This window comes from Patella vulgata, chromosome 9 (genome assembly GCF_932274485.2).
Source record: "Patella vulgata chromosome 9, xgPatVulg1.2, whole genome shotgun sequence".
NCBI classification, from domain to species: Eukaryota; Metazoa; Mollusca; class Gastropoda; family Patellidae; genus Patella; species Patella vulgata.
This window is the reverse complement of record NC_065887.2, coordinates 18787252-18913473: the sequence shown is the minus strand read 5'-3', so window position 1 is coordinate 18913473 and position 126222 is coordinate 18787252. Positions and strand designations below refer to the sequence as shown.

The 126222-nt window shown below is 34.2% G+C and overlaps 4 protein-coding genes across 7 annotated transcripts; 2 read left to right on the top strand and 2 right to left on the bottom strand.

The window, feature by feature from the left end:
* Nucleotides 1-34222: 34222 nt before the first annotated feature.
* Nucleotides 34223-43967, bottom strand: LOC126832197 (transmembrane protein 19). The gene is made up of 6 exons (XM_056103488.1): nt 43855-43967; nt 42405-42515; nt 40671-40808; nt 40063-40317; nt 37095-37310; nt 34223-36536 (listed from the first exon to the last, which is right to left on the bottom strand). The coding sequence occupies exons 1-6, from the start codon at nt 43940-43942 to the stop codon at nt 36367-36369; spliced, it is 978 nt and encodes a 325-aa protein (XP_055959463.1). The 5' UTR covers nt 43943-43967; the 3' UTR covers nt 34223-36366.
* Nucleotides 43968-47355: 3388 nt separating this feature from the next.
* LOC126832196 (uncharacterized) lies at nt 47356-56828 on the top strand. Its single transcript, XM_056103489.1, has 6 exons — nt 47356-48629; nt 49386-49546; nt 49821-49851; nt 51077-51226; nt 52394-53110; nt 53824-56828. The coding sequence occupies exons 1-6, from the start codon at nt 47459-47461 to the stop codon at nt 54060-54062; spliced, it is 2469 nt and encodes an 822-aa protein (XP_055959464.1). The 5' UTR covers nt 47356-47458; the 3' UTR covers nt 54063-56828.
* An 8585-nt stretch (nt 56829-65413) lies between these two features.
* Nucleotides 65414-110493, top strand: LOC126831978 (plexin domain-containing protein 2). 4 transcript variants are annotated; one of them, XM_050562657.2, is made up of 16 exons: nt 65414-65553; nt 79658-79935; nt 84028-84108; nt 85178-85294; nt 87190-87259; nt 88563-88685; nt 89594-89647; nt 90343-90407; nt 92106-92202; nt 92963-93058; nt 93620-93765; nt 94396-94432; nt 98078-98146; nt 100431-100496; nt 103372-103493; nt 103945-110493. In XM_050562657.2, the coding sequence occupies exons 1-16, from the start codon at nt 65466-65468 to the stop codon at nt 104041-104043; spliced, it is 1608 nt and encodes a 535-aa protein (XP_050418614.2). In that variant the 5' UTR covers nt 65414-65465; the 3' UTR covers nt 104044-110493. The 4 variants fall into 4 exon arrangements, with proteins under 4 accessions (XP_050418614.2, XP_050418612.2, XP_050418616.2 ...); XM_050562655.2 differs by having other exon boundaries at nt 100428-100496; XM_050562659.2 differs by lacking the exon at nt 98078-98146 and having other exon boundaries at nt 100428-100496.
* A 797-nt stretch (nt 110494-111290) lies between these two features.
* Nucleotides 111291-125844, bottom strand: LOC126831981 (uncharacterized). Its single transcript, XM_050562665.2, has 11 exons — nt 125385-125844; nt 124613-124813; nt 123665-123837; nt 123309-123359; nt 122394-122515; nt 119945-120081; nt 118216-118383; nt 115815-115882; nt 114607-114704; nt 114288-114376; nt 111291-113788 (listed from the first exon to the last, which is right to left on the bottom strand). Exons 1-11 carry the CDS (start codon nt 125718-125720, stop codon nt 113702-113704), a joined length of 1530 nt encoding a protein of 509 aa, XP_050418622.2. The 5' UTR covers nt 125721-125844; the 3' UTR covers nt 111291-113701.
* Between the last annotated feature and the right edge of the window lie 378 nt (nt 125845-126222).

Here is a 126222-nt window from a genome sequence, read left to right as displayed (position 1 = left end):
AAAAAACACCCAATCTTCTAAATTACTATCTAACCGAACCAATGTAGACTTTTACGATTAATTTCATGACAAGGTATAGCACATTCGGAAAAACTTACAAAACGGTCATGGAACATAGACTCAGTCTGAAGTATGGTTTAATGGTCAACGTCTCGGCAGCTTCGAGCCAGCAACTGAAGCTGAGATCAAACGTCACCCACATACATGTCCATTGGTTCCCATCCCGACATTGTCACTAAAACAATGCTTAAGTGAACGTCTGCGAATAATAACGCATATTGGGTGCGGCGTTCGGTTCCGTAGACCAAATAGTTCTGCTGAAACGTCTTAACACTCGGTAAGGTAGGCCTATTGGTGAGTTAGCACTTAATGGTTTAAATCATACTTAACGTACTTAACAGAGAGAACACCGGAAACCTTCAGCAACTGCTCAGATCCCAACGCAAACCACTTCATTTCGGCGTTCCACAGCGATCGGTATTCGGCACAAAACGTTTTACGTCTTACACAGTTCCGGTTATGCTAGATTCCCACTGTCGTGCGATTCGTTACGATGTGATTGTCCTAATTGCGTCCACGATCTGATACGTTCGGATACGATTGCTACGACTGACCTCAATATATTATAAGATCTGATAGGATCACCACGATTACTCCTCGATTAAAACCACGATTTCAATCGTGATAGTGGTAACCTAGCATTAGACATATTAGCAATAGTAATCCTCAATTGTGGTCTTGTATGCTGACGACACCCAACTGTATATATAAATTGATTCCGGCGAATATAGCCTTACTATTAATATAGAATCCTGTATCCAAGAAATAGATCTATAGATCAGGCACGATTTCTCAAGTTAAATGAAGAGTAAATGCAATGTATATTCATCAAAAGAAATCATGACAATGAAATAAATTCAGGCTACAAATGCAGTTAGAAAACCAAATTATTAATATACGTTTGCAACATCTACATGTACTCTTGATTCCTGGCTACCGGAATAAACTGTAATTATTGCTTAAAATGTGTAAGCGAAGAAAGAATAAAAACAAGGAATGCACAGATTTTTTATAGTTTTCTCGCCTTCTCTTATATCCCGTGAACAGATATCCTCTCACAGTCTAATATAACAACTTTTCATCCTCGAAGGAATTATATTATCAGTGAGCTGAAAATCGACCATGTATCTATTATCGCTCAATACTTCAGTCAGTTACATATAAGAATACCTCATATTTACCATGTTTTGCGTCACTTTCCGTTTCTTCAAATCTTCGTATCGCATATGTAATATTGTAGGGCACCAATTGTCCTTTAAAGATACATTCCCGCGTACAAATTTTGTGATCTAATGATATATTTGTACTAAAAACATATTCAAACTAATTAATCTATATCAAAATGGTGCCTGAAATCTTCCTCAAAACAGGGGGTTCGATGGCCGAATGGTTAGTGTGTGCGCGTTGTATTATAAGGTCTGTCATTGAGTCAACTGGCGTGGTTTCGATTCCCCGGTTGTGCGTGAAAAGGAGTAATGTTGCCTGTTCAACCTCGTGGGGTTTCTCTGGTTTCCTCCCACTTCTAAAGAACCATACGCACTAGCGAATTATTGAAATAAAATTGAACATGTCGAGTGGACGTTAAATTTGTACGAAGCCGGAGGAGAATTCATTGCATATACAAGACGATGTTGTCTTTAATCGCTGTCCATTTATCATAAATACCGAAGTCTAATTAAATTCTCTAATTATCCACTGCTTACATCTTTTACCATGTTGTTTTTTTTTGGGTTTTTTTTTTTGGGGGGGGGGGGGGTTATCTCATAAACTATTGTACTTTTAAGCTTACCATCAAATTTATCAACATATACATCAAACGCTGAGACAATCTTCGCGTGTAACCTTTGACGTCACTCGAGCAGACACCCTGAAGGCCCGGTCCCAGTGGCCGATGGACACAAAACGTATGCAAAAAGGACACAGCGGACGAGCAAACTTTCGGGGGTGGTTCCATCCTTTTTCATCCGCTCCAGAAATGGACAAAATTGACGAAAATTTGCGAAAACAGAACGGAAAAGAACGAACGTGTGAAGTATGTAGCAGGGATGTTAAATGGATGTTCATCGGAAGCCTAGCGGATGGAAGCGTATGGAAGTGGATGACAGCTCCGACATCCTTCAATATACCAGATACATCCCAGATACAAACGCTTTGTCCGTTTTGAAAACTTTATATACGAGATGCATACGCTTAGATCCTTTCTATTTCCGTGCTACTAACGATGTATAGACGTTCCATGTACCTAATCTTTCCTCCCTCTTTCCGTTTTCAGCTGGAGCGGATGTGAGTTGCGAGGATGCAGAGAGGATACAGTGGACGCTTAACGGATGATAACGGACATGGAACGTTTAATGCTCGTATATGTCGCGCATTTACATCGTACACGGCAGAAAGTTCATCCGTTATAAAAGTTTTGTGCAGTTCAAAACTTTTTGCGCGGATGAAATCAAAGTGAACGGATGCTCGATGGATAGAGGGTATGAAACACGTATGCAATGAGTACACAACGGATGCATGGCGTTTTCAAACGGAGGGCACGTTTTTTCCCCGTTTTACATCCTCTTTGCATCCGTAAGTGCAGTGGGACCGGGTCTTAATCGTCAGATTGTCGGTTAGGTAAACCCTTATACTTTTTGTCCTGTATTCGCCCCATGGGTGTTTTTTAGGGAATCCAGTATTTTTCTAGAACGATTGCATGTTTGGATGTTTCTACTTCCATATATAACAAAATTGCCATACTTTTATTGGAAATAACCACCCCATAAATACGTTTGTGTGAAAATATTTTTAAGTACACCCAACTTTTATATGGTCATTTCATGTGCTCTTTAAGAATTCTTTTGATTCTTTCTTACTGTCATCTGTTTGGCTTACCATTTCAATACTCTGAAATTTGATAAATTTAAAGCGAATTTATAACATAAGTCGAAGCGGTTATATTTTGACCTACACTAATGATACCCCACTGCAATCAATATAGATTCTAACAGAAATGACATGAGCAATACAAGTAAACCTATGTCTAACTATATTCTAAATTATTTTATTATTTCAAGGCGCACCCTTCGTTGTTAAACCTTTCGGACATTTAGTTTATAAATGGTTATAAACTAGTGTAGGGAAACATTTTATCTTCAAAGCAAATATATGAAATAAAAACTTAAAAAGTCAATCTGGTCCATTGCTTACTATTATCTCGTTGGCTTGATCTTTCAACCTTTTCTCAATTTCAGTATGCATTCTAATACAAGTCCTAGGAAAGATATAATTAAACCAATTCCAAGTACCACAAACGACCCCTTAATGTTATCTATGGAAAAGGCTCTAACCGGTTTACACACGTTTGGACTGGAGCAAGGTTTTGATTGTTTTAGTTCACAAAGTTTAGAATTTGACACTAGTTCATAAAGACCCAAATTGAACCCTGCTTCAGATCGTCGTATCATATACTGGTCCAGATCATTCTTCAGGGGAGAATCTAAGGGAACAGCAAAGCTTGAATGTTGTGTCTTGATAGTATTGCCAAGAACTGAAAACAAACAGCCATCTCTAGGCATGATACTCCTTATAATATATCCATCGATGAAGACGAATTTATCATTCATTACTTTGTCCATAACATCATCTATGCTTTCAGATAAAACAGAAGGGTCGGTTTTATTTTGTTTTACAATTCCTTGCCACACTTTTCTAGTCTCTTCATCTGTAGATTTTTCGAACACACCTTGCATTGCTGAATTTTTCATTACACCATATCCCCACGTCTTCTGATCAACTAGTTCTCCCAGTGAAGTAAAGGGTATTTTAGGTTCTTTCACCAGAAGGGAAGATGTTAAATTTGCGGTATAAACAGCTGCAAATATAACACAAAATATCAACCATGACGAATACAAGTTTCGACCTTTACGAGTTCTTGGATGAATATGGCCTGCTTCAAGAAAAAGACACCCTAATATGTCAAAAAGTATCTGCCAAGACTTCGGGTATTCCCTATTTTGTTCCAGGGCTAAATCAAGCACAGGAAAAGTCTCAGTTGCTATATACAAAAATGAAAATAGGATAAACGAAACGAATAATAGGATGTAAACATTAGTATTTAATGGCTTCAATAAAGATGTCCATGTTTCTTCTTCTTCGCCTGGGTTCCTGTAGACCATAACTGCAGATGATGTTATAATGGGCGGTAATATAAAATCCATGAGTTGGCTTCGTTCTGTAGTCATCACATACTCAGCATATACTATATCAATTTCACGACGCTGTACTTGACCAATCAATCCGTCCCACGTATTGTTGTCTGTCTTAACACCCCAATTACCGACTTTTGGTTCTATTATTTGGTAGGTGAAATTTAAATCTGCAGTCATGTCTTCTAGCAAATCAAACATCCATCCGGTATACACTGATGTACCATTTATAACTTTCTTTTGTATAAGTTGGTAAGGCAATGATCCTATTAACAACCGTCTTCCGTTGAAATGATACTTAACATTTGGAAAAATATCCTGAACTCTCGAAAGGTTAGGAACGGAAGTCCAGAAGTTTCCATTTTCTTTCTTTATAAGAGTATTTACTCCAAAACATCCATCAACAGATTGGTGGATTACTGTCACGTGACATAAGTCTGTTAATATTTCATCTAAAGCTTTGATTACAACCGGATACGTTAGTAATAGCCATTTTGATTTTACTCTGAAGTCAGTTGTCCTATTTGAATTAAAATCAAAATCATTTACCGTCTTCATCACGTGAGACTCTGTTTCTGGGTTATCCGTCGTAACATATAAAATCTGAATAGTAGGAAACTGTGTTTTGTGTATTTTATAGAGAGAAGTTATAACATTAGCAGCTTCCATCTTGTAAACTGTTCTTCTGATGTTTACGGTATCCAACATTTCTAGCAGATCTTCTATAAACAAATCCATTGAAGGACCACCATCGTTATAAATAACCGTTATTTCATCCCATTTTAAAACATTCATAATGTCTCGTATGAATCCAATCGTGTGCGTTGACCAAGTTGTTTTGGAAATGAACAAAGGTTGACTACATAAAGTTCTTGAAATCAGAAACAAGAAAAAGATACAGCTCTTCATATTTAAATTTTCTTTAACCACAAACAAAAAATAAGTGGTTTATCTCTAACGAAATTGAGAGTGGTCATTATCTGGTTGTCAAGTAGAATTCTTCATAAATATTAACTATGATATAAATTATTACTATAATATTAATGTCATTTTCCGTGCTTTGTGACCGAATATTCTTGTATTGATTCACAAATTACTGTTACAAAATAATGATCATCTGATCCATGTATTATTGGAAATATTAATTACCAGTAAATAAAACATGAAATTTGAATAAAGTTATGGGCTCTAGAAGACAACTTTTAATAACAAGTCGATATTTAAAAATGACATTTAAAACAATTTGTATTTAATTATTACCAAATCATGCTGTTGCATAGGATGTGGTTCTCAAAACAATAACTGGTGTATACATGGCAAAGAAGTGTATCCCCTAAGAAGAAAGTCATATGTCCACTCACTGTAGCAGTGATGAAAAATGATATATGTATTGTACGATAAACTGGTTATTATTAATATCGATAAATGGGAAATTAACGATTGGAAAATTTCTATCTACCCGTTTATTGTACAGTTTAACACTAATGTGGAAAAGCAAATCCAAATAGGATGTTGGTTTCTGCTGTATCTTTAATCTATTACTCTGGAGTATATATTATATTACATAAGCTATATGATCAATAAACAAGAGATTACCTAGTGAAAATACGTCTTTGTATATCTCTGTGTAAAGAAGAACTGTTCGTTCCTATAGCAATACCACATCGATATAATATTATCAATAAGGAAATCTAACATTCTCGGAATGGCACCGTCTGTATGTATGGCAAGCCTAAAAAAATTGATATCGATGGCTTTTATCTGCGTTATAGAAGCCACAGTTTTAACGGAATTTTAAGAAAAAAAAATGTGAAGCATTGTGTTCAGTGTTATTCAGTGTTCCGCGACTTCCGTTCCGGAGTAATCGAATCGCCTGGGTTTACTCTGGGTACTTCGATAATCAGTCCACATTTTTTCGTTCCGGACATGCCTCCTTAGCCGAAAACTTTATGAATACGATAGAGATCAGGGTTTAAACAGATCTTTTTCAAATTTGGCATGAATCATTGGGTTCACGAGAGCAAATAGGGTTAGGGGTAGGGTTAAGATTAGGGCTTGGGAATCCACAATCTCGTCAACAATTACGTGCCCTCACCCTATTTAGATCTGGTGACCTTTGGTTAAACCTGCAATGGGATTTAGTTTTTATCTTTTACCGTGTTTGAACATGACGTTGTGTTCAGTAGAAGTAGAATTGTCGGGCTGGAAGTCTATCCAACTGATAATTCAAAAACACGCAAGGACAAAGGATCTGTGAATTGCTTAAATCAAGGGCAATTATATATAACAATACCAATAACTGTCAAAATATATATTATTAGAAACTTAATCCACTGGTGCATGGGGGATGGGGGTGACCGAATAGTTAGCGCGTGTGCGTTGTATCATAAGGTCTATCATTGAGTCAACTGGCGTGGTTTCGATTCCCCGGTTGTACGTGACAAGGAGTAGGGTCGCCCGTCCAACCTTATGGGTTTTTTCCGGGTCCTCCCTGCTAAAGACCCATACGTGCAAGCGAATAATTGAAATAAAATTGAACTATATGTTAGTCCCAAAATGATCTGGTCCGATTCAACGGTATGAAATTTTTTTGACTCATTATGGATACACTTCAACACGGATCTGGAATCCGTCCAGTAAATTACTTGATCAATCTTTAGTTCTAATTCTGCAAATATCATCTTCTTTAGGTTTATAGAAATTACAGCGGCTGACAACTCAAGTCTAGGTATTGATATCTCCCTAACCGGAGCTAGTCTTGATTTTCCTATTATGAACGAACAACAAATTCTATCTTCTACATCAGCAAAACGAAGATAATATAAGGAGCAATGAATTCAATGCTTTGGGTTTAAAATGGAAAGTTTCAGAGAGGATTTTGAATATAGCTTACACAAAACCTGTTAATAGAAGAAACATTTTAGCCCATTCTGAAACTGGTATTTCTGATAGAACATTAATTTCTATCATTTGAACACCATTTTGTAATATGAAATCCACAATTCTATAAGGGTTCTAAAAGTTCATTTATAAGCCGCTCTCTTGCCATAATTCAGATAAATGAAGCCTTTAACTTTATGAAAATGTCAACACATTTTTAAACAGGAAGTTGCATCTTGACACTAAATAATACAAAATTATAACTTGGATACATACAGAATATATGTCACCAAATGGACATGGATCTAACATAGTTAACTGGAGCCAAATAATAAAATGTAAAAATATCTAGATGATTAAATATGGTAGCTACATAGGACGCCCGCGAGACTTAAAATTTTAACGATAAAATGGACAAACAAGACTAACTCCCGATTGCCCTGTGCTGTTGCTACGTTAATAAACAATCTGTGCTATAACTTCAAACAGCAATAAAGTTATTTGAATGGAACTTTCAATATATTCATTTTTCATCGTCTTTTTTTTTTTTTTAAATATTATAGCATTTTTAATAGGCGTTCTTTAATATCGTCAGTTCGTTTAACTTAACTCATGTTAACTTGATTATATACCTAGTTTCTTATTATGTTTCGGTCGAAACAAGTATTGTTTTCGTAAGAGTTTTTATTATTTTTTTTATATTTTTGCCAATTTTAGTCAGAGTTTGCAGCCAAAAATGTGCAATGTGCAAACATTCTGCCTACGTAGATACCGTTGACCTCCGTGGAACTATTTATTAAATATATATTTGATCAATTTTGACAAATTGAAATAGTTCTATTTGGCCATATCTCGGTTATTTCTCAACAGATCTTCGTCGGGTTTTCATTTTTGGATTCTTTGGGCGAATCGAATAGCGGCTCTCGCTGACGGTTTTTGAAATTTGGAAGTTTGTTCGATTAGTTTAAAAGATTTGCGAAAGTTTTCATCAACATTTTTTCGATATTCAAGATGGCGCAGGCCTATCCCCGTCACTATTTGAGGTACCGAGTTGAAACTTAACAGGAATAAGGAACACATCTATGCCTTCAAAATGGCATATTCAAACTTTTTGTGACGGCTTTTGGAAACTTCCAGAAATTATCGAGGCCTTCCGATTTTTTCCGAACATGAATAGTTCTTTCCATTTTAAAAAATAACATTTTCAACCGTTGGCCGCCATATTGGATTTTGCAAAAAACCTTCAAATCGATATTCAGCCGCCATTTTGATTCCGATTTTGGCCACCATTTTTTTTTAAGCCAGCCAAGTTGGAACAATTCTTAGGATGCCGATTTTGTTATTTCGATTTTGTCTACTTCCAAGTCCACTTTGAAATTTTTCGATATTACAAGCCTATTATTACGAGACTTTGTACTTCAATGTCCTGTGACCTATTAGATTATCTTGACCTATACTAACAAGTAATTGCAAAAAGTTCGGTCTTGAAGTATAACTTCTGGTTTTATTAAGAGTTCAAAATAACATGTTTTCCCATTTTAATAGGTATTGGATGTTATTATACCCAAATAGTTCATGTTGTAACCTGATTGTTGACTTGACGTGACCAGGCGTGACCTGGAAAGATTGGCTGGAAAGAAAATAACTGAGAAACACATTTCATTCAAACAAATAATAAACAAACAAATAAAATCATGTATGAAGATGCCTGAGCATTGGAGTCGCATAATGTCTCCAAATTTGAATCTCAAAAAGGCAAATTTTAAAGGAGCCAAGTCGTTAACACAATATCATTCACAGTCTTCGACATTGCAAACACGACTTATTGGTCAGTTTAAATCAACATTGATGTTGTTATCTTGCCGTGAAAAGTTTGGCTTCTGATATCAAATATTTAAGACAAAATGAAAATTTTGCACACGAATCGCGTGTCAGAGTGATTTCTAGCGTCATTTGAATGAAGCGACTCAATGAACGAGGCTAACATATTCCAAGTAGGAGAATACCAAACACCAAAGACTGACATTCAATTCGAACTGATTAGAAATTACAGTAAAAACAGAATCGATTGAATGTAAATCAATTTTTATACATTCATATTACATTTATTACATGTATATACGTTGCGGCCCATTTGTGTCCATTTCTAGGTGCCAAAAATAGCGATTTAGCTCCTTTAGGAATGTATATCAACAGAATATCTCCTAAACACGTGTCATTAAATAAGTTTTCTACAACGAACTAAAGGAATCATAAACGAGAATGCCTGAACAGCGGATTCACATAAAAACAGCACCTTTTCCTTGTTTTTCGATATTGGCGAATAAAAAAAAAACCGAGTAGCTCGTTAGGCAATAATGCTGTATATATATACAAAGCAATTAAACTGATTCATTGATCAATGTCACATGTTATTGACAATTAATGTATGTTATATCATAAGATAAAGGTGGCCTAAATGACGTTTTCTAAACGGAATAGATACAGGTCAGCTACGTCAACACGTAGTATACAAATATCTCTATATCTAAAGGACTTGTTTAAGTGTCCGTCTTCATTAGCCCAGTCCGGAGCAGAACAGTAGGACGTTAAACCCCATTTCATTTCATTTCATGTGAGTGTATATGTGTACATAAGACCCATCCCATATTCGTTGTTGCTATCCAATTTCCTTCCGGTTTGAGTGTATAGAAGACCAGTATTTCCTCGTTTAGTAGGATTTAAAAATGGGTTCATCTAGCAAACTGTTCTTCTGATAGTGGTAACAACTTAATTTATTAAATTTTAAAGATTTTAAAGAAAAGACAATAATGTGCGAAAGAAAGATAATATTATTAAATAAAACCCAACGAATCAATCATCTTCTTTTTTTACTATGGTATCAGTGTCTGGTCCATTCATGGAAACTTTCTAAATTTAAGTAAACATTCTAGTAAAAGTCCAAGGAGAGATACAAGTAAACCTATTCCAAGGATCCCAAACGACCCCTTAATATTCTCCATGGAAAAGGCTTTAACCTGCCCATACACGTTCGGATTGGAGCAAGTTGGTGATTGTTTTAGTTTATAAACATCCAAATTGAATCCTGCTTCAAATCGTCGTATCATATACTGGTTCAGATCTTTCTTCAGGGGAGAATCTAATGGAACAGCAAAGCTTGAATGTTGTGTCGTGACGATATTATCAATGACTGACAAGAAACAGTCATTTCGAGACCTGACATGCCTTAGAACATACACATCGACCAAAGCAAAGTTGCCATTCACTACTTTGTCCATAAGATCATCTATGTTTTCAGATAAAACAGAAGGGTCGGTTTTATTTTGTTTTACAATTCCTTCCCACACTTTTCTGTTCTCTTCATCTGTAGAATTTTCAAACATACCCTGGATTGCTGAGTTTTTCAATAGACCATATCCCCACGTCTTCTGATCAACTAGTTCTCCCAGTGAAGTAAAGGGTATTTTAGATTTTTTTACCAGAAGAGAAGATGTTAGATTTGCGGTATAAACAGCCGCAAATACGACACAAAATATCAACCATGACGCATACAAGTTTCGACCTTTACGTGTTCTTGGGTGAATATGGCCTGCCTCGAGAAAAAGACATCCTAATATGTCAAAAATTATTTGCCAAGACTTCGGATATTCCCTATTTTGTTCCAGGGCTAAATCAAAAACAGGAAAAGTCTCAGTTGCTATATACAAAAATGAAAATAGGATAAACGAAACGAATAACAGGATGTAAACAGTGGTGTTTAATGGCTTCAATACAGATAACCATGTTTCTTCTTCTTCGCCGGTGTTCCTGTAGACTATGCCTATAGATGATGTTATAATGGGCGGTAATATAAAATCCATAAGTTGGCTTCGTTCTGCAGTAATCAAATACTCAGCATATAATATATCAATTTCACGACGCTGTACTTGACCAATTAATCCGTCCCACGTGTTGTTGCCTGTCTCAACACCCCAATTACCGATTGTTGGTTGTGTTATTTGGTAGGTGAAATTTAAATCTGCAGCCATGTCTTCTAGCAAATCAAACATCCATCCGGTATACACTGATGTACCATTTATAACTTTCTTTCGTATAAGTCGGTAAGGCAATGATCCTATTAACAACCGTCTTCCGTTGAAATGATACTTAACATTTGGAAAAATATCCTGAACTCTGGAAAGGTTAGGTACGGAAGTCCAGAAGTCTCCATTTTCTTTCTTTATAAGAGTATTTACTCCAAAACATCCATCTACAGATTGGTGGATTACTGTCACGTGACATAAGTCTGTTAATATTTCATCTAAAGCTTTGATTACAACCGGATACGTCAGTAATAGCCATTTTGATTTTACTCTGAAGTCAGTTGTCCTATTTGAATTAAAATCAAAATCATTTACAGTCTTCAACACGTGAGACTCTGTTTCTGGGTTATCCGTCGTAACATATAAAATCTGAATAGTAGGAAACTGTTCTTTGTGTATTTTATAGAGAGAAGTAATAACATTGACAGCTTCCATCTTGTAAACTGTTCTTCTGATGTTTACGGTATCCAACATCTCTAGCAGTTCTTCTATAAACAAATCCATTGATGCACCATCATCGTTATAAATGACCGTTATTTCGTCCCATTTTAAAACATTCAGGATGTTTCGAATAAATCCATTGGTGTGTTTTGTCCAAATTGTTTTGGAACTCAAAAAGGAGTCGCTACTACTTAAAATTCCTAAAATGAGACAAACAAACAGGATATATCTGTTCATTGTTTTTAAACGCTTCCAACGTACAGGTTTATCTCTTCAGATATGACTTAATGCAATTCATGCAGTCCATCTTGTCTACACAATAATTAGTATTATTTTATCATTTTAAGTGCAACACAAATATAATATTAAACGTCATCTCATCCATATGTTTACAAAATCGATTAGCCTACCTAGTAGTAAAATTAACAGACTATTCATTAAATATGCCCTAGAAGAGCTAGAGATATGTGTAAATAAGTATAATTATTCAAATCGATTTATAATATAGATGTTACGTTCCGCTCGTGTTCTACTCTTTTGGCAACTAGTTGTACCCAGTTTCACTAAAGCGGTCGACCTACGCGCAAACGGCAACCGATCGTATCATGTTTGTATTACCAAGGAGCCAATATTGGGCTGTCACTTGACCAACATTCACCGCTATATAGGCCTCCCGATACTTTTGCAAAACTATAAACTTAGATTAAGTATAGATAATCCGTTTGATTGCTCGATATTAGCAAACTTGGCCTAAAATGAAAGATGGGGTCCCAGAATAAAGTAATTTGAATGAAATTTTCAATATATTCATTTTGCATTATCCATTATCGTTTTTGAAGCATCAAGCATGAACAGCCGTTCGGTATGTAAATCTTACATAGTCTTACATAGGTTATTTCAGGACATGGTTCAATTTTATTTCAATAATTCGCATGCGCGTAGTTTAACAATATTGCTAGAATTAATGTCTTTGGCCAATTGTACTAAATATGCACTAAAAATATAAGTGACAGGTTGACACATAAAAATAATCATAGAACCAAAACATAGCTGGTTCTATGTGTCAACAAAAAACATGTGATTGGAAATTTACCTATTGCATTATTTGGTTTAAGGGACCAATCATATTAGTAATTGCACAGGTTCAGGGTCATGAATATACTAGTTTCTGCGTGATGTTCATAGGTCCTATAAAAGAAATCATGGCAAACTTTAAAGCCAGATTTCATTAGATTCCGGAGAGATTACCATCTGAGTTCCTAGACAACAGATTGATTCCAGAAGGGAAAAGATGAAGCCATTTCTATGGCTAGTGTTTTTGAATTATTTTAGAATTGTAATCTATACTATGCTTGTATCCATGTAACCGGCTATGATATATAAAATTTAAAAACGATCTGTTGCATTTTTATAACTTTTGAGAAGACAAACGTCTTAAGAAAACAGTAAGAAGTAAATACACAACGTGAAAGGGAAGCAAAGACAGTTAGAGACAAATTCTAGACGATTACAAGGCTACTAAGATATGTAGTAAGAAAAGATGCATGGGTCGTACGTAGGATGTGGCGACCGGATTTGACGGCCCGCTCTCCACGTCTGACAGAAGATCCATGGTGCTACAGTAGCGGTCTTTAGCAGTGGGACGCCATAGGTGGGTGCAGACTGCTTTATCCGACTCAGAGATATAGAGTTCCTACCCAAAAACTTTCCCCGAGCGATCATGATGGGCCATTTTTTCTGGAATATCTACCCACCCCACCTTTCATTTGAGACCAAGTTTGCTTTGATGGGACTTTTATCCAGGAAAACACATAAATCTGTGTTTCTCCAGCAGTGTTAATTTTACGCCGTTTGTTGTGTTGCAAAATTTTAATCGATATTTATGACAAGATATTGTAGCCGTTAATGAACGTTCTATTGGATTTTCACCAACAGGTGTAATTATTATTATTATGGTAACATTCCTCCTAATAACGTGTCATCATATGTTGTGTTGCAAAAGTGTTTGTGAACTCGAGCTTGAGTTGTTTTGCAAAATATGGCGTAGACTGCATTAGTAACACAGGCATAACTTAATTTAAAGTGTTTACTCTTAAATAATATAAGTCTTTCAAAAATTAACATGTATTATAATCTTAATTCATTTTTCATAACGCCTCAAGTATAGATTATTTTAGCGTGTTCCAAAATATTACCACGCACTTTATCTTAATTAATTAATCTTAATTCAGATGAGGTGCACAAATGAATAAACCACATTATCCAACTAAGTTTTAAAGAAACATGTATTGCCCAACCGCAGTTAAATTTGATTCATACTGTTCGAGTTACTGTTCGTTCTTCGAGTCCCTTGTTACAAATGGCGCTGAAACGCATTCTGTTACACGATTCGTGCACCAATGGTAAAATCATCATCTATGTTGATTTAATTTGACAAATAATTCATGTTTTCAATGTCGAAGAGAGAGAGAGAGGGAGAGAGAGAGTTTGAATTCCACTCGACACAAACTAGATCATTTCGGGACTAACATATCTGATTCTGTAAAATAAAAAACAGTTCCACGTGGCCATTTAGCCTAGTGTGCGATATTTTAGTATGTTTACGGTTATAGGGCTTTATTTTCTAATAAAAAGGTAACAAATATTATCGTGATACATATACATACATAGGTTTAATTGGTGCTAAGTATATGTTTGCTAACTTCATTTCGAATCCGGGTGCGATACTCCATCTTGTCGTGACTATGTATTGTGACATCACATTTTGTGGTAACTATACTTGACATCATAAATTAGTAATGGCGAAATATGCTTTATGCATGCACAGATAGTTCTTTATATAAAAAGACCAAACTTCTTTTTTGATTGTTATTGAAGAATTTCTTATTGTTATAGCATTGTAAATGTGTTATTTTTTTTATATTTTCGAACATTTTCCATGTTTTCACTTAAAACTGTGGTATGTGTTTTCTTGAAAATTAATAAAACATTTACCCCAAAATATGTTCTTCACTTAAGTCTACATAAACATCTTCATTCTGGCCTTTATTTCATAGAAATTGACAAAAAACTATAGCAGGTAGGCTAAAATTGATATAAAGTCAGCGGCCATCTTTGATGACGTCATAGCGGAATAACCTACCACGTGGTGAGTGTCCACCTAAGTTCAAAATACTTACTTAGGCACCAACTAAACATATTTACCAAAACATTCTCCCTACTCAAACTTTCCTACAGAACCATAGTCAAATTCTGGATTCATTAAGTGCTAGTCCTATTCCGCTATCCAAGCATGAAGCAGGGGATTCAGTCAAGTCAGGTGATGCAGATAGGAATGGCACTTATTCTTGTTTCGTGAAATGTTGATGCTTCTCCAATTGAATCTGACAAAACCGCAACCTGAGGCAGGGTCATTTATTAGCCAGGTGGGCATATATAGCGTGAACTTGGGCAACATATGCTCGCATTGCCCAGCTTGTACTCTTTAAAATGGATTGGTTTCGATTGTATGACTGCTTCCCCAAGATAATGGATCTTAATTTGGGGGGGTTCAGAGGGGACCGTGTCTGGGATTACAATGGGGGTATTCGTTGGTTCGGCATATTTATCCTCCCTTTGATTAAGGACAACAAGGCTTCCATGGATTGTATTCTGTCCAGGGGGGGGGGGGATATCTTCATGAAGATAGGGTTATCAATGTTACGTATGTGCTGGTAGTCACTGCCACCACACATAGTAGGAAGCGAGATTTGCCTTAAAACAATTGGCGCGCACTCGGAATTTAAACAAAGAGGGTGATTCCAATTGACAGTGGTGTTTAGACTCCCATCACTCCTGAATCCTTCATCACATTAACAAACCAGTTGTTGACGGACAAACCGGCGGACGGGCGGACATGGGTGACGACATAATACGCCCACATTTCAGTGTGGGCCTAAGAAATGAACATTTAACGTAACATAATACACCAATATGATATGTTATGCAGTTTACAGTTTAATATATATTTTGTGTATTAAGTTTTAATGTAATACTAGTTTATCATGTATTTTAAAATTTATAAAAAAGATTAGATATTGTTACATGAGTAAATATGGTTATATTATTTAAAAATATGAAACCATGTTCATAATAAAACAATACTTGACATTCGAAATAAAATAATTAAACATAGTTGTGTGAATTCCGTAGCACCGCTATCCGGGCACAATTTCCTTCTTCGCACACTGTCCGTCTTCATAAGTCTAGTCGGTGTTGAAAAGTAGGACGTTAAACCTCAATTCATGGTACTTTCCTAACTTTCCATCAATAAACATCATAGAATTAAAATTTTACAGTTAATTTGACGAATTAATGGGCGTATGGCTCTATTCTTTGAAACCTTAAAATGACGAAAATGAGTCTATAACACATATTAATGTAATATGGATGTATATAAAGTGATTCATATTCAATTTTCAAAAATATTATTGTAATTTCTAATCAATTATGTTCGGTGAAATACGTGAACAGTCCAAACTGAACGACAGTCGTTTACTTCTGCTTAGTTCATTCTACAGGTTTTTTTTTTATTTTGTGAATCATTCATTACTAAATACTTCCGCATTGTCTTGTAGGATGTTTGTCTTTGTTCATTACAAATGGCACCCGAAACTTTAGAATACACGACTCGAGCACAAATTATAAAATGTCCATTGCGTCTTTAATATTAGATATTAGAATAAGATAACAGCATCGACATTGATTAAAATGGGCTAATATTGAATTCTAATTTGTGTTTTTTGATTTAGAATATTCTGAAAAATATTGATTTAGAGGTTTAGCTCCTCTAAAAGATCTTATTCTCTATGAATTAAATAAATGTGATGTCTTAAGTCTATAGAAACATTTATACATTCAAGATTGTTATATTTCAATAATTTCTCTACAGGTATAATATTTCAATACACCGCTTCTTTATTCTGAAATTTACTACCATAAACCGTGAAACATGCGTCTTCGTGGATTGTTTTCAAAAATTGGTTAGTAAAATGGCACAGGTGGCTGATAGGATGGCTCATGTACTGGACACGGGGACCCTTGTGCTGGCATCCGTGGCGTTTTCAGTGGTCCTTCTATACGCGACTCAGGGGACCTGCATCAGAATAGTCATATGACGTTTATCATCAGATTTACGTTGTAGTTGTGTACGTATCTCAACAATAATTCATGATAAAAACGTGTTCTGTGAGCAAATAAATAATGCTAAATATATGTCTTTTATTTTGGTTTTAAAAGCAAATTATACTGAAGCACAGCATGCACGAAAGCTCTATCACCAAATCTGTGGGTTACGGTAAATAAATATTGGAATTAATAAAGTTGTATATTCTACAAGGAAATTCATTATCCTACTTCCAAAAACAGGGCGACCGACTGAATGCAAAAACTTGGTAAGATCGGAGCCCGGTGTTAGTGTTGTAATGAACTACACCCAGTTTACTTTGTATATAAATGTAACGAGCATTGCGGTTATTGATCACATCCTTTTATGATTAATCTAGAATAACTTGATATCTCTCTTTACAACTGGTAAAATATCCAAAGCATTAGGGCGTAAACCAAAGTACCAACAATATAATGTATTGTTACATAAAGAGAAGTTTGTTTGTATTAAAAATAGTTTTACTGATGACGCCAAATTTTGTTATTGGTGGTGAGTATACATTTTATTAATGTACCGATTCTAGGAATACATACATTATTATCGATTTCCAAACATATTCAATCTACCGGGGAAAATATTTAGACACTTTCCATTGACAGACACCATGTCATGCACCACTCTTCCAGAATACCATAGTACTACAGCGGTAAATTCAAACAAATTTCAAATGTAGGACTTCATTAAGGTTATGGTTGCAGAGACGGGGCAAGTTAATTGGTAAAAATCATATTCTAAAACCCTCTGAAAGAAATTTTAATTTGAATGTCAGTAAATATAAGTTAGATCATGACCTGGTTATTATCTAATTCTTAAGCCTAAATATTATGTACATAAGGCTAAATATAAAATAAAACCATCTGTACCAACTTGTAACCTGGCCATGTCTGGCTTACGCCTTACGGTATATAACTACACCGTAATGTAGTGTAAATTTTGTTGGTCTAAAGAAGAAACTGTTATAATTTATGTATAACATTAATTTATGATATATATTTTCGTGCTCCATAGGATATGATATTTACATAAAGTTTTCTAAGAGTGATAAATTCTGGCATCTTAACACAGATACTCGAATCCAAACAGCACTTTTTACACGAACTAAAACTGTGAGCCCTTCATGTGACCCTGAACGAAACTTCATCTATGATTTGTCAGATAAAGGAATAGATCGTATACAAATGGATACTGGAGAAAAGGAAGAACTACTACGCCGTGAGTTATATTTACCTGTTCATGTCTATATGATTTTATAGATACGAAATATCTCTGAACCTAGCACTCAGCCGATTTTCTTAGGCTATTTGTAAGCCATATTAATGTGCCCTCATTGTTTCCGTTGCCAAATCTATATAGTTACGTGACTCCAAAACCAGGTGAGAGGGCGCTTACTTCCAGCTTTATTCCGAGCGTAAACACCTCAGCCAAGGTTGTATGTTATTTGCTTATACATCGTGTGGCTTTTTTATTGGTAGAATTTCTTCTTGATAGATTAGGCACTGTCGGACAAGTTATTTGTTGTTTGCTTCGCCTTTATTGGCTCCACCCAAGGGTTTGTGCTCGCCCTTTTCGCTAATATATGGCGTCTAATGCTGTCATCGATGAAGAACGAGCTCATTTAGAGGATGGGGTACCTTGTTGTGGTACACCTACTTCCGGTGACACAAATGGAAAACAGGCCTAGAAACCAGGTGTATTATTATCAGTACAAGATATATGTCGCAGCATCTTGCGAGCCAATTAATATGGTACATCAGTCGCTTTGTATGCAACAATATGCAATTATCTACTTATTAAAGATAATACTATTTCTATATCCCTTGTTCATGGACTCAATATTCTCTATCTTGTAAATATGCAAACACTTCATCACTCATATGTCGTATATGACATGAGTTATATATAAAGTTCTGCTCTGTTTTATTCTTATCCAGATTAGGGATTAGAAAGGCGTCATATTAAACGTAATGATATATTTGATAGATCAACTGCAGGATTGCACCGCCATGTTTTCAAGTTGTTAGAAACCACAAGCTAGAAACCTCATGTTAAAGTTGGGTTGTACGTTGTCACAATATGAATATCCAGGACTAATATGATATAGAAGATGTATTAAATCTAGAAAATAATAGTTTTTTTATGACCTTTAATGAACAAGTTATAACGGGAAGTTAACTTTCTAGAACTATTTCAAGTTCTGAACATTAGTGCTTCTATTGATATGACAGTCAGTTGAAGGAATCATGATAAAACTTGGTTAATTTGCCGGACATTAGGGTGTTGTGTAATTTACAAGTTACACGAAACGGAACATATGATTATCAGGCAATTTGAACCTAAAATTTTCAATGATATCACCTGTGGTTGAAGCAGCGTTAACGCCTATCTAGTAGTAGTAGTATGTAGTAATATGTAATTAGTATGAAAAACGCAGTTAACCACGTTATTATCACGACCCCTTCAATTATACAAAGGTCTACAATATGTCGGCAACCGTGTTTCGACGTCTCGAGTAGAATCTATATATATATTTCGCTTTGTTTGTATGAAATATTAATTCTTCTGTACTGATCGTTTATTCACATTTACATGCCCACAAATTATATGCAGAGAAGGAAAACGAAGATATTGTGGCGTTAAAAGTTGACCTTTCCAATGGGGATGTATATTTTGGATATCAGAATCCGGCCAATCCTGACAAATATTCATTGGCTGTTATTCCATATGGATACAAACGCCGAAAATTAATTGTAGACGACGTTGTTGAACATAGACATATTTTTATACGACATAATGGATTAACTAAAGAGTAAGTAAGCAATGTTAAAATATCATAATTCCTAGAGAGATGCTAACACCCCACCCACTCCAAACACGTTTTTGGAGCATCGCATTACCAGTACCACAAGTGTAACCGGGCTGTACTATATACCGATAAATTCCGAAGAATATCGAATAAAGTTCGAAAAATACTGAATAAAAAGCACGATTCACCTAGAGTGGCCTAGCATGACCCATGACCCATCTACAGTGCCCCACATGTCTTATGCGTGACCTAGCGTGTCCATGACCAAACTAGAGTGGCCACCATTTTCATGCATGACCTAGAATTTCCCCACAACTTTATGCGTGGCCTATTTAGCTTGATTCATGACCAACATAAATTATATTTCTGCCTCGCTTGATGTAGCTAGTCATTAAAGCGGAAATTGCAAATTTTTAAGTTATATTTTTAAAATTTATTAAAATAAAGCCTGAAAATAGATGGAATCCATAAACAGTCCTACCTTGTTAAAGAATTATCCTATTAATCCTTTAATTCACTATTGCCATCTGAGAAATTGGCAAAAATATCATTTTCCTCTTCATTTTCAAACGTTTGAAAAAGCTACTCCATGGCGGAGAATAGAAAACAAGGGAGGTAATTGTGAGGTAATTGTGTTATTATTTCCCGTGTAAATGAGTTTTAAGTGTGAGAATGACACCTATGATCGTATAATTGTAAGTTGACAACCTATTGAGCAAAAGACATAGAAATAATTACGTTTTGACTTTCTTAGAAAATTTGCAATTTCCGCTTTAAGAAGCAATGGACATCACAATGAGCAATAATAACAAATGGACACTAGGGAATGTCTATGCATCCCCGTGGTGGCAATAAATTTTCGGATTTTTTTTTTTTCGGACTGTATCGGTATATAGTACAGTCGCTCTAACCCGCTGATTCAAGTTTTGTTAATAAAGTCAATCTTTCTAGAAATGATAGTAATGAATTTTAAGGGGACTTTCAAACTACAGTGAAATCCCTCTATTAAGACCACTTGTGGGACTGTCGGGATTTGGTCTTAATAGTGGGCTGGTCTCAATACTAAGTTAGCACATTTGAGGCAATTTCAAAGAAAAACAGGCATAGTGTTATGTAAATTATATAGACATGTAGGCATATATAGACATCTTACTCTAGGTTGAGATAATAATAATAATGTAATGTAAAAACAAATAATGTAAGTAATTTCAGTTTATCACCTTTAACTGCAAATTAACATGTATATAAAGTTGGATATAGCCCTGAGTATTCACTGGACCTTTTGTCGACAATATTATTAAAACATTAAGTTGCCCTAATGTATAAAAATATATACATTACCGTATTTTATCTACTAACAAAGTTTAGATATATTTAGCCACGAAAACTATGTTGTTTATTACAATTTGAACTTCACATACATTAATTATAATATTCGATTTAATAAAGATTATTTACATATGACGAGGGTATAAAAAGAAAAAGGCTTAAAAAACCTTTGTGTTATTCTATCGGCCGTGTGTGTGTTTTTATAACTACGGGGCCGATAGGTTATTTATTTACCCTTGCAAACTCGTTTATCTCATTCAAGCATATGCATTCTTCGAAATGAATTTTACATTTCATAGCAAGGAATTTTTAAAAGGCTTGGCTGTTTAACGTCGATTCTTGTGCATCATAAGACTCGATGAAAAAGTTATCACCCAGGAATTGCCAATATTATGTCCTTGGTTTAAAAACTCGTATTGTATGGAAGACAAAATAGCTCTTTATTGGATTGACCAATCTGATATGACAAATGTCTGATTTGGACAACAATTATTGATTTTAAGATACAAAGTTATTTTTAGTGTACAGATGGCGAAATAGGACAAAAAATGAAGAAATGGGAATTAAGGACTAATTATACATTAAGAACTAAGAATTAAAAATGCGGAATAAAGAGCTGTTTCGTCTTCCATAGGGATGTGGTTAATGGGGGTTTTGCCAAGAAAAGTCGAGAATACCATATTTCTCGAAACTTTTAATAATATTTAGAATAATTGACATTTTAATTATAGGTAAAATGTTTATTACTGCTTAAATTGCCAAATTAATTGTTTACTGTTTTCATGTTTCTAGATTACCTGAATAATATTAAGAATAATTTACACTAATACGGTATACACCCATCAGCTTATGTGTACTGATACAAGTCCACCGGGTGCCATTATTATTGTTTTTGTATATTTCATGATTAAATATAGACAACCTTATAATTGTTTTGTAGGCTTTATTGGACTTATTCTAATGGCCATGCAGTGTATAAAGTTGAATTACCTGGTGGAAAAGTACAGTCTTTAAAGAACATCCCTAATTATAACTCGCTCCAGATAACTGGTAAATTTATAATTATATATTATCCCAGACTATACAAATTAAACAAACACAGTGCTGAAGAATTATAGCGAAATTCAAAATCTGCAACGCAAGAACACCGTACCTCATGAAATGAAATGAAATGGGCTTTAACGTCTCACTGTTCTGCTCCGAACTGGGCTAATGAAGACGGGCATACGCCATACAGTATGCTATGAGAGAAATTTTCCCGGACAGCGGCACTAAAGCCTACTCTTAAATCGAATTCCAAATGTCAAGGGATCTTTTACGTGAACGCCAATGTGTACGGGGACCTCGGCTTTTCGTCCCATCCGAACGACTAGACAGCTGTCCTTGTCAAGCCCTCCGTCTTGCATCACTGACAAGGGGGGGACCACGCCGGAATATCTGGATGAACTTTCTCGGCCAATGCAGAGATCGAACACCCGGCCTCCAGGCTAGCGATCAAGCGTCATACCCACTTAGCCATCGTGACCCTCACGACCTCGGCTTTTCGTCCCATCCGAACGACTAGACGGCTGTCCTTGTCAGGCGCTCCGTCCTGCATCACTGACAAGGGGGGAGCCACGCCGGAATATCTGGATGAACTTTCTCGACCAATGCAGAGATCGAACACCCGACCTCCAGGCTAGCGATCCAGCGTCATACACCCACTTAGCCATCGTGACCCTCAAGAACATCGCGTGAAGCTTTCGGTATTAAAAGCATCCCCATTAGCTGCAATTTTGAACAGACGCTTCAATATCTGATTCTATTTGTAGAACCCTTTTTTTCATTTGCTTTAAATAGTATGTATATAAATTATTTAATTTATATGATTTTCACCATTATTTTATAGTATGTACATAGGAGATCTGTATATTATATGTTTTATATTCCTTGTATGAGGAGAGGGGTGATATAGGCTTTGCCTGTTCCCTGATCCCTTTTCATAAATTTCTGAAATAAAATATTGTTTACACAAAAAAAACATTTTGAACAGATTATAATAATTTGAGATCAAATCTGGATATCTTGGCTTGATCAAACTAGATTTGGAATATTTACCCAAACCAAAAGGAAATTAAATTAACTTTTAAGCTGTCCTCTAAATTCAGATATACGCAAAAATTCAATTTTTTAAACCACAAAACTTAATTTCAATACAGACATCATTAAAGGGCATAAGCGATAATCATATTTCTATTATGATTTTTCAGCTTGTCCATAGGTTTCTTCAAACGTTGAAGACTAGGAGTTTCTGGGTAAACCGAGACTATGTCTGTGACACACTGGGCCGCATAAAAGCGAATTATTAGAAATGAAATGGAACTTAACGTCCTACTGTTCTGCTCCGGTTGGGCTAATGAAAACGGGCATACGCCATACAGTGTACTTTAAGGAACATTTTGCCCGGAAAGCGTCGCTACAGCCTACTTTGATATCGAATTCCAACTGCCATGGGATCTTTTATGTGCACGCCAATGTGTACACGGGACCTCGGTTTTTCTTCTCATCCGAATGACTAGACAGCTGCCCTTGTCAGATCCTCCGTCCTGCACTGCTGACAAGGGGGAACCACGCTGACGCCTTCGAATTATTAGAGAATTTCGTCGAACTAATACTTAAACTTTTGCTATGAACGATTTCTGTTTACCAATCAGTGGGCCAGGTTTTTTGGGGGTTTTGTTTTAGTGAAACCCATTCAGATGAGTCGGTGTTATATCAGTGGACCAGGTTTTGGGGGGTTTTGTTTTAGTGAAACCCAGTCAGATGAGTTGGTGTTATATCCTTATTGGAAAGGATTATATGAATTAAGTGTTATTTATATTTATTTACGAGGTGCTTATTTCGCTATAATAATATGTCTTACACTTTTCTTTTTCTTGTTGCAGATGATTGGATGTATTTCGAGATGGAAATCAGCATTGTCAAATATTCGTACAACTCGAGTAAAGAGATTGTCGTACGGGACAACATGCACAAACTCATTCAAAAAGATGGTGGTAGTTACTATTTATGGTTTGACGAAACAAACTTTTATGTTGAGAAAGCAGAACGGTCAATATATTTTTCCTTTTAACGTATATTGTTTAAACGCGCCCATATTTCATGAATAATGATTCCGTGAATCTTACAGCATGGGTCGATGCCATTTGTAGACTACCTCATTGTGGTATTTTTTATAGTTAGGTGTTTAACGCCAACGTGGAGATTTTTGACCGGACAGAGCCCACCCTTCATAGAGCTATAACTGTCAATAGGTATCTTGTGTGCACGCTATTTTGTACACAACAGGAATGTGGTTATTCGTTCCTTCCAGAAGACAGAGCACAGATTTTCCATGTCAGACCCATTAGTGTCATCATTAGATTCTTTAATAGGATCAGATTTAAAAACAACCCTCAAAGACTTGAGTTAAGTAACCTAATCTCCTAACTACCGTGGCACCATAGAAAATACCGTATTATCCTATTATCTAGGGTTGGAAGGTTCCTTCATTGTCCTAGAAACAATAACCCGGTAAAGCTGAAGCGTTTTGCAATTAAATCATACCATTCTTACCTTTATGCTTATGATCTGTCAACGAAAAGGAAAGGTCGTTTAGTAACAAAATTCGTGATTTTTAGCACTTAGCTTGAGTCGCATTGGTTTTCAGCACCAATTTAACTCCCAAATACCCAGAAAGTGTTGGTTTCAGGACCCAAATATTTCGAAATTTGGAATTCAATTATTCAAGATATTTTAATAGCAAATAATACCAATCATAGATATCAGGTATTTAAATACACAAACTCGACATTTCCTTTTCAATAATATTATACACGACCCTGAGCCATTCATTAAATTCACAGTACAAAAAGCAACTTGATTTAATTTGCTATTCACTTTCGATTGGGTGTTTTCAATGGTTATATTACATTTTTAACAGCATGGATGGCTATGACTTAATTACCAATGACCGGAAGAATATTTACACGTGTAAAAACTTCAATTGTTATGGTGGATTTGTTGATGGATTCTGCATTGTTCCGACATCAGAGAAAGAACAAAATGGTGGGTCTTTGCCAGCAAAGTATTCATAAACTTAGTAAACTGAGTTTTGTCTGATCACTGTATAGGAATGTCTCTATTTTATTTTCATTCGGGCCTGAATGATAATGTAGCGATATTTAATTAAGCGCTATCTGTAATGTTAGTAGTTTATACACAATAATAAATAACCGCGCCATTCGACAAACGTTTATCTCTATAATCTGACAAATATTCCTGTCCAATTTTATTAAGTCATTATGAAAGGGAATATTTTTAAGACTGCACAGATTCGCCCCGTAAAGTCCGGTTTCTCACAGCTCAATCCACACGATAATGTAGTCAGATTGGTTATTGAATATTTAATTTAAAAAAACATAATACAAATTTTAATAACAGCGCTAGATAATCACCCGGCTATGGTTCAAAATTTAAAAGAGAGAGAGAGAGAGAAAGAGAGAGAGAGTGCGAGACTATATGGTTAAATTTATTTTAATAAATCGCTTGCGCGTAGGGGTCTTTAGCAGTGGGAGGAAATCGGAGGACCCGGAGAAAACCCACGAGGCTGGACAGGCGACCCTACTCCTTGTCACGTACAACCGGGGATTCGAAACCACGCCATTTGACTCAATGACAGGCCTTATGATATAGCACGCACGTGCTAACCATTCGGAAAAACAAAATGACGGTGTGGCTATTACATAGCAAGCAGCATAGAACGATGAATTTCAATGTCTTGGTATACACTGAACAAAATTGAACCATTTTTGGACTCATAGTTTGGAAGGGATTAATATTGCGCTATAATTAAGTACCAGTAATTCAACTTGAAATAAAGTCGCTCACTTTAGTAAGTTAAGTCAGGTAGGCAGAAGAAGTAGATGGTTTACTGTTTGAATGGCATTTAGTAATTGAACACATTAAAATAAACACAACAGTTCTATGGATAACAATTACTATATTTCTATTAAGCTACGTTTCAACAATGATTCTTTTGTCGTTATCAAGCACAATTCGCAAATATTAATCGATGCCCGAAAAATGTCGCACAAAGTAGAGCGGCCCCATGCAAAATGTTTTAATCCATAGTCAATTTAGTACAAATTCGTGGTATTCAATTAAAAGAAAAGTAAAATTAGTGTTTTATTTATCGATTTCGGGCACTTTATTTTGCCAAGTAGATGAAAAAAAAAAAAATTGTTCACTTGACCCGTCTGCCCGAAAAGTCAGATTGCCCGAAAGTTAGGGGGGGGGGGGGGGACTGGATCGTACACCTATGATTGATTGGTTAGTGTAGTAAAACAATTAACCCGCAAATCCTGCATTTTTCGGACATTTTATCTAAATTTCTATGGTTTAATCCAAGCCGAAATAAAATCAGCGAAGACTAGATGGCTTGTTTTGACCATGTTTATAAATCTAGACTTAATCAATAAAACAGAATTAAAATATCAGCGATGGATACAAAAAATTCATCCTATTATTATATGCGGCGCTGGCTTGTTTTGACCATGTTAATAAATCTAGACATCGGCGCTTAGTTCTAAATACTAAACGGAATTGAACCACTGTTGTACTGATAATCCTTTTAGAGATTCAACTTTCACAGTAATGTAGTTGGCAAAGATTTAAAATATCTGAAATGACGACTCGAGCGACTTCAATATCATACTGCTATAAAAATATTTCTTTAGAAAAATCACCATAATATACTATTCAAAAAAAGTAGGGGATATTTGATTTTGGGGGCATAATACTAAAATATGCAAATGACTACGAAAAAAGTCACTATAGAACCTAACAGAAGAAACATTTCCAGTTACATGTGACGCCCAAACGCACCAATAGCTACCGCATGGAATGCAGGTGATGCTTGGGATCATCATGGGGGTCCAACCCAAGATTTGCACGACTCTGACTTTGAATGTTACAGTCATTGTGGCATTGAATTCCAGGGTGGAAACATCAGTTTAATTGTTTTAGTGACCAAAAAACAAATTTTGATATGCGTCGGCTTACCCAAAATGAAAGGTTACGTGCCCTTGGCATGCTACAGATCGGCACAACACAGGCGGTTGTGGCGCGGACGATGAATGTTTCTCGTCTGTCATAAGCAGGCTATGGTCCAGATACCGTGATACACAATCTGTACAGGACAGACCACGCTCAGGTCGACCAAGGGCGACAACTCAAGCCCAGGATCGATTTATCCGTACCTTGGCCTTGAGACATCGTGTCATCACAGCAAATCAGATCAGCGCTCGTCTTCAAACAGACACTGGTGTGAGAGTGAGTGGCCAGACGATTCGGAATCGACTGCATAGGGGTCACCTTCGCGCGCGACGTCCTCGCGTGATCCCTTGTTTGAGAGATCATCACATTCAGGCAAGACGTCGTTGGTGTAGGGATCGTCAACACTGGGATAATCGACGCTGGAGCAATGTGATGTTTTCAAATGAGTCAAGGTTCACTGTTGATTTTTTGGACAGACGTAGGAGGGTGTGGCGTCGTCGAAACGAGCGCTTCCAAGACGTTAACGTCATCAGACATGATCGATTTGGGGGTGGTTCTGTTATGGTGTGGGGAGGCATCACTGTTGCTGGAAGAACGGCTTTACATGTTGTTGCAGGGCGTGTTACAGGCCAGTACTACCGGGACAACATCTCGGCAGTCCATGTTGTGCCGTTCGCACGACGTCATGGCCGCCCTTTCATCTTCCAGGCTGACAACGCAAGATGTCACAGGGCCAGGATCGTTACAGGTTACCTCCAACAACAGAACATCACCACATTACCTTGGCCAGCACTGAGTCCCGACCTCTCCCCCATCGAGCATGTCTGGGACATGCTTGGACAGAGGTTACGTCAACGTCAACAACGTCCTGCCAATGTCCAAGAACTTGCTGCTGCGTTGCAACAGGAATGGGACAATCTGGACCAAAATGACCTTAGACGTCTCATTAGGAGTATGCCACGTCGGATCAATGCTTGTTTGGCAAACAGAGGAGGATTTACCCGTTACTGACTTGGTTGTGATGCTGTGGTAACTTTGCTGTTTGACCCCGGGTATCATTTTACCCTTATAATGGTCAGTCTGTGCCTTACTTAGTCTAACGATCATTTGGAATAAATCGATGAATGTGAACTTCATTTCATTTTGTCATTTGTTTCTTCGTCAGTTTCATTAGGTGACTTTAATAACACTTAAAAATCAAATATCCCCTACTTTTTTTGAATAGTATATCTTTAAAATACAATAGGCCGTTAAACCCCATTTCATTTCATTTCCTTAATGTCTTCAAATTAGGGTGGGGGCGGGTGAATAGTTAACGCATGCGCTTTGCATTATAACGTCTGTCATCGGGTCAAGCATTTTCCTTAAGCAGCTACCGCGAGTTTTACAACATCTAGGCGTTGCTAGATTGGTCTGCAATTCCCGAACATATAGCTACGTTATCCCCCTTTAACGCAGACACGTGAACGATAGCGACCAATCAGAGGTTGTGACACAAACACATTTAAATCAAACATAGCGACCTCCACTTAAACCTTGATATTAAACGCACCTTGAACTTTGAAACTCGATTAGACGTTTTAGCTGGAAAGCGCAAGACATGGCGTTTGCTATGATCGAGGAGTCTGATAGGCTCCCGAGCTGGGTCAGTAGCCAATCGAAATTAGTGCCGAAATATGCACGGTATTACGTGAAGGCCTTTATAAGTTAAAACTTCTATTGAAGATGCAAGTCAAGTGGCATGGGATCGATTCCCCGCCTGTACGTGACAAGGAGAAGGGTCACCTGTCCAACCTCGTTGGTTTTCTCCGGGTCCCCCAGTTTCCCCTCACTGCTAAAGACCCAAACGCGCAAAATAATTATTGAAGTAAAATTGAACCATATGTTAGTCCTGAAATGATCTGTTTGGTGCCGTGTGGACCTTAAACACCATTTTCTCTCCCTGTTTGTCTTTAAATAATAGAGCATAATAAGACACCCAACCTGAACTAGCCATTTGTGGTATTATGAAGTTGGTGGGGTTTTTTTTTATACTACCTGGCTGTTTACGTAGAGTTTTGGCAGAAACAATAATTATAACTGGCACACGGATCTATTCACTTGATTTGATATTTGTTGCATCTTTCTTACAATGCGTATGTAGATTGTCTTGTCCGCAGGTTTGTCTTGTCCGCCGGTTTGTCTTGTCGGTTTTGTTTTGAGTTCACATCTATGGTGTACTTTCCAAACCCCACATAGTTGTTGTATGTTTGATTCTGGTTTATAATACTAACTGATTGTTGTCAGCAACTGACTCGACACGTGTCCTCGTCATTAATTGTGGAAATGTTTACTTATAACATAAATCAGTTTCTTGTTTCTTTTGAGAACATGATAGAGAGTTTGAAGTGGATTAATAAAAAAAAGAATAAAACTTATTCAGAATTACTTTCAGGTTAATGAAGGATTGTCAGCGTGAGACATGGCATTTTTGAATTTATTAACGTTGTTTATTGGTGTATATAAGTGAGAATCCTTCAGAATTTTAAAAGCTCACATTTCTATTTTTAAGGACGGAATTGGTCTCAGCCATTATCGCATATGTGATAGAACATGTTAAGCGCGTTCCAAATAAAATTTTAACGTAGACATTGCTAAGATAGATGCGTAAAGAAGATTTTTTTTTTTTTTGAATTATCAGATATCCTCTCACAGTCTCATATAACAACTTTGGATCTTCGAAGGAATTATTAGTGAGCAGAAATTCGCCGGTGTATCTGTTATCGCTCGTTACTTCAGTGAAATATATAGGAGAACTCGTGTTTTTCTTTTGCATTTCCGGTTCTTCAAATCCTTATTACGCATCTAAATGAAATTATTAGTATCTGTTATCGCTCATTATTTCAGTGAATTATATGCTTTCTTTTTGCACTTCCGGTTCTTCAAATCCCTATTACGCATCTATCGTACCAATGATCTCTGTGTTAAAATTATATTTGGAACATGTTCAATCAGTTCTATCACATATGTGATAATGGCTGACATCAATGTTGTCCTAACTTTAAAGCACAATTATTTAAACTTTATGTGCTTTGTGGTTGAATAGGAAGCATGACCAGTCACCATCTATGTTCATTTACCTTTGGGGCCACGGTGGATAAGTGAGTAAGACGAGGGTTCGCTCCCGGTGGTGGCCGAGAAAATTTATCGAGATTTTCTGACCTGGTTTCCCTTGTCAGTGGCGCAGGACGAAGGGCCTCACAGGGACAGCTGTCTAGTCTTTCGGATGGGACGAAAAACCCTGGTCCCGTGTAAACATTGGCGTACACGTAAAAGATCCCCTAGTAGTTGGAATTCAATATAACAGTAGGTCTTAGCGCCGCTGCCCGTCTTCATTAGCCCAGTCGGGGCAGAACAGTAGGACGTTTAACCCCATTTTATTTCCTTTCATTTATTAACCTTGGGGGGGGGGGGCTGAATGGTTAGCGTGCGCGCGCTGTATCATAAAGTCTGTCATTGAGTCGACTGGCGTGGTTTCGAATCCCCGGTTGTACGTGACAAGGAGTAGGGTCGCCTGTCCAACCTCGTGGGTTTTCTCCGGGTCCTCCGGTTTCCTCCCACTGCTAAAGACCCCTATGCGCAAGCGAATTATTGAAATACAAGCCAACAGTGAGGCTGATGTCCCCCGCCAAAATAGGAAAATAATTAGAGGACACATATAAATTTATCACAAATTGTCTTTTACAAAGTATTGAACAATCAAACAGTATATCTTTACTTATAGTCTAAGCATACAATGTTTTTGATGGAATAATTATAGCATATTAAGGGGAAAACATGCTCTATGCCTACAGATCTAGAGTTTGGTTGTATCAACGGGTCTATTTTCCATCTTGCTGCAACTTGTGCAAAGTTCACTGTTTTCTTTCTGTCATTAAATGTCAATTCATTATTGCATACTACATATTTAATTAATTTATAATAGTTTCTTTTTCAATTTGTTTTTTCCATTTATTTGTTTATTTACCTTGCCTATATTCGTTGTATTGATTTGTATTGGAATTGCTCAATTGATGCTTTTATCAATACCTGGTTATAATATTATGACATGTAATGTGGCAAGTTGAGTCGGGACATGTAGGCTATAATGTAACCTAAATGTATACATAAGTGGATTTCGTTTCATTTTTTTCGAAAATATTGTACAGATAAAAGAGGAGGAATTACAGGGGTAATACATTGGAAAGCTTCTTCAAGAACTAAAGCATAAACTATATAAACGAGCTTCCAATCAAATTGTTTATCTCTGCTTACCCTAAGCGGAACGGACAGACAAACAGACAGACGGACGAACCCATTTTAATAGTTCCCTGCTTTTTTCGAAAGGCGGGGGACAATAAGCATGAACATTTACTCAATTCGAAGATCAACCAATCAAATTGTTTATCTCTGCTTACCATAAGCGGAACGGACAGACAGACAAACAGACAGACGGACGAACCCATTTTAATAGCTCCCTGCTTTCTTCGAAAGGCGGGGGACAATCAAAGTAGGAGAGTTATTGTTTTCCAAAGTCTCGACCAATCAAATTGCGTATCGCTCTGCTTACCCTGAGCAGAAAATGCTCATTATCAAACTTAGTCAAGGTATTACTGTAATGAAACTATACACCAAGTTTCATCAATCTCACTTAATTAGAACTAAAGTTATCGTGTCCCAAAGCATCAACCAATCAAATTGCTTATCTCTGCTTACCCTAAGCGGAAAATGCTCATCTTCGAACTCCATCAAGGCATTGACCTAATCAACACATACACCAAGTTTGAACATTCTAGCTCAATTAGGAAGAGGGTTATCGTACACCAAAGTATCAACCAATCAAATTGCTTATCTCTGCTTACCCTAAGCGGAAAATGCTCATCTTCGAACTCCATCAAGGCATTGACCTAATAAACACATACACCAAGTTTGAACATTCTAGCTCAATTAAAAGTTATCGTGTCCCAAAGCATCAACCAATCAAATTGCTTATCTCTGCTTACCCTAAGCGGAAAATGCTCATCTTCGAACTCCATCAAGGCATTGACCTAATCAACACATACACCAAGTTTGAACATTCTAGCCCAATTAGGAAGAGAGTTATCGTGTCCCAAAGCATCAACCAATCAAATTGCTTATCTCTGCTTACCCTAAGCGGAAAATGCTCATCTTCGAACATTCTAGCTCAATTAGGAAGAGAGTTATTGTGTCCCAAAAAGTGTGACGGACAGACAGACGGACAGACGGACGGACAGACGGACAGACAGACGGACAGACAGACAGACGGACGAACCCATTTTAATAGTCCCCTGCTTTCTTCGAAAGGCGGGGGACAAAAATTAAACCATATGTTAGTCCCGAAATGACCTAGTTTGTGTCGAGCGGACGTTAAACCCCATTTGTCTCTCTCTTATTAACCTTGATCAAAACCTTTGTTTGGTTTGTTTTTATTTCAGAACCAGAACCAGAATCAAAATCAAATACCTGGGTATTTAATGGTAGTATTATTGGCGCGGCTGTTTTGGTAGCTGTCATATTTTTGGTTATCGTCTCGTTAAAATATAAATGCTGGAAGCATAACCCAACTGTAATTGAGGTCAACACTGATGAATATAGCCCCAAATGTCAAAATGGATACACAAATAGATAAATTGCAGTCGCTAAATGCAGAAGTTTATCATTTCATTGAGTAATCCGTTATAAAACAAAATTTATTGGAAAATAATAATATTATCATGGACCATCTTTTAATTCAACATGCTCAGAGATGATAAAATCATTCATTAAGCATAATGTGATATTATTCTTCAATTTAAATCGGTTTATAATTTAGTAGGCCTACTGGTTGGGCTAGTCGTCAAGCTTCAACTGTGTAAATTCGATTCTATTATTTTTTGCATTTTCATTGTGATTTCCTATTGGCTTGAACTGGGCGATGTGTGTGAAATAAAAACAAGTAACGCTGCTTAGCTGTTTGGTGGTGCAATGTGTAACCTATCGGTGTATGTTTTGTAGATGGCAGGAACACTTTGTATCTATTATTAGTATTAATTCCTTTGCTAGTTCTGTAGCTCCAATTGGGTTGGATCGTTTATTGGTTGTTTCCGCTATACTTTTATCAGGTTCTGCAATTGTTAACCACCCACTGCCTGCTAACAAAGTTGACAAATGGTCTTCACCAGCTGGGGGGGGGGGGGGGGGGAGGGGGGCGATTTCAGAGATCCAGTGAAAGATTATTTCTATTGTAAATGCTGAATTAAGTATTTATTTGAGAAATTATTTTGAAGATTCGTGTGTTGTTCGACTGGACCCAGATTGGTTCTTACACTGTAGTCAAATAGGCCCTTTCGTCCGATTGGTCAACAGTCGTCGGGGGGGTGTCTGCCTCATGTTTTCTCCCCCGATTCGGCTTTGTCTTTCAGTTTTAGTTTTGAAGATCGCTAAATAATTTCGGTTCGCAGGTTGCCGCCTCTGGCTCTTTCGCTATACTTCGCTACTGAATTACGTTCACATTGAAAAAACATATAATATGACATCATCAACAGTGTCCATGTCGCAACCGGTAGTTCTGCAGTTAGCATGGTGCCGCAGAGTGGCGGCCCGGAATTTGTTAAATTTAACTTTTCAGTAACCTCTAAATGCAAGACAAAGAAATACATGTGTTGCAAGAACAATCTCAAGTGCAAGTGCAACAATCAGTGCCATTCCACCTTAAACTGCTCCATTAAGTAACTTTGTACCCTTTACATTACCTGGATATGGAATAAACATATGTTTTGCCTTATGAATTCGGCTCATGTCAGTTCTTTTTAATACTTAGGCATTTGGCCAAACGCTTGGTCAACATTTTTAGTCTTTTGGTAAAATAACTAGAAAACTCAGGCATCTGACCAAATGCCTGACCACATTGGGCATCTGACCAAATGCCTGACCACATTGGGCATCTGACTAAATGTCTGACCACATTGGGCATCTGACTAAATGCCTGACCACATTGGACATCTGACCAAATGACTAGGCGTTTTGCGTTTGGCCAAATGGCTGATTTGACAGATTGACTTTAACATATACATGTACATCAATTTAAATCGAAAAGTGTTTTAGAACGTCTGACATATAAACAGAAATAGAATAATTTTAATCAGATTTGGTGTGGAATTGTTGTAAAGTGCATATTATAGTAACCACTAGCTTAAAGTAAATATAACTTTGTCTGTTAAATTACTCATGGTCAATTAATGTTTAAGCAGTTATCATTTCTACTGATTGATAAAACATTTTGTTTTTTGTTTTAAAGGGCCAATCCCGATAATTTTTTGGAGAATAAAACTGCTTAATTTTGTGTTAAAATGCCTTAAAACCCTCTACCTACGGGCCGAGCAAGTAACTCAATATTTGTGATACGTTTGCAAACAACTTCAATCCGTCAGTCTTCATCTGGAACTGGAGTCCGGTGTCTCAAACTGTATAGACCTCTCAAGAAACGGGAATCGATTATCAGGTCACCCAACGAAAAATTGACCCGAAATTTTAAAAGGGTTACATGCCCGGTTAAGCAGTTTTGACGTTCACGTCCAAACGACTCAATATTTTGAGCTGAAATTTGAGACAAGGTCAATACACTATTCCTATATATTTTGGTGCGTAAATTTCATACGTACTCGGACTTTAATTTTTGAGACTCTGTAATAATCGGGATAATCCCTTTAAATAATACACTTTATTTACATAATTATCTAATATACAACATGATTGCCATACATAATTATTTACGATATATAATGTAGCTATACAACGAAATAATTTTTTAATAGTACTAAAGGTTTGCATCCCAGTAAAGATAGGTTGCCAGGCAACGAAACATACGCCCACAGCAGCTAAATCGTCCGGGCAGTCAACAAGTGTTGTCGCATATTTTTACTTCTTTCGGTAATGAAACATTTATAATACACTAAAATCTGATTAAGAGTAACAACTCATGAAGTAATTATCAGAAAACCATTAGAATTTGTTTGGTTTTTATAAAGTTCTGCCCAATGCTAACGTTTAGTATACAAAACTTTTAATATCATGGATTTAGCTGTTCAAGTCATAAAAATTCATTGAAAATCAATATACTTGTTCGTCTCAAGCTCTTAAAGTCTGTCTATCGATCTGAAGTCAACTCTGGCAGTAATTATCGGAAATCGCTGAAAACCAATAGGCTTCTTCGTCTCATGACCTTAAACACTGTGTATAAATTTAAAGTCAATCGGATATTAACTTTGGCCTTTAGAGCGTCCACAAGATTTTTTGAAGTGATCAAGGGCCATAACTCTGGCAGTAATTATCGAAAATCGCTGAAAATGAATAGACGTCTTTGTCTCATGACCTTAAACACTGTGTATAAATTTAAAGTCAATCGGATATTAACTTTAGCCTCTAGAGCGTCCACAAGATTTTCAAAGTGATCAAGGGCCATAACTCTGGCAGTAATTATCTGAAATCACTGAAAATCAATAGGCTTCATCGTCTCATGACCTTAAACACTGTGTATAAATTTAAGGTCAATCGGATATTAACTTTGACCTGTAGAGCGTCCGCAAGATTTTTTAAAGTGATCAAGGGCCATAACTCTGGCAGTAATTATCGGAAATGGCTGAAAATCAATAGGCTTCTTCGTCTCATGACCTTAAACACTGTGTATAAATTTCAAATCAATCGGATATTAACTTTGGCCTATAGAGCATCCACAAGATTTTTTGAAGTGATCAAGGGCCATAACTCTGGCAGTAATTATCGGAAATCGCTGAAAATCAATAGGCTTTTCCGTCTCATGACCTTAAACACTGTGTATAAATTTAAAGTCAATCGGATATTAACTTTGGCCTTTAGAGCGTCCACAAGATTTTTTGAAGTGATCAAGGGCCATAACTCTGGCAGTAATTATCGGAAAATCGCTGGAAATCAATAGGCTTCTTCGTCTCATGACCTTAAACACTGTGTATAAATTTAAAGTCAATCGGATATTAACTTTAGCCTCTAGAGCGTCCACAAGATTTTTGGAAGTGATCAAGGGCCATAACTCTGGCAGCAATTATCGGAAATCGCTGAAAATCAATAGGCTTCTTCGTTTCATGGCCTTAAACACTGTGTATAAATTTAATGTCAATCGGATATTAACTTTAGCCTCTAGAGCGTCCACAAGCAATAGTGGACGCCGGACCGACGGACGGACGGGGGCGACGACAATATACGACCACATTTCAATGTGGGCGTATAAAAATTAAGTGTAAACTATTTATGCTATGATATATAATTTTGCCAGATATATAAAGCTATATAGGGTGATATTAAGCCAGTTAATAAAGATGATATTAAATTAACACTATGATTATCTAATAATGACCAACCAGTGATATGTTCTACATCTTTACCCTGGTGCTCTACTACTCTCTTTAGATTTTTATTAAAACCTGTAAATATATAAATACAACAATGACTGAATCATATAGAAGCTTGACTATATTATCATTAGAGAGAAGGCGCTTGGGACTCTTAAGAACTTTTTACTTTTGTTGCTACTCCATACATCTAATTAAACCTTTTTTGTGTTTCAATTTAAAGCAGCTAACCCTCTTTCATTTAAGTAAATATAAAGTAATAAATTGGATTAATTTGATTTGCTATTTCATTTTGGTGATCTTTGGTGTTCACATTTAAAGCAGCTAACCCTCTTTCATTTAAGTAAAAATAAAGTAATGAATTGGATTAATTTGATATGATATTCCATTTCATGATGATGCAAGTTCTGTATGATTTAATTTTTGTGCACGTCATTTTTGACTGACATTCTTAATATTGAGATAGAGTAACGCCATTGTCATTCAGTTGCACAAGATCCTTGATCAAATATTTTTGTCAAGAGTAATTCAATTTAGTCACACAAACCTGACCCCTCTCCCCCACCCCGCCCCCAAGTGCTACACTCACCCTACAATCTACCACCGAGATAATGAATAATTAATACTAACCTGAATATTGAAATGTTGATCCTAAAATTGAGTCAATGATTGATCCTAATCCTCCACCTATTACACCTATGATAATGATCGGCCATTGTGCAGGACTGTCCAATAACATTAAATCAGTGCAGCGTAAAACTAACATAATATAATAGGCCACACCCACTAGTAATCCACCAATCAGACTACTTATTGTACCAACTATACTTACACCTCCATTAGTTCCTGAAATCAAAATTTAAGATAGCATAATTAAATGAAACAAGCCAACAGTGAGGCTGATGTCCTCCTCTTCAATCCCAAGATAAATAGATGACACTCATTTAATTACATGCACACCAATCTTTATCAGAAACAATCGCGCAGTGAAACTGCTGATTACTCTGGTTAAAGGGGCATTATGTAAGATTAGATAAAGTCAAAAAGCTCACAGTTCTCACTATAATTCAGCGACGGTCAAATCTATCGATGCAAGTATTGATGTTCACTCTTAATGCACCCAAGCGTAATGAATTTATGTCAGCACAAAAAGCACTGAGATTTTATTAAGTGGTCGCGTAATCGCTAAAATAGTTGGGGTGGGAAATACTCAAATTCACAGCATTTTGAAACGCTTTTAGACGCTATGATTCAGTATGATGAAAGTAAAAGAAATATTGGGGGTCCAGAGGTCCAGTATTACTAATGTATACACGACTACTTTGAATTCACAACTAGATAAAAAGTACATGTATTGTTATTGTTATACTACATGAATAAAAAAATATATGCAATCTTTATCTTTATTTTTTGTGGTAGGGGCAGGGGCAATATTGGATACCTCTAGTCAAAGAGCACCTCCATTAAGCAAGCATTTTTAAATTTCCCTTGGGTGCTTGCTTAATACAAGTTCTACTGTAGTTTAAATGTAGATAATGAAAACAAAATATGCTGAAAGTTTAATTAAAATTGCTTCACTCTGAACCAAGATATTAGCGATTCAATTTTAGGCTAGCCTCGATCCTCATTACTAACTTTGGTGCGATAATAAACCAAGTCTCAATTATCCAGTTTTAAGTTAAATTATCCATCACAAAATGTTTTCAAATCCACTATATATCGCAAGCTAATGATGGCTGGATAAGTTAATTAATGTCTAATTGATAATTTAGATAACATAATTTTAGGTCTAAAGAAGGACCTGCAATAGGCAGATTTAGCTCTTGCATTTATAATGTATTTTAACCAAAGCAGAAAATATTGTATATTGATACAATGAGATTCCCATCATCACTCTAAGTCAATTAGATTCAGAGTTATTGCGTTCCAAAGTATCGAAAAACAAACTGCTTATAGTTAAGCAGAAAATGCTCATCATCAAACTCAGTCCATATATTTATCTAACCAAAATCTATACCAAGTTATTGTGTCTCAAAATCCCAACAGTGTGGCAGACAGACAGTCCCCTGCTTAAAATGTGACAGGTGGGGGAAAATAAAACAAACTTTATGGAATATAAATACTGGATTGAAAGGGACACAAATTAATAATACTGGTACGTTAATTGGCTATAATCTGTTTTATTCAATTTACCGAAAACACAATTATAAAAAAAAATATTTTCATTTACGGGTGTGTATAGAGCTGATCCCAATACTAACCAAAATAACATTGGATCAATTCAATACTATTTAGATCTAAATAAAAGGGGCTTAGCTCCTTTTTTTGAAAAAAAAGATACAATAAATAAAATTCTGCTGCTGGAAATTAATCTAACTAATAAGGAATGAATTTTATATATGGTAATAACAAGCTAAAAAATGGATTTTTCTTAAATCAGGGGCCAAAATTCTGGAAGTTACGGTCCGATATGCACGAATATCGACAGGAACCAAGATCTTTGGGTTATAAACGTACATTTCAAATGTCAACAAAATCAGATAAAAATTGTGACCTCTATAGGGTCCACAAGCTAAAAACGTGATTTTTCGTACAATCAGGGGGCATAATCCATGAAGTTACACTCCTATATACATGCCAATATCGACATGAACTGAAATCGTAGGGAGATAAACCTATATTTCAAGTTTAGTTGAAATCGGATAAAAATTGTGACCTGTAGAGTGTCCACAAACAATTGTGGACGGATGGAGAGGGGCGTTGACAATAGACGTCAATAATAAAAATGTGGGCGAATAAAAAAGAAAGATGCTTTAGTCTATAATACAAAAATAAGTGGAAAAAAAGATACTGTAAATAGAATTCTGTATATATTTGCCCCATATTATTGTATTACTGTATTAGATTGATAACTTTGAGAGAATACTCTTTGAAACATCGCCCAATAAATAAGTACATGTAGCTGTTTTCCATAAGTATGTGTTATAGTTTATTGTTCTATCCAGCTACTAAATGACTCTAAAAGATTAGAATTCTGTGGTCACAACTCTAACTAATGGAAAAGCCTTTTTAATATGGTTATAAAAAAGAATGCTGCTTTAGTTTGTAACGTAAAGATTAGTGGAAGAAATGGTGAGACAAAAATAGGCCTGGAAGATTAAAGGGAGATAATCTTACTTCATACAGCAATTGCACTTCGCTTCAGTGAGGGCCCACGTCATTGTAAATTATTCAGGCATTTTACAAACAAGTTTATCAGTCCTAAGGGACTTAATCACCCATTAGTTTAGACCAGTGGTTCTCAACCCTTTTTTGCTAACGGCACACATCGGAACACATGAAAAAATAGCGGCACACATGGCTAAATATATATGAAAAAGGGGGTCCTTGGTTCGATCCCATTGTTGGCCAATCAAGTTACTCAGTCTTTTGAATTGGACAAAAAAAGAAAAAAAGGTTGAAAGACAACATTTAATCTTTTTTGAGAACTGTTTGTTTTTAAGTTTACATAACCTAAATGTATGCCTCTTTAAGGTACATGTAAAAGAAAAGCATTTGTGAAAACACCCTTTTCCTACATGTTTTGGGTTACACCTACCTCTGGGAACTTTTCTAAACGACATTATCAGCCATGGATCACCAGTGCCTATTACAGAACCAATCTCTGAAGCAAATGTATCACCACAACTACAAGCAAGGGAGGAAAGCACTGCTATAGCTAGCCAGGAAGAACTATAATTTGTGCTGAAATTTATAGTTATCTCCTTACAGCCAGTTTCTAATATATATAAGACGGCTAATTGTGTAGCTACCCCACCATTACAAATTACTTGAATCCAATTTCTCTGGCCACCTGTTTAAAAAGTTAAAAATATTTATCTGGTTGCAAAAACATAACATCATATTAAAGTAATGGCACTATGTTAAAGATGAAACAAAATGAAACATAACCTCAAAAATTATCAAAATACTCTTATGGTCCCCCCATTTTCATGAATGAACAATTCAACCATGTTTTACAACTTTGTTCCATGTTTTACAACTTTGTTCTATATTTAAATGTCAGATTGTGAATGGGAAGATAACTGTACAAAATCCTTTTGATATTTACAATTCAATTTTTTTTTGTATTTCAATAGGGACTGCATCTTTAAAGATGTATCATCCATCAATCTATTAACCTGCACAAAAAATAAACATACACACCCTCTTTAAAGTCTGCCTCCTGGATTCTTTTCTTGTTGGATCGGAATCTTGTAACTTTTGATCCGGCAACAAAGAAGACTATCAGTGATGAAAAGAAACATAGATTAGCCAACGTCAGGACGAAGCCTACCACAAAACCTGTAATATAAATATATTTAATGACAAATTAGTCCCCTTTCGATTCATATGAAATCAATACTGAAGTTGGAATCAAATAATGAGCTGATCACTTTATCCCAATCTTCAGTAGAAGATCCATGCACCATAAACAAAACCAGCGAAATTGGTACAAATATGACAGTCAAACAAGATACAGACATTAAAAACGTAAAAGTCCAACAGAAGAGATATATTTTTTTCATATTAAGACCTAAATTTATTTAGATTCATGGCTACAGACAGCCAACCCTATACATGACCAGAACACTCCAAATGAAGAAACCCCACCCACGTCTACATGTATATATGTATATCAAAACTTTTATCATATATATATATTACTGAACAATGTTTTCTGCTAGGCCTCTCTAGTTTTTATCAAGTAATGATTCAAATTCTAGGTCTATAGATAATTTGGAAATAATATACACATAAGGCATAAAACAAGTGCATTATGGACCAGGAAGTGAGTATGACGACATCCCCGTCATCCTGGAATTGTGACAATTACTGCACATATTTTATCCATAGAACAACCCAGCCAACATTTCAATCATACTTGAATTGGCAGAGCCTTAAATAAGGCAAGTCTTTAACTCAATATCATCCACAGACTTTGACATTGCAAACACAACTTATTGGTCAATTTAAATTAACACTGATGTTGTTATCTTACCGTGAAAAGATATCCAATATTTAAGAAAAAATGAACATTTTACCATTGGTACACAAATCGCGTGTAATGAAGCAAGTCATTAGAAATTAGAGTAAAAACAGAAAAGATTGAATGCAAACCAGTTTATATACATTCATAATTCATTACTATATGTGTTTCAACCCATTTATGTCCATTTCTAGATGCCACAGTATGGCAATTTAGCTCCTTTAAGCTGTTTTTGAAGAGATTCGCTTATACAGTTTATATACATTCATAATTCATTACTATATGTGTTTCAACCCATTTATGTCCATTTCTAGATGCCACAGAATGGCAATTTAGCTCCTTTAAGCTGTTTTTGAAGAGATTCGCTCTCAAGGAGATAAGAAGAAGATGACTATTGCTTGGAGACCAGTTCCTATTCCAAAAGTATTCTGGTTCTTAGATACAACCACATGAACACTTTTTATTTTCAAAAAAGAAAAACATCTTCACTGATTACGGTGCATTCATGTTTCCAGTAAAGTCAGTAGGCTCAGTTAGCAAAGACACAATCCTGATACATGTTATTAAGAATCATAAATGTCACTTGACAATAGTAAATAGACTCATTATTATCAGGATATGGATTTCATAGATTTGTCTCCTTGATTTCATACGAACGTTTTGTGATAATTTGTACTGGACAAGGTCTGAGACAGCTGCCTTATACCGGTAGTACTCAGGCTTGTCAATTTGCAAAGATATTCCCTTTTGCCGTGGTACATATAGTCAAAAGACAGAAATTATACTCCATGGAGAAGGGAGAGGGGTGTCACTTAAAATGTAGGCCTCACCTGTGCTCCTGATCATTCAATAGTTATATGATGTCATGTAACATAATGTAAAAATAGGACCGTCAACTAAATGTAGTATACCTGCCAGAGCCCCTGATTTGTTCAGACTTTTTCGCTTCAGTCCCCATCCACACATTATAACTGGAAACAGTCCTGCAAATATTAATCTCCATGGTGCTGGTATTTCAAATTCTGTAAAATAAATGCATTATTAAATAAACTATTAATTAGTATTAATTTAATATTGATTAATAAAATAGAACTAGGTACAAGATTTAACAATAAACTATTGTATTCCTCTTTAGAACTGCAAAGTTCAATATATCGGTACTTTGTAGGCTCAGATTGAGAGACTAGAAAAATTCCTGCGTTCATAGACATAGACATCGAAAAATGGTAGGAGGGTTAAATGAGCGACTCATTTGTCAGATGTGGACATGCACTGTTTCGTCCCTGCTGCAATATTGTAGCGTCAATACAAACAGTACTTTTATTGATGCTGTGTGCAGGTAAAAATAGCCTCAAATGAATCATCTTCATCATAATTTGTATTGAAATAATTACTACTGTTATCACAAACATTGAGGTACAATTAATCAAAATTGTTACGAACAGTCTCTTTTTGTGGTAATTCATTTTACATTTTCAAAGTGACAATTTGTATGCACACAATTAAGTTACCCATGTAAAATATCGTGTAGCCACTGGATTTTTCAAAATCATAGAATTATGCAGTATGCTTTTACTTTTATTTGGATGTAGATTACAGTATAGTTATTTAAGTTATTAAGTTACGGTATTTGTAGTAGGCTACCTTAAAATTTTGGGGTCAGCTAGATTAATTGGAAATTAAGGGCTTTACAGGCCTAACTGTTGTAGCAATGGAAATGTGCAAAACTGTAGAAAATAAAACATCTGATCAGTTATGTTTCAAGGATTAATTCCGTCAGCATGAAGGAAACTGAAAATTTGAGGTCCATATGTAAATTATATCATAGAATTTAGGTGTCTTCTAGTCTTTGACACAAATTAACTAAATTTGTGGGAGTTTTTTAATGTTGCAGACCCCAAATTTGAAAATTCCAATATATGGTGAATTGTCGAAAGGATATTTCCTGAAAATTGATGCCAATAATTAAAGATAAAGATATCTTCAATAGTTGCTGAGAAATGGACTTCGGCAACTTTTTATTTCTTAATCGATTTTAAATTATTTTTTTTTTAGTTTATCTGAGCAAGACTAATAATTTATTCAGTTTTACTTTTACTTTAGTCAAATTTAAAATTTAAAAAAAGCTTCTGCATGTAATGTTTTTGTGATCAAATTATTCAAATGATTACAAAACCTGCTCAAAGAAATTCCTTACAACCGTCCACTACTGTAGTAGAACCATTTCTATATTCCGTCCATACATGGGAATCTGGGCATCATTTGGGGATGGTGGCCAAATATCCGCAAGCACACAAATATAAATCTACTTAAGATAATGAATTTGAAAAGGATTATCTTGACCTCAGGGTGTGACAATACCTTCGTTCCATATGTGATAGAGTTGTGTTGTTAATGCTATCAAAATTGTAATTGGAATCGCGATGGCCAAACAAACAGCGATGATCATCTTGGTGACCTATGACCCGTAAAACAAGGTCAATGTCACAAACTAATCCAAATACGGGCGCTGGATCTATTCTTGAACTTAAACGATTACAACTCCGGAATATGAAATGATATTGTGATCCTTTTAAATTAATGTTGTTGGTGGTTTATTTTTGCTTAATAATAGTGTTTAGTGTTGGAAAAACAGCCCTCAGTCCATAACGTGATTCTTGGATCAATGATAGAATAGATGATCTTGTTAACAATTCGGGAAATGGGGTTTAGCGTCCTACTGCGTTCTGCTCCGACTGGGCTAATGAGGGAAGGAAGAGAGGGGGATAATGGTGTTTAACGTCCACTCGACACATACTATGTCATTTCGGGACTAACATATATAGTTCAATTTTATTTCCATAATTCGCTTGCGCGTAGGGGTCTTTAGCAGTGGGGGGTTAAACCGGATAGGACCTGTAGAAAAGCCACGAGTTTGGACTGGCGACCCTACTCCTTGTCACGTAAAACCGGGGAATCGAAACCACGCCAGTTGGCTCAATGACAGACTTTATGATACAGCGCGCACGTGCTAACCATTAAGCCATCCAACACCAGAACCACCATCGCAGTTAGAATGGAGTAAATACATATTTATGTAGCCTACATCCTTTATTTCAAAAAAATGTTGTATAAAGTTGCAGTAAACTGTTCTGTTTGCCCAAGTTTCGTAAACAAATTAGGCAATGTGATTGCGCCCGTATATACAGTGATGTTCAATTTCTACTTGAGATAAGCATGAACCTTGTATTAAGGCCCAACGGACAAGCAACTCGGCGAGGATGGGAACTGAAGGTGAGAGAGAGAGAGAGAGAGAGAGAGAGAGGGGAGGAGAGAAATGGGGTTAAGCCATCCAACACCAGAACCACCATTCCCACCCCCACCCCCCACCCCCGCCTTGGGCTAATGAAGACGACAGTAAAACTAAAACTAAAAGTTTATAAATTAGTTATTACTATAAAATAAATGAAAATAATTTTTAATATACATAATATACATATTATGGGAGATTAGATAAAAAAAAAAAGCTGACAGTTCTCACTATAATAGTTAAAAACTAGATAATGTAAAGTGGCTAAGTGGGTAAGGCGCTGGCTCGCTAGCCTGGAGGTCGGGTGTTCGATCCCTGCATTGGCCGAGAAAGTTCATCCAGATTTTCCGGCGCGGTTCCCCCTTGTCAGTGATGCAGGACGGAGGGCCTGACAAGGACAGCTGTCTAGTCCTTCGGATGAGACGAAAAACCGAGGTCCCGTGTATACATTGGAATGCACGTAAAAGATCCGTTGGCAGTTGGAATTCGATATAAGAGTAGGCGATAGTGCCGCTGCCCGGGCAAAATTTCCCTCATAGCACACTGTATGGCGTATGCCCGTCTTCATTAGCCCAGGTTAGGAGCAGAACAGTAGGACGTTAAACCCCATTTCATTTCATTTCATTTCATTTCAGATAATGTAAAGGGAATTTGCTGAAAATTTCAGTCAATTGATCCACTCTGAACCGAGAATTTAGAGATTGAATTTTCGGCCTAGCCTCGATCATCATTACTAAAGTCGGTATGATGAAAACATAGTCTCGATTATCCACTTCATGATTGACTTATGAATGGAAGATGAGCAGCAAATCGGATCCTAATCCAGTAAATATCGCAGGCCAGCGATGACATCAAGAGTTTATTATGGTCTGAATAAGTTAATTAATGTCTAATTACTAACTTAGATAACATTTCAGACCTAAAGAAAGACCTGCAATGGGCAGATTTATCTCTTGCTCAATGTGTGTTTAAATAAGTAAAAAAAACCCATAAACATTGGCGATAACTTCCATTAAAGGATAAAAATATCTTTTTACGGGGAAATTTCAACATCAAGATCTAAAATTTCTTTATTTTTTAAAATTGAAACCTTTTCTAAAAACAAAACTGGGTCATCCAAAATGTCCACTATAAAAATATGTAGCTGAAAAGAAAAAAAAATAACGTAATATATCCACTAAACACATCGATCGCAGTTAGAATGGAGTAAATACATATTTATGTAGCCTACATCCTTTATTTAAAAAAAATGTTGTATAAAGTTGCAGTAAACTGTTCTGTTTGCCCAAGTTTCGTAAACAAATTGGGCAATGTGATTGCGCCCGTATATATAGTGATGTTAAATTTCTACTTAAGATAAGCATGAACCTTGTATTAAGGCCCAACGGACAAGCAACTCGGCGAGGATGGGAACTGAAGGTGAGAGAGAGAGAGAGAGAGAGAGGGGGGAGGAGAGAAATGAGGTTAACGTCCACTCGACGCAAACTAACACATGGTTCAATTTTATTTCAATAGTTCGCTTGTGCTTATATAGGGGTCTTTATCAGTGGGAGGAAACCTGAGGACCCGGAGAAAACCCACGAGGTTGGACAGGCCACCCTACTCCTTGTCACGGACAACCGGGGAATGGAAACCCCACCAGTTGACTCAATGACAGACCTTATGATACAGTGCGCACGTGCTAACCATTCGCCCCCCCCCCCCGGAACTGGAGGTCACAAATTAACTATATAGAAACTGAGCTATAACACAACAATATATGTATTACGTACTAAATACATGTACTGTGTTTTAGTTTTACTGATGTAATAATAATCATCAGTTGTATACGATTTTGACAGGAAATATAAAGAAAGCAAACAAATGGATTCAAACGGAACTTTTCGAGCACACTTAGACGCTCACCGATTACCTGCCGGGGCCGCCCGGATACCCTGACGGTGACGAGTGCCTCAAACGAAACGAGGACGGACCGGGGCCCGTCGATTTATCCACAATTTATTGTGAAAATGCACTCGGCTCAAGACGCAGTAAGCAACCCCCCCCCCCCCCACACACACACACACACCCCCCCAGCAAGACTCTATCGGGAGCGCCAAAAGCGTCAAATTGAAATTCCTTTTTTATTTCCTTATCGGCGCCCGGTCAATAAAATTTTGACACTTTCGGCGCGCCTTTGCTTATAATTAAAGCCAATGCAATTTAAGCGCATTCGAAGATCTTGATGAAATAGAATTGGTAATTGTGGAGGTTACCGGGCTCGCGGGAGAAGAAATTTCGCTAGCCTACTTTAATAGTACTTATGACACGTTTATTTCAATAAACCGCTATATACATGTACATAAGTCTGGAAATAATATGGGAGCAATTAAATGTCTATACATTTTTGCTTGAGCAGGAAGGAAATACAGGGAAAAAAATGTTGATTAATTTGATCGTCAACACGTGAACTGTCTATTGTTTATCTACTTTCAGTTTAGTTCTGAAAGTAGGACAAAAATATATGTCAATAAACCGGAAGCAGTGCTCGTTGCTATTTTTACCATTACTGGGTCAATTGAAGAGTTTACAAAATGGAGGCTTACTATTATTGAATTTTGGAATATTATTGTTTGTTTTTATACGATTTTTGTTGTGTTTTCGTACTTTTGTGTCAATTCCGCTATTGTTTTCACAATGGGGGAGACCGGTGATTTGTTGTCACAATATTTTGTGCGTTTAGCATCATTTCAAGGGCTGATAAACGAAAATCAAGCGAGTGACGGCGGCTGTCAACAACAAACACGCGTTGGAAATAATAACAAACCAAATGTGTCTGTTAGTGCCAGAACATCGTTTATAAAGTTAGCAAGAGCTGGATTTTATTATGCTGGGTCTGTTGAAGGAATTCAGTGTTTTGTTTGTAAATCGAAAGCAAGATATAGAAATTGGCATAACGAATCTCCAGTTGCAGTACACAGAATATTGAATCCATACTGTCCGTTTCTTCAATCGCCATCGGAATCATCTTCAAGAAGTTCTAGTGAAAATAACGTTTGCTGTAAATCTAACACCATACAATCACCAACAATTGATGGCCTTATATCAAATCATTGTTGTACAAATAGCCAACAGCCAGATAATCCTACACAGTTGCAGGACCCCTGTGACAGAAGGGAATTAAATGATGTTTCAAATCCCATCCGTCCAGATGAAACACCTCCAAATGGTGGCACTAATGCAAATACAACAGTTCAGTCAATGAATAGCATTCGCAGAAATTTATTCTCCGCAAGTCCTGACAGCAACCAAGCTGATGAAAATGTTGATAACAATCGACCAACAGATAATAACATCATTGGATCTAGGTCCCAATGGTCTGATCACGTTGAAGAATATACTGGACGAATTATACATCCAAGAATCAATGACAAAGTTTTCAGTGCTTACGAATCACTTCGTGTCCTCACATTTCCTAATCCCCAAATGGCTGGAGAATGGGCTGCAGGTGGATTTGTTTACATTGAAGATGACAAAGTTCAGTGTGTTTATTGTGCGGGGGTCGTAACGTCGTATAGCGAACAATTAAACATTATAGATGTTCATGAAAAAATCTCACCCAAAGGTCGATATTGTTGTCCAATGGTCAGTGGAATTGACGTTGGAAATGTATCAAGGAAATTAGAAGAGTTAGTCAGAAAGAAGTTGATTGATAAAGATAACCGACCAAAGAATATGAAAACCAGTTTCCCTGTTCTGCACCCACAGTACAGAAGAGTAGAAGAAAGATTAACGTCTTTTAAGCATTGGTCAAAACAGTACAAACCAACCAAAACACAGTTAGCAGATGCAGGATTTTTCTATACAGGTAGCCTACTGTTTATGAAAAAAGAACCAGAAGGGCTCAGTCAATCATGAGGTCCTGGGTTCAATCCCTGTGTTGACTAAGAAAGTTCCACAAGATTTTCCAGCATGGTTTGCTTTTGTCAGTGGTGCAAGATTGAGGGCCTAGCACAGAACAGTGTCTAGGCATTTGAATGGGTCAGAAAACAATGTCCTGTGTAATACGTTAATATGCATGTAAAAGACTGTGTAAATTTGATAAAGAGTAAGCAAAAACGCCGTTGCCCAGACAAAATTTTCCTTATAGTCATAGCACACTGCATGTACATGGAGTACATGCACATGCATACTACCCATCTTCATTAGCCCAGTTCATGAAATGTAGGACATTAAACCCCATTTCAATTTATTATTTACTAGTTTTAATAACAAACCCTTGACAAGCCTTGAAATAACTATTCTAGTTGTTCCTGATAACTATTGAGCTAGTAATGGATATGCTGAGCTTTTTGCTATTTATGTACATGTAATAATAGTATCAACAAAAATACAGAAAAGAGACAAATATTTGATAGACTTAATGACAAGCACTGGCAAAAAGGATTGTGTAAGACAAAGTCTGAATATTTGTCTGACATTGCAGGCTTGTGTATGTCTTATCTAACATTATGTGGCTATTATATTTTTATATATAGGCCAAGGTGTATACACTAAAACAAGGAACTGCAATGATCATACAATCCTGATTTTAACTTTTAATATTGTAATACTTTATTTTCAGGTGTTGTAACAAAAGTTATATGTTTTTGTTGTGGTTTATCTGTCAGAGATTGGGAGCCAGCAGCAGATCCATGGCAGCAACATGCTTTAATATCACCAACATGTAGATTTATAAAACTTATAAAAGGAGAAGAATTTATTCAACAAATGGCAGCAATACAGGTAATTATTAACATCAAACTTAAAGGGGAAACCAGGCTGAATAATCCAGAGGAACTTTCTAGACCAACAATTGGGTTGACCCATGAACCTTGTGGTTAGTTAACCAATGCCTTACTCCTTGAGTCAACGTGACTTTCTTGTAATTGTGACTGACTGGATAGTTTTAGTTTGCAAAAATAGAGTTGCTGCCCTTTAATCAAACCTAACATTTGACACAAATTTCAATTTTTAATGAAAATTTTCTATACATAATTAATGTGTTTATATTTTTCAGCAACTGGTTGAAGTTGATCCATCAGTAAAAGGTTTGTAATTATATTTTCTCTTTCTCTTGCCCATAAGCTATAAAATAAAAACTTGTGGACATACATGTACAGAATATCTTCCATTCCAAAAATTCCAAAAAAATCTTTAATGAGAGACAAGTTTATTAAATAAGGGAAGGAATGAGGTTTACTCATTAACGTCTCATTAACACACTAATATGAGACTAACATATCATTATTCTCATGTCATTGATTATGTGTGTAATAAAAGGGTGAATTTTGCTCAGATTCATGTAGTGGTGTTTCTTAAAATTCCAACTGCCAAGGGTTCTTTTATGTTCTCTCTAAGGTATACATACCTTCCAGTCAACTTTGCACACCTTCCTTATCAGCATCCTAGACAATAAGGCACCACCACTGTCAGGTTGGAATCAGGCTTGTAAAATCTTGAATGGTTCTTCTTATTATTGTTGCCTATTAAATTATGTCTCTGAGATTTTCAAATTTCTCTGAGATTTTTGAATTGTAATCGTGTGGTACAGTCAGTGAAATTTACTGATCACACAAGGAGTCAATAAGCTTCCACTCTCACATTAAGGTATTTATCTTAATTCACCTACAGGCTTCAAGTTCAGATCAATAATATTCCTCAATAATTACCTGCCTTCGTTTATACTACTTTATAGGATAGAAATGTAAAACAAAACGTCCATGATAGAATAAACATAATTTATTTTCTTTATAAAAGGGTGGCTTTAATCACTCGTCAAAAAGAAATGAAATGGAGTTTAACGTTCTACTGTTCTGCTCCGAACTGGGCTAATGAAGACGAACATACGCCATACAGTGTGCTATAAGAGAAATTTTGCTTGGACAGCAGCACTACGGCCTACTTTTATATCGAATTCCAACTGTCAAGGGATTCGTTAAATGACATAGCAATCCTACACTTACCATATTATCAGGTCTTGTATGTTATTCATGTATGGGAGATTGTTCAGGTTTCTTACCCAATTTAACCCTATTACATGCTTGCTATAAGCAATGTCTTACATGTGTATATGGTTTTAATGGGCCCTTATATGCAATGCCTTATATTTTACATGTATATTGTATGGATGGGCGCTTATACTGCAATAGAGTTTCCATGACTCAGTACCTGTATTTTAAGACTATGGTATATTGTTTGTTTTAAGTTTTACAGAACCGGTAACATCAATTTAATTTAAGACTATAGTATATTGTTTTGTTTTATGTTTTACAGAACCAGTAACATCAATAGGAGAATTGAATATACCTGATCCATACCCTCCAACACTTCATACAACTCTACTAGCAGCTTATAGTACATGTGGGTACAACATATCTCCTACACAATTACTTCATCTTATACAACAATTCTTTATACATACCTGTGAGTAATATACACTCACTTTATACAGTTGTACAGAATAAACAATCAATTATAACACATACCACTAGTGGAAAACAGCTACTAATATGTATAAATTTGGACTAAGTTATCAGACTCAAATAAATTAGTAGCTGTTTTCCATAAATATGTGTTATAGTTTATTGCTCAATCCAGTTACTAAATGGCTCTAAAAGATTAGAAAAAGTAAATATGTCTTCCTACGTACAAATTCTGTGATTTGATGATATAAGTTTCAAACTAATTTATCAAAAGGAATGCATATTTAAAGAAAAAGGTATATTTTCTAAATTGATTATCTAGAATCTAACGACCATTTTTAGCTACTAAACTACTGTAAAAATTGTTTTTAATTAACCAAACTCATGTGGTCATTCTGTCTAGTAAAATACAGTACAATCATGTAGTTTGAAGGACATGCTTTTGGTTTGCAATTCCCTTGTATGGACAAGTTTATAATTTATGCTATGGAGGAAATTTTGCACTGACAGTGATGTTTCCTCCTACTCTGCATCAAATTCTAACTGTTCAGGATTCTTTTACATACAATGTGGAAGTGTCAGAAGTAATCATTAACAGTGACAGTTTAGATGAGCATATGCGTATGCCCCCGTCAGACCGGGGTTGCGTCCTTACCTCGCTGCTGCGACCGTACCGCGACCAGAAAATGCACAAGGTCGCTGGCATACGTGAACACAACTTGAGAAAGTGTCCCAAAAAATAAAATTACAAACTTGAAAAAAGTCGCGACCTCACACCTTTGCAGATCGCAGAACCTTGCGTTTGTTTTGAACATGCTAAAAGAATACACACTGACTCGGCGATCATGAAGACCACAACACGATATCTGGCGTTTCCACCACGCTTATGGCGATCTTGATGCACTCTGGGACCATTATCCGTCACCGTAGCAGTGCAGTAAGGACGCCACCCTGGTCTGACGGGGGTATTACCGGACATGAAATAGGCCTGTAAACTTTATTAAAACTGAAACCATCTAAAATTGCCCCTATTTTTGTCTGAGCTATTATATATCCAGACACATGTCCCCAACCCTCATAAAATACGTTTATGGAAGGAAAGGGAGATTTTATACATGTATCAAAAATGGCCAATATTTGTGATATATAATGTTATTCTATATTATAGGTGGAAGATATCCAAGTGTTGAAATGTTAAAAGCTGCTGTTTTAGCTGATGGTGAATTAAAGAAACATGTTGACATTATAGATCTAAAAGATGAAGTTATAGAGACTAAAGACAAACAGTTAGACAACTTAGATCAGGTGATGACTATTAAAGACCAGCATTACAAGGCTACTGTAGCCTCTCTTAACCAGCATCATAATATCATCATTGATAGTAAGGAACAGGAACTGAAACAAGCCAGTCAAGAACTGAACCAAGCCAGTCAAGAACTGAACCATAAAGATCAACAACTGAACCAAGCCAGTCAACAACTGAACCAAGCCAGTCAAGAACTGAACCATAAAGATCAACAACTGGACCATAAAGATCAACAACTGAACCAAGCCAGTCAACAACTGAACCAAGCCAGTCAACAACTGAACCATTATCGCTGTACCAAACGTCAGTTAAGACAACAAATAAGAGAAAAAGATGGCCATATTGGGAACTTGTCGACAAGATTGCAGACAGCTGTTGACAGACATAGAGCAAGGGAAGATAACTTACAGCAAACTTTTCAGACAACTTTACAACAACAAATATATATACACCAGACAGAGTTACAGAGAAAACAGACAGAATTAGAAACACAGAAAATTCAATTACAGGCTGAAATACAGAAATATGAAAAAGAGTTATCTAACTTGGTTACAGAATTCACAAGAATCAAATCTACAGGTAATGATTGAACCGTATTGTGGGTTGTTGTTAAAGTTACCGTTACATGTAGTTATAATTTCTGTTGTTGAAATTTAAGATAATTAATGCTGCTTGTGTTTTAGATGTAACCTATAGTAACATACATTATTAGTATCAAGTTAAATCCACACTTTAGTTCCTGGCCTGGGAAGTTTTAGGTTTGTTTTAGTCAAGCACAAATGAACCAGTACGTAATATTTTAAATGTTGTGCCAGATATGTATTAAAGGTATCAATAAAAATACTGACAAAAAGACAAATCAGTGCCTTGTCAAATAACAGACACCAGAGGGATTGTATATGACTAAACCTTAATATATGCATGACAATCCAAAATCACTCTACACATAAGAGGAATTTTTCCCGGACAGTGTTTCCACCTAATTTCTTCCTGGACAGTGTTATTTCCACCTAATTTCTTTGAATTCTAACTGCCAAGGATTCTTTTATGTGTACAGAAATTATGTGTACACCGGATCTCAATTTTTTTATCCCATCCATAACAACGAAACATGTTCATTGCCAGGTCCTCATTCTGTACAATTGACAAATGGAAACCAGGGAGTTTCTGGGCCATGGCTGAGATCAACCTCTGAATCTCCTGGTTAGTGAACGGCCAGCACCTTTCCATTGAGCCATCATGGCACCCATATTATGTTGAAAGAAAATTAAATTGCTGGTTTTGTATTTCAGTTCACAACCGAGAAACTCAAGAAGAAAATCAACCTGATCCTGCAGCTGTCAATCAACTTAACTCGTCTGCTATAAACCCAGATAGATGTCTAATCTGTTTATCTGAAACTCGTGTTGTTTTGTTTCGACCATGTAAACATGTCTGTTGTTGTACAACTTGTGCTCCCCGTTTCATGGATTCACCGTGTCCTGTCTGTCGTACTCATGTGCAGGATTGGGAAATCGTTTTTCTTTCTTAATTAAATTATTTATGACTTCCATTAAACCATAGTTTTATTCAAATACATTTTTTTTGTTAATGCATATGATATTATTACAATACTTGAGTTATTAGCTTTTGTATTTCGAAAATATGGCAGGTTATCGTTTTATTAGAAGCAGATGAATATTATGTCCTACTGTTAGATATTACCATAAACATGTATATATTTTATAAAATAAATTAAATAAATTGGTAATTTGTAGACATGTATTAACATTCAAACAATATTTTGTAAATATTAGTCAATTAGTGTTATTTGGTATGTAGTTTTTAAAGGCAGCAATATACTCATCCTTTTGTTTTCAAAAATGAAAATATTCATTAAAATACTGTATATACATAACAAATTTATTCTTCATGTCATCTTTTATCAGTGTTGTTAAATATAAGGGTATATATTATCACGTCAACTGCCTCATTTATTCATGGCATTTTAAATATAGGGATATATATTGTTTCGTGCAGTTCCTCATTTATTTATATCCCCCCCCCCCCTTTGTAGAAAGGTACATATATTATTAGCATTATATATGTTTGAATTTGCATTTATTTATGTTTTTTTTATATTTTCTAGTTTTTAAACCATGTATATAAAATTCCTAGTGCTAATGATAAATGAATTTCAATATGAATTGTATTTTATGAAGCAGGCCTACAATATTGTATTTATTATGTAAATAAGTATCATATTACTGTTTTCTTCTAATGCTATCGGTGTATTATATCAACATAGTTAAAGAGACATTCTGGAAGATTAGATAAAGAGCTGACAGTTCTCGCTATAATAGTTAAAAAATAGATAACGTAAAGAGAATATGCTTAAAATTTCAGTCAAATTACTTTACTCTGAGCCAAGAAAACCGAATTTCAAAAACACTGTAGCCTCGATTGTCATTGTTACCGTTGTTACGATAATAACCAAAGTCTCGATTATCCATTTTTACGGTTAATCATGAATAGCCATTGAATTGCAGGTTGGGATTCAAATCTCATTAAAATCGTACCCATCAGATGGCATCGAGAGTTAATTATGGTCCTGCATGTTAATAAATGTCTAATTAATAGTTTATATAAAAATGTAAGGCCTAAAGAAAAGACCTTTAGTAGGCAGATTTAGCTCTTGCATAATGTATGTTTAATAATAGGCTGAGAATGAGATACAATGCAAACACACCACTTTAATAAATAGATTATTGTCACAACAACTGACACATGAACTCCAAGAACATTACAATTCATAAATGTTAAATTGCATAAATATTAGATTTCATTTCATAAATATTACATTTCAATTGATAAATAATACATTTCATTTCATAAATATTACATTTCATCTCATAAATATTACATTGCATAAATAGTGCATTTCACTTCATAAATATTACATTTCATTTCATAAATAATACATTTCATTTCATAAATATTGCATTTCATTTCATAAATATTGCATTTCATAAATATTACATTACATTTCATATATATTACATTACATTTCATAAATAATACATTACATTTCATAAATATTACATTACATTTCATAAATATTACATTACATTTCATCATAGGCGTAGGAGCTCAAAGTAATTCAGGGGGGCATAAGAGAAAATTGCCCGAAATCAATATAGTATATATATCGAAATCAATATGATCAATATATAGTATATTATATTGATGTGATGCCCGTTTTTCGGGCAATACCTATTTTCGGGCAATACCGTTTTTTCGGGCATACCTATCATAAGAGAGCTTCGGGCATATTTTCGGGCATGCAGTGGACAAGAAAAAGACGAGAAAATACTTTTCGGGCAGTGTGGATCTCATAGAAATAAGTTAGTTATATTTTTTCTCTAAACGTTAATAGAAAAAAAAGGTCGTCAAATTTTTCATTGCCCGAAAATATATTTTTTGGCAAATGTGCCCCCCCCCCCCCCCCGGCTCCTACACCTATGCATTTCATAAATTACTACATTTCATTACTACTGCCAGACACCAGACACTAATTTACATTTATCAATAAATTACCTTTTGTAAATGAGACTGGAATATATGCACCCGTTTTTGTTCATTTAAATTGTACATAAATTATTTTGTATACATATATTTACTTTATAATATGGATTTTATTATTACTCATAACATCACATTATCTAACCTAGATCTATCTATTTTCTTGTAGCATTTATTATGTCTATTTTCACTCATAAAATTACTTCCTCGCTATCTATTTTCTTTTAGCATTTATTGTGTATTATCACTCATAAAATCACTTACTCTAATATAGATATATTTTCTTTTAGCATGTATTATCTATTTCCCTCATAGAATGACCAAATCGAATCTAGATCTACCTAGTTTATTTTAGCATTTATTGTAGGATACATTCTCTCTCCTCATAGAATTGATAACCCTAATCTACCTATTTACTTTTAGCATTTATTGGTTATTATCAATCCTAAAATTACATACAACAATCTAGGTCCATTTACTTTCTTTAGCATTTATTATGTATTATCAATCATAAAATCACATACGCAAATCTAGACCTATTTTCTTTTAGCATTTAGTGTGTATTTTTACTCATAAAATCACTGCCATCTAGATCTATTTTCTTTCTTTAAGCATTTAGTGTCTGTATTTTTATAAACGTTTTGTATAGATATTTTAATGGGGTCTTCTATTACTATGTGCCATTTAGTATCTTATACTTGTTTAATCTTTATTCTTAAATAAACCCTGTAAACAAAGCTGGTTAATTTATTCTGCTGTTCATTTTTATTATATATACATAGTAGGTGATACATTGTCTTGTCTGATTTTGTCAACATTTTAGACAAGTGTCATATTTTATAGAAAGAGTGTCTGGTCAACTGTGGCCATAGTCGCTATTTTATTACCCAGTCTGTCAGTTTAATAGATCAACATCAGAGAGGAAAAGAGGAATGGGGTGTAATATCCACTCAACACAAAACTAGGTCATTTCGGGAATAACATATGGTTCAGTTTTTATTTCAATAATTTGCTTGTGTGTAGGGGTCTTTAGCAGTGGGACGGAACCAGAGGACCCAGAGAAAACTCACGAGGTTAGACAGGTGACCCTACTCCTTGTCATGTACAAGTGTGGGCTTGAAACCAGGCGACTTGACTCAATGACAGACATATTAGAACAAAACAGATATAAAGGTATGATACTTCTGCATAAGATGTAGTGTAAGAATCTGTAATTGCATAGCTCTAAAATTAGACAAAAAACATTTTGTTACCCATTCACACTTGAGACAATAGTTCGCCAGACTCTGTATTTTACTATTCACCGTCTAATGTGATAATATTCTAATGCAATAGCCATAGTGTAGAGTAAAATACAATATGGTCTCGTACGTCATATACAATTGTCATGGTGTACAGTAAAATACAACGTGGTCTCGTACATCATTTATACAATAGTCATGGTGTAGAGTAAAATACAATATGATCTCGTGGGTCATAGTATACAATGACCATGGTGTAGGCCCAGGGGCGTAAATGTCGGTCGCAAAATAAATGCAGTCGGTCGCAAACTAAGTACAGTCGTTCTCAAAATAAGTGCTCACTGAATTAATGAGGTAAACAAACAATGCCAAAATAGAAGGAAAAATCCCAAATTTTATGTATTTGCGTGAATCTGAGCACCTAAATTACACACTTCACGCTATTCACCCAAAACTTTAGTCTAAAATAACCTTGTCAACTTATTCTGTTGTGAGTTAGTCTAAGAAAAAAATCCCCCTCTGGGAGAAAAATAGTCGGTCTCAAAATAAGTGCAGTCACTGCAGTCGGTCTCAAAATTATGCATCGGCGACTGACGAAATGAATTAATGAAGAAAACAAACAATGCCAGAATAGAAGGGAAAAATTTCAAATACTTAATATACGTGCACCTAAATTTCTTACGTCACATAGTCGGTCTCAAAATAAGTGCTCACTGCAGTCGGTCTCAGACTAAATGAATTAATGAGATAAACAATGCCAAAATAGAAGGGGAAAATTTTATGTGAATCCATGCACCTAAATTGAAACGGTATAGTATAAAATAACCTAGTCAACTTGTCATGTTTGAAAAAAAATATATTTCCCTGTCATGAGTATGTTGGTCTAAGAAATTGTGAGAGCTTCTAACATTTTGATAATATTAATTATATTATTAATTGTCATACGAATAACATATTAGTCGAACAGTTGGTAAGAAGTTATCGGAAGCATAGTTTGTTTCAGAAATACGTAAAAAAACCTTTAAATCATGAAATGTTAAGACGATCTTGTTGCATATTTAATCCCAGTAGAAATTAAAACGTATTTTACTCATGTTGTGAGTATTTTCTGACCATCAGAACCTTTCCCCAGACCCCAAAGTCCAGTAAATGGCATTTCAGAGATCAAGTAACGCCCTCATGAGACAAAGTCCCCTTAGGCCCAGTCCCCAAAAAATAAAAGCTCATATCAGTTACATAATCTAAATTTTGTTCGCGCCTACAGCGATCAATTCTATTATGTCATTATTCTTGAGGAGGGCCTGACAAGGACATCTGTCTAGTCATTCGGGTGGGACAAAAAACCGAGTTCCCATTTACAGATTGGCGTGCACGTAAAAGATCCCTTGACAGTTGGAATTCGATATAAGAGTAGGCCGTAGTGCCGCTGTCTCGGCAAAATTTCCCTCATAGCACACTGTATGGCGTATGCCCGTCTTCATTAGTCCAGTACGGAGCAGAACAGTAGGACGTTAAACTCCATTTCATTTCATTTCCCTGAACCGTATTATAATAACTTGTCTTATCACTTACTATTCATTCATATTGTTTAAATATTTTGTATTCATTATATATATTCTTACTGTGCCAGTTTTTAATAAACCTTTGAACCTTCATCAGCGTATATAATTTATTTAGAACTCTATATTATTTTTAGATCCCGCAGAGTATACTGTGAGAACGTGAAAGATCCCCGAACTAATAGTATACTGAGCTATACCGCATAACTACGAGGGGAAGTCAATAAGTTCATAGAAGTCGATATAAAACAGAAGCCAATGGTTGTGGTATTGATTTTATTTTTCAATATTTTCTCCCTGGACCTCGATGCACTTTGCCCATTTGTCTTTGAGACTGTCTTTGCCCTTGCAGTAGAAGTCTTCTGACTGGCCCCTCAGCCACGCCTCAGTAGCTGCCTTGAGTTCATCATCTTCGCCAAATCTTGTACCACGCAAGTGTGATTTTAAATTGCGAAACAGATAGAAGTCGCTTGGGGCCAGATCTAGACTGTGATGGTTAAGTTGTTCAAAGCTACGTTGTTGAAGTGCAGCCTGTGCAATACGAATCTTGTGCCCTGGAGCGTTGTCAAGAAGAAGCATAACTGACCGTAGGTCATCGTCCAAGGAGCTGCGACCCCATTTAAACTCAGCTGGCCATTTTGCAACAGTAGAATATTGAGAGGCTACCTTCCCATACACATTGGTCATACGTTTATGTATTTCGGTCGCATTCACCCCTTCTTTCGTGAGAAACATGATAACCACACGATGCTAAATTTGAGAACATTCCATGATTACAGGAGGGTGCCTGTGTTCCAACAGGCTGTAAATCTCAAGTAAATGATCGGGAAGGGTTGTTTATGTCTGTACACTGTCCTGGCCTATCTCAATAATGCCATCAACGATGATGTCTTCAGGGGTGTATCAATACTCACTTCTTTGAACTTATTGACTTCCCCTCGTACTACTAATCACTTAGCAAACGGATGCACGTTCTCAGTACCACTATTGAGTGGGGCGACAGACTGTAGAATTGTTATTTCTACTCTCACAAACAGGGGAAATTGACGGACGGGCCTCAAGATTATGTTCCATTTCTTATCCTCTCATTAAGGAGAATTTGGTCCCATTTGTCATGACATTCACTAAAAAATTTTCATGCCCAGTTCCCAAAAATTAAAAGGTCAGTTACATATCTGATTTTTTTCGGGCCTATGCGCCGCTAGATTCCATTATGACATCATTCTTCCACTGCTCTGTGGTCTTATACTGCCTCAGCGCTATCGTATTCACAGTTATAGTGAACTGCCCAGATAGTAGTACCGCTGTTGCCTCGATTGTGGGGCGTCAGACAGTACAAATGTTCTGACAAATCTTGCAAAACAGGTGGAATTGACAGGGGCAGATTTCGAGATTCTGTCCCATTGACCCCTATTTCTGGTTCTCTTGTTCACAAGAATTTGCTCCCAGCAATGACCTCAAATGCCACGATGTTGATTAATTTTTCAAAATTTTCTCAGGTTGCTCTTTGTTATAGCCACTGCCCCTAAGGTTCACATAAATTTAATAACAAAATCAATAACAATCATCATATTATATGACATAAACTTTATGTCAACTTGAATAAAACTGCTTTCCGAACGGCGAACAACTATATTGGCAATACGATCTATGTTCTACCTGGACGCCCAGTGTAAAAGCCAGTATTTTGTTGACATTCATTGTGGGGTGTGATTGTAGATGGCGCCCTAGATTTGGAACCAGATCCGCTACTGGCCCCTAGAAAACTATAATCTGTGGTGCTCGCCACTGACTGCGTCATTCGTATTAGGGACATGTGCATCGGTCGGTCGCATTTTTGCTAAACACCCCCAAACAAAATCATTATGTACGCCCCTGTGTAGAGCAAAATACAAAGTGGTCTCGTAGACCATACATGTATATATACAATAGTCATGGTGTAGAGTAAAATACAATATGGTCTCGTACATCATATACAATAGTCATGGTGCAGAGTAAAATACAACGTGGATAGTCATGGTGTAGAGTAAAATAGAAAATGGTCTTGTACATATACAATAGCCCCTGTGTAGAGTAGAGTAAAATACAATATGGTCACGTACAAAAAAAAATCAAAATATTATCAAGAGTGTCAGTATGTTTTGCCCCGCGCACAACATTCGCCATTACTATAACAGACAAATTAGGTAAATACCTTAGCGAAATAAACCCGTGATGACATTTCATATTATTTATCCAAACATGAGGTACTGATCTTAATGTTTTGTTAAATGAGACTATTAGCTCGGAAGTTAAATATCCCTACCTCGGTAAATTAATTGGTTGTAGGCCTAAGTAATAAACCACCTAGCCAAAAGGTTGCCATAAAATGTACTCACTCTGTATATGAATGAGAAATAAAGTATGTTAACATTGAAATTGACCTTTTTGTCGTACTTTCACACCACGTTTCTGTTTTGGGGGAATATTGAGAAGAAAAATGGGATGTTGTTTATTGTAATAACGGAAATCAAGATTATGTATTCTAAAGCATGGTCTTTATATTCGTGAGTGGAAATGAACTTTCTGCCAAGTTTTATTTTTTTTATTTTACGAGTTCTTGCAAGCAGTAAATGACCAAAGATGGTCCTCTTGGGAATTCCAAGTTTTTGCTGAAATCCTCTCCTCAACTTCACGTAGATATTTTCAATAAGAGATTCTTGCATTTACGCAATGGTATCTGCTGCATATTTATGTTATCGTCGCCACGGTAACGCAGGGGTACGGTGCGGGTCACTCACTATAACCATGGGGTCCGGGGTTATATCCCCATGTTGACCGTGCCAGTTTTATTTCAGCGTGTTTACCCCTTGACAGTGGTGCAGGACAGAGGGATCTCATAGATTCATGTCGTTCGGATAGGTCGATAAACCCCAGGTCCAGTGTATACGATAGCATGTACATGTATGTAAAAAAAATCCTTGGAATTGGAATTCGAGGAAGAGTAGCTGGAAACTGTAGCACGCTGTTGATGCCGAACAATTGGACGTTAAATCCTTATTTCTTTCAACAGTGTGTCTTTCGACAAAATATGTTTTGAGTAAATAATTGTGTGAGTTTTAGGAATGGTGTTAATAACATTATTATGGTTGGCCGTATTACTTCTTGCCCATCTCTCGTCACCTCGCATCTCACCCAATATACGCTCGTAGGTACATCCTGAAGCCCCTTAGCAAAAAAATAAAAAAAACATATAGAATACCAGTGGATTCTTCTAAATTGATTTGCTTATTTTTTTCTCTCTTTGGATTAAACAGATTTTAAACATATTTCTGTTGATGATTCACCAGTCGGAACTATGACAAGTTTTCGTCTTGATATATAACTGAAATATAGGGAAAACAATAGTTAAATGAACTTATATAAATAACAAAATTACATAAATCTTATCTAATTTAAATATTATCACCCGTAATAACATAATACTTTACTTATCTTTTTGTCTTTAATCAAGACCACGTTCTTCAGTTTCCTGTTAAAACTAACTTCTATGAAGTTATATACATTGAATTTTAGAATAAAAAATTCGACCAATGACCAAAAATATTTAAAGAGACTTAATTGCCATGGCTGTTAATTATTATATCGACAGACCTATACTTTGTTTTGGCAGGGTGGGGTGTTGAATTTCTTAAAGTGACAACATGTATCACCATTTCATTCATATCACATAAACATATTATGGTACATTAACCAAATTCTGAAAGATTATTTTAAGTTTTATTTTTTTTTTCGTGGTAGTATAGTTTGTCATAATTTGGCATCACAGTAAATTAAGTAAAACTAATATTGAATGCCAAGACAACAACGTGCAGGAAAATTCTGCTGGTTAAACTATACCATTTCTACGGAGTGAATTACTAAATTCTATAGTAAACTATAATATGAATGACAGATCTATAATATAAATGACAGATCTCCAAATTAGGAAATCTGTAGAATAGAATTTGATAAATCTGTTTAAACATACATTATGCAAGAGCTAAATATGCCAATTTCAGGTCTTTCTTTGGGCCTGAAATATTATCTAAATTATTAATTAGACATTAATTAACTTATCCAGACCATAATCAACCCTCGATGGCATCGCTAGCCTGCGATATTTACTGGATTAGAACCCTGTCTGCTGCTTCTGATTAAATCAAAAAGTGGAAAATCGAGACTATGTTTTTCATCGTACCGACTTCAGTAATGATGATCGAGACTAAGCCCCAAATTCAATCGCTAAATACTCGGTTCAGGGTGGATCAATTTGACTGAAATTTTCAGCAAATTGCCTTTACATTATCTAGTTTTTAACTATTATAGTGAGAACTACCAGCTCTTTATCTAATCTCCCATAATTTAGCTTTAAGTGTATACACGTACATTCTACTCATTTGTCATTTGTTTCTCCACAAAATCTGTAGAAAAAAATATTTATTTGGCAGTGGCAGTGGTCATTCATGATTCCTGTGGTGGTACTGAACGACTACAAAGCTGTTTTAGGTGGTACAGATTTCAGCTAATCTAGCCTAGCTGTGGACTGGAAATTAGATAACTCTTGTCAGGGATACTCTACCACTACAAATGTCTGACAATTACATAGCTCTGCCAGGGGTAACCGACCACTAGAAATGTCTGTTAGGGTGTTTTTGTAACACCGGAAGATGTACGGTGCACTGCTGTATGATTTTCATGTGGTACACTTTTGAGGTAATCTAGCCTAGTTGGGGGGCATGGTATTTTGGGCGTGGAATACCATGCCCACCACCAGAAACCCGGCAGACTTACATTCTGATGATACCAGATATACATGCATTGATACCATATAGGAGAAAATTGGTACACTTTTCAGCTAGGTTAAGCACCTGGGCCCCCGTTCTAAAAACTCAACCCTCTTACAATTCAAATTAGGACATTAAACACCAGTTCATTTCATTTCGCACCCCAGACCCCCAAAGGAGACTTCTACTGATAAATAGGTATAGGACTGTATCTGTAACGACAGCAAAACGGGTTTTAAAATTGGAAAAATGTCTAGGGACTTCGCCAAGACCCCAATTCGGCAATTGGTTTACTCGCTAAAATGTCTAGGGACTTCTCCAATACCCCAATTCGGCAATTGGTTTACTCGCTCTTAATCATTAGGTTTGACTCTTACTGTTGCAGCTATACTAAACCCCACTGGGGCGGCGTTACAAATCCCCCCCCCCTCCACCACCTGCTGAATCCGCCCCATCAGGCACCACGTCACTGTCAAGAAGGGTTGTTTTACGGGATTGTTTGTCAACATTGTTGAAAACTGAACGCAGGCGGACAGAGTTATCGATGGAATAGTGCACGGGATATTGTTCATTGTGATGCAGATTAAAGATTTAGGCTATCAGTGGTAATTTGTGCCGCATTTCTGGAGCCGAAAATAACATTCAATTTCATATTTACACGTAGAATAGAATACTAAGTGAATGTTTTATACTGTTATTTAGGGGATGGCGGAGGCAGGGCCCCTTTTTGGATCCACCACTGTATCAGTGTAGGGCCGTCATCGTTAGCCCAGAAAAGTAGGACGCTAAACCACACTTCATTTCGTCTCTTTGGCTATAGTTCACGTATATTGTTGTTTTATTATAAATTATACAACCACATTTCACTAAATAAATTATTAGGATCGTTTTTATTTTATATTGAGGTCTCGCAGTGCAAAATATTTCAAAGATTTTTAAGACAAGCATGAAAGCCATAAAAACGGCTTTCCTTCATTAAAAACAAATAACAAATTATTCAACTCGGGTAGGAAAGTATCTTTCTTGATTTCATTTTGATTTTTTGAGGAAAAAATATCAATGATTTTGTTTTCCTTTAAGCTTTTTGTTTATCCCGACAACTATCCGACTTTTCACTTTTAGTAACGTTTACTTTTTTTCCAACACATTGTTATTTTTTTCTCTATTCTATCTTGTTTCCTTTCAACCTATGTTTTATGTTGCTCTTATAAAGTACTCCAAAGGATTACGTCAAGTTGCGCGTTTCGACGACCCACCACACATAATCCGAAAAGGCGGGTCTTTATATGTGTTTATCTCCCCTGCATCAGTAATTATTTCGTGAATAATACCAAATGGTTTATTAAAGAGTAGAAATCAATCAAAAGGTGCTTGTTCAATATTATATAATTGATACCATATTGTTAACGTTTAATATAATTACATGAACGGACTTAATATTCCACAATCATGTCATCAGTGTTCGTGATGAACGTACAGATGCAAATCTGTATCTGGAAAATGGAGTCTACGCTCATTACATAAAACTGTTTTCCGTCTAAAGTTGATAAACACTTCACAACCTTTTTCTTGTAGGAAATAATTCAATAAAAATAGTAAAAATAGTTCACATAAAAATATGTAATGTTAAATTCGTGAGCGGAAACATTTTGTCTTTGTACTCGTAATAATTTTGCAAAGAGACCAATGGTTATCATGTTAATCGAGACTACATCACCCATAATTCCCTTTTATAATATGCAAATAAGAATATTCGTTTAGGACAACAATGGCGGAAGTGTCAACACCGTGTCGATGCCTCTTTAGGCTTTTCTTCCTGATAACTACGTTTCTGTTCATTTCAACGACCTGTTTAGGTAAGCTTTTTATATAAACAGTTTGGCCGGACAATTTGGTAAAAATTGTACACGACTAATTTCTCTGTATAATGTGAAAATGGCGATTGTTAATGGAGGTATTTTAATTAGAACTCTACCTGCTGACCTTACCTGACAGACTGAAAACTGACAAGTCATGTAGACTCAATCCTGTTTCGTAACTATCTTCCTTGTTCCACACATCTGAAATATTGATATTAATATTGGTTTTATTCAGTATAGATTCCCAATTAATCACTGTTTATGGTTTTTGTTATGAGAGTTGTTTTTACTTAAATTTTAATCCATCCAAGTTGTAAACAAGGAGGCTACCGTACTGTAATAAAAATGTCTTATAATTATATAATATTGATTATTATATAAATAGATATATCTTGTTCCATTTTTAAAATTAGATACAAAATTGAAAGAATTACTTAAAAATGTACCATAATAAATTGTTATGAATGATATTTTTACTGTACGTACTATAGCAAATCTAGACCAGTATGATTGACCAACCCTTAGAATTTAGAAATCTTATTCTAATAGAATTCTATGGATTTTGGTGCCTTGGCATGTCATGAAATTTCACTTTACTACTGCTGCCAAGACTTTGATTGCCAGTAAAATGCGGTTTAATAGGTCATTTTGGACAGGTAGAGGTGCTTATAAAAAAAGAAAAAACAATCTAGAAGTAATGTATTTTTATCAATTATTTAACGTTTCATTAAAAAAAACAAATTCAGAAAATACCTGGATTCAGTCCCATTAAAAAGAGGTCCATCAAAATGTTTTTTCGAAGATTACTATAGATCCTAATGTTGCCATCCAATTGCCTTTACAGTATATAAAAAAAGGCTGATTGGTTTTCAATGATTTCCAATAATTTTCTAAAATCTTATGCAGTGAATGTCCTAGAGGCAAAAGTAAGGCATCTACTAATTGACTTAAATTTTATTAGCAGTGTTTAAGTTCATGAGACAAGGGAGTCTATTTTATGTTATGGCTCTTGACTTCTGAGATTGCCTTTGATTTTCAAAGATTTCCGATAATGATTGACAGAGTTATGTTCCTTGAACAATCAGACAATTTTTTTTTTTCATGCCGCACCCACCAAACAAAATGATCTGTATTATAGTATTACATGTAAGGTCATTGCATGTCCAGCTTCTATACACCCTTGATGCCTAACAAACTCTTGTTTATTATCTGAGTACATGACATGTATGTGCCCCCCCCCCCCTTTAGATACGTGTAGTTGTCCTATATAGGCCCTATCCATGATGGATTTATAAAACCTAATTTGTGAAAATTTTAATTATTATGCAGGTAGTATGCCCAATATTGTTTTAACGTTTCATTTTGTCAAACCCTAAATCAAATCATTACCCAAATCAATGAGCTCAAGACATTTATTTGAAACCAATACTGCACAAAACAAACCTAAGGAAAAGAATGTAGAATACAGATATGCCTTTTTATATTATTCACTGTATAAAAAAAAGCTTAATCAAAGTTTATTTCACTACTTTTGATGATGGCAAATAACCCAGTAAATGAAAGAAATGTGTTAAGAAGCTTTGATGATGTCTTATAGAAGACAGGCATGGTCTACATATGTGAGAAAAAAAAGAATATTTGATTGAATGATTGATATTCTGATTTAATCAGACAGCACTATAATCTAATTTCTATTCCTATTGTAGCTGTCTTTAATGTGAAATAAGCTGACTGTGCCACTAGTGATTTGATTTTGATTTTATTTATCCAGGGATGTGGTGGGATTTATTATGGTCTTTAACCAAGATTTCTTATATTTCTTGAGGGCTAACACATAAGCTTGGTAAATTATAGTCATACTCATTGAATACAAATCATAAAACATGATGAATTTACATATCAGTATAACAACTATTAAATGTAAAGGCCTAGAAATAATGATTTTTGTTCTATTGACAATTTGAACTTTGTGCTAGACAAAATGACAGGCTTTAGAGAGATTGATCCTTGCGGAGTATGAATTTGTACATGACATTTGTCTGTGACATGTGTCTTATTTCCTGGTTTGGATATATTATGTGTACATACATGTATTTGATTATGAATTTTTATATGATGAAGCATACAGCATGATTGAATCATGGTTCTTAAAATAAAAAATTTGTAAGACATGTAAACTGATAAAAACAATTTAACACTTTAGAAATTTGAAACAAGAAATTCCGAACCATCCTCTACTTATAGCCCAAGACGTATGTGTACCAGTACCTACATGTACATAAAATGCTTGCCTTAAAGGGACAATAACACTCTTGCTGGCTTGACAGCTCCAGAAAATAAAAAATAGCCTTATTCTAAGTACTAGATGTGTTAGTGTCCTACCTGTTGTGTAAATTATCCGTTAAATCCTATTTTACTTGTTACTTGTCCAGAGGGTTCAAAAATATTTTTAAATCCATGTCACATTTGAAAAGCTTCACGTTCGGCTTTTCAAATCATGATTTAGTTGAATTTTTCCAATTTTTTAAATTAGGTGTGTTAAGATGAAATTTGTATCATCAATTAATTGGAATATTGTAAAATAGTACAATTTGTTGACCAGAATAAAGATTAGAACATATTATTCAGTTATTGAGCCTTTAAGCCATTTACATGTGAAGGTTGTTCTCATGTTGTACAAGTCTGGAAATGAAATAAGATACCAGTACCTGTCACTGACAAAAATTAGGTGCTTGTCATTTTGTCCAGCACTGATTTTTTTATCGATATTATTATTACATGTGCAGAACAAAGTTAAAAATTTTAGAGTACATGTACTAGTTGTAGGCCTGCTGACGCTGTCATATATAAAAAGATTTCTCTAATGGTAGGAGAGTTAATCCTTTTCTGTAAGATATTTACATATATAACCCACTGCTTAATCCTTTACCTACATGTGACAGTGAAATATCGTACCTTATTATTTCTACAATAATATTTACATGTACATGTATCTGGGCACAGAGGAATTGATGAAAAGAGTTATTCAAAAAAAAAAATAATAGGGCCAAAAATTGAATAAAAAGCTAAAGCTCATCTAAATACATGTATGATTTCAAGTGAATCAAGAAGAGGTCCTGACAGCAATTCCCCCTCTCCCCCTTTTTGGTTTCAAATTATTTTATATGTCCTACATTTTCTATAATTTGTATGTACATGTAGGTACTCAAATGTCTAGATAATTTTATTTGTGAACTTGTAACAATGATTTCTTTTTTTTCTCAAATTTTTAAAGTGTTGAATGCTTCTGAACAGCAAACATGTCTTACAAATATTCATTTCAAGCACCATCCGTTATTCATGCTTTGTTATGTACCGTAACCTAAAGGGCTTTATATTTTGACCTCAGACTAGTGTAAACACTAAGCACACTTCTTAAATTGAAATACCTTATAAAAACTGGGACATCTTTAAATTACATGGTCAATTGTGACTTACGTATATGGTCACAGTTAACTTAAAAATATTTTTGATATAATTGACAACTGGTTTCTTAATAAGCTTACTGGTATTGTTTAGACCACTAACTTATGTCACATTCTATTTCTAAATTTAAATTTGCTTTATACTGTGCTTGTCTAGTATTAGCTTTCAGCTCAGTAGTAAAGGCTTATGTAAAACATTTCTATTCACATGCCATATGGGTGGAGTTTTACTTTAGTTTTGCTCTCTATGGAAGCCTTACATTACATAAAAGCAAAAAAAAATCTATTATAAATACATATTAATTTTTTTCTAATGGCTTTTTGTATACACTTTTTAGTGTTCCAAACTTAGCAAGAAGAAGGACCTTAATTGAAATATGGAGGCCCCAAGATGGGATTTGGAATATTGGCATAGAATGTTAATTAATATAATAAATGAACAAAACTACATGTATGTCAAGAAGTGGGACTGAATATTTCGTGAATGGTGTCATAGTTTAACACCCAGTTACTTCTACTTCTGGGTTGGCATGTCATTGGAGAGTTAGTGTTAAATATACATGTACAAATGTAATTCACTTGAATCCCTTGATTTGAGTACCGTAGTTACCTGTATAAATTGCAAGGAAGTTCTAGTTTATTTCAAAATTGGCAGTAAAAATTAGTCTTCAAGCAGGAAGGGGGTGGGGGGACTACTAATTTCTTCCTCCATTTGGCCTTCATATACATGTACATGTAGGATGAATAGTGCAAGGTGACGAATAGTGCTAGAGGACAAATAGACTTACATGTAGGGGATGATTTGTTCGGGGACAAATTATCCTCAGGACCAATCATCCGGGGTCAGGACGAATCGTCAGGGAACAAGTTGTCCAGGGACGAATTGTCCCGTACCGGGGTTTCTCTGGGTACTAGGGTTGCCTCCTACTGCTAAAGACCCCTACATGTACATGCAAAATGCAAGCGAATTATTGAAATAAAATTGAACAATGTGTTTGTTAATCCTAAAACGGCCAAAGTGGATAGTAATTTTTCATTATTGCGATATCAATATAAAAATCCCCAATATATTGCCATTATTGCAATATTTTATTGCTTCAGCACAAAAGGCTCGAAAAGAGGTGGCAAACCCTTTAAATAAATTTCTATGAGAAGCATATAAATTTAAATCACATAAGTTCAGATAAAATATAAAATATTCTTTCAAAGAATATTATGAGGGAAAGAGATATAGAGTCAAGTGATATACATGTACAATGTATAGGATTATTGCAGTATCAAACAATTATTGTCAATAAAATTTACATATTCCGATATATTGATTTACAGAAGTTATTGTCCAGCTCTAGTTAAACAAAAAAGTGATGCGTTAATACAGCTCCCTCGAGTATGAATTTATGAAGCATGAATTTTTATGTATGACCAATCTGATTTATACTTTGTTTCAATAAAAAGCAATAATCCTTGAGAGAATATTGTTGAAGGAATGGCGATAATCTATAGTCAAACAATATATTAGATTGTTGCAGTATTTTTTAAGGTAAAAAAAAAATATTGTCAATAAAATTTACATATTGCGATATATTGATTTATTGAAGTTATTATTCAGCTCTAGTTGTAATTAAATGCCACTAAAGCATGGTGCATGTACATCACTATTAATATAACTTACATATATTGTACTATATTCAGGGTTTGTAAAGTGGCCTACATATAATAAATGGTATTTAAGATGAAAATGATATTGTAGTGGTTACCATCAGATTAAAGTTACTTTTAGCCAATAAAGCTTAAACCATGATTATGTTAAGATATTGTGTGGGAATGGAGAATATAGTCAATATTGATTGTTAATATGAGATCAGATTATATTGATTTACCAGTCTTTTATTACTACATGAACAAACAATCTATAAATTAGAGCAGCATATTCCGTGCACATCATATTTCGTGACATACATGTTCCGTGTCTAGTGATATCTCTAAATGTATCATAACATAATCACAGTGACATCTCAACATGTATCATCGATTCATAGTATACATACTGAATCACAACGACATAGTTAAAATGTATCACACATTGTAACGTTTGTAGTTTTGTAGTGTTCACAGTGACATATCTCTATAAAGTATTTTGAATAAGCTCAGACATTGTAATGTTCATAATGTCATCTCTAAAGGTACATGTACAGTACATGTATCAACATTTATGGATTTCACAGTGACCGACATTATTAAATGCACAATAAAAATGTATAATTACAATGACATCTGTAGTCTAACTGTACATTTATCAATATGTTTAAACTGATACATGTATCTCGAAATGTACATTTACCAATATGTTAACAGTGACATATCTAAATGTACAATAACATGTTAACAGTGACATCTCTAAATGAACAATAATATGTTAACAGTGACATCTCTAAATGTATGATAACATGTTAACAGTGACATCTCTAAATGTATGATAACATGTTAACAGTGACATCTCTAAATGTATGAGAATATGTTATTGATAACTGTGACAATGTATGATAACTGTGACAATGTATGATAACATGTTAACAATGACATCTCTAATTGTATGATAACATGCTCGCAGTGACATCTCTAAATGTACACTGTATAAGCTTAGTTGTATAAAACAACATTTGTATTTCATGCCATTTGTGGCAAGTAAAGACATCATACAGTGATCAGTAGGGATCTTGATGAACAAAGTATTGTGCATAAATATGACATAAGATGTTGCATATTGTCCATATTTAATTTGATAAGTTTAAATTTTTTATACGATTCTCAGGTATCTTTTTCCTAATATAAACCAGACAAAAATAGAATCAAATTTAGATTTCTTTTATGCTTTATATAAGTTTGATCAGAAGAAATCAATATTTACTTTCTAATTCTGTCTATATTCCTTTCTAAATATAACAAAGACTTAGTAATTCAGTAATGGGTCCTCAAGTTTCCTTCCACTGCTAAAGATGTTGCCTACTATGCGCAAGCGAGCTATTGAAATATAATTATACCATATTTTAGACCAAAAATGGCTTAAGACCAAGAAGTTTTAATGATGTGGAGGGGGCATGACATCATTTTGGTGAAATCGTCAACGCCATATTGGTTAACCCAAAACAGCGTCTCTCAAATTATTTTGACAATATGCAGGGTTGTTCCGTGTAGACAGTCAATGTAAAAAAAAAAAAGAAATATAATATTTCTTGTGAAAGAAATCCTTTTGCCTTCTGGTCAACAAAATAAGGTGCCTGAATCCCATTACATTTTTGCCAATTTACATTGTATGACAGTTTTTGGGCTTTAAATTGACTAATGGATAAAACATTTAAAATCAATGTAATAAACCTGTCTGATGCCACTCTAAGATTAGCCATTCTGCTTTATGGGTGCCATTTTTTTTTTCGTGTCTCATTGCTTTATTAGTTTTTTGGGACGTAACTTTCTGTGAATGCAATTGTTAAGCTCAGATGCGCATAACATAATTGGACATATATTTTTTGTTTTCGAAATAACTAAAATTCATCTTCGTATCCACTGAAAAAATAAAGGCCTTAATCTGAGGAGAAGAATAACCTACATGTATGTGAGTGAGGTGCAAGTAAATCAAACTAGTTTTGTTTTCTCATTATGTCACTTATTGTTAACCACCATGGGGGCCCAATGAAGCCAGTTGGTCTAAGGGCACAGAACTACACAGTCCACCCTGACAATTTTAATCTGGGGCTAAATGCAGAATTATGATCCTAAATGGTTGCAAACTTTTTAAAATCGAAAATCTGATCAAATTTGATACCAACCATACAATAAGTCGATCACCAGCAGCTCTATATTATATTTTCCTGTCCCACAGAGGATTAAAGCCAATGAACAAGGAAGATTGTTTAATGGTGCATGTACGTACAGAGGGCATATACATGTAGCCACACACTCACACACCTCTATACCCTGGTTGGAAATCTCACCGAATTCGAGTGTTATCAATCATTCCCGGTTTATTTTGTTTTTGCATACACAGCCTACATACCCTGCTCACCCGCCAAGCACGCCTCTATGAAGCCATGCGCTCATATAACCTCTCTTACATAATATTCTAATAACACAGTATTTTCAATATGTCAATCATTCATTTCATTTTATTAGATATGAAATATATTATGTGTATTGAAATTTTCATAAATCTATACAATCTCTTGTATATGTACATATGTAGGCTATTTTTAATTCTATAACTTTATAGAAATTACATGCTTTATTATAACTGTATATTCATAAATCTATACAATCTGCTGTATATAGGCTACTCTGATTGAGACGATATTTTTAATTCTATAACTTCATAGAGACATTACACGATTTATTATTTATTTATATGTGTTGGCTTTTACTGTGTAAAACAATTTTCCTCTAGGATAATTAGGTACTGTGTCTGTATTATGTTACTCTCATGTTTTAAAAAAAAAAAGTTTTATTTACTTCACACAACCAATTAATTTTAATGTTTTGGGTTATAACCAAAATGGCGTCACTGGCTTCTGTCATATTATTGGTAAAATGACATCATGCCATCTCCAGATCATTAAAGCTTCTTGCTTAATACCCATTTCTCTCTATATTTTAGTTAACTCCTTTAACTCATTGATTTTGATCAATGGTTTTAATGTCGGTATATGGACACAGTATAAAACTACTGTGTACAAGTGGATGATCATGACATATCCATACAGGGAACATTCCTTCTACATCAATGTTCATTTCATCAATGGTAACCTCAGGTTAAACTGTGTATGGTAATCAGAAAGGTGTTAATTCTTATTCTCAACTTTAGCAAAGAGTGATTTAATTGATTGTTTATATAAATCTGTGTATGATTTGATAAACCATGTAGCCACCCTTGTTATTTCGTGTAATTAGCTATCTATCAATTAAAGGAGCTAATAAACCTGTTTGATTTAATGACTGTGATCACTACTGATGAAGCAGCCGTTAAATCACCAATTCCTACTCTACTTGATTTAGTGCCAAATATAGTATAGTAATTGGGTTCGTCTGATGCATGCTATTCCGATTAGTGATAGTGCTACGTAGCTCTGTACTATTTAATGTAGCAAAGATTAATAGGAATTCAGCTTGTTTACTAATTTTAGTTTCATTTTTGGCTTACTGTGTAGATACATATGTTAAAATATGTCAATATTGGATTTAATTTTTGATATAATATTTTAAACAGCTTGTCATCCCACAACAAACATGTACATTTTTAAAATCCAAATTGAAGAAGTCTACATTTCAAAATATTGGTTCATTTAACATTTTTAGATGAGCTTTATTTAAGTAATTGCAACTGCCTAAAATCAAAATGAAGCGGATTTTATGCTCTATGCACACTTTCTAAGAACTTGTGGCATACATTTTCATGTTTTGAATTTGAATACACAGAGAACAAAATGATATTTAAAGTGAGCACATCTGTCATACAGGGTTCACTGATGCATCAGTTACCTTTCAACAGATGCAGGTTTTTACAATGTGACGAAACGCCTATATATTTACAATTGAATAAAAGAATACAGAATTTAGGACCTTAGTTGAGCAGATGAAAGAGTTAATACTGAAAAAATTGTGAATATATATTACATTAATTAGTCAATAAAGTCTTGGATTGTCAATTGAGGGATTTTTAATCGGTTGCACACTACAATGTTGTGACAATAGAATCTCTAAAAGAAATATCAACGGATTCAGTTCCGTAAAGTATTAGATGAAAATTTGACAACATTCAGCATCCTCTTCAGACAGTGTAAATCAAATATGCTAATATCTTTTGACAAGCCTCTTTTTGATTTTATTAAATCCAACAGGGGAGATTATCTAATAATCAATTTATGTACATTTTAGCATGGATTAAGCAATTAAAAGTTAGAAATTGTCTGAAATATGTAAATGGAGAACATAGAATAGTCTATGATTGCCATGATTTGTAGGCATAGTCTTATTAACCCTGGATTTGGAGTTGTCCACTGTACTCTATGGCAGACATCCCACTCAAGTTCTCAACCCACTGTCTGAATGATAATAAAGGTTCTAAACTTCAATTAAAGATGCAAGGTTCCAGAATAAATGGCAAATGGCAAAAGGCATACAGTTACATTTATGGTCATCTAAAGTTCACATTACTTTCTGTTGATTTCATGCTGCCATTTAAATATTCTGTGGTAATTGTCTGTCAACGTCTGACTGAACAATAAATCTTAATTACTATCCATGACATTTGGTACATGTACTGTACGTAAAGATGGTACAAAGAACGTCTGATCTATTCTATATTTTTTTGTTAAATCTAAATAAGATTTTTTTTTTTGTGATTTTGTGTGCATTGTATCTTTAATATAAATTTTACCAACATATTATTTTTGAATTATTTATTATAGTTGTATGTGGGTATGAATTCATGAAGGATATTGTGATACTAAAGTGTATGACATACATAGGCCTTTGTCAGATATCCTGGTTTTATCTATCTATTGATGGTGGTAAACAGACCATATACATATATGTATAACATAAATAATTATGTTGACTGGTGTCTTATTTATCTGTATAGCGTATGCTGTTATTGTTTTAAAGGGAAAAGCATAAAGTGGCTTTTTTAGTTGAGATTTAATTGTTTGGTTGTATATGTACATGTTTTTTTTTACATTATCCAAAAACTTTTCATGCTTTGTCAGGTGGCCTCTTGTATTTGAGGATATAGGACTCATTTTTTTACCCTTTTTATGCATATTGTTAATGCTAAATTCAAGGTTCCACACTAGGAGTGATCATTTCGTTAATTTGTAGTACTACACAGAATCTCGTAGTTTGGGCAGATATCATGAAGATCTATTAACATTTCTTGTATTGTCAAGTCCCTTCACTGCCTACAGTATCTGAAGTGTATGTAACTATATTTGTTTGTATGACTAATTGAAATAAGGTATAAGATATAATATGACCACCATGAGTTAGCTGTTTTCTTTGTCATGGTGATTAAATACCTACCCTGGTGTTAAATTACATCTTAACCTACCTAAATATGTATATGTATATGGTCTATTATTTATTTTTTGTTTCATTGTTGTGGTGTGTTAATAATTAACTCTGCCTTTAATAAGTTTATACCAATAATAATGATTAACCCCTTAAGCATATATTGCATGTAGATTCATTGGTCTCTTATTTCTGCCCAGACAGGAAGTGCAAATGAGTACCTATCTATTTACAAGTACATGCCATGAAATTACGTAATTAAATTTTACCTTAAAAGAGACTAATCGATATTAGTTTTCATTGTAGTTTTTATGTGTAGAAAATTAATTTATAAATGGTTATAAACATTGTTATAGTGTGTGATCAATCAAAGATGAATATACCAATAAACACAGAAGATAATTCTCAGAAGGAATATCCAGCCAAATTATTAAAATTATCTACCATGTTCAGTAGATCCAAAACCTTAATAATCACAATAAAACAAGATTTTGTGAAATTCTTCACAGGGCATTTGGTTATACATGTAGTTCTTGGTTGACAAATGGCTGTGGTACATGTACTAATAATGATTGGAAAAAAATTGTTAAACTAATCTTTGTTGGTGTCGATTGTTATTAAATTTAAGAGATCAATACAAAACATAGACCTATTGAAATTTATTGATAATATTGAAATATTAGAATACAGTTAAAGATAAATGTCAAAAGCTGTCTTTTAGAAATGTTACTGGTCTATAGAAACAGTTATATATAATTATATTAAAATACCAGCCTAGAGAGGAACAAACTAATAACATTAACCAGAATAAAGAATTATACAGTTTGTATTACCGGTAGTCCCTAGCCATTGTCAAGGCTATTGTTGTTTACAAGGAGAATCAGAATATTTAAACTCTGTTTTTGCATGATTTTTTGGGGATTTTTTTTTATTTTCATAAATACATATATATACATATGTACATGTATTCCGACACAGTCTGAAAGGTCTTTTAGAAGACTATTTTAGACCTTCGTATGATTTACAGTATCTACCCATACTGTACAATTACAATGATCACTTGCACTGTATTGATAACTGGTTCTTAATTTTTGGCAATATAGGTAATATGCATTAGGGCAAATTCCAGCATACATAGAAGGTTAGAAAGATCAGGGAAACATAGATGAGATGTACATGTATTTGGAAATTTTAATTAAGCTTTTGATCTGTGTATAATTAGATATCAGGTGTTTGAGGAAGGGAATCTGTGTGAAAGTTCTCAGGGACTTTTTGTTGTTCTTACTTTCCCCTTTCCACCTATATTGTAATTAAAACACAGTGCAGTTCTGCTTATGAACATCTATATGTACAAAGATATACAGCTTTGTTTTTTTACTAAATCATATTGATTATACAATTATGATTTTCGGCTTTCAAAGAATTGCCTATAGATTCTTTGTCGATATTCGCTCAATAAATAGGAAGATCATGCTCCTAACATATATATACTATTGGGCATGTCGAATATGATTGTCTTGTAGACTAGCAAAAGATACATTTGTAACTTGGTGCATATACTATAAATTTAAACATACATTATGCAAGAGCTAAATCTGCCTATTGCAAGTCTTTATTTAGGCTTCAGATGTTATAGAAATATTAATTAGACCCTTTTTTAATGACAAGCTTAAAATCAACTCTGTAGACCCTTGGATGGCTTGGATACAGCTTGGATTTAAACAGTCGTCTATTTAAAATTAAATCAAGAAATGGCCGACTAAGCTAACATTTACCATTAGTCACTGACGTCACTACCGGAAACTGGTGATGAAAGGCCTACCAAGAGAGGGTACCATAACAATTGAAAATGTTACTTGGTAATCGAGAATAAGTGGGTGGAGTTATGGTCTGTCAATCACAAGATCAACAATTCTTGTGGAAGGTGCGGACACAGTTGATGCCTACATGTATTTCTAGTCCAAACTTCCAACTCCGTTCAGAATAAAGTAATTGGACTGAAATTTTCAATATTTTCTCTTTTTGTCATCTATTTTTGAATTATTATAGCAAGAATGGCCACTCTTTATTAAACTGTTAACTAATGTATCTTTAATGTACATGTAGATCATTCATACATGTATATCTTTCATTTCCTTCTTTAGGAAATAGAGAAGTTTTTCAATGAAAACTTTTGACTTATTGTACAATGTACGTACGTCGTACATATATTGTTGTTTTATTAGAAAACGTCTGTGTAAAAAGATGTATTACGACTGTTAGATATGTTACTGTACATTATGGTTGGTTTCTTTTCTCTTATTGGTGTCTTGGGATAAGAACTAAACCTTTTTATTTTGATGATAAGCGTGAATCGATAACTTCAGTCTGAGTGGGTAATATATATAAGTAATGCCATTATTTAATCAACTGCACAGGGGGATGCTCCAGATTTTTAACATCCAGATCCAGCCTATTTTATATTTCCTCTTCCCTAATAGGATCAGTAATCAGTCCAATACACAATGATATTTTATCACAACATAATTTTCTGACATATTGATTTTGTATTGTTATGTCATACAGTGTGTGTGTTAGATTTTCACTGTACAGGGTATCTCGAACATTCCTTCCTACCCAAACTTAGCCTCTTTGACCCAGACCTTAAACTGGATTTTACCATGAGTTATGGCTTGGGTAATTTTATTTTCAACATAAAAAGTGTCTATATACCGCTAAAGTCTACTTTTGTCAGTTTTCTTGATTGGCACTATGGTAGTAAATATTTGCTGTTTCTCGTATAAGATTGCTTCCCCTTTTGTCTTATTAATCGAGACTGTATGATGTACAGTCGTCATATGTCAAAATCCTATCTACGAAACTGATCATTTATAGCTTTGTTCTTCCAGCTACATACTGTATGTACATGTAGCTGACCCTGGCAGGTTAGGGAAAATTAAAAGTGATTTATTTAACGTTTTTGGCACCAATCAGACTAATGAAGAAGTGCATGCAATCTGATGTAAATTTAAACATACATTATGCTAGAGCTAAATCTGCCTATTGCAAGTCTTTTTTTTAGGCCTGAAATGTTTTCTAAATTAATAATTAGACATTAATTAACTGATCTAGGCCATAATCAACTCTTGATGGCATCAGATTTCTTCAATTTTATTAAATAGATTAGAACGGTTCAGACATATTTTGATTTAATCTAAAAATGGAGGAGCGAGACTTAGCTTCGAACAACCAGTATGGTGGTTGAAATTATTGCACACGTCTTGTCGAACCTCCAAAAGGGTTAATATCTTCACTCGCAATAGAGTAATTTGAATGACATTTTCAAATTATTCATTTTACATGATCAATTTTCGAACTATTATAGCAAGAATGGCTAGCTCTTTATCTAAATCTTACATAATGTATCTTTAAGGAAATTCCCACTATGTCTCCTATATTATATGTAGGCTAGGCAAATAGGGGTCTATCATAAAAGTAACATACTTAAAAGCAATTTTATAAAAATAGTATAAAATTGTTCTATATTCTATAATTACATTTTTTCTTTTAGTATATTTATTTTTTTTTTTTTATTTTTTAAGATGTTGAATATAAGTTGCATATATCACCTGATCACAAACAAACAGTAGTAGAACATCAAAGTTTAGAGAGCAACCATCGGTATAAACGACAGGCAAATGATACAGCTTCACCAGTATCTTCAGCAGCAACAACAACAACAGCACCATCAATACCTGTAACAAGTCAATCATCGACAGAGAAACCCATACCAGTACCTGTGACAGAGAAATCAACAACGGTATCAGTTGTGAACACATCTCCACCTTCACCTACTCCAAGCACAACTCCCCAGACGAAGGTATAATACAACTTTTTATATTTTTTTAATTTTTAGACTGAGTATATATATGTATCGCAGTAATATTTCTGCTTGCTGAATACCATGTAATATAAGAATATATAATGTTGTATGACAAATGTATAATATAACTTCTCTGATGTGTATTGTTTGACCTAGAAATAGTCGGAAACCAACAAATAGCATGGGAAGTAATAACTGGGTTCCATTATATAAAGATTATTAGGCTGATTGTTTTCAAAAGTTTATTAATTATTAACAAACAATTATCAGTCAGATGTACAGATTAAATATTGATGACAATTGTTCATTATATACATGCAAGATTTACTTTTGGGCAAAATTTGTGCGAGAGTGTAAAACTATTTCTTCCTTTTCTGTCATATACCGCCTTTGAGAATTTAGATGATTACTACTGTCTTTGCGAATTTAGATGATTACATTGATCTTGGTAACAAAATATGTTGGTTGACTTTTGTAGAAAGATGTTTTCGGTCTTTGACACCTAACAATGCTATGTAATGAGTTTTTTTTTTCTATGACCATTACCATCCTGTACATAAACAAAAATATTTGCATGGTTACAAGACAATAGGAGTGATTCTTCCACAAATTGTCATCCTTGTTAATAATAGTAATATCATCAACAACATACTGTCAGACCGTATCAAACTCTACCTCCCCATAAACTCGTCAGAATATGTAAAGGAGAGCTACCTGCTATAGGACATAGTTCATGTCCTTATCATAGACTAGTAGTAAATGAACACCCTGTAGACTGCATAGACTAGTAGTAAATGAACACCCTGTAGACTGCGTTCCTTGCCATTATATAAAATCTTAGGAGTGATCTTTTGTTCACATATTTTCCTACATGTATATATATATTGATTGACTATGTATAATTGATTAAAATTTCATGCTTTAACATTTCCATATTAGGAAACAGTCACCATGGTGAAAATAAGCATGTGTACTCCTGATCTCGTTTTTTTGTCCCATCTGAACTACTAGATGCTAGGGAAATTTTCTCGGCCAACACCGGGATTGAACCCGGAACCCCTTTGAGTAATTTCAGCTCCCCAATTTTGCATACTGTAGTAGTACATGTATGGGCTACTTTCACAAAGACATAGAATATGTGATATAAAATTTTCACAACTATCAAACAAAATTATACATGTATTATTGTACATCAACAAGGAAGTATGGTACCTTCTTTGGGTCAATATTTTGACAAAGTTATTATTCCAAATGATATCATTAAATTGAAAAACTGTTCATCCCCAACTTTGAACTTGAAAGTCTTTTTTTTTTAAATTGAAAGGTCATTAGAAATTACAATTTACATTGCTTTTCAATTAGCCATTCAAAAGAAATAGCAATATATCCAATATTGTTTCTGTCAAAATTTTGAGAACAATTTGTCACTTCCGTGACCACATTATCCAGTTCTTCACTAGGTGTCACTATTAAAGCAACACCAGGGTGAAGGTCAAGCATGCATAGTTTAAAGAAAGGAAAATGCAAACTATTATGTTAAACGAACATTGTTGTCGCACAAATTGTATGTCTCATCTGTTCCAAGTCATAAAACATTGATTGATGGAGACATTTTCACCCAATAAACCAGGAAATAAGGTTGTCAAAGCACTCTGTGAGTATCATGCCTGTCTATGAAGTATGAACGAGTGCAGACAGTCAAAGTATGTCTTTGACCTTATAAATTAATGATAATGGAAAACAAAGTTTGTATTGGGATAAACAAAACAAAGGGAATTTTGTTGAAACTATATTGTGTAACTGCTTTTTTATGGTTTCTAATGATATTCAAACATTTATTTTGAAAAAGTAACTTTACTCTATGATATTTTACATATAACTCAAAAGACATTCAGAAATTTATTTGTTTTGTTACTTTTAAAGAGACTAGCTTGGCTATTGCATATACATGTACTTCTTCTTGAGTTATAATTCAATAGAATACTGTGAAAATATCACTAAACATACATAATTACTTTTCAAAATTTGTCTTTACTGTTACTTGTACATTTTTTTTATGAAAATAGTCCATATTTAGTACAAAAATAATCTTGTTTGAATTAATAAGTGTTTAAGTTTAAAGCACTTTCTAAATTAAAATGGAACCAGGATTCACTCACTGATGCTCCCCATTATGCCTTACTCATTAATTTTGCATCTTAAAGTCATTAGGTCACTGCTTTAACATACACCACAGACAGCAAGTTTTAAATAATTCCCCTTCTTTTTCTGTTGTCAGACACTCAACTTTTAACCTAATCGTTACAATATTGAGGCTTTATAATTATAAGGGATTTTCCATCTTACTCCTGTTTTAATTCTATGTTTCTTTAATGGCAAACAAAATATAAAACAGTACATTATACTTCTACTTTAAATCAGTTATAGATAATATATCACTATCAGATGTAAATTGATCACAAGGGGAATAGGCTTGTAATTTATTAATTTAAACATACATTGTCCCGAAAGTATTTGTCGGGTGGTTATGTATGGTTTAATGGTCGAGAGCGAGACATTAAGTAATACATGTATATTGATACTGCATGAGACGTTTTAGCCGAGTGTTGTTTCAATATATTGCGCAGTGTCTTTAGCTCGAGACCATTAAACAGCATTAAATACAGACACTATCCCGCACATGCTTTTCAATGAAATATGTCACGTGAGTCCAATATTTCATCTAGTATAGATAATGTACGATTGGCAAGTTGCCCGTTCATTATTGTAAATAATGGTATGCCAACATCAAAGGATGACGTCACATCTGTATTTTAATTCCAATTAAAGTATGGCAAATTTAGTATGTACCGGTATGGAAAGTTCAGACGCTCAATCTTGCTAGAAAAATACTGGATCAAGTTAGTTGACAAACATGGCTTCTAACAACAGTTTATTTATAGCTTTGGGTATCTCCCTTCAAATGCAAAGTTTTGAGATGGATTTGAAGCAAATTTTTGATAGATTAATTAGTTTGAATATGTTTTAGTCCAAATATGTCATCAAATCACGCAGTTTGTATGTGAGAAAGTATCTTTAACATATATTATATTGTGTCTGTTTAAATATTAATTAGAAATTGTTAAAGGTTTCTCACATTCTTGTTTGATCAAATAAACATTTATATAAACAATAATGAAAATAGAACAGTGATGTATGTATATGTGTGTGACACTAGACTTGATAATCCAGCCGTCTGGAACAACGCACCTGCTTCTTTCATTGGCTAGTTTACAGATGTTGTAATCTTTGTAGTCATAGTGATAGAACTGTACGCTTGAAGCATGGTGATTTGCAATCAAATTTGTGGTTAGTAAAAGAATTCCACATCCATATGTATACTGGGTAGAATGCTTAAACAAGTATGACGTGTTATGGAAAATAAAATCTGGGATAGAATTAAGAACATTTCTGCAATTAAAAATAAAAAGATTCTATATTCTGCTTTTAATAATTGAAAAAAACAGTTTCTGAATTCTGCTTTTTTTAAAAAAAAAATAAAATTAAAAAAGGTTCTGTATACCGGTACAACAAAGTTTTTGTTTTCGTTACATGCATAACTATAGTGACTGGTTAATTGCCTCAAGAGGTTAATAAATCTCCTTGAAATCATTACTCAAAAATTTATTCAATATACTGTATGTTATACAATGTACATAACTCTAAATAAAGATTGTCTCACCTAACTTACAAATTTTAAGTCGTAACATGCAGTCTGTGTTGATGTTTTGACATAAGATTTAAAATGTTCAGTATTTTATTTTGAAAATGGTATATGTAACAGTATTGTGTGCAGTACATGTAAACTGAGGTATTCAGGCCCATTCCTCCCAACCCATAATTAAAAAAAAACCACAAGGCTTAGATGGATTTTCACATACTGGACTACAGTATATGATAATGAAGGAAGTGTAACCGTGAGATACCAGAAGAAAACTAAAATTAATCAGTAGCTAAGAGGGATTGAAATAGATTTGTTCATTTAAAGCTTTCGTTTATACTTTCAACATAGACATAATATTTAAAAATTTGTATTAATTTTACTTTTAGACAACTGCAAAGACTGATGTGAAAAAAGACAGTACATCGTCTCCTATTCAAACTACCACACCTATTTCTAAAATCATTGAGGTAAGTTTCACAATTAATATTTAAAGTAGACTTGGTTGATCCAGTCCAGCATATCAGTTACAATACTTGATCATGACTACATGTCCAAACTATCATTACCAAGTAATTAATAGGTGTGTTGGAGCCAGGCTATGCAATCTGCATACTCTTTCTGGAACACATACAACAAGTATTGACACTTCTCATTTGATGTGTCCACAAATTTTGTTATATTTTTTATTAGTCAAAAAATATTCAGTTATGTTTACTGTACATCGTACATGTATCTTTCAATTTCAAAGATAATGATTTGCTGTACCTTTCAATTACATGCACTGTCAAAGATGAAGTTTACTGTATATGTACTGTAAAGATAAAGTTTACTGTACCTTATGTACCATCATAAATAAAGTTTACTGTACATTAACATGGTCGATCAAAGATAAAGTTTATACTTTGTATTTAATTAGTTAATAGATTGGTAGTTAAAGAGTTTGCGTTATTTCTATTCACATTGTAATTTAGATCATTTGTATCTGAAAAATAAAATTTTTTTGTTGCCAATCTGATTAAAATACAGATCTATATTTTGTTTCGTTTTTTTATACTTCCGATGGCCTACACTACACGAAGATCTGACCGTTTGTAGCGATAGGTCGCGTCAGAGGTCATACGAGCAGCTTTTGACCCTATGACATCAGATATTTGATTAACCAATCGGCATTGAGGTTACTAGTGGATTACCCACAGTTCTGTGCAAAACACGCCTATTGCTCGCCGTAACAGAACGTTTCATTGGCTAATAGCTCACATCATTCAGAACATCATCATTCACATCATTCCAGATCCTAGTGTAGTAAAGACAAGTAAAACGAAATTTTGAACTATAAAAACGGAATGAAATAGGATCTGTGTTTTAATCAGATTGTATTGTTGCAGTCATGCAGTGTGGATCATATTATCTATTTAAAGTTAGCATTAGTTCCTGACTTCTCCAAAACATATTGATTCAGACTTGAACCCTGAAAATAAAATTTTGTAGCCTTCATCTCTTATGCCATATGTCACTAGTTTTTTTCTTTTGTTTCAGGATGACCATAGTTATTATCAATCTAAGGTGTTGCCTAACAGTATTAATGAACATTGGATTGATTTGCCCACCACTAAACAACATAAAACATTATCAAAGAGTCATCGAACTGCTGTGGTTAGTACAATATACTAGTATTAAGGCGCTGCATTTGGTAATGTAACTGAAAGTTTAGAATTAAAATCCAAAAGCATTAAGTAAATTTTATGATTGGCAGAGCATTTGAAAACTTCCTAGTCATTTAGTTGGACTTTGTGTTTGGTCAAAAATTCCTTTCCATATGTATTTCGTTGGATATGTAGGTGGCATAGATAGAAATCACGAAAATAGATTTTAAGATTGGCAGCACATACTGTAGGTAAAATCCTTAGTTGGAATTTGTATTTGGTCTAAAATTCCATGTCATATATATCTGAAGGGAGATACAAATGGCATAACTGGAATATTTGCACTTTGATAGTGTCCAAATGAAGTAGCATTCGATGAGGTAATGCAGTCTGACTACTTAATCGAACAAAGAATTTAGCTCAAATACATAAGATCCAAAATGTCAAAGTTAATGAAGATCTTAGCGATGTGAAGACAAGATAAACATCCTTATGACAGCATGGATTCCATTGTGACAACTTCATTCATGTGATTAGTTAATGTACTCAGTTCTTATTTATAGATGACTTATCTTATTTTAGCCTGAAGTGAATTGAGTTTAGTGGACTATTTAGAAAAAATTTAATCGTCTATAACAGGGTTCTTAATCCATTTTGAATTGAACCGGCCAGAATTGGGTCAAATGAGGTCCCGGTAGGAACTGGGTTTTAAAATTTTAAGCTTCCATTACCTTTAATATAACCAGACTTCAACAAAAATAAGTCTTGGTAATTTGTTATGAAGAATATCGTATACTACTGTATGTAATTACCACAAAAATAACGACAAACAGGTCCACCGTTCGGAATATTTTCCATATTTAATCCATGTACAGGCTTAAAATTCATGTCAGTAATATTCCTGAATAAATTAATGTACTTGTATTTGTTTTTTTCGATGGATATAAGCTGATACGGTAGCATGGTATTTCTTCATAACACATTTTGTAGGGTGTTTTTTTTTTCTCTATCACATACATGTAACTTGCAAATGATTTTATTCATTTTTCCATGATGGACACACAGCACAGTGATCATGACGTGACAATATTGACATGGCTTTAAAAATTAAAATCCATATGACTATGCCATATGGCTTTCAATAATGATAATGATAATATGTTAATAATTAAGCCTCTGTCAGCATGGGTATAAAATAAAAAATCATAATGGTAAACGCTATTTAAAACTAAAACTAGCATCGCTGGTTTATTGACTTAATTCCAACCGATGTCACTTGTCAGCGGGGATTCGGCACTGGAGATTCATAATATATTATTATTTATTATTAATGACTGTTTCTCGTTGTATTCGATGTTCTATCCGAGGATTATATTCACCTGGTCACTGAAATCATTAAATTATGATCCAATTATTATTTTAATATCTACTGGTACACTTGGAATTCATATGGAGCGTCGAAGGCACGCAATTAGATCGTCTCCCTTCGATTGCCACACGTGGCTTATTTGCTTCCTGAACCTGTTATGAATAATCATCAAGCTTGTTTTGTTTTTTTACCGAATTATCAAAATTACCGTTACTCGTGCTAATTACTCAGATTATAAACCACATGGCCGATTCTCACTAAGGTATGACTGTTATGGTAGCCGGCAAGCAAGTTGATTGACTACTTAATGAACAAGTAATAATTAACCCATTGTAATTTAGCCAAAAGTAGATTGATTTATGTTACCATAGTGGCTGGTTCATTGTTTTACCAATCAGCTTGATTGAAGTTCAAGAGGCTTAAGCCGACAAAAAACAGCCGATTAAGATCCCTGGTCTATAACATTTTATGTTAATTAATTATTATCCAGCTTAAAGCAATATAATCCTTTAATGGATCTGAACTTTATTTTTCAGACAATTGATTTGAATTTTCCATTCCGTTTTTATGGACATAACATTACCAATGTTACTGTGGCAACAGGAGGTTTGTATATGACCATCAGTGTGTTGATTATAGGGTTATCCCTTAAAGATGCATGGGGGGTTGTATGGCTGAATGGCTGAATGGTTAGCACATGCGCGCTGTACCATAAAGTCTGTCATTGAGTCAACTGGCGTGTTTTCGAATCCCCGGTTGTATGTGACAAGGAGTAGGGTCGCCTGTCCAACCTGGTGGGTTTTCTCCGGGTCCTCTGGTTTCCTCCCACTGCTAAAGACCCCTACGCGCAAGCGAATTATTGAAATAAAATTAAACCATATGTTGCATTATGTAAGATTTAGATAAAGAGCTGGCCATTCATTCTTGCATGCTAAAATAGTTCAAAAATAAAATAGATAATGAAAAATGAATATATTGAAAATTCCGTTCAGATTACTTTATTCTTGTTTGAAGATGTAGTGTGGGTCGTTTATTTTCATAGCAATGTTACTTGACAACCAAGTCTAAGTTAAATTTTTGAATCTGCAGGTGTTCAAATCCAATTAAATTTTGGGAATCCTATGGTCTAGAGAGTTTATTATAGACTTGTCATGTGTATAAATAAATAATAATGATTTATATGGGATTTGAAGCCAGAAAAAGGATGTGCATAATACATGCTTAATATTGTTTATTATCCCATTGAAATATCCTCAGTGGGTCCTACCGTCCTGTGTGCTTGCCTATTACAAATTAGGAAACAAACTTGCCTTAATTTATGTGTGATGACTAAGTTTTCTTGTTGTAATTATGGTGATATTATTGTAAGTAGAAAATGCAAACATAGGCCTAAATCTATATTCTAATAAATACTGCTAATTAGTAATATTAGTAATGCTAATATTGCGAATGACATAAGATATATGGGATTAGATCCCGTTATTGGCCGTGAAAGATCCAGAGGATTTTCCAGCATCAGTGGTACAGGACAGAGAGCATGGCAAGTAGCACTAGTCATTTGAATGGTACAAAAAACGAGATCCTGTGTACACATAGGTGTGCACCTAAAAGAACCCTTGACAATTGGAATTCGAAAGAAGAGTAATAAGCCATTGTGCTATTGTCCACTCAAAATGTCTGTGATAGCACAATGTATCGCGGAGCAGAAAAGCAGGATTTTAAACCCCATTTCATTTCATTTAACCATAAAAAAGCACACTCTTGCTATTAATATTGGATTGTAAATGGTTTTAAATTGCTGAAGTTATCATTTAAACCAATTCAATTCAATTTTATTATATTTCAAGTTTCTTGTAAACAACAAGTCCTTTTATTTAAATCAAATTAATTCAATTTTAATATTTTTCAGGATTTCTATATACAAGTCCTTTCCTACATCAATGGCTGACAGCTACTCAGTATATTGCACCTTTAATGGCCAACTTTGATACAAGAATAAGTAATGCTTCTGGAGTATATTATGATAATTCAGGTAGGTATATCTATTACATAAGAAAATGAAGACAAATATATGTGGTGTAATGGTTGAGAGCTTAAGACATTAAGTAATATATAGAGGATATTTGTCGTTTTGTCGTGAATAACATATTTTATTTCATCGAGAAGCAAGAAAATATAAACGTTTTCTTGCTTAGAGATGAAATAAAATATGTTAATCACGACAAAACGACAAATGTTCTATTTATTTTATGATTTTACAATCATTTTAGGTAAAAACAACATGGACTACTGCTAGCCAGTGGAATAACACTTTTATTTCACTGATAAAACGCGGTATTCCACTACTGATCATAAAATAAATATTGATACTGTACAAGTGTTGTTTCAATATATTACACAATGTCTTAAGCTCATGACCATTAAACAACTTAAACAGACACTATCATTGATTTTCAATGAAATACATCACACAAGTCCAATATTTCATCTAGTATAAATAATGTACGATTGGCAAGTTGTCCATACATTATTTGACTTAATGGTATGCTAACATCAAAGGATGACGTTACATCTGTATATTAAATGGGTTTATTATAGTTGTAATCACATATAGAATAATTGTTAGTTACAGACATGGTGAATCTTACTAAGGAGATTACTGATTATTACATAATTGATACCTTGAATCCACTTATATGAATTAAATGTGTTTACATGTATATCCACAATATGGTTAGAATCAAATTACTACAACTTTGTTCATGGTAATCATGAATGTATGGCCTGATTTACCTGTAAAACTTCTAAGAGGTAGAAAAAGCAATGTATATAAGGTAGTTCCAAGTATTTGCTTTCATACAAGAGCTTGGTGTATGTGGGTCATTAAATTAATTGGGCTTTATTTCACCCTCAAATGTTAATTTTGTTGTCTGTTTCCAGGTGATCGTTTTGTTGTTCAGTGGAAGTCTGTACAATTACAGGATCAAAATGACAGTAAGTACACTTATCTTGAATATCATTTAAATGCTTAATGTTATATGAAATTATAGATAATATTCACTGCGACACATCAGGACATCTCATAAATAATGGAGAATAATTTTTTATTCCCAAGACACTATTGTGTAAAGACAGATATAAAGATCTTCTATGAGCCAAGTAGGTTCAGTGAGTATTAAACTGGCTCAGTAACCAGATTCGATTACAGTGATGGCCTAAGAAGTTCCTTGTGATCTCCCAGCATGATTTCCTAATGTCAGTTGTGGAGGACATAGTGCCTGCCAAGGAAAAAATACCTAGTTGTTCGGATGGGATAACTACAAGCACAAAAGAACCCATCACGGTTAGAATGTGATAAAGACTCGTCAGAAATGCTGCTGTCTGGGCAAAATTGTCCTACTAGCACATTATGTCTGTATTCTTCATTATCCCTCTTCTATTACAAGAAATTAAAATGTAAAAGCCAGGGGGGTTGGATGGCTGAATGGTTAGCGTGCGCGCGCTGTATCATAAAGTCTGTCATTGAGTCGACTGGCGTTTCGAATCCCCGGTTGTATGTTAGTCCCGAAATGACCTAGTTTGTGTCGAGTGGACGTTAAACCCCATTTCTCTCTCTCTCTCTCTCTATGTAAAAGCCAAATAGATAATTCTGTCTTTAAAATTTGTTCTATGTTTTTTTTTTATTACAGCCAATCCATTTGAGTTTGAAGTCATCTTATCGAGTGATGGTGTCATCAAATTTTTATATAAAACTGTAAGTTTATTGTATTTTTTAGACACACGGGTCTAAATTAAATGCTGTTGGTAATTGATATGTAAATAAATAAATAATAACTGGTAATGCTAAAAAGCTTTAGTATTATATTCTCTGATTGTGTGCTGGGGTATTGATAATGCTGATAAATATACTATTCAAAAAAAGTAGGGGATATTTGATTTTTAAGTGTTATTAAAGTCACCTAATGAAACTGACGAAGAAACAAATGACAAAATGAAATGAAGTTCACATTCCAAATGATCGTTAGACTAAGTAAGGCACAGACTGACCATTATAAGGGTAAAATGATACCCGGGGTCAAACAGCAAAGTTACCACAGCATCACAACCAAGTCAGTAACGGGTAAATCCTCCTCTGTTTGCCAAACAAGCATTGATCCGACGTGGCATACTCCTAATGAGACGTCTAAGGTCATTTTGGTCCAGATTGTCTCATTCCTGTTGCAACGCAGCAGCAAGTTCTTGGACATTGGCAGGACGTTGTTGACGTTGACGTAACCTCTGTCCAAGCATGTCCCAGACATGCTCGATGGGGGAGAGGTCGGGACTCAGTGCTGGCCAAGGTAATGTGGTGATGTTCTGTTGTTGGAGTTAACCTGTAACGATCCTGGCCCTGTGACATCTTGCGTTGTCATCCTGGAAGATGAAACGGCGGCCATGACGTCGTGCGAACGGCACAACATGGACTGCCAAGATGTTGTCCCGGTAGTACTGGCCTGTAACACGCCCTGCAACAACATGTAAAGCCGTTCTTCCAGCAACAGTGATGCCTCCCCACACCATAACAGAACCACCCCCAAATCGATCATGTCTGATGACGTTAACGTCTTGGAAGCGCTCGTTTCGACGACGCCACACCCTCCTATGCTGTCCAAAAAATCAACAGTGAACCTTGACTCATCTGAAAACATCACATTGCTCCAGCGTCGATTATCCCAGTGTAGACGATCCCTACACCAACGACGTCTTGCCTGAATGTGATGATCTCTCAAACAAGGGGTCACGCGCGGACGTCGGGCGCGAAGGTGACCCCTATGCAGTCGATTCCGAATCGTCTGGCCACTCACTCTCACACCAGTGTCTGTTTGAAGACGAGCGCTGATCTGATTTGCTGTGATGACACGATTTTTCAAGGCCAAGGTATGGATAAATCGATCCTGGGCTTGAGTTGTCGCCCTTGGTCGACCTGAGCGTGGTCTGTCCTGTACAGATTGTGTATCACGGTATCTGGACCATAGCCTGCTTATGACAGACTGAGAAACATTCATCGTCCGCGCCACAACCGCCTGTGTTGTGCCGATCTGTAGCATGCCAAGGGCACGTAACCTTTCATTTTGGGTTAGCCGACGCATATCAAAATTTGTTTTCTGGTCACTAAAACAATTAAACTGATGTTTCCACCCTGGAATTCAATGCCACAATGACTGTAACATTCAAAGTCAGAGTCGTGCAAATCTTGGGTTGGACCCCCATGATGATCCCAAGCATCACCTGCATTCCATGCGGTAGCTATTGGTGCGTTTGGGCGTCACATGTAACTGGAAATGTTTCTTCTGTTAGGTTCTATAGTGACTTTTTTCGTAGTCATTTTCATATTTTAGTATTATGCCCCCAAAATCAAATATCCCCTACTTTTTTTTGAATAGTATATATTAATGTGTTTATGTCCCTGTAGATTCCCCTTGCTGTGTCATCTATATCTGATAGCAGTCATCCAGTGAAGATTGGTTTGTCTGATGCCTTCTATATAGACACTTACTTACAACAGTATGGTAGGTTATTAAATATTGATTATATAAGCACATTGAAAACAAGTTTGTATATTTTTTAAATCAATTCATTAACCTGATGGCTTTAAATATGATATTCTGAAAATACATGTGACAGAAAAAGAGATGTTCTTCACCAGTACTCAAAATTAACCATGGCAAACAGCGAAACCATTGTAAAAACCCAAGCAAATACTGGCTACGACAACAAATTCAATGTATTATTTGATGTCAGAGATCACAGAGATATACCCCAGTGATAGTAGAGTTGCTATTCCATATGTTTGTCTAGACAACATGACTATTCCTTTTATGAAAATACTAGCAGATGACCCGTCGCTGTATTGGTTGAAAGTAGTATAATTACGAAACAGGAAGCGGTAATCCAGCCCATGTTACTCCCCGGTCCGAGCTACCTCTATACACCAAATTTCAGCCTCAGGACAGCCCTAGTGTAGTCGACAACCCTGAACAGACAAACAAATGACAGTCACAAATATTAGTGTAGATTATTATTATTAAATGTTTTTAAATTGTAATAATTCATTTATTAATCTATTTGTATATAATAATAGATATTATTTTTCTTAAAAACATAAAGCAAAAAAGACATTACTGCTTTAAGCAAGACATTTCTTTTTCATATAATTTTAACGGCTTTTGTGTCTAACACAGTGATTATCATAATGATGACTTTATGTCATCTTTTTAGATCATTTTTGTATGTTATTTAAAGTGTTTAATATTTTTTTTATATTTGCAGGAATTCGACGAAGAACGATATATGAATACCACAGAGTAGCATTTACTACAGATAAAGTTAAATCAGGAACTGTCATCATTCTATCACCATTGCCAAGTAAGCTAAATTCTTTATTATACGCCCACATTGAAATGCATCCATATGTATGCTTTGGTCCACAGTTGCTTGTTGATGCTCTGGAGGTTGAAGTTATTATCCATATGCCTTGAAATTTGTACACAAAGATACCTATTCATTTCTGTTAATTGCTGTCGCTTTTGATTAAATTGTCCACTTGACTTGAAATGTATACACCATGTTTATCTTTAATATACTATTGATCAGTTTTTAATTTCTTATAAATGCTGCTCCCTTACCTACTAAAAAATAAATAGCTGACAACCTTTGAGCTGTGTTTGGACAACTTAGCTGCTGTGGGATTAGTTATTTTGCATGGTAACATATATTTTTGAAACTGAAGCAATCAATAATTGTTGTTTTAAAATTCTGACTGATGCCAATGTGTGGTTTAGATATAGAAGTGGGGATACTTTATATTTTTCATCTTCATTTGACAAAATTTGCAGAACAAATGTCTCAGATAATAATTTAGTATCTCACTGTACAATTTGCTTTTATGTAACTTTGTTAATAAAATAAATATTTCATCTGCTTTAGCGTGTAACACTATATCCGATTGTGGAGAATGTATCATACATCAGAATGTCAAGTTTCAATGTAATTGGTGTGAGAGAGTTGAACGTTGTTCTGATGGCATAGATTGGCACCGACAGTCCTGGTTGGAAAAAGGCTGTAAAGATTTAGTAAGTAACCTTTTGTTAACATTATTTCTTTTATGATCTGCAATTTGGGATGCATAGTATTTTGGGAATATCTAAATTTAGAATACTGGTTTATATATGAGACATTCAAACCTGGGCATAAGGCACAAACTATCACACAAGGTATATACCAGTATTATAATATAATGTCCTGGACCTGCTATTTTACTTTTATTTTATTATGCCGAAGGGAGAAAAGTATCTGCCTGATCTTCTCGGGACAGGAAATTTTAACTCTGTGTTTTAAAGTGACACTTTCATATACAAGAATTTTAGACACGTTTTTAACCTATTTATGCCTTCTTCATTGATATATACAATGTAGTGGACGTTAAAATTGTAATAAACAACAATTACTTAATCAATCCGGCCTAATATCAATGACAATCGAGAATAGTAATAGTTATACCCTCAGTACAGTCAATACTTTTTGCAATTTTGAATATGATTCAGTGTATCTTGATGTCTGATTGGGTGTAGGACATATCCTATTGGGTGTAGGACATGTCTGGCATATACAGGTAAAAACAGTATCCCAGGTGTGAAGTCGTATTATAATGAGATATATGTATGATATATTGTTTACATTGATTATTTCTGTTGTATTTTCAGGACAATAATAAGAAACAATGTCCTGCAAAAACTCCTGGTAAGATTATATTCATTCATCATTACAATTTTGCACACTAATGAAAAGGATGGCATTTATTGTATCATTGCTAAAACCTGATGATAATTAAAATAGAACAGTGATGGAGTCATACTAGCTGTAAGCTGACTTTTGTTCTTGCTCACAAAAGCAACATTCAGATGTTGACTGTAAAAAAGAATGGGAGATACATCAGAATCGTTTTTGTGCACACAAAATTGTATCCAGAACGTTAAGCAGAATAACAATGACGTACAGATTTCTGTAAATTCTAGCAGTGTCACATGGTTCTTAACTCGTAAATATACCTGTATGTGTAACTGAAAACTTAAAACATAAGTTGATCATAAACATCATAAATCCATTGTAATAATTTGATAACAATCTCTGCTGCTTGATTGTAGTTGTGTACTAACTCATAATTTTCATTTCATGACTGGTGTTTTTGCTGTTTGAATTTTCAGATCACATTATCATCATTAATATCAGATTGATTTCCTTCACTTGAAAATTTCACACTGTACTTTTATCTACTGATGTATTTTATCTGCACACTGTTTGTTCTGATTTTATATTATTCAGCAGTTTCTCTGCATTGTGTATTAGAACAGAGTCAAAATCTTCATGCTGAAAATGTTCTCATGGATTTGGCTTGACAGTACATATGTTTTCTCTAGAAATGAATAAACATATTCTATGCTGTTAAATGTTTACAAATTCAAAATAGTGGGAAGTTGCAAATTTCTTTGCAATGATGACATCATATCTACAAGTTATGGCAGGCTGGAGCACTAGCTGTCACTTGCTTTGCTATGGGATAAAATTTGTGGTAGATTCGCATGTAAAAGACTGGGTTAATCAACATCAACATGATGATACAAACTAAGTAAAGTTCAATTCCTCTGTTTTTTATTTAAATTATAAGGTGTAAATTGATAAGTATAAATTAATAATACCAGTACTTTTGGTTTTAGTTCAATTTGGGAAGTACCCAAAAATGTGTTTTGTGGGAAGTACCTAGAAAATGTGTTTTATAGGACGTAACCAGATACTTCAATCCTGTATTGTCCAATCTTTAAATGAGTTCTATTCAAATCTATTGTTAATGACATGTTATTGCCAAATGGAAAGATTGTCTAGTAAATATCAGATTTTTTTGAAACCAAAACTAATTCAGTTGGTGGACCGTGACCACCACTTGAAATGTTGGCCAGGTTTGTCCTAAATTTAGTAAAGAAATTATTTTAGATTAATTAATATTATAGCCCAAAAAATGAAATACTGACCTCTAGATTCAAAATGGAGAAACAAATCATTCATTTTTCTTTCAGTCTTAATGAATTTGTAGGTCACATAACTCTTCTACTAGTAAATAATGTTGTTTACCTGTTTTTTGTTTACTTGTTTTAAACTATTACTATATATTACTATATGTAGCAAATACAACTTCTTTAGTTCTACTTACACTAGTTACAGATTAAATAAAAAAACAACCCAACTGGTTTATTCTTTGAATCACATTCAAAAATTGGGACAAAATCACTTAAATCACTATTTATTTAAGATGCATTATGTAAGATTTAGATATAATAGTTAAAAAATATGTAAAAAATTTCAGTCAAATTACTTCATTCTGAGCGTAGTTACCATCATTTGCAGAACAGTGAAGTCTTGATTGTCATTGCTACCATTGTTTCGATAATAAACAATGTCTTGGTTATTCATTTTTAAATTAATTCATTAACTGACATACGTATTTTAATCTGTTGAAAATCAAAACCATCCAAAGTTCTAGAGCGTTGATAATGGGCCTGGCATGTATATAAATGTCTAATTAATGATTTATATAACATTTGATGCCAAATGAAAGATCTACATTAGGTAGATTTAAAATACTGGTTTATCATACATATAGCTCAAGTTTACAATAAGTCTTCTCTTACTGTTTTTCAAGTCCAAATGCCCTATAAGAGAACATGTTTTATTGAAAGTTGTATAATAAACCCATTATTGTGATATTCATGTGATCAATCGCTAAATGCCACTGAAAGGTTTAAACTCAACATTTTGCTGCATCCAGATTGATATGTGGATTTATCTGGAAACAATCTTGTAGTAAATAGTCTTAATCCAATCAATCTTAATCTTAACATCTGTTGCTCAAGATCATTGAGACTCTATTTTGGCTCTTCTTCGACTGAAATGAATGTTAGTCTTGTATTGAAGAGAAGACTTTGCTGAAAAATTACAAGGTACTTTTAGGCCAACACCAGGATTGAACCTGTGACCTTGGTTAGTGAGCTAGTGCCATATACTCAATATGACTTCCTATGAGTAATGATGAAAGGTGCACAATGTGTAGGCAAATAAATATTTGATAAAAGTACAGATAGTGACATTATGTATAATAATCATTGCCGTTAAACATTTGGGGGCGGGATGTTGTGCTTATGGTTCTGTTCATCATTTTTGAAAATGTTCATCTTTTTTTGAAAATGTTATCTGCATACCAATCCCATATACACATGTAATATATTAACTGTTTACATTCAATATGAATTTCTAATCATTAATCCATGTAATAATCACTGTCATGCTTATTATAGAACTGCTATATATTAATACAACAGTATTGATGCTTGACAACATTCTTTAATCTCTCGAGTTTCTACTTATTCATAAGAAATTGGATAGATTCTGTTGTTGGAGACTTTAATCTTCATTATAAAAATGAAGCAAAAATATATTATAGCTAGAATTGATGTGTTTTAAGATAGTTCAGTTGTACCACTTTTAGAATGAAGCATGAGATTTCCATGTCAGAAGTAAAATTATGCATATGAGATTATCTTTTAAACAGAGTGCATTTATAGTTACGATTTTGTTTTTAGCAGTGCATTTATAATAAATTTAGTTAGATATTTGGGGGGGGGGGGGGTCGAAGAAAATCTGCATATATGTAAAAAATGATTTCTTGTTTTGTTTCAATTATATGACTAAAAGTGGATTTCTGCTAAAAGTTTGAATTATGGAAAGACTGATTTGGAAATATTTCTTATGATGCTTGTAGGGATGCTTGCTTGCCATGATTTACAATGTAAACAGTACTTGAAACAAAATTTAATAATTTTTGAAAGATTTTTTTTTGTTTTAATTTTGTGTAAGGAAATATTTTGTCAGAGAACCAGATGATTATTTTTGTATGTCTTCAGAATTTTTAAATGTTTTTATTTATTCTGTAAAAGTATCTGTGTGACTTACTTACTCTTGATCTTTATTGCATATTATTTTTCTAACTTGATAATTATATTGTAGTGGTAATCATTTTGGTGGTTGTGTTGTAATATCCCTCTATATGTACAATTAACTATCTTCTGCCTAACACAATCCATGTCTGATCAATTTAATATGAGGTAAATGGGGTAACCAAAAATTGTGCTTAACCCTTGAATTCATTTATAATTTTAACATCAAAAGTATTATATTTATTTATTTATTGAGTTTATCTTTTGTTAACTACAGTACATGTAAGTACTTACATTTATATATATATATATATATGTTGTCAAATAGATACAGTGTAAACTTTCAGGATCTTATATGAATTTAAATAATAAAACACTATATTTTCTATAAATGCAACAGTGATGTCAACAACGACTCAAAATGTTCCAATGTCAACTACAAAACAAATACCCAGTACAACTACCAAAGGTTAATTTGTTCTCTTAATTATTTAATCAGAAAATAATGTTATATTGTAATATACTCATATTAAACAGACTTTCAAATCTAATTAGCCACTGATAATTTACTTAGAATTAATCTAAACTCTAATAACCAATATGGGACTAAAAAAAGTCTTTAAATTAAATTATACTTGCTTATAATTGCGTATAATTACTTAATCATAGAAATCCATAGAAGTCCTTAAATAAGTTGCATAATATTCTTTAGTCAAATCTACATTGAAATTGAGTAAGTTTGATGTGCATGCTTAAAGCTACTTTCATCAACAAATACCTTTTGAAAACTGACGAATATACTAAAAGTATTTTTATAGATTCTAGTAATCACTTATTAACTTGTCGTTTCTATAAATTAATTTTTATTAATTCTTTTATTTAAACCAACAGTACAATTGACAACCACTGAAAAACTTAAGTTAACTACCACTGAAAAACCTCAATCAACTACTTCTAAGGCTATAGAAACTTCATCTACTAAAGGTGGAATATTTCATTATTGATTTTAACATTCCTCAAAAATCAGAATTATTTATGCTGATGCAGTTAACAGAGCTAAACCTCAAACTCAATATTTTCCATAATATTCAAAATTAAAAACATGAATTAGAATTCAGTATTTTAAAGTTCCATAGAATAGAGTTATACACTCTTTAGTTTAAGAATGTTTTGTTAATCAAATAGTTTATATTCAAAGTTTCCGTTTCTTCTCAACTTCATCTTAATGATTGATTACAACATGACATGGAAAATTTGGGACAGATCTGATATTCAAATGTGATTTGGATAATTTAAGATTCAAGAACAAGATACATGTATAACAGTTCAAAATGATTTACTCTAGCATAGGCTTGTGCTTAGAATTTCTATAGTTGAGTTCGTCTAGGATTAATCTCAATAAGATGTGTATAAGATTAATTTCCATTTACTTGTATTTTCTTATTGTTGAAAGTTATAATAATGCCTCTTGAAGTGACTAAATTATTGTTTTGGTTTTGTGAAATTCAGAGATATTTACAACTACACAGAGCACTGTGGTGACAGTTATAGCAAAGTTAACTAGCTCATCTAAAAAAGGTTAACAATTATTACATTTTTTGTGTACATCACCTATCTGATTTCATACTTCTATTACCATATCAGTACTGTGTGTCATTTTAAATCCTCACCTTTTACTGTCTTATTATAAGGTTTGTAATCTGGTAAAAAGGTAGGTTTTATTGTTCAGATTCAGTTGAAATAGTGACCAGTGGCAATGGTGATCTTTTTGAATTATATACTCAAAACTGAATACCAGCAACTGAAATGCAAAGCCTCAAAACTAAATGGTTACATTTAAAACAAAAAATTGTTATATGTTTATTACCACATGCTTTTTTGGTAATCATTAACATTACAACTTTCTAAACAGTAATTTAGTAAAGGCCATTTTAAACCATAGCAGGCCCCCTCCAGTACCGGTACTTTTGTTTTACCCCACTACAGATGAAATGCTGGTTCTGGAGGCTGCAGTACGTACATAATTCTATATCCATTTTTAGGGTCTGCTGGTGACAGTGCCTTAGCAGAAATGAAATTGACAGGCTCATATAGGTTTCAGCCTAGTCTTCCATATGGGTAATATAGTCCTGAGTCTAGAATTAAACATGTTTTTAAGATTCTAGATAGTAACTTGAGATCACATGACCTTTTCTTCAAACCTAGATGTGTTAATTTCAAAATATAATTTGTCATTTAAGTCTTTTAATGATGATATTATATAATCACTTTAAATTATACATAAGCATTATTTCCATATAATTAAGACTGAAAGCATATTTGCACATGCATGAACCCATGAAGCATTATCTGCTCCTGACCTGATAAAGGCACGTGCGCGCTTTATCATACGGTCTGTCATTGAGTCAACTGGTGGGGTTTCAATTCCCCGGTTGTACGTGACAAGGAGTAGGGTCGCCTGTCCAACCTCGTGGGTTTTCTCCAGGTCCTCTGGTTTCCTCCCACTGCTAAAGACCCCTACGCGCAAGCGAATTATTGAAATAAAATTGAACCATGTGTTAGTCCCGAAATGACCTAGTTTGTGTCGATTGGACATTAAACCCCATTTCTCTCTCTCTCTGATAAATGCATGGCTTTTTTGAAAAAAATTAAAGTTACTTTGTAAATGAACTAGCATTGAACATAAAAATGACTAGCTTGATAACAATATATATATTATAAACTGATCATCTCTTTTTCATAATGTTTAGCAGTAACATTTACAACCAGAGCTGCAGGTGACCACGATACTGTGATAGCCAATGATTCAGCATCTGCAGGTTTTGATTTATTGTTTTTTTTTCATCCTAATGTTATTAACCAATCACATTTCATCTGAAAAAAAATAAACAAACAAACACTGGCATGCGTTTCAGAACGGTAAACTTTTCTCTGGCTTTTTTTTTTGTTCGTCATATAGTATTACTTGCTGACTGTTAGGGCTCTTAATCGCTTGAAAATGTAAGCCATTTGGCGATCCAACCGGGGTAACGCTGTGCCAGGGCTGAGTTAAAAATCTTCAGTGGAATCGACATCCATATATTTTCTTTCACACATGCAGTAAAGCTAAATCTATTTTCTTTGACACCTACATGTGCTTTAGCCTTTATAATGCTTATCTTAGCTTATCTTCTACATAGACTTTAGATCAACCTGTACATATAATGCTTATCTAAGCTTATTTTCTACATAGACTTTAGATCAACCCGTACATATAATGCTTATCTAAGCATTATAGATTTTAGATCCATCTGTAGAATAGTCTATCTATATGCAATGTATATTGGATTGGATAAACAAATAGAAGGTATGGGTTAGATTTAAAATGACTCAATAAACAAGGACTCTGAGAAAAATAAGAAGCTCCACAATATTCGTCAGTACAGTAATTTGAGTCTTAACATTTTGAGACTAATATATGGTCCCTATGCGCAATGCTAGGCTGGAGAATTTTGCCTAGGCACAGTAATTCCACTTACTCTTTATCAAATTCCATTTGTCAAGGGTTCTTAATTTGCCCACAAGTGTGTAAACAGGTGGACTTAAAATATTTTACTTTTTAACCCTGCAGTCCTTAAACTTGAAAAGCAAGGTCTTTGAAAAATCCAGAGATTTTTATCTGCCCACTACTACGGAAATATAAATCCTATTGAGAGCTCAGTTTTTTTACTGATCAACTGCCATGTGTGGCGAGTGTTCTAATATACATATATTAAGGCTATCTCTTGCAACTAGCACATTTTTCTTTCTCTGCTTATTGTATTCTTTATTTTCCAGTGAGTGAGCTTTTCTTGATGTTATCCTTATTTATTTATATAGACTCCTCATCTCCGTAAATAAAACAAATATTATTTTAGCACTTGGCTTGCCTTAAACTTGTGTTGCTCAGAAGGCACCAAACACCTAAGCTTGGATGCCTGCAAGAACCTACAAGAGAGTGAGCTAGTCACATGACCGGGTGTGGATTGAGGAAAACACACTAAATACCGGAAAACACACTAAATAGGTAACTCGGAGCCTGGTCCTCTGGAAAACACCGGAAAAACCTAACCCTAACCCTAACCCATCGCTGGTCCTCAATTTTTTTTTAAATTTCCAAGAATTGGGGTAGACAATATTTACATGTACCAATTGCTATATGAATGCAAAACCATTTCTTTGTACATGCAAGCTCATTTTTCATGTATATAAGGTTAATTGCAGCAATTTATAGATTTATGTGTTGTTGAACCGGATAATTATGAATTATGTAAACTTCTTTTCTCGAAACTGGATGATGGTAAATCATGTACTTGCTGTACAGCTTCATAAATTATGTATTTGTAATCAGTCTGAAGTGTTTGAAATTCTGTTTCTCTTCTGAAACTGGATCGTTGTGTAGGAATAGAGTGTCATGAAACAGGAAGCATAATTGTAGATAAAATGTGTTGACATTGGGTTTAAAGTTTCTCAAGATAACTTGTGAAATGTGAATGTATGTGGTGTAAAAATATAGGATCTTAAATCGAGATCAAGTGACATACTGCTGTGTCATTAAATTTTTAAAACAAAAAAACTACAGGCAATCAATTTTATTGACTGTCAGTGTGAACTCAATCTGCCATTGTCTTATGTCATAAAAGATAGCAATATTTTACTATAAAAACTTGTTATATGTGGGTTTTGTGAAATATACTGTAGTATAACTTTTGATCGGAAAAGAACTAAAAGATTTAGCATTTGTTCTCTTTATTCTTTATTTATGATATATTTATGATGTGCTTGTGGATAGTTATTATATATTGCCTACTGGGATTTCACTATAACACTGATAGTAAAAATACAACCATAATATGGAACACAATTACTATTTTAATTAAAGCAACGTTTGGTTGAGGGTTCTCTCCGTGTAATCAAGCAAATGATAGTAGTTCTACATTTATACAGTGTAACTTCACTATCACAATGATAGTAATTATGCAGCTAGCTTCACTATAACACTGATAGGGATTATAGGTGTAGCTTCACTATAGCATTAATAGTAGACTGGCCCAAACCACCTGAGTCACATGAATATCTTTGATGTAGAACTATTGACATAAATCACGGTCTAAGGGATATACCTGAATGAAACATATCACTTTTCTCTAATTTATCTTCAAGGAACTTACATGTTAATGCCTTAGGCAGTATGTATTTGAAAGTATTTGTCTATGATTATTTAATTTCTTTGTTTTATACATTTATGTTATAGACTAAATAGGAAGAGTGTAAAAACTACAGTTGATTCAATTTAATCACAATGGCAACAAATTCTATTAAATTTGGATAGCCAATGCTGTTGGTCTTACCACTGAAATAACTCATTTTTGAGTGTCTAGTCAGTATGTTGAAATCTCTAGGACGTAATTTCTGTAGCTCACACTAGATTTCATCCATAAATGAAACAACTGAAGTTCCTTGTATATTATGTGTGTATAATTTATCGTATACTTCATGAACTGTACTCCATTGTACATGTATAAATATATGTGTAGTGTGTATTAAATATTATGTCATGGAAACATGAATAACATGGACTGTGTATGCTGTGATGGAAGACAGGTTTTTCAACAGATTGAGTCCACTGGGTTAGTTTTGTTTCATAATCATCATAGTTTATTTTGTATTTTTCAGGATTCCCTGTAGCAGCTGTTATTGCCATTATATTTATTCTGATTTTAATCATAGCATTGGGAGTTTGGCTGTTCTATGCCTACACACATCCTACATCAACATCTGGCATGTGGTTACTTGAAGTAAGATATAAATAAATCTAAACAATGTTCATACATACAGTTACTCTGTACAGATGCAACTATGGACAACCAGTTTGTCATTTGTCAATGTACATTGTACGCACACTTGCGACTGGAAAACTACCAGTTGTTGCCAACACACAAATGGCAACTGATCGTATCCAGTTTGTACGACCAAGTGGTCATGTGTACCGTCACATGATCAGCATTTGCTGACTGCAGAGCTACTGTCAGGGCCAAATTTCCCCCAATAGCACGGTGTATGTTGCACTTCCGTCTTCAATAGCCCAGTTGCTTCAAAAAAGTAGAAAGTTAAACTCCATTTCTTTTCATTTCTCACTTGTATTTGTGAATATGCACCTTCTCCCAGGACATTTTTAATGTGTCTGTAACAGGTTTCAAATTAGTTCAATGGGTTTTTTTTAATGTAAGGAATGTTTTTCTCCTTCAGAACCGTCCCAGTCGAATGAAGGAAAAACTGGCGAAAATGACTTTTTGGAAGAAAACCACATCGGCCGGGACACAGTACCAAGTAGAATCAACTGCATAATATAACAAGTTTTTAGCATAAGACAAAACTCAACAATTCCGCCTAACTGTTTTTATTTTATTATTTAAATTTTTAAAAAATGCTTTTACTAATTGACTATATGGTCAACTTTATTTCTTAATTACTTTGTATATAAATATATAAGGAGGGTTGGAAGTTAAGATCAGTATGCATCACAAGTGAAAGAGAATCTCAAAATATTATGCAATGAAACACTTCAATTGAGTATCAAAATTTAATCCGTCGAATCTTAAAGATCTGGTTTAAAGCATTAGCATTGACATTAATTCCCAAACTTGATTTTTCGAGGTAATCAGATTTTAGTGAAGTAATGTTCATCTGTTTTTAGACTTTGATTGAAATTTAAAGTGAAATATGTACAAATGAAGAAAATCGTAATGCAGAAAAGGGAAAATACAAATTTTCAAGTTATTTTTGATGTCAGGTTAGTATGGCTATGAATGATAACTCTTCATGCAAAAACTTTGAATGTAAATATTATTTTGTAATTTATGACGTTTCCAAATTTTACCCAGCTCCAAATTGTATTACCAACCTTTAAATTTCCCTGCATAGTGAAGAAGTACTTAATATTAGCTTTGTAAATCATTTCTATGGCGTCCAATAGTCGAAGGGGAGCGAACTATAACATCCAAATCCCATGTTCATTTTCCTGTCATTGTTCATTCGTTCATATCTTTCTCCGTACCACTCTATCCTGTTCGTTTGTGACCTTTCAACCTGTCAAATATTGTTATTATAATTGATATCTACATATGTACATGTATATATATAATTATTACATGAAGTTGATAATTTAATTTTACCATCCCCCCTATATGCTCAATTAATTGTCTGACTTTTTACTGTTGATACTCTGTGTGTTATATATGTATGGTCTAGATAGTTTGTAAAATGTACATTACATTGTATTATGTTTTCAAACCAAAAAAAAAACAAACCAATAGTGTTTTTATAGGGCGCCTTGAAGATAAATTTCAAATATATTTGATTTATTCCACTTTATTGGGCGTAATTTTATAAAGATTGCTTGCTTGTAACCGTTAAGGATTAAAAATTATGTTTCGCATCTTGTAAAGATGGGTGTATTTGATTGGAGTGAATTTAGGTGAATCCAATTTGGTATTAGTTTTTATTTCAACCATGGCTAAAGTTGATTGCTTATTATCCAAATCCTATCACATGTTAGTCTATATATAGATATATGGAACCCGATATCATATTGTAGTACAGACAAGCGTATTCCAATACGTATTGCAATATATAACAAAATCTATTTTCAAGAGAAAACGACTGTTTGTCATAAGTGCGGTGCTTCAGCAGAAACAATTTTCATATTCATACTAATGAAATTTTGAATGTCTTTTGGTGATTGTAAAACAAAAAAAACCTAAAATTCCAGTACTAATACATCAAATAAATGTCTGAAGTCACCAATAATTTTCACAAACTCTTGTTGAGCTTTTGTTTGAATTAATTTTATTGAATTTTATAAATGATAGAAATGGTGTTTTTATACAATTGGAATAAAATCAACTAAAAGTCTATCTCATCTGCAACCAAAATAAAGACAGAGTGAAAATAAAGACTGATTATGTACAATGTAATGTGGAAGATCTTTATTGCAATAATCAATATATCAAATTTTTTTTACGATAATTCTGTAAATATAACATATGGGGATGAAAACTACCAGCATTCGAATGTGGAATTCTTTGAAAGTAAATATAAAGGAATCCACAATGGAATAAGTCTCAATCAAATACACCCACTACAGAACAAACAGGTTCAACAGTCCATGCTTTACAACTCATTCATTCATTACATGATCTGATTTTAATAATCAATTCTTACTTCTTAAGTCTTTAAATAGCATTTGATTTGTGTACTTACTTTAATTAGGGTAAAAAAAAAATGTAAACTTTTGTATTGTTACAATTTAGAACACTGTTATTTAAATGAATTTAATTTAATTATTTATTTTTTTGACGATACAACGAAAATTATTTAAATTAATTCTTTTTTCAATTCAATATTTGAGATATGATTTTAGTATATCAAAAAAGTTAGATTTTATACTGGCTGGAGAAAAAAGTCATCCAAAGACTGTGCAACATTTAGTTTACACTGGAACACAAATAAATAGGCAGTGTATTGGAAGAAAAAAAAAATTGCAATTACTATTTGGAGCATTTTACTTCATATGTGCTATTCATAGTAAATTATCTCATTACTTCTGCAATAAATTATATTACATACAGTAGTCTGTTTATTGCACTAAAGACAATGAAAATGTATATTTACATATAATTTAAATGTAAGCTGTGGCTTTATTTTCAGTTAATTTCTTGTTAGACTTTATGGTTCCTTGTGAAATTGTTGATAAATTGAGCAAGATTAGATTGTATATGTTAACTTAATGTTGCCCGTTATTAAACATATCTTATTTTGTAATTTTTTTATTGCCATATTATCCTTGTTATCATTTATCAGATTGTTATGATTACAAAATCAAAATGAGTTAAACTTTATTATTACTTTATTTTTATTAATATTTTATTCAACTTTTATTTATCGGGTATATTACTTATAAAGCCAAGTTCAACAAGGTTATTTCTAGATCAGCAAAGACTCGTGAGCGTGTACTAAATTTGATAATATTTCTGATATATGTCTTCAACATTTTATTCTTGACAATTATTGTCCAGTGGATAAAGTATACATCATTTTCACCATGGACTGTTGATACAAATTGGAATTAGATTATTTAATCATTGCTGGCTACTCTGTCAATCGGACATTGACACTTGACAGTGTTTATCCTGATTTTCCTGCCTTGTTTTTCCTTTTACAGTGGTAGAGGATAGATGTCTTGTGATAGAAAACCAAGGTGTATCTATATACTGATTGGTGTTTATTTAAAAGAACGCTTATGAAGAGTAAACAAAAACACCACTGTCCTATTCAAAATTTGTCTAATAGTATACACTGCATGGCATATGCCAATCTGCATTAACCTTGCAGAAAAGTAGGACGTTAAACCTCTAATAATTTCATTGTTCAAATTAATAGCTCTATGATAGTCGACATTAAATACAATGTAACATTATACCTTTTTGACAATTCTAAGGTCGTATGGTTTTAATTAAATATGTTTGTATCTTGTTATTTTTAAAGACTAGTAGAATTGTATTATGTTATAATGAAGTTTAACTCTGTGATGTGTGTATATATTATATAGTATATATCTTTTATATTTAATTTTCTAGGTTGTGTGTAAATATGTATATGTAATTCTGTGCTGACAATATGGCACATCTATTTGTGTAGTTGTTAAAAGCTTGAACTAAAATTGAATTGAGGACTGGTACATGCCAATTAATAATATACTCACTTTGTGCAGTGCAGGATTTAAACTTTGTAAGACCCTAAGCTATAAAGAGTATTTAAAAGGAAAACTTTTGTGAGGCTCTAAAAGTTTATGTCTGAATCTGACACTGTCTTTATGGTTAATTTTTCTCAATTGGTCATGCTCATGGGGTGGATCAAAATTTAAAACGTTGATTATAACGTACCTGTTTCATGTATACAAGTTAACTTTTCTTAGTCTATGTGACTGCTGAAAACATTTTTATGCGTAAACAAAAGGCTTAGTGTACTGTGTGTTTTGGAATTTTAAGCACTTGTTAAGATAAAATAAATACCTGACTATGTAAATATGCATAGACAAATCAAATTGGTTTGATAAAAATGTTTGTAGTATAGAATCTCGCAAAACAACTACATGTAGATGTAGTCTTTTAATTTTTGATATACAATCTTAAATGCTCATGACAAAATTAGATTTCTATTTTTTTAAAGAAAACCTTTTCTTAGAATCTCTAAACAATGAAGTTTTATACAAATGAATATTGACTGCACTATTTATGACAAAACATTGTTGTATTTGACACATACATTGTGTATGGAGCGCACCAAAGTCTTGACACTCATTTATTTATATTTTTCGTTTATGAACCTTCTACATTGATTATCAGCTTATCCCATTATTGATGTGCAATGTAAGCTATTCCTTTATCCCCTTGCCATCCTCATGTGAATTTATCAAGACTATCTGCATAATAGATCAAAATCCACGGTTATGTATTGTGGAGCTCAGGAATTTAGTTTAGTATGAGGGGGAGGGGGGGTACCGTAATAACATCAATATGATCTGAAATTAATGGAAGGTGCAATGTATGGGATAAAGGATTAAGCTTTTTTAACAGAAATATATTATAAAAACAACTTTCCTGTAATATAATATATGAATATTGTTTTAATATTAATTAAAAGTGTTATGTATTAGATGTAATGTATATAAAGGCTAATGTCCATCAATACGTATCATGACTACAGTACAACTACGTAAATAATGTATCTGCAAAAGTTGTGTCATAGCCTTGGAATAATGCATTCAGTGGACATGGCATATCTTTTTAAGTTGTGGTTTCAATTCTTGATATTTGTTGGACACAGACCTTTAATTCAGGTAACACTTAATTAAATATTGTACTGTCCCAATAATGATAATCATCATTGATAGCTTTTCTTATAATAAAAAGTGCCGTAAACATCATCAGACCTCAAATTATAATCTCTCTCTTACACTTAATATCTGTTTTAATTATTTGTCAATATTTATGATGTGTGGTTTTTATTAAATCTTCTAAACAAATATTTAAAGTTAAGCTGTATATGAATCCCCTAAGTCGTTGTTCTTGAAAATGGCTTTAATTGAATATGAAACATGTATGTTAAATTACTCATTATTCTCAGCAAGACTATATTGGATTTTCAAGTTTTTCTACCAGAAATTATCAACCTGTTCAAATTCTTGTACATTTCATATCAAATGTAATGAGATGCATTGACAGTTAATTAACTGTATTCAGTTTTCTGCACACTGACTGAATACACGATATTGTGTATATTATTAGCGATTTTATAAGTTTTAGATTGTTTGAAATTTTATATTCCATCTTGCCGCATACCTTTAGCTATATGTAGTAGAGAAATCAGAAACAAGTTTTTAATTGAAAACTATTTCTTGTTAGAGGAATTTGTATGGTTATAAGAGCATTTGCTTTAGGCCAAACTAATTTAATTATTAGTTCTTCAGGGAGGGGTTGGGTGGCCGAATGGTTAACGCATACATGTTGTATCATAAGGTGTGTCATCGAGTCGAGTGGTGTGGTTTCGATTACCCACTTGTACATGACAAGGAGTAGGGTCACCTGTCCATCCTCGTGGGTTTTCTCTGGGTATTTCAGTTTCCTCCTATTGCTAAAGACCCCTACGTGCAAGTGAATTAATAAAATACAATTGATCCATATGTTAGTCCCAAAATGACCTAGTTTGAGTCAAGTGGATGTTAAACCCCATTTCTCTCTATTAGTTCTTCAGGGTCTTCAAAAATAAATAACCCACATCCTTTCTTGTGTGGGATGTTTGGTTAAAATTTCAAAAGTTAAATAATGGGAACTAAAGCTTTAGAGAAGAGCAATGATGTTCTTTTTGTTCTTAAATTAATATTTTACCTGAAGAAATTTGAGGCAGATTTTTTTAATTTGGTGTTCCTGAAGAACAGAATTCAAATTGGTGTGGCCTTACCATATTTCTAATTGATTGTATCATCGGGACAATGCTGTGTTGAGATATGATTTCATATAAAGGATGTATAATGGGTTATTTTAATCAGTTTTGTCATGATTAATTGTGTTATGTGCATTCCATTTTGTTCAATGTGTATATATATTGCACGAATTGTATATAATTAGAAATTCTATATATATTTGTCTTGTATTAATTAATTGTTGTAATATTTAATGAAGTATCAATTTTAAATTAATTTTACCAGATTATACACTTGCACTAACCTTTACCTGTTTTCTAAATAAACCTAGATCAATATTTAAAAAAAAAAACAACTAGAAAATAAAACAAAAACTTCATTTCTTTAAGAAGAGATAATGGTCTACATTGGCGATAGCTATAAACAAGATCTGTGATCTTATTTGAACTATGTACTTAATTCGTTATCAGTGAAAGACTGTATGGTAATTTTAAAATTACGATCGTTTTACCTTTTGAAATTATATGGTATGGGTGTTCAAAATTGATCAAGTATCCATGACTTTTTCAAATCTGTATATGCAAAACACTTTTAAATTCTTGCTAAAAATTGAAATAATTTAAACAAAGCTAAACAGAAAGTGTACCGGTAACTAGTGCAACGAGAAATGACTTTGTTATAGGAAATATTTTCAGGAAGAGAATAAAAGAGTAGGGAAAAAAAGGTATCTCTAAAGTAAAATTTGTTTTACAATTTTTTTGAAGTTTGTGTTACCGTTATACATATTTTATTCAGAATAAAAACAGCTTAACATATTACTGTCTTTATCATTATTTAAACAGAACCTGATACTATGCAAGCTATTTCACGATTTTTAGATTGGCGTATATGAATACAACCAGGAAGTGAAGTGGGAATGAAATGGGATTCAACGTCTTACGTTTCTGCTCGGACTGGGCCTATGAAGACAGGCTTACACCATAAAGTTTGAAATGAGGGAAATTTTGCCTGGACAGTGTCATTAGGTTCTAGTATCAGTGCAGACAAGGAGACTGCACAGTGTACTGGAGTACAGCCGGCCTCAGATTCCTTCACTTGGTTATTTTATTACATTATCTGGTGTGTCTTGTCTGCAGGTTTGTCTTCTGTTTTTCTGTTTACTTGTGTGTAGTGAGGTTCTCCTGCATTTACAATAACAAACTAACATGGTAAATTTTTATTTCAATAAATTGTGGGGTGTTTTGAAATTGAAGTGGGGACAGAGAGAAATTATGTTAAATGACCATTCAACCTAAACTAGGTCATTTCAGGACCAACCGATGATAAATCTTTAATCTATAATTCACATGCATGCAGAAGTTATTAACAGTGTGAGGAAACTGTCAACAACCCATCAAGTGACACAGGAAACTTTACTGCTCATGTACATACAGGATGCGGATGGATACCACAACAGTGACAGAATCTATTATCTAAAGCTCACACAGATACTAAACTACACCAGACAACCTTGATTGGTCATCATAGTATGTGTCACTCTGACAATGTGCGGCACAATATTATACCCATCAATCCCAAAATAATGGGCAATACATCAAGAAAAAGCAAAAACTGTAAAAAATGATTTATATATATGTTTAACATTATACACGTGCATGGTAAAAACTTTATATGATGACTACAAGACTAAAATCTCAAAACAAGACTTTGTTATTCAAGTCCTCTAGCTTTGTCAGTGAGGGTCTGTTACAAGACTCTGTTAATCCAGTCCTTTGTCACTGAGTGTCTGGAACAACTGATGGTTAAAAATGACTTCTAGCAGTTGAAAACGACTGCTTCTTTCATTGGCCAGTCAACAGTTGTTGTGGTTATCGTTGATTTTTACGTCATGCAAATTATATCAAGATTTGGTTGCGCATGTAAATTTACAATCATATTTACGATTTTTAAAACACAACTATGTTATAACACTGACGTATCTGACAACCATTCAAATATTTTATATTCTTTTTAAAAAGGCAAAGTTATGTACCACACACTTCCTAATGATCTGGTTTTGCTGTTACTTAATTCAGTAATTGACTGGGTGAATATTTATAACATAAAATATATGATATAACACATAATCCTCAATCACATCACTACATAAACAATTCTGTCTAACTCACTAAAGATGCTTATAAATGTTAATTGAATCACGTAAACAATTCTAACACTACCGATACCCGGTAAATATATAAATCACTAAGATGCTTAACAAGCAGTTGCCATGCAAGATACGCCCACAGTTTGCAATAGATGGACAGATATCAGGCAAAATCAATAGGGCTCATCCACTTATTGTCCAAATGAGTAAGACGTTAAACCCCATTAGATTTTATTTCATTGTTCAAATGCTTCAAATCAAATTAGGAAAAACTCTGTTAAATCTGTATTGCTTCTATTGCGTTCAGAGGGTTTTCGGAAAAGAGGGTAACTCAATTCAATCTCATTGTGTAATTCAAATATGTTTCAACTGCATATAAATTTGAATAAAAATTGTGACCTCTAAAAATGGGATTTTTATGCAATCAGAGGCAATAGTCAAGGATCTGCCAAAATCGTACTCATCAAATGTAAACCTATATTGTAAGATCTATTAGATACAAACATCAGAATCAGATAAAAATTGTGACCAGCAGAAAATCCACAAACAAATATGATCGCACACTCATGGATGGACAGGGGCAACAACATAATACATCCACATGAAAACATGGGGGTATAAAAATGGTAATCGTATACCTTGAACTATTCTGACTAACACAACCATTATATATAAATATATGCATGTAAATGAATTACATATAAACAATTACAAAATGTATACAAAGAATGGTTTCACCAATCTCTTTTTCAGGAATTTTATGAAAAAAAAAGAAGAAAAAAAAAAGGTACAAATAATAAAATTATAAAGAAACTCAACAGTCACAAACAATAACAGGAAAATTCTTCTCCCTTTTCAAAATGTTCTGACAAATACATACATATGTTATTTTTATGAAATAATAACAAAATAATATTTAAATCATGTTACTTTTACTAATAATAAAATAAAATTAATATCATATTACTTTAATGATATATAATAATATTAAAATCATGTCCATTAAAGTTGTCAAATATTTAATCTTTTGTAGTAAACAGGAGTATTTCCGAGACACTAAAAACTGATCAAGAGTAACAACCAATGAAAAATTTATTAGAAATTCTCTTTTTTTGAATAAATGTTACTAGCACATGTGAGTAAAATGGCATCTGTATATTATGTACATTTTTAAACGATGAATAAAAAAAAACCACATGAAAATAAAAATGCGATATAAATGCTACTATGACATATCAAAACTATATACAATAGTAAAATAATAAAATGCCGATAAATATTTTGTGTAATATGCCCCTTATTCTTAATCACAAATCTATCCTGTTTCTAACGCCAACTTTCTAATGCTGTAGAGGATATTGCGTTTAGATAAATGATATCCCTTGTGGTCATGCATCCAGTATTGTCATCCTGAATCATGATAACCTCGCTTGACATTTAAGACAGTTTTCGGACATGTCCTGTCATTTTTAGGTCAAATATAGTGTCTGGTTCCTATAGTTATCCTTGTCTTATAACAATAACAAAACCAAACTCATATAATTTACCATAAAAGAGACACTGAGCATCCAAGCATCATTCACAGCAGTAAAAATATATTTTAGATTCTCATAACAAATGAAAAGTAACAAAAAGTTTATTTTTAAGATACAAATGAAAAGTAACACATCTCATGTAATATAACCATATCAGATTTGGTACTTCCACGTCCTAAACCTAACATATCAAATATGATACTTGCATATCTTTTATGTAAAATAACTATAATATTGGATGCTTCTATAGGACTATCATATAGAAAACAAAAAGCTTCAGTCTGTCCAATTCAATAAATTTGATAAAAACATTTTAGATAATATATGAAAGTGGTACTTTATTTATTCTATGTAGTGATGATCCTCTACTTCTACAATTTTTTTCTTTAATATACAGTCATAAATATATTCTTCTGATAATAGATCCACCTGTAAAATAAAGAAAGATTTAATTACAACATAACACAGTAACTATCCTGACAGATCACATGATAGAATCTACGAACAACCTATAGGCTTGGCAAGTTCCAGGGGATTACCGACCACAGTGTATAATAGTCGTGAGGGTGGGGATTGGGAGGGAACTCATATGTGGAATAGCCTAGTTGGCTGGTCAAACTAACATTTCACGTGGAACAAATTGCAGCAAAGGTTTTTTTTAATTTCTATTGACCCATTATGTCGTAAGTAAGCAAAAGAAAGTTTACCAAAATTAGAGTCCAAATAAGGACAGGGGGGTGGGGGGGTGGGGGAAGTGGGGGGTTCAAATCCAAGATGGCGGCTGTCGATCAAAAATTGTGAATATCTACAAAACTATTGGATTTAGACACAATAAATATTTTCAGTCAGCCCTCGTAAAGACATTATGAAATATGATGGAATTTATTTTCCTAGTGAGAGTGTGAATAAAACTAAAATAGATCATTACGTCATTTTCTATTGCCTCTTCTACTTTTTTGGTATAATTTTCAAGTTCATCCTTTGTTGTAACCAGCATGGTAAAATTAGACAGTGTGGCTGAAAAAGAATATACGTACAGAGTACAAGTGTACAATATAAATTGTTATCTGATGTTCTAATAATAGTAAGCATAGCCTGCCTCATGCACAACATCACTCCAAAGGTAGAATGTAAGGTTAGTGCTCATGGATAACTGATATATTTTGTTATCTACAACTTGCTATTATCAACTGAGTTCAAAATATATTAAAAGCTACATATACGCTGTGCAATAAAAAATGTTTTACCTTTTCCTGCTGCCCCATGGTTTTGTACCAATTTCAACATATCCGCCTGTTTGCAAGAAAACTTGCCAGAGAAAATAATCTTCTCACCTTTAAATATGCTGCATAAATATAATTAAGGTAAAACTAAGAAGCAGAATATAATTTATAACATGTTCCCCATATAATTTATATCTTGTTTCTGCTACAATCTATAGCTCGTTTCCCATATAATTTATAACTTGGTTCTCCTATAATTTATAACTTGGTTCTCCTATAATTTATAACTTGTTCTCCCTATAATTTATAACTTTTTTCTCCTATAATTTAAAAACTGTTTCTCCCATATTTTATAACTTGTTTCTCCAATCATTTATCACTTGTATCTCCTATAATATATAACTTGTTTCTGCTATAATATATAACTTGTTCTCTCTTTTATCTATAACATGTTTCTTCTATAATATATATCATGTTTCCTCTATGATTTATAACTTGTTTCCTCTATAATCTATAACATGTTTCCTTTATAATCTATAAGTTGTTTCCTCTATAAAATATAACCTGTTTACCCTATAATTTATAACTTGTTTCTGTTATAATATATAAATTGCTTCTCCCATAATATATAACTTGTTTCCTCTATCGACTATAATTTGTTTCCTTTATAATTTATATCTTGTTTCCTCTATAATCTATAAACTATTTACCCTATACGTTACAACTTGTTTCTGCTATAATTTATAACACGTTTCCTCTATAATTTATAACTTGCTTCTCTCATAATATATAACTTGTTTCCTCCATAATCTATAATATGCTTCCTTTATAATATATAACTTATTTCCTCTATAATCTATAACCTATTTACCCTATAATTTACAACTTGTTTCTCCTATAAATTATGACTGGTTGTGTCTATATATATATATATATATATATTGTTTCCTCTATTATCTATAACATGTTTCTTCTATAATTTATAACTTGTTCCCTCTATAATTTAAAAACTTGTTTACCCTATAATTTATAACTTGTTTCTCCTACAATTCACAATTTGTTTCCCATATCATTTATAACATTTTTTTCCCTATAATTTATAACTTGTTTCCCTTATTACTTATTATTTATAACTTATTTTTCCTACAATTTATAACTTGTTTTTCTTACAATTTACAAATTGTTTCCCATATATAATTTATAACTTGTTTCTCCTATAATTTATAACTTACTTTGAACTTGGAGCTAACTGAGCCTTTTTAAATTTTTCGTCAACTGTTATATCAGAATCACCTGTTGACTGAAATTAAAAAAAACATAAAATAACAAAATTAATAAATATGACAATAGTAGGTCGACAATCAAATTAAGATTACAGAGTGGGTCAAAAGACAACTATGTATAGACCACACAACCAACAAAATATGAATATGTTAAACATGTGGAGTATATTTCAATAGAATTCAATTATTACATCTAGGTAATTTTAAACTGAATAGCTCTAAACATTTTTCCGTGTACAAAAAACAAGATACTTGATTACATAGTAGATACATGATCTATATAAGCTATTACAATGTGTTAAGGGACCTACCTATTTATATTGTTTCATAAATGAACGGAGGGCCTGACAAGGACAGCTGTCTAGTCCTTCGCATGATACTGAAAATCGAGGTCCCGTGTATACATTAGAATGCACGTAAAAGATCCCTTGGCAGTTGGAATTCGATATAAGAGTAGGCAATAGTGCCGCTGCCCGGGCAAAATTTCCCTCATAGCACACTGTATGGCGTATGCCCATCTTCATTAGCAGAACAGTAGGACGTTAAACCCCATTTCATTTCATTTCATTTTCTATTTCATAAATAAAACAAGACGAATAACTTGTGAATAATGTAAAATATTCATTTAAACATAATGTTTACATTGATTAAGTTTATCACACACCTCAATCATATACGTAACAGAAAATCATGTGTGATCACGGACTTTTTTCATTAGTTATCTCACATTCTATTTGATTCTCATTTGGATGTTTCATATTTTATTGAATATCTCATTCAGATGTATTATATTTTATTGGTTGTTTCATGTTCTACTAGTTGTCTCATATTTTATTAGTTGTCTCATACTTTTACTGGCTGTCTAATAATATATATTAGTTGTTTCATGTTCTGGTCGTTCTCTCATAGTGATTATCACTCAGTTATAACTACACTATTTTAGCTGATCAGTCATACAGGCTCCATTGATTTCACAGTGCCATCTTTATTGTTATTGAATTCACAATATTTGAATTCAAATAGTTTTCTTAGGCCATCTGAGCTTAATTTTTAGTATTTGTTATTCAAACTTATAACTTTTAGTATTCGATATTCAAACTGAAATTTTGGTATTCGTTATTCAATGTCAGTTACAACTAATGGCATTTGGTCTGTTATTACATATTATATTATCTACACTAGCTATGGACAAAGTATATCACACGCTTTTTTTTTTTTTTTTTTTAACTCAGTGAAAGATTTTGTTATTGATCATTACATGCTACTCACGACTTATAACACTTTCTGTCACTACTTTTAATAATTAGTACCAACAAGATTTTATGCTGCTTCCAATGTAACTAAATTGGTCATTTTATTTAGTAATATTGTGGGCTATATAAGAACTAAATAAAGTCTTGTCTACTATAAACATCAACAAGACAAGACAAAATGGCAGGTGATATACCTCATCTCTATAATACAGTGGACTCTGTCACATCCGACATCGTTACAATATGTCGGATCACGCAGAGCGTCGGAATACCCAGTTTTCTCAAAACGGGAAATATTGTAACTTAGTAAAACCGGAAGTATTATTATAATGTAGCTCTGAATCACCAGAATGTTATTCCCTTTAAAACGATAAACCTTTCTGTACATTCAAAATTTTATTACATTAATTTTTATTTCATTTAACATGCGTAGGCATTTTGAATAGGTCAGGTCTGTCGTTAATTTATCTTCTTTACCGTCTTCAGTTCATCGCACTCTTGTCTTTGCTATCACGTGTTCATTGATAATGGGCGAACTCAATTGAACGTTCCGGAATTCAATTCTCTCAATCCCAAAAATAATGACAATCGGGCTACAACGCATGCGTCGACTGGATATATAAATATCTCATCCAACCATGCAGCCGAAACCTGTTCGTCGAGTTTAATTACGTCACAATTCTACTCACACCACCTCTGTCACTCGATTGCAATTCTGTCAATTTGGGACGTTCCCGGACTGTGAATCGAGCATCACCAGTCGAAGAGATCCGTAGGGTGACCAAAAATAGGTTATTCAGGTTCAATCGGCATGCGCAACGAATGTTTCCAACAGGTGATTGGAATATTTTTACGACTATGAATTCGGGAGAAAATTCGTGGATGTCGTAATCCGGGAAGTACAGAGGTCGAATGTGACAGAGATTTTTTGGCTGAAGTAATAAGGAAATAAATCGGGACATGAAAATGGTGTCGGATGTAACAGAGATCCGGAGTGATCAGAGATCGGATGTGACAGAGTGCACTGTAGTAAACTAGACTAGATATGGTCTAATCCCTTCAAGTGCCCATGGCAAATTTATATAAGATATACCTACAGTGTATTTAAAGTCTGCTCCATGAGAAGAATTTGCATAATGAACAATATAACTAGGCAGTATACGATGACTATTAAATATGACTAATTCTTTTTTACACGGAGATGTGTGAGAATCATATCCCTTCTGGAGATTAGAACCATGAATTAGTTTGGTACACTGGAATGCCTAGAAAAAAAACCACATTAAAGTAGTCAATGTAGGAAAACTGCACAAAAAATCACAACCATTCAAACAATACAATAATAAAATAGAGATGACACGATAGCAGTTGTAGAATTTACTTATTCCTTTAAAGGAGCCAAGTCGCTAACTAAATATCATCCACAGTTTTCGACCTTGCAATTACGACTTACTGATCAATTTAAATCAACATTGATGGTGTTATCTTACCATGAAAAGATGGGCTTCTGATATCTAATATCTAAGACAAAATGAAATTAAAAATTGGCACACGAATTGAGTGCCAGAATGCTTTCAAGCACCATTTGTAATGATGCGAATTGTTGAACGTGGCTAAACAAACATATTTCACCGAACATAACAGTAAAAACAGAAACGATTAAATGTAAATCAGTTTATATACATTCATATTAGATTATATGTGTTGTGACCCATTTGTGTTCATTTCTAGGTGCCAAAAGAATAGAGATTTAGCTCCTTTAATGTCTCTGATTGTCATTTGAGAGATTTTTAATCTTTTGCTGTCTTCTATATTGTGATTTTTCAAGTCTGGTCACAGGTGACACCAGCGGGACGGACATGGAAATTGTGCATATTCACATGGTAAAAGAACACTGAACGCTGCTATCCTGGCCAATTCTAAGATAGGTTGCCAGGCAACGAAACATACGCCCACAGCAGCTTAATCGTCCAGGCAGTCAACAAGTGTTGTTGGATATTTTTAATTTTATCGGTAATGAAACATTTATAATACACTAAAATCTGATTAAGAGTAACAACTTATGAAGTAATTATCAGAAAACCATTAGAATTTGTTTGGTTTTATAAAGTTCTGCCCCATGCTAACGTTTAGTATACAAAACTTTTAATATCATGGATTTAGCTGTTCAAGTCATAAAAATTCATTGAAAATCAATATACTTGTTCGTCTCAATCTGAAGTCAATTGGATGATAACTTGAGCCTCTAGAGCATCACAAGATTTTTCAAAGTGATCAAGGGCCATAACTCTGACAGTAATTATCGAAAATCGCTGAAAATCAATAGGCTTCTTCACCTCATGACCTTAAACACTGTGTATAAATTTAAAGTCAATCGGATACTAAGTTTAGCCTCCAAAGTGTCCACAAGATTTTTTGAAGTGATCAAGGGCTATAACTCTGGCAGTAATTATCGAAAATCGCTGAAAATCAATAGGCTTCTTTGTCTCATGGCCTTAAACACTGTGTATAAATTTAAAGTCAATCGGATATTGCTTGTCCGGCCGAACAGACGGGGGCGACAACAATATACGACCACATGGGCTTATAAAGATGGGAATGACCATTAATTTGTTAATTTCAAGATGACTGGTGCCATATCAATCGCATGATCACTGCCTGCAAATGGTACCAATCTACTTGTTTAACTGTTATTTCATTTATAACAGGTTTAATAAACATCTGAGGTCTATATTTTATATTTTTCTGGCTATTAAGATCAAAGTAAATAGGGGCATTTTGCTATAAAACTAGTTAAACTAGTAATACTGAAAAGTAATACTGTACCTTTCCTGGTAATACTTGACATAATAATAATTTAGTAGCACCTTGAATATAACCCATAGAATAAGCTGGATATTCACTAAAATATACTCCAGCACCATACCAGCCAGTATCAGTTCTCATTTTAAACCCTGATTCACCTATTTGATAAATAAAAATATTGATCGATATAATAAAAATTATGTAAAAGATAGAAAATTAATAAATTTTGCTAAAAAAATATAGCTTTTTTTCAGTCTAATCTCTTTATCAAGATTTAGAAATTTTAAATAAATTAACTATTTAAAAAAAAAGGAATCAGTTTGCATACACATCTAAAGTTATGTTTATATGGACTGTTTAATAAAATGGGATTGAACACTGTACTTATTTCCACCACCCTGGATAATGAAGACGGGCATTCAGAATATAATTCTTATTGCAAATAATGCAAAACCTTATGTTAATTCATTACCTCAGAAAGAGCAGAAACTATAGTTACTAAATGTATAAAGAGTAGAAACTATAGCAACTAGATGTATAAAAGAGTAGAAACTATAGCAACTAGATGTATAAAGAGTAGAATCTTTAGTAACTAGAATGTCAAGTGAAATTTTTTGATAAAAGTATTTAAATAGGGTGGGGGATTCCATTGATATAGGTTTTTTTTGTTGTTGTGATGGAATTCCTCTCGATTGTCTCTTATATATGTCGATATTCATATACTATTCAAAAAAAGTAGGGGATATTTGATTTTTAAGTGTTATTAAAGTCACCTAATGAAACTGACGAAGAAACAAATGACAAAATGAAATGAAGTTCACATTCATCGATTTATTCCAAATGATCGTTAGACTAAGTAAGGCACAGACTGACCATTATAAGGGTAAAATGATACCCGGGGTCAAACAGCAAAGTTACCACAGCATCACAACCAAGTCAGTAACGGGTAAATCCTCCTCTGTTTGCCAAACAAGCATTGATCCAACGTGGCATACTCCTAATGAGACGTCTAAGGTCATTTTGGTCCAGATTGTCCCATTCCTGTTGCAACGCAGCAGCAAGTTCTTGGACATTGGCAGGACGTTGTTGACGTTGACGTAACCTCTGTCCAAGCATGTCCCAGACATGCTCGATGGGGGAGAGGTCGGGACTCAGTGCTGGCCAAGGTAATGTGGTGATGTTCTGTTGTTGGAGGTAACCTGTAACGATCCTGGCCCTGTGACATCTTGCGTTGTCATCCTGGAAGATGAAACGGCGGCCATGACGTCGTGCGAACGGCACAACATGGACTGCCAAGATGTTGTCCCGGTAGTACTGGCCTGTAACACGCCCTGCAACAACATGTAAAGCCGTTCTTCCAGCAACAGTGATGCCTCCCCACACCATAACAGAACCACCCCAAAATCGATCATGTCTGATGACGTTAACGTCTTGGAAGCGCTCGTTTCGACGACGCCACACCCTCCTACGTCTGTCCAAAAAATCAACAGTGAACCTTGACTCATCTGAAAACATCACATTGCTCCAGCGTCGATTATCCCAGTGTTGACGATCCCTACACCAACGACGTCTTGCCTGAATGTGATGATCTCTCAAACAAGGGATCACGCGAGGACGTCGGGCGCGAAGGTGACCCCTATGCAGTCGATTCCGAATCGTCTGGCCACTCACTCTCACACCAGTGTCTGTTTGAAGACGAGCGCTGATCTGATTTGCTGTGATACACGATTTCTCAAGGCCAAGGTACGGATAAATCGATCCTGGGCTTGAGTTGTCGCCCTTGGTCGACCTGAGCGTGGACTGTCCTGTACAGATTGTGTATCACGGTATCTGGACCATAGCCTGCTTATGACAGACTGAGAAACATTCATCGTCTGCGCCACAACCGCCTGTGTTGTGCCGATCTGTAGCATGCCAAGGGCACGTAACCTTTCATTTTGGGTAAGCCGACGCATATCAAAATTTGTTTTCTGGTCACTAAAACAATTAAACTGATGTTTCCACCCTGGAATTCAATGCCACAATGACTGTAACATTCAAAGTCAGAGTCGTGCAAATCTTGGGTTGGACCCCCATGATGATCCCAAGCATCACCTGCATTCCATGCGGTAGCTATTGGTGCGTTTGGGCGTCACATGTAACTGGAAATGTTTCTTCTGTTAGGTTCTATAGTGACTTTTTTCGTAGTCATTTGCATATTTTAGTATTATGCCCCCAAAATCAAATATCCCCTACTTTTTTTGAATAGTATATATAATTTCTGACAATGTCAAAAAATATGAATTTTATATATTAGTATAATTCACATCTCAGTTTAGACATGTACTGAAGGAACTCTGTACTTCATCCGGAGACTCTCTGAATTGATATGGTGTATTTTATCTTACTATAAAGAAATCAATGTGGGTCTTTAAACTTATTGTTTTGAAATATACTATTAAATTGTGGACTTATTGTCAAATCCATTTACCTGGGGATTTGAAACCTTTTTCACAAATAGGTGTAATATTCTTCTCTTGAGTTCCATGAAATGCCAGAACTGGATAGCTGAAATCCTCTCCTCTAGACTTTTTCAGATCCTCACGGGCTTTTCTGAAGTACATAGTATGTAGTGTTAAAAATATTCAAGGCAATTCAAACTAATTTCTTAGTTTAGTCTTTGTCATCCCATATTAGTTACAAGTAAAGGAATTTGATATATTTTCTGTCTTTAATGAAGTATTTACTAATATTATTTCAGTGAAATCAACTAATATTTATTGGAATAAACACACCGATATAGGAAATAATATTGTTTTGATATATTTACAGTTTCTCTAAAAATGCAACAAAAACAGTCCTAAAAAATAGGATTTCAACAGAATGGAATATCTGAATAACATTTGATGGAAAAACTTGTAGTCTGCAGGCCGGTTCTGGTAAGGACAGTGGACATGTGCAGACAGGGACTGTATACAACATTAGTATATATGTGTTTATAAAAATCCACTTTAAACCTGACACCAAACACCTGAAGATATTGATGGGCTGTTTAGTTTACATGCATACATATTGTGGCCGTGTAAGCGACAGTAAGTTTTTAATACTGTTACAAAGTAAGTGAGCAACAGAAAATGTGTTTCTTCCAAGTGATGACAAGCATTGTAAATGGGAGTGGGTATTATTTTATGCCTTCTACACCCCTGTCCTGATATGAGTTGCCATACGCATCACATGTGTGCACATGTAGAGTAATCAGTTAGGGTACTTTTGGCACTTAATTTTTTCCATAAAATATCAATGTCATAGGTTTTACCATTGGTGGTTATCCATTAGGTTGTATTGCACTGTCTATTACAAAGAAAAAAATATAAGTAAAGACATAATGAGAACTGTTAATACCCACTTAAAACGTTTTACTAATTCTGGATTAACCACATATTCTACTTTAGTTATTCTGAAATTAAAATAAAGAAATCATTTGAAGTGCTCTTTTCAAAAATTTGAAATAAGCTGCTGCCATATTTTGTTAAAGCAGGCAGTTTTCTTTGGAAGTCCCAAAAATAAACTGATGAAAATGTACATGTCCATATATTTTAAAAACAATCCAGCCATTTAGCTTTTAAGATAACTGTATATAGTTAACAAGTGTTTAGTATTGAGTGTATCATTTACTAACTATATGTGAAAAGTAATTACTAATCACATTAACTAGTAGTTTCTAAATGATGCAGTCAAAACTACTTATCTAACTGTACTAACCTTGAAGCTGTTCCACTCAAAAGGCGATAAAACTGTGACTCGGCTAAACGAAAGTGAATCTGAGCAGCTGATCCTTCTTTATATGCTCTCTCAGCTTCCAATGTAAAGATTTTCATCTTATCTCCCTTTAATGCTTCTTCTTCTCCTTCTACTAATAGCAGTCCTGTATTTACCTACATAAAAAAACAACACATGCGTAAATGGTGGATTGTACACCCACCAAACCCTCCCAAAGACACAAGTATTGGGCCTAGTAATTAGGAATTCCACAAAGGAAGACATTTTAAATCTATGTCAAAATAGATAAAAAAACCTTTTTATTCAAACTAAGTAGAAGTACAACAAAGTTGAAAGTGATAAATTTCAAATTTAAAATAAAAACTTAATTAATTTCACTCTTTCATTGGATGCCCCCCTCCTCAACCCCGAAATGAATACCCTCTGCATGCCAGTGCCACTATATCATCTTCTAATAAAATACAAAAACAGGATTCTATCATAGGATTATATGCAATACAGCTGTTAACCATTAAATACCCACATCTTGTAACCTAGGAATGTAATCATGTTCTATTTTAGACTTTCATTCCCTTTCCCATTTTCCCCCTTTTGCCTGGCGATTTTTGTTGACTATTTTGTGCAGAAAGGATTTGAAAGTGAATATTCATGATTTAAAGATGAAAGGATATAACATAGTTATGGTTACATTGAAATTTAGAGCAGATAGTTGAATGTTTACTAGTATGCTACTTCCAGTTTGTGTATCTCATGATTTCCATGGTGAACCTCGTCACCTGCTGCTCCAAATGTGGTAGAAAGGGTTCAATCCAATCAGAAATTGTAGTTACCTCCCTTTATTCAATTATGCCCTGCCACTGACATTTGAGATGGACTAGACAAAATACTTTAAAAATCTACAATTGTTCATCATTAAAGTATTTCAAATACCTGGGACTGAAGATTTTCAACTTCTTTTTCTTTCTCAACAACTTTTTTTTTGGTCGCCTCCAGTTCTTCCTGAAGTTGTTTCTTAGCTTCAAAAGCTTTTTTGATTAATTCTTTTCTTTCCGATTCTGACATTTGCGAATAACTTTTGACCAAGGACATACCACGACTCAATATATCACCATTTTTCTTCTCGTCTTTCTTCTGAAAAGTAGGAAAGGCAATAAAATTACAATCTTGAAATAAAATGAAATGGGGTAAGGTTTAAGAACCTATATACTTTCCTACACCGACAGGAATGAAGGCTGGCATTTGCCAATGCAGTGTGACATGAGCAAAATTTTCCCTTTTTTGTGGGGGTCAAATCTGAACAACTAGATGTTGTTCCTCACTAGGCACGCCACACAGTACTTGAAGTCATTATGCTGCCTTTCTATCCCCATGTTGCCAATTCCAGGCAGACTAAGATAAGCTCACCAGAACATAGATCAAGGGCTTCGAAATTCAAATACAGTTCATTGAGTGAATCAGTGATTTAGCGTTTGAAAAGAAGTTAGTTCTTGCGTTATCATATTAATAATATCTTCCAACCATCTAGTGTACACAATCAAAATGTAATCAGAACTAATTGAAGAACTATTTGTGGTTTATGCATTATATATTGCATGTGATATGTCAGAAGTTAAAAACCATGGGTTTGTGCCCTGCCCTAAACTCTAACACTTGCAATGAATATACAAGATTAATATAACATTTTTACTCTTTGAAAACCTACTTCATCTTCATCATCTTCCATGACATCTGTATCACTGCCACTATGATCTGACCCATCATCATCTTTTTTGGTTGGATGTGAGAACTCAGCAAAGTGCATCAAATTTTTTCTGTAACACTTTGCACCATATTTGCAAGGTGTTAAAGCTGACGAACTGAGTGAAGTGCTCAATCTGGCTACTCCATCACCTGTACTACTACTAGTACTAGGTGCGTCGTCTAAACCTGGTAAATTGTGAGAAAAATCTTTATGGTGTTGTGGATTTTTTCGGTAGCATTTCGCACCGTACGGACATTCGGGTAGAACGGTTTTTGCTTTCTTTGCCTTACTTGCCATTTCGTCAAAATGAGACCTGGTAATGCAATTTGATCAACAACGCGATGGACGAGCAATGTCAAGCTTCCCCAACAGGTTATTTTTGGCTGCTTGCTTGTTTGTTTACGTTTTGCAGATAACTCGATTTCGGATTGGAGTCCGACCGGAAAATCATTAACTCGCGATCAACCAGACACAAAACAACCCTGCCTGCATTCGGGTGTTGATAGTAAACCGCGATGTAGGAAGCTAAAATAGGGTCATATTATTTTCTTTATATTTTCTTGTACTTGTCCACGATTTCAACTTGTTGATTTGTGATTTAACTTAACTACGCATCTGAAAGGCTCCATCGGTACAAATCTTAAAACAGAGCAGAGCCGGCGGAAGCAATTCTTGATTGTGGGGGTGTGTGGGGTGGGGGTGACCACCATCCTACCTAGCTAGAACTTTAGGCGAGGGTCCAGGGGCGGCCTAGGCCCCGGAAGCTCCTTGGGGTCTAGATCGCCAGAAACGCTTTCTA

Coding starts and splice junctions, on each gene's coding strand:
- LOC126832197 (XM_056103488.1), bottom strand. CDS start 43,942: ATGATCATCGCTGTTTGTTTGGCCATCGCGATTCCAATTACAATTTTG. Junction 37,311..40,062: donor GTTTAGAAAAGTTCCCAGAG/GTAGGTGTAACC, acceptor TTTTGATTTCAG/GAACTAATGGAGGTGTAAGT. Junction 36,537..37,094: donor ATCAACATTTCAATATTCAG/GTTAGTATTAAT, acceptor ATATATTTACAG/GTTTTAATAAAAATCTAAAG.
- LOC126832196 (XM_056103489.1), top strand. CDS start 47,459: ATGGGGGAGACCGGTGATTTGTTGTCACAATATTTTGTGCGTTTAGCA. Junction 49,547..49,820: donor AACAAATGGCAGCAATACAG/GTAATTATTAAC, acceptor TATATTTTTCAG/CAACTGGTTGAAGTTGATCC. Junction 51,227..52,393: donor ACAATTCTTTATACATACCT/GTGAGTAATATA, acceptor TCTATATTATAG/GTGGAAGATATCCAAGTGTT.
- LOC126831978 (XM_050562655.2), top strand. CDS start 65,466: ATGGCGGAAGTGTCAACACCGTGTCGATGCCTCTTTAGGCTTTTCTTC. Junction 84,109..85,177: donor CTATTTCTAAAATCATTGAG/GTAAGTTTCACA, acceptor CTTTTGTTTCAG/GATGACCATAGTTATTATCA. Junction 103,494..103,944: donor CTGGCATGTGGTTACTTGAA/GTAAGATATAAA, acceptor TTTCTCCTTCAG/AACCGTCCCAGTCGAATGAA.
- LOC126831981 (XM_050562665.2), bottom strand. CDS start 125,720: ATGGCAAGTAAGGCAAAGAAAGCAAAAACCGTTCTACCCGAATGTCCG. Junction 118,384..119,944: donor GTCAAGTATTACCAGGAAAG/GTACAGTATTAC, acceptor TTTTTTTTCTAG/GCATTCCAGTGTACCAAACT. Junction 113,789..114,287: donor AAGAGGCAATAGAAAATGAC/GTAATGATCTAT, acceptor TTTATTTTACAG/GTGGATCTATTATCAGAAGA.